At 35.4% G+C, this 144179-nt stretch overlaps 1 protein-coding gene across 2 annotated transcripts; it reads right to left on the bottom strand.

The window, feature by feature from the left end:
- Positions 1-23888: 23888 nt before the first annotated feature.
- Positions 23889-132268, bottom strand: LOC150102209 (CDAN1-interacting nuclease 1). 2 transcript variants are annotated; one of them, XM_090399474.1, is made up of 11 exons: positions 132091-132268; positions 124847-124892; positions 114008-114072; positions 106786-106846; positions 102539-102617; positions 82973-83052; positions 62717-62766; positions 54249-54316; positions 40360-40425; positions 36753-36858; positions 23889-24156 (listed from the first exon to the last, which is right to left on the bottom strand). In XM_090399474.1, the coding sequence occupies exons 1-11, from the start codon at positions 132186-132188 to the stop codon at positions 24018-24020; spliced, it is 858 nt and encodes a 285-aa protein (XP_090255600.1). In that variant the 5' UTR covers positions 132189-132268; the 3' UTR covers positions 23889-24017. The 2 variants fall into 2 exon arrangements, with proteins under 2 accessions (XP_090255600.1, XP_090255601.1); XM_090399475.1 differs by lacking the exon at positions 132091-132268 and adding an exon at positions 131854-131956.
- Between the last annotated feature and the right edge of the window lie 11911 nt (positions 132269-144179).

Here is a 144179-nt window from a genome sequence, read left to right as displayed (position 1 = left end):
CTGTGTAAAATATTGCGAATATTATCATCCCGCATATATAGACATTACTCAATCTAACTTAAGGAAATTCAAAGGAGAAGAAATTAAAATGGAAATGCCATAGTTGTACCAGGAATATGTCTCTAATAAATGGCATTGAGGCTATGGATAGATTAATTTCTGGTTTATGAAATAAAGATAACGGTGAAGTGGAAATAGACGTGAGGATTCTCTTCAGAAATCCTCACGTCTATTTCCTTCAGAGATCAAACATTAGAAGATCTAAACGCTATTAATACAGAAATTAAAAAAGACTACTCTGCGATAATCATCACCTGAATACAGCCTAGATGTGCAGTATTCAGGATATGAAGATCAAAGCTGAATGCAATCAATAACGTGAAATTAACTGATGAAAATAAATTATTTAAACTTCAAATGAATGAATTAAAATGAGAGGATACTGATACTCAGTAGGGTACCAGGTTGAACAATATCGAAATAATGCTGTATTCTCGTTAATTGGGTGAATGTTGTGTAATTGGATGACAAATTGTCATCCAATTACACAACAAAAACGTTAAACGTAAATGGATGGTGGAGGCAAGAAAACTGAAACAGGATTACAGGCCCAACAATTTGATGAACAACTAAAGCCATTACTAATCTATATAAACGACCGCTTGATCAAACTCAACAGCAATTTCTTTATCAGGCAAATCAAAGGAGCAAGAGATGCAGTTAAGTATGTGTGGATAAGGGACAGCAAAGTGTTCATTGTTTGATTTCAATTTATAAAAATACTTATCTATATAAATTGAAATCAAATGCACAGTGCTGAAATTGTGTTGGTATATGACACGGTAATGAATAACCTCAAATTTGTTATATACCACGCACACGAATGCATTTTTGATAATAGGATGCATTCCCTTATCAAAAAGTGTTTGCTGATTTTATTATTTATTTATTTTTATATTTTTCATTTAATTTTTGCATTCAAACCCACAACTGTTGGTTGGAGAGTGGAAAAGCTGACCACTCGGCCACATAAGCCAGTACCAATTTGAATATGCTTTATTTATATATATAACATTAGCTTTTTTTGTGACATTCAGCTTTAAGATGCTGTGACAAGAAAAGCTAATGTTATATATATAAATAAAGCATATTCAAAGCTTAAATATTAACTAAAAATTAAGTACAATCTTCTGCTCACTCAGCGTGCTGTGGGTACATTGCGCCAACTGGTGGTGGAACAGTTAATATTTAATAACATGCAAGCGATACTGGGAAAAGTTTCAAACCCGTTTATTTTTCGCATTGGTTGATTCAATAGTGTGCCAATTATTACTTCTGTATAGGCTTTATAGTAAAATATTGTAACGAATCAATTCTAGATACTTTCATTACTTTAAAATTACAAATTCTCTATTTTTAATAAATGATGGCAGTAGTATTTGTTCTTTCGGACATCAGTCTTTTTTTTTTTCAGTAGTGAAACAGCCGACTGCAAACTCAATAAAGACATCTGTGAATAGACCCTGACAACAGTCCCTAACATAAGTTACAGGTTACCATTAAACTTGGGTTTTACACTCTGATACAACAGAGAAATACATATAATGTTGCGAGTTATCTGCCAGTCATGAATATTTTCTCCTGCCGATTTCTATACTCTAAACGATGCTGAAGATTCCGAGTGGGCAGATGTCTCTTTGATTATTCCGTGCCAGAAATGAAATTTAAAAGATGATCATTACGAGCATTCATTTAAAGATAATCAGCAGCATCTTTTGAACACCTATATCCCACCCTCGTACCCTTATTCAAAGTATTCAAGTAATCTTCGCATTCGTGATAAACTTGAGGGCCGTCCTTAGTTGTGCCACCTCCTTCATTAACTGGATGATCTAATATGGGCTCCACCCCCCCTTCTCTAATGTCAAAGGGTATTTCCTCACAATACCCAAAAATGGGTATTCCTACTTTATTGCCGATGCATTATGACGTAAATTCATGTGAACTTAGAACAAAATGCACATATACAAACATAACGTGAATTGTAGGTCGGTTTGCATGTTGTGCAAAATTAAAAACCCGAGCTTTAAAGAGGAAAAACCCGGCCATCTCATTATGAGATCGGTTACTCATCTTCACCCGTAAAATCTTTATAAGGGTCTTCTCATCGCAAAAGGAAGTATTCGACCAGTCTTTCAAAGTGAAGTTTTAATCTCGCAACTGCTTGTCGAAAATTCTCATTTTTCGCTTGCAGTATTTTTAGAGTTATACCCTGTTCAGAACATTAAAGAACCATACCGATTGCGCTCCATTTATCCGGGCTTCCAAGGAAGCATGTGAAATATTACTTGCATCTTTGCTAATAATTTGCCCGTAAATCGAAATTTTTATGAACTAACAGTTATTCACATCGAATTATCTTCGTTCATATGCTTTCATTTGATTAATCCGGTTTTATCAAATTAATCTAGAAAGCGAAAATTCAGACGACTTTTTTCTACAATACATATCTATACAGGGAGAATTCAATACGTTGATGACCTAATCATAATTTTAACAAGTACAAACGGCATGGTAATGCTGTACTTGATAAAGCAATCAGAAACACATCAAAAAACCTTCTTAAATGCGTTAATTACCAATTGTCAAGATAAAAGAAAGTTTAATGCTATTACCTTTCTCGGATATCATCCTATTCGAGGAAGATAATGGCATTAATCTCGATGTTCAACTTGGTCAAATTCGTTTGACAAATCAATTTTCAATATCTACTCTGAATAAAACATCGGGTTACGATTCAACAGCTGGACATAATATGAAATTTAAATCATTTATGACTGAATACAGTTCACCACAATACATGGTTTGAGCAACGGATGAATCAAATAAATTGAAGTCGCCGATTTTTAATATGCATTTGAATGACAGCGGAGAAGAAGTGCTGAAACATTTCTAATCTTCTCAAGACGAAAGAAACAACAACAGAGCACTTTACTGGTAACTTCCAAGATCTATTCACCTTGATGTCTTTGCAATGCCTAATGCGATATTCCTAAATTGCATTTAGAAACATCAACGCTCCAGTCGTCCGGGATACCAGCGATGTTTACATCAGCTCTCTTTTTATACTTCGAGTTCTTTGTTGAAATATTCGTGATGTCACAATTTATATTAGTTTTGTTTGAAGTTAGTGTATGTAGAATTCTGCAGAAGTCTCCATTGTTATGAGTAGTATTTTGTTCTTTTGTTGATTTCATCTGAAGCCTTTCAATGAAAAGGACAATAGATTTTGGATCTCTGCATTGTCTGGATGGAGTAATTACATTTTATCTGCTTACTTCCTTTTGAGAAGATATTTTCCCATAACTCTTTGAAAAGCACTTACGAAAATTGTCCCGTCATCAGCAGATAGTTGATATCTACCTTGATACGTAATATGAAGATTCATAGGGACAAGATATTTGCTAAATCAGATCTAATATTATCTGAGATAATAGTGTGCATTCTATGGTTGATATAACGCCGTTAATTCCTTTATAGGGAGTAGGCGAGGCCGTTTTAGCCCTAACTTTTGGAGACTGAGTGTGCAGCCCAATCTCCACTGGTAGCCAATCAGAGATAGCTTGCCTAAGGCTATCACTAAGCAGCTTCGCTAATTAAGTGAATAGACGACTAACAAATGCTACCGTCTCCTGGTACCTACCCTAACAATATTTTATTTAATGTCTGAAAATAATGTGGATTCTAGGGTCGATTTTCTTGAGTTTACGGGACGAAAAACTCATTTCCAGGAGAAAACACCAGCGTGTCCATGCCAGAAATAGGCTAACTCGGGAACCAGTAGAATCGTCGCTTGGTGTCGCACTGATTAGATCGTCGGCTTGTCGAGAGCTCCTGAAAAGATTAGTATTATTTTGTGTTAACATTAGATATTTTACTAGAATTTTAAGTAGTATTGTTTGCTTTTTGTTTCTTGGTGTGTCTGTGCAATTTTTGCGTGTTTTCTGTTATTTTAATTATTATTTTAAAGAAAAGATAGCGTACACATGGCACCGATAAAGAAAAAAATGGCGGCCAGGTCACCGTGTTTGTTTAAGAGTTTTGATGTAAACGAATTTATGCAATGTGCTGTCTGTGAGATGTATGCCTTGCGAAGAGCGGTGGGAGTCTGGTTAGAAAGTGATAGTGGAGTTAATATGTGTAGAAAGTGTAAAGAGAATGAGACTTCAAGCGTGTTTCGTGTGTCGAGAGTGATATCGTTAACGATAGTCAGAATGTAGAAAATGGCGGCGTGGTAGTGCCAGATAGGTGTGAGAGCGTCGCTGAAAGTGTAAATGAAGGTAGAAACACAGAAAGAATGGATGATTTGATCGATAATGAAAATGGTGAGATAAATGCGAGTAGTGAAATTGCCCGTTTGAATGGTGCGATACACAGGGCTAAAAGACAACTGGATCGTATGGAAAAATGTGTGTTGAACGTACCGACAAATAACCGGCGGAAGTCTGTGACGGCAAATAATAGAATGTTCGTAAACGTCAATAAAATGAAGGAGCGAGTGCTGTATAGGGATTCGCTATTAAGAGCCGTAATAATTGAGAGTTTAACGAAGTCGTACCAGCCGGGTGCGAACATAAAGGACGTCAGCGAATCTATTCGACTGCAAAAACAGAGGGTGAAAGAGATGATAATCGTGGCAGGAACGAATGATTTGAAAGAGGACAAAATGGAAATGATAGAGGATATGAGGGAGTTGTTTGAGGTAGCAAAAGAGAAGAGTGAGAGAGTTAGGATGGTGAGTATCTTACCGCGGTATGACAGCGAAGTGTTTAGAAGGAGGGCCATAATTGCCAATAACTTTATGCGTGGGTTATGCATGGAGAGTGGTGTGGAATTTGTGGATGTGTGGAATGAGTTCGATGGGCGAAAGGACTTATATAAGATGGATGGGTTACATTTGAATGGAGTTGGTGTACGGAGACCTGAAAGAGTGTTGATGAATGATGTGGAAGTGGATGTACAGACTCAGGGAAACTAGATTTATTAAGAGGGGGGAGTAGAGATGCAGACTTTAGGGGGACAGTTAAGTGTATGAATGAGTATATTATGCCCGAGTGAGTACGATGGACAACAAATCAGAATGGGATAGTTAGTATAAAGCATCAAAGTAGGGATGGGACAAATGGGCTTCTGCGATTCATGTACACTAATGCCAGGAGTATTAGGAACAAGAAGGAAGAGTTTTTGGCCATGGTTGGCACTTCCAGGCCACAGGTTGTTGGTATTAGTGAAACATGGCTGACAGAAGATGATAAAGCTAGTGGGATTGATTGCGACAGGTATAGCGTGTTCAGGAGTGACAGGGTGAATAAAAAAGGGGGAGGAGTGTTATTGATGATAGCTGATGAGCTTCAGCCAATGAGTATAGAAGTTGAACTGCAGGATGGGGAAAAAAGCACATTTGAGGCAGTTTGGTGTGAGATAGAATCTAGCAGAACAAAATATACAATTGGGTGCTGCTATAGACCGGGTGATGGAGTGGATGGTGGGGATAGTATGCATAAGCAAATAGAAGAAATGAGTGGAAGGAGGGTAATTATTATGGTGATTTCAATTATGGTAACATTGACTGGAAAGAGGAAAGGGCACATGGGAGGAAGGAATTGGATTTTATGCGGTTATTAAGGGACAACTATCTACGGCAACATGTATTGGAAAATACCAGGGGGAAGAGAGTGCTGGACCTAGTAATTGCAACTGAGAATGTGGCTGTAACGAACATGACCATGTTGCCACCAATTGGTGAGAGTGACCATAAGGTCATGACTTGGGAGGTGGCTAAAGGATTCGAATTTACAATTAAGACAGGGTACATGTGGAATTACCAGGCTGGTAAGTATGACAAGCTTAGGTGTGTGCTTGGCTCAATGCCATGCCATGTTAAACTGCAAGGGCTGGATGTTGATAGTGCATGGGAGGTGGTTAAGAACTGTTTGCAGGAGGCAATGGTTGATTGTATACCAAGAGTCTGAATAATAAATCAATTAGGGGTTAAATGGATGAATAACACTATTAAGCTTGAGCTGAAAAAAAGAAACAATTGTGGAGGGAATTTAAGGAGAAGGGTGACCATCAGGCGCAGGAACAGTATGAAGCTCAGGCCAGGATGGTAACAAGGGTGGTAAGAAAAGCAAAAGCAGATTACGAAAGGAAATTGGCCACGCAGGCTAAAGAGAATCCCAAACAGTTTTTTCAATATGTTGCCAGTAAAAGGAAAAATGCTCATGGTAGAATGATCTTAAAAAATGCTGAGGGTAGGGAGGTAACCGAATCAGTCGATATTGTGGAATTACTGAGCGAGCATTTTGCAAGAGTATATCATCCAGGTGGTGACTTTGCATATACTGGAATTGTGATATATGCAAAGTATATACTTTGCATATACTTTTCTTATACTGGAATTGTGATGAATGAAGTAGAGGTAACTAGTCTATTACAGAACCTCAATGTCAATACATCTGTGTGATTGGATGGTATACCAGCTCGTGTCGTACGTGAAGCGGCCAAAGAATTGTGATTGCGCTTGACCATTTTGTTTAATTTGAGCCTCATGACTGAGTCAGTCCCAAGGGGGTGGAAAGAGGGGAAAATAGTTCCACTGCACAAAGGTGGTTCCAAGGCTGCTGTTGAAAATTACCGACCAATCAGCATAACAGGAAAATCATTATCAAGGTCTTAGAGAAAATAGTCAAGAGGAAAATACAAGATTGGATAGAAGAAAATGGGATACTGTATCGGGAACAGCATGGTTTTGTGAAGGGTAGGTCATGCCTCACTAACTTGCTCACGTATTATAACACAGTGACGGCTGAACTGGATAAGGGTAATGGGTTTACAGTGATTCTACTGGCCCTTGCTAAGGCCTTTGACAGGATACCACATGGAATTCTAATCAGTAAATTGCAGCATATGGGGATGGACATTGGGTTGGTGAGATGGCTAGGAGGGTGGTTGACGGAGAGATATCAGAGAGTGGTTTACTCAGGAGTAGAGTCCACAAGACAGCCTGTGACTAGTGGTGTGCCACAAGGATCTGTTCTTGGACCACTGCTGTTTAATTTGTTCATAAATGATATAGGAAAGGATCTGAGAGGAACAGTTCGTTTGTTTGCGGATGATGCGAAGTTGGGTAGGGCAATGGTGAATGCAGATGACATCAAAATTTTGCAGGATGATTTGGATAGATTGGAGGTCTGGGCTAAGGAGAATGGATGTCAATTTAATGTGGCAAAATGTAAGGTTATGCATTTTGGGGTGAAAAGATTGGCGGCAGTTTACTGCATTGGTGGAACCATGCTCAAGGAAATTGATGAGGCACGAGATTTAGGAGTGTTGGTGGATAAGGAATTGAAATTTAGGGGACACATTGCAAAAGTGGCCAAATCAGCTCATCAAATCACTTGGTTGCTGAAGAATACGTTGACAAGCAGAGACAAGCAGGTTATTGTTCCTCTGTATCGAGCCTTGATAAGACCCCACCTAGACTACTGTGCTCAGATTTGGTCACCTAGGTTTCTTCTTGATGGGGAGGAGGTGGAGAGGATCCAGAGGCGAGTGACCAAGATGATAGCAGGTCTGTGGAATGAACCTTATGACAACAGGTTGAGGATTTGTGGGTTGCAAAAATTGGTTGATAGGCGGAGGAGGGGAGATATTATTGAGACATTCAAATTACTGAAGGGTTTCTATAAATTAATTCAGAAGATATTTTTGAGAACAGGGCTGGTTGTGGGAGGACTAGGGAACATCCATGGAAACTGGGAAAAAGTGTGGTTAGTAAAGGTGTTAGAGCTGGGTTCTTTACTTTTAGAGTAGTGAATGAGTGGAATGCGCTCCCTGAGTCTGTGGTGGATGCTGTGACAGTGAATGAGTGGAATGCGCTCCCTGAGTCTGTGGTGGATGCTGTGACAGTGAATGAGTGGAATGCGCTCCCTGAGTCTGTGGTGGATGCTGTGACAGTGAATGAGTTTAAGGCAAGGTATGATAGATACTGTATGAATGTCGAATAGTTGTGATGAATATGATTTGGAGCCTCCCTCGATGAGTCTAATGACTCCCTGGAGTTGCCCGTAATAATAGTAATAGTAATAATAGTAATATACATTGTTGCGTACCATTATTTCCGAAAAATTTATTCAGAAAATGGATACTGAAATATTAACTGGCAACAGTATTAATAACAATCAAACTTTTGGACAGCATTTGGGAACAAAGTTTTTATCCAGTGAAGAACTGTAATTATTAATACTAATAAGAGAAGAATGAAATGCTTGCATATATGCTGACTTTAGATTCAAATTAAATGAACTGGGTGCAGTTTGCAAATGAACTGCTCTCTGTTATGTGTGCAAGTTGCATGAATTTTGGGCGAATAATGTACAACTTTCATGAACAATGAATTTGTCCTATTGAAAGGCGAAATCTTTTTCTATATAACTTCTATTATATGCATTACACAAAATTTACTTATCATGTTCAGAGCCTCATGTAAACCAAACGAACTGAGAAAACTCTGTAACCTCAACTGCAAATCAAATTGAGTTGAGTTGCCTTTGGCTAAAAACTACTCAGCACTCTCCACAAGATTCAAACAAGTTCTTTTATCTCTTATTCAGTGCAGGTTAAACTGATTACTTTAAATTCCTATTGGTAGTCTCTCTCTCATATTATAATGCACTGTTATATATCGATTCAAGGTCGATTCTAGTCGCGAGTTGAACTTCTCTTGTTGTTGAGCCTGTCGTTCGTCGGCACACAAACTGGGTTTTCTTTTCAATAAACAAGATTTTTTTTCGAAAAAATACCACAAAAGTGAATCTATACTTTGACTGCCACTGTCATGTTCTCACGTCGATGCCTATAAAATTTTCACTAGCCACACGCTAAGCTTGTGATAACAGGTAAGAGCAGATACCAACTGTCACTCATTTCCAAAAGTTTGGGCAAATGAGCATGCAAGGCATTACAGGGTTTACTTTTATAATTTCAAATAATAATAACTATTCTTCGAAATATTTGCTCAATATAACATCATATCATAGGAACATTCATATGTTGCATATTGATTCTTTACATTACTGCTAAAGCTTTTCGTGAGAGGGTGCAAAACGGGAAACTGATCTTTACTAAGACAGCAGAAACTAGAAATACACACACATATATATATATATATAGCCCATAAACGCTGTTTTAATTAAAATGTCTTTATCTTATATATATATATATATATATATATAGTGAAGTGAACTGATTACATGTTTTTCACTTAAAGGTATAGTATCCCGTATTCCAAGGGAGTATGATACAGTGTTACACCAATGATTTCATTGTTTTTGTCCTTGTGGTTTTATAACTTTGTAACAGTAATTTATATCACAAAACTTAGGCCAACTAGTATTGGATCAAGGTAGCTGAATTATAACTATTCTTCTTTCTCATCCATCATATGACGGGTCGAATCCACTGTGAACAAATCCTTGCCATCTAGTTCTATCTCTGGCCATTTCTGTCATCTCTCTAAAGCTCGATAACTGTGACTTTTCCTTGAAAGGCTGAAACCAAGTTCTTTTTGGTCTACCTGTTGATCGTCTTCCTCCAATGATTCCATTCAAAACTATATTTGGCAATCTTTGAAAGGACATTCTCTGGAGGTGTCCAAACTATCTGAATTGCTGTTTAAGAATTATAGCTATGATATCCCCCTCTATTGTTTAATTCGTGTTTGACTTGATCATTTGTTTTGAACGGTCATTTTTCTTAAGCATTTCACTCGAATGCTCTGATTTTCTGTATTTCTAGTGATCCAAGTCTCAGCTTCATGCATTGCTGTAGGTATAATAATGGATTTACAGTCTTAGTTTGAGGCTTTTTTGAAAGGTTATTTTCCCATATTTTGTTAAATTTATTCATATCAGACCATCCTCTAATTCTGTATTTTACTGTTTCTGTGTTGTCAGGTTGTGCGCAGACTGCCAAGATATGTAAATTGTTTTACTTGTTCGAGTATATTACTTTCTAAGCTTATTGAAAATATTTTCCCCGACTTCTTATTTTCATTGTTTCAGTTTTGCATAGATTGATTTTTATTCCAAAAGTTTTGCACTCATTTAAAATTTATTTTATTTTTTTTTCGAAATCGGTTTTAATGTATACCTGTGCTTTTTATTTTATATACCTACTATTAAGATGATTTAAATGAATTAATATTGATATATGGAAGAACTGTTTTCCAGATTCAGTGCGGGTATATATATATATTTACAAAGAAAGTTGCTTTGATTAGGTTACTAAAACAGATACTTTTTTTTATAAGTGAAGTGAAGCAGTAATTTTTATTTTCAGATGTTGATTGAAATATTGAACGAAATTACCTAATTCTTGATGCCTAAGTAGGCATGCTAAAATGGCATTTGAATCCACAGTACTGGATCGACCTAAGAATTACAAGTTCGATTCTAAACCTCACACCACTGTAGGACACACTATTCCAAAGTATGCAAGTGTTAGTATTAAGGGCTACAAGAGAGCAGCAGTTATCTACTGTGCTCTCTCCTGAAAAGGTTTTATTCATTGATAGCATGGGATTTTCTTTGTATGCTATTGCAAGTTGATTATTGTAATTTTATTCATGAGTTATTTTCTTATTAATAAGATGTGCTGTAGCAGTACAAATAAAAAAATGCTTTTATAAGCAGATAAGTGCTTTCATTGGTGGTGTTTAATTTATCAGCAATTCGTTAGTGAAAAGACGGCATACTGAAAAAGCGAGGGTGACTAAGAAAAAGAAAAATGACGCATCAGTGTTGATTTCCACCTACTAAAAATAGTTCTCTTGACTTGGGCTTATTTAATAAATTGTTTTCCTAGAAGAGGTAGTACATGTTTATGATTTATTGTACGAATTATATGTATGCTACTTCAATACGACTGATGTTATTATGATATAGGGCAATTTTCATTTTACTATTTCGTCCTTTCGTTCTATTATTTTCTAAGTGGAAGAAATTCCATGGTAATAACCTTTAATAAACAAATAAGCACCCTAACTTGAAAGCTAACTCAAAATAAAAAATAATTTTAGTAATACAAATTTAATATTAATATTCATATAACATAACATAACAGATAATTATGATTATTTCACCCCAAGAAATATCAAAATCAGCTAATGCCTTTTATTCCCTTGTGGGGAGTAGACGATTTTATCCCTATTTAACTTTTGGACCATGCATGAGCAGTTCAATCTCTGCTGGTTGGCGGCCCATAAGTTTTAAGTGGGGGTACTGCCTATACAAAATAATTTTTTAAAAAATTATTTTTTCCTAATCAGTAATCAATTTATTAATAATTTTTTTCCCTAATCAGTAACCAATTTATTAATAAATAAATCTCTGTAGATTTATTTATTAATAGATTGGTTACTGATTAGGAAAAAAAGAATTTTTTAAAAAAATTTTGTATAGGCAGCACTCCCACTTAAAACTTCACAGGCTGCCGCTGGCTGGTAGCCAATCAGAGATAGCTAGCCCAAGACTATCACTAATTATATAATCAGTCTTTATTGAACGACTGACACCTGCTTGCCATCTCTGATCTATAACCCTAACAAAATGTTATTGTCTGAAATAGTGTCATAGCATAATTTAATTGCGAATAACTGGTGGCACAATTAATATTTAATAATAACTGCAATAAATGAGTTTACAAACGTAAAAGTTTCATAGACCCTTTTATTTTCACAATCTTTGATTCAGCAGTATTCCACAGTTATAAAGGGTGTCCCAAAATTCATGCAAGAAGTAAATTTGATAGAAAACACAGGTTTTTAATTAAAAATTGTAATTTCTTATTGATTCATAAAGTATACAGTATAGGGTTATGCATGGAATAGCATAATAAGTAAATGGCCTCCACGGCTTTGCTGGCACATACGCACTCTCTTGTCGAAATTTTCCATGACCGTTTTGCATAAATGTGGCTGAATTTCGTTGATACAGTGCTCAATTTCCTCCTTCAAGGCGTGGGTGGTCCTGGGCTTGTTGTCATAAACCTTTTAAACCTTCAAAAAACTCCAATGGCTTTAAGTCAGATGATCTGGGCGGCCAATTCTGATCACCAAAACGGGAAATTACACGACCAGGAAATGACTCATGCAGTAATTGAATTGTTTCTCGGGCTGTATGGCATGTGGCACCGTCTTGTTGAAACCACATGTCGTCCACATCCATATCTTGCAATTTAGGCACAAAAAACTGGATTATCATGTCGCGATAGCGAGCACCATTAACTGTTATTGCCTTACCAGCTGCATTTTCGAGAAGAATGGACCGATGATGCCTCCAGCCCAAAATCTGCATCAAATAGTGACACCTTGTGGATGCATTTGTTTCTCAACAATCACTCGTGGATTTTCTGAACCCCAAATGCGACAATTTTGTTGCTTAATGAAGCCATCAAGATGAAAATGAGCCTCATTGCTGAAGATGATTTTGTTCGAAAAATAAGCATCCACTTGTTCTTCCATAATCCATTCAATGAACTCTCTTCACTGTGTGTGGTCAGTAGGCTTCAGTTCTTGAGTCAATTGAACTTTGTAAGCATAAAGATGCAAATCTTTCGTGAGAATACGCCGTAGAGAGCTTCTCGAAATGCCGAATTAAAGACCACGGTACCAAATTGATGTTCCTGGACTCTCAGCAACACTCTCACGAACTGCTTCGATGTTTTCTGTTGAACAACTTGTTGAAGGACGGCCAGAGTGTATAATATCACTAATTGATTGAGTTTCATTGAATTTTTTAATTAATCTTTTCACAGTTGAAGTTAAATCACTATTCCGACCATATTTTGTATGAAAATTGCGAACTGTAGCTGCCAAACCTTCATTATTTTTAAAATATTGCTCAACAATGAAAATGCGTTGTTCTTTCGTGTAGTGCTCCATTTTTAATAACCCTGAACTGTCAGCTGTCACGCTGTCTTTTTTTTCTCATTGGCAACACTTTACCGCACAAATGGTGCTAAATTTAAATCTTGCGTGAATTTTGGGACACCCTGTACTTCCTACACCTGTGTAAGCTTTATACTAAAATGATGGCAATTTGGCAATGCCAGATATTGTTCATTACTTGAAAATTGCAAACGGTTTTTGCATGGAAGTTGATCATATTGATTTCACCTTCACTTAACGTTTCTGATTGTTTGCAATGGTTAATGTTAAGATTTCATATTTTAAGATTTCTTAAAATACAACACATTATGGTAATTTGCATTCCCCTTGCAGTGATGATAAACATCCAGTTCATCAAAACAATGAGGATCGTGCAATTTGCTCCCTAAACTATTTTTTTCTATAATGTGGAAAAACTAAGTCATGAGTTACATTATTCCTAACTATTAGATGGGATATCTTCTTTCTTTTAAGATGGGATATCACCATGTATATTACTAAGGGAATGTGCAAAAGAGCTGCCTGTACCTTGACTTTGTTGTTCAACAGAAGTCTAGCAAAAGGAATAGCCCTAAAAGAGTAGGGAAAAAAAAAAAAGGAGGGGATAGTGCCACTGAATACGGGAGAACCCAAGTAATATCAAACTATAGGCCAGTGAATATATCAAGTGTACTGGTAAAGTTGTTGTTGTTAGATTAGCTGGTTACAGACAGAATGCAAACATGGATTGATCAGAATGGAAGGTAACTTTAGTAACTTGGTTACATTTTATAATAGAGTGACTAGCATATTGGATGGGGGAGATGATTACAGTGATTTATTTGGATTTTGCTAAAGCATTTGATCAAGTACTACATGATAAACTACTGATGAAATTGGGCAGGATGGGGTTGGATAGTCATTTAGTAGCTTGGTTACAAAGCTGGTTGGCTCTCAAAAAAAAAAAAAGGGGTGACTAGTGGAGTGTCACAGGGTTCTGTTCTGGAACCGCTCCTGTTTAACTTATATATCAATGATATAATTTATAGTGTGAAAGGAAATATTCAGTTGTTTGCTGATGATGCTAAATTAGGAAGAGCAGTGTCAGGAAATTCCAATGTGTTCGTGTTACAAGACAATTTGAAAATGTTGGTGCTTTAGGCTGGAGAATGGGGATGTCATTTCAATGTTGTTAACATTATGCACTTTGGCCAGAGAAGATGGAATGAGGTTTACCACATTAGAGGAACTTTGCTTCCAGAGGTGGAGGAGGCAAGGGACTGGGCATCTTATTAGATATGAAACTGAAGTTCAGGAGGACATACCACAAAAGTTGTAAGAGTTACCCCAAAAATTTCTGCAATAATGCAAAGAAAAAAGATGTAAGGATAAAGAGGTAATAGTTCCACTCAAAGTTCTCATTAGGCCTCATTCGGATTTCTGTGCACAAATCTTGCCACCTGGCTATATCAGTGACAGGGAAATATTGGAGAGTGCAGAAACAAATAACTAAGACTGTCTCAGGACTCTGGAATATTGAGTATGACAGATTGAGAGAACATAGTCATCAGAGCTTGGCAGATTGGAGGAATAGGTTTGCTAGCAAAGGTTAGTCGATTGGTAGAGCCTCTGCTACTAATGGTTCACGCAAAAAGTTAAGCAAGTTTGAGTGCAGTTAGTAGTTGGAAGGGGTTCAATCGTTCGATACTGTTGGCACACTCTCCCTCAACGAGTCTTTGGACTCCCTAGAGGTGTAACATAATAATATGATTGAGACATATAAGTTGGTTCTCACCAGCTTATGTCACCAGAGAGGAGTCTATCAAATAGACACAGGAATAAGTGCATAGGATAATGGGTGATGTAAGAACTAGAGATTAACCTGAGGAAGCTGTACAAGGGTCATGTGAGTAAAGAGGTGAAAAAGAGATTTTTTTTTTTTTTTGCTTGGTGAACGAGTGAATGTGTTCAAAGCAAGGTAAGATAGTTACTGTGGTCTGTGAGTATTTGATCTCCCACAATGTCTTTGGACTTCATGGGGCTTGGAAGTAATACTAATTCTAAAAGTTTCCCATACCCTAGCCAAGATCATTCAAACACATTCTTTTAGAATGTAAACAAATCAGGTTAACCTGATTAGTTTACATTCCATTTGCAATTACTCTCAGATATGGTGCACTGTTTGACCATTAAATGATATACTGCATGGAGGGAATTATATTTCATTGCCATTATATTTATATATACAGGGTGTTCGGGATAAATTTGACATATTTATAATTAATTATATTTTTCCGTAAGTTACATGTATTAACACACACTTCTCTTCATTTAAAAGTTTGGACCCTTCTTCATTCATATACAAGATGTCAGAAAGGATGGATAGCTGGAACCCACCTGAATCATGGAAGAGAATAACTTGTATCATGATGATTCGTGCCCGCCATCAAAATAAGGATATTACGACTGCTGCCCAATGCTCCCTGAATACAGTAAAAACAATCAGGCATGAACTAGAGACTTGCAATGGTGACTACGAGGATGTAGCAAGAAGAAAGATCCCTAGCAGACGATCTGATTGCGTTTGTACAGCAGAATTCCTCGCAAATCTGCAGGAACAGGTGTTGAAGAACCCTGGCATTGGAATTCGGGCTTTGTTTGTGGAGTTGCTAACTGTAGTCAAGCCCTGGATAACAAGGGTAGCCAATGGTAGGCCGTATGTATGGCAGCAGGATTCGGCCCCTTGCCACACCTCTGGGAAAAGTCAAAAATGGTTGTCTGAAAATTTCTACGACTTCACCAGTCCAAATGTTTGGCCTCCAAACTCCCCAGACCTTAACCCCATGGATTATTTTGTATGGGGCGCAGTTGAAAAAGACACCAATCGCACTTCCAGTAATACAAAAGCCCAGTTAATGGATAAAATTAAAACAGTTTTTGCGGCCCTTCCCAGGGAGACTGTAGCATCAGCTTGTTCGAGGTTCCGAAGCAGAATTGAAGCTGTGATCGATGCTAATGGTGGTTATTTTGAGTAAATCTTGTTGATAGTATTGTAATTAACTCTGCCTGTAATGATTTTTTGTCAATTCATTAAATTTAATAGATACAAAGAAGATTTTCTTTTTCCTTACGAAACTGTCAAATTTATCCCGACCACCCTGTATATTAATACATGGATGCCTGTGTATGCTTGTAACACATTCTTGTACCTTAGATAATTAATATAATTCTCTCCATGCAGTATATCATTTAATGGTCAGACAGTGCACCATATCTGAGAGTAATTGCAAATGGAATGTAAACTAATCAGGTTAACCTGCACAGATAAATTGGGTTTTCTTCAAGAAAATTGGGTTTTTAACCTCCACATACAAAAATACCACAAAACCTATTCTATAACAGTCGGTACATTAGGGCTTAAGATCATGAGATGACCACTGCTGTTCTATCTTCACCTCAATGACTCTAAAATTATCAGTAGCCATGGGTTGAGCTTATAGGGACCAAGCTTTTTTCTCGATTTCCAAAAGTTACGACTAAATGAGTATACGGTACATTAAAAGGCATACAGAGTTCAATTTTATATAACTATTCTTCAAAATATATATCCTATATAACAATCACAGGCACTTTCATAATTTTACATGTTGATTCTTTTCCTTAATCATTCTCATCTGTTCTTAATAAGAGGTAATAAATGAGTTCACGAGTAAATCTCTGTATGTTCACTGGACATCCATAGATGCCGTATGGTCACTCCAATGCTTGGTGACGCACGAATAAACAATCATGTTTTACTAGGTATGTAAGTGTCTTCATCGATGGTTTTAATTATTATCAAAGCTTAATTTGTGAAAGATGATGTGCAATGTGAAATTGATGTTGACTAAGACAACTGAAAGTAGAGAAATCCTGTCCATATGTGTGTGTGTGTGTGTGTGTGTATATATATATATATATATATATAATGTTGTCATTTCACTTAAATGCATACATGGTAGGTCAAGGGAGTATAATACAGTACTACATTTTGTGTTGTCCCCCCCCCCCCCCGCGGTTCTATAACTTTGTGACAGTAATTTATATCACAAAAGTTTACATTAGGTCTTCATCTTTCATGATCGAATTGATCATGAAAGATGGCAATATTCTATAGCATGTAAAATAAAGTAATGCATCCTAATCCTAACAAGTATTTATTTGTATGTGTTCTGCAGTCAATTTTGCAGAACTGAAGCATTAAAATCCCAAAGTTTCTTCTGTGAAAATCTTGCTTGGTCTATCAAAAATCAATTCTCAGATCAGCTTACTTGGGAGAAAAAAAAAAAAAAAAGGCTAGGAAATATTTGTGCAGTCAGTGACTGGAAGGGAATCTTCTAATCTTCTAGTCACTAACAGCAGAATGGACTTTTTTTTTCTACAAACCTAGTGTTACACGAGTTAGGCTATGTGAATCTCTGGTGTTATTTTGTAAATTATTTCCACTTGCATCAATGTCAACAGGAAGATGATTCTGAAACATCCAGATTTTATTTCATTACTAATGAAACTCAGACTGCCTCGAGCCAAATGAATTTAGAATGAGATTGTTGCAATTAATAATTCCTAAGACATTTTGTAAAATAGAAAGTAGTTTAGATTTTGTTTGTTCATGTTCAAACAGCAATCTTAATTTCATTTCACAGGTTTTGACATCAGAAAATATAATTTTTGCTTCAATGTACTTGGAGTGTCAACTCACTGCAGCCAGCCTACACTAACCATTATTTATGCTTATTACATTGCTCCTTAAACTTATTCACTTAAAAAAGCACTTATCACTACATCAGGCAAAAAATTTCACTCATTCACCACTCTAAATCTAGTCTTCAATACACCTTGCACAATTTCCCCTTGTTCTCAATACTCCTATCATATATGAACAAAATATGAAAAGTTTTTCCTGCAACTATCCTATAGCAATTTAGGTTTCTATTATATCTCGTATCAACCTATTTTTGTAATCCAGAAACCTTCAATCTATCGTCATAAAAGCATTCTATAAATATGACAATCTTGGTCACAATTTCCTCTTATCCAAATCTGAACAGTGGTTCAGAAGCAGTCATATCAAAGCTTTATAAAGAGGGTTAACAGCCTTCTTATCTTTATTTTTCAGTTTATTTTTTACAATCAAAGTGATCCTTGGTGCTATTCTGTTCACTTTTATAATATGTGCCCAGAACCTGAACTCTCCACACTCCCCCACCCCACACACAAATCCCTAGCTTTGTCAGCAGAAGATATAGCTTGCAATATGTGTGTAGAGGCTTAAGTGCTGTGAGGACATCATGTTGGAGGCTTAATGGATTTTTTACAACACTCAAAAAGAATTAAAATAGACTTTAATACTTCCTATATTTCGTCCTAGTCACTAGGACATCTACAGGGATTACAAAAAAATTAATGTAACATATGCACAAATAACAAACAATACTAAGCCCAACCACGTGGGTGACACTAAAGTCCTATCTAGGTAGAGCGCCCTCTAAGGGCAGTAGTAGGTGGCCTGGAATGTAAGGTGGGAACTCTGGTGATGAGTGTTTCCCAAATCTTTGGAAGCTTAATGCACCCATATTTATTGAGATTTGGTTGGTTTTTGAGAGCTGCTGCTGCTGCTGCTTCTAAAAAAAGTCTCTCTTTCTTGAATTTGCTGTGGTGGAGCATGGTGGTTTTCTTCCATGATACTCTGTGGGTGGTGTCCAAAACATGGTCAGCCAAGCCTGTATGGCCATAGTTGTGTTTGAAGATGTAAGACTTGTGTTCCTCTAGACGGATGGATGCTGATCTGCCTGTCTGTCCAAAGTACGCCAGCTTACAGGAACAGGGTACTTTGTAAACACCAGGCAGAGAAAGAGGAGGGAGCTGATCTTTCGTAGAACGGATAAGGGTAGCCAGTTTGCGGTGGGGCTTATATGCTGTGTGTAGATTGTATTGTTTTAGTATCTTGGCTATTTTTTCAGATGTGCCACGGATGTAGGGTATGGTGATGGCATTTTTAAAATCTTGACTAGAAGGAAGGGGAATGGGGGAGGAGTTGATTATTTTTTTGATACTGTGATCGCTGTAGCCATTGGAGAGGAAAGTGCTGTGTATGTTGTTAAGCTCATTAGTGAGGGCGGTTCCACTGGAACAAAGATTGTGGGCTCTCTTGGTAAGAGTTTTAATAATGCCATATTGTTGAGAGAGGTGGTGGTGGGAGAGTTTGTGAATGTATCTGCCTGTGTGTGTGGGTTTTCTGTATACGGTGAAGGTAAGTGTATCATTAGGCAGGCGTGTGACTAAGGTGTCTAGGAAGGGTAAACAATTGTTCTTTTCCTTTTCCATAGTAAACTGGATTCTTGGATGTAGACTATTGAGATGACTGAGGAAGGAGTCTAACGTGTCTGGGCCATGAGGCCAAATAGAGAACACATCATCTACATATCTTAGCCAGATAGAAGGTTTGAGTGGGGCTGAGTCTATGGCTCGTTTTTCGAAATCTTCCATATAGAAATTGGCAAGGGGGGGGGGGTGAGAGGGGGGGGAACCCATGGCAGTTCCCTCTATCTGCTTGTAGATTTTGTTGTTCCACGAGAAATATCCAGAGTTAATGGCAAAGGAAAAGAGATCTAAGATGTCAGAGGGAAATACCTTTTCTAAGAGAGATAAGGTGTCAATTAAGGGAATATTGGTAAACAAAGAGGAGATATCAAAGCTTACCAATATGTCTGTCTTCTTCAAGGTTAAATTTTCTGTGAGGGCTTTAAAGTGGGTCGAGTTTTTTATATAGGAAGGGGACCTTCCGGTGAGGGGGGGGATCAGAGAGTTGGCCAGCTGTTTAGATAGTCTATAGCAAGGTGCATTGGTAGCATCTACTATAGGCCTGAGTGGGGAATTGGGTTTGTGGATTTTTGGTAAACCGTATATTCGGGGGGGACGGGATCGGAAAGGTTTAAGTTTTTTCGTGACATCTGGGGACCAGGAAGATACTTTTTTGAGTAAAATTTTAAGTTTCTTAACTTGTGTTTTTGTGGAGTCGTGTTCTAGCGGGGTGTAGGTAGCGCGATCGTGGAGGATAATGTTCATTTTACGCTTATATTCACTGGTATTAAGAACGACTGTGGCATTACCCTTATCCGCTCTGGTGATACTTTTTTCTTTACGTAGTTTCAGGAGAGCCTTGCGTTGGGCATATGATAAATTACTTTTTGGCGGAGAAGAATGCGCGAGGATGTTGGCTACGTCAAGTCTGATGTTGTTAGCTATCTCCGACGGTAAGCGACCGATTCCACGTTCGATGTTCACCATTACGTCAAGCACCGGCACTTCCTTCGGAGCGACGGCAAAATTATGGCCGAGGCAAAGGGCGCTGACGGCATCGTCATTGAGCCTTTTGGAAGAGAGGTTTATTACTGTCTGGAGAGGTTGAATTTGTGGTTGTGGTTTGTTTTTCACAAGGTTGCTAAATTTCTTGATCTTCATTTTAACGCAGTTTGGTATCACTCTTGTGTCCCGACATCGTTTTAAAAAGGCCAGCCTATTTAGTTGCCTAGATAGTCATAGTTTTGACTTACCATATTGCTTGGATTTGCATGCTAGTTCTTCTCCATGGATGATTAGAATACGTGTGTAGAGGCTTAAGTGCTGTGAGGACATCATGTTGGAGGCTTAATCAATTTCCATTCTAAAAAAGCACTTCTTATATATAACCGTGCCAGCCAGGCATTACTCCGCGAGCAAATCGCCTCTACACGTGCTACCCTCGCAGTGACGAACGCTGCCATTGGCTCCTTACATTCAGAGCTCTCCACCGTTCTTAACCCTGAACTTTGGTCGATTCTTTCTGGCATTTCGGAAACTTCCGCACAGAGAGAATTCCAAAAAATAAAAAATAAACACATCAAGAAATTTAGCAACCTTGTGAAAAACAAACCACAACCACAAATTCAACCTCTCCAGACAGTAATAAACCTCTCTTCCAAAAGGCTCAACAACGATGCCGTCAGCGCCCTTTGCCTCGGCCATAATTTTGCCGTCGCTCCGAAGGAAGTTCCGGTGCTTGACGTAATGGTGAACATCGAACGTGGAATCGGTCGCTTACCGTCGGAGATAGCTAACAACATCAGACTTGACGTAGCCAACATCCTCGCGCATTCTTCTCTGCCAAAAAGTAATTTATCATATGCCCAACGCACGGCTCTCCTGAAACTTACGTAAAGAAAAAAGTATCACCAGAGCGGATAAGGGTAATGCCACAGTCGTTCTTAATACCAGCGAATATAAGCGTAAAATGAACATTATCCTCCACGATCGCGCTACCTACACCCCGCTAGAACACGACCCCACAAAAACACAAGTTAAGAAACTTAAAATTTTACTCAAAAAAGTATCTTCCTGGTCCCCAGATGTCACGAAAAAACTTAAACCTTTCCGATCCCGTCCCCCCCGAATATACGGTTTACCAAAAATCCACAAACCCAATTCCCCACTCAGGCCTATAGTAGATGCTACCAATGCACCTTGCTATAGACTATCTAAACAGCTGGCCAACTCTCTGATCCCCCCCTCACCGGAAATTCCGCTTCCTATATAAAAAACTCGACCCATTTTAAAGCCCTCACAGAAAATTTAACCTTGAAGAAGACAGACATATTGGTAAGCTTTGATATCTCCTCTTTGTTTACCAATATTCCCTTAATTGACACCTTATCTCTCTTAGAAAAGGTATTTCCCTCTGACATCTTAGATCTCTTTTCCTTTGCCATTAACTGGATATTTCTCGTGGAACAACAAAATCTACAAGCAGATAGAGGGAACTGCCATGGGTTCCCCCCCTCTCACCCCCCCTTGCCAATTTCTATATGGAAGATTTCGAAAAACGAGCCATAAACTCAGCCCCACTCAAACCTTCTATCTGGCTAAGATATGTAGATGATGTGTTCTCTATTTGGCCTCATGGCCCAGACACGTTAGACTCCTTCCTCAGTCATCTCAATAGTCTACATCCAAGAATCCAGTTCACTATGGAAAAGGAAAAGAACAATTGTTTACCCTTCCTAGACACCTTAGTCACACGCCTGCCTAATGATACACTTACCTTCACCGTATACAGAAAACCCACACACACAGGCAGATACATTCACAAACTCTCCCACCACCCCTCTCAACAATATGGCATTATTAAAACTCTTACCAAGAGAGCCCACAATCTTTGTTGTGGGCTCTCTTGGTAAGAGTTTTAATAATGCCATATTAGTAAGAACCGCCCTCACTAATGAGCTTAACAACATACACAGCACTTTCCTCTCCAATGGCTACGGCGATCACAGTATCAAAAAAATAATCAACTCCTCCCCCATTCCCCTTCCTTCTCGTCAACAAGATTTTAAAAATGCCATCACCATACCCTACATCCGTGGCACATCTGAAAAAATAGCCAAGATACTAAAACAATACAATCTACACACAGCATATAAGCCCCACCGCAAACTGGCTACCCTTATCCGTTCTACGAAAGATCAGCTCCCTCCTCTCTCTCTGCCTGGAGTTTACAAAGTACCCTGTTCCTGTAAGCTGGCGTACTTTGGACAGACAGGCAGATCAGCATCCATCCATCTAGAGGAACACAAGTCTTACATCTTCAAACACAACTATGGCCATACAGGCTTGGCTGACCATGTTTTGGACACCACCCACAGAGTATCATGGAAGAAAACCACCATGCTCCACCACAGCAAATTCAAGAAAGAGAGACTTTTTTTAGAAGCAGCAGCAGCTCTCAAAAACCAACCAAATCTCAATAAATATGGGTGCATTAAAGATTTGGGAAACACTCATCACCAGAGTTCCCACCTTACATTCCAGGCCACCTACTACTGCCCTCAGAGGGCGCTCTACCTAGATAGGATTTTAGTGTCACCCACGTGGTTGGGCTTAGTATTGTTTGTTATTTGTGCATATGTTACATTAATTTTTTTGTAATCCCCGTAGATGTCCTAGTGACTAGGACGAAATATAGGAAGTATTAAAGTCTATTTTAATTCTTTTTGAGTGTTGTAAAAAATCCATTAAGCCTCCAACATGATATAGCTTGCAAATTCAAAGAATGTAGCATTACACCTTGACATAAAATGACAACTGTTATCCTCTGCCAACAATATTAATCTATTCAAATCATCTCGCAAGATCTCTACATCACTTTTATTTGGACCACTAACTATTCAGTAGAAGTGCAATATACAGCATTAGTAGTCAATTGTCAAGTCAACCCCATCTTGTGGCATGGCCCTTTTCCATGACGGTGGCTCTGGCATATTAAACAAGTATTCCATCTGCACAGGAATACCTTCCAAGTTGGAGAAAATGTTAACTAGATCTAACAGGTGATAGATGATCATTTATTAGAGATCTGAAGTGACTGATGCTACATATGGTCTCCACAGCAGGGGTTCTGGTGTTTGTTGCCAGTTATTTAACACGTGGTGTGAATGGTACCCTCAAAGGGCATATAAACATGTTATAGAGGTTAAGAACACCTTTGCTGCTGTACACTTGGATGGAGAAGGCAGCTCATCGATTTAAGAGATGTTGAGGCTTTCCAATTACTTGGTGTGTGTAATTCTTCTGCCAGATACACTGACAGATCGTCTGCACGACAGGAAAACCAAATAAACACTGTTCAAAAAGACTTCTCAAGAAATCTTCAGTGACTTCTTAGTAGACCCCTCCCCTCCAGAGGAAGCATGCTACTTTTCAGTCTGAAAAATGGTGCCATAAGGTGTTGCACTATAATCAGTACAAAAAACTAAAATTATTAAAGTACTAATGTAATCTTAGAATATAAAATAGATTCCTTTACTTATTTACTGCCTTTCTTTATCACAAAATTATATATATAGAAGAATTATATAAAAAAGCTATTTGTAATTATGATCTTAAATACTATGATAAATACACATATAATGTACACATAAACTTCACTATTTACAAGCTGACAAAAAAGATTGCTTTAACATTTCATTAATGATTTAGGATCCATAAATGTAATATGTTTTGGTATATCATCAGCTAGTAAAATTCCTTGTTCTTTATGCATATCTAATTCATCAATGAAACCGAACCAATAAATTACCATTCCAGGACCAAACCTATAAAACAAAAGAAAGATACAAATATAAACAGAATTAATATATACTGAATACAAAATTAAAGAAATCAACATTTTTCTAGTCCTTTTTTTGCATGAGAATAAAGTTTAAAAATCATTACATACATGCTGCTAAAGAAAGACTGTAGTGCAGTTATTCTATATTCGTTGATAGTATGGCTATATACGATGTCATTCAGTTGAAAAGACCTAGGCTCAAATCCCTTGTAGGATGGGATTTGAGCCTGGGTCTAACTCACCTTCACTTAAAGCCCTTTATCATGCTTTAAGTAAAGGTGAGTTAGTCAGTTTCATGCATGGATGAAATCGGTTTTCCCTACCAGAAAATTGGATTTTTCATCTTGAAAAAACGGGCAAAGAGAAAAATGGATACAATTTAGAGATGCAGAATACAATCCAGATGAGACTAACTGGTCTATTATAAGCATTAAGCAGGTTTCTAAGAAGCCAGGTTACTTGGCAGTGACAGGCTATCAAGCCTAACCCAAAAAAGGGAAGATGAGATAGGCATGCTAAGAAAGTGAGCAGGTGCCATACCAAAACACAGAGATCCTTAGGAGGGACTCTTCAAACTCTGAGGATCAGTTCCCTGATCAGTGTTATACAAAAAACTTTACATCAGCATAGATGACTTTGGATTGTAATGACAGTCGTTTTGGTTGTTTTTTAATTATGGCACTGTCGGACCACAGACATATTGTGGTCCAGTACAAAGTTTCTTAACTAATTTCATGAAATTCTTTGGCTTCATTTCAGGATAATTATATGAATAGGCTAAAAAAAAAAAAGAAAAAAAGAAAAAAAAAAAAAAAGAAGAGTAATAACAGTTAACAACGCTAGTGAAACTATCTCAACATGAATAACAAGAGAAAGCATGCAACTGCTATCACACTGGCTGCTCGTTCATAGATTGCAGTATACTTCTGGTAGATCTGAGTGTGTGTCATGATGAATTAGTGGAGACCAAACTTGATGTGAAATAATCCTGTTTATTGTTGTATTATAGAGGATGTTTCATCATTTCAGCTGATTCTTTGAATGCTCTTGAGAAAAAAAAAAAAATAGTAATCTATATATGGAGCATTTTTGTTTGTTGCCATACCACTTGATGTTTTGTTTCAGTTGTATATGCTGACAGTCCAGATTTCATGTCTTCATTCTCGATGTCCTTAAAGTGTTCTAATTGCTGTACCGCTCCAGATCTGTGTGTCTGTCCTAGTAAACTACAACTGATCTTGTAGATACCCGTTTTTTTAAGTGGTGAACGTAGAGATTTATGAGATTTCAGGGTGAATTGAAGATCTTGTTGATTGGGCAGAAGGTGACCTTTATATTTTGTTGGCAAAGCAATCTTCCTATTTTGTTCCCATATACACAATCAGTCACAGACAAAGGTTGGCAAACTCATAACTATTATTTTTCAGGAAATTACAACATATACTGAATATTAATACAAGAACCTTAATTAATACTTCCAGTATTTCAGCAAAGTCAAATTGCCACATTCAGGGATCACAGAACAATGATATATTGATATGTGCATGCAGGCACTAACACCAGGTAAATGAGGCAGAAGAAAGATAACCAAAGTTGGGCCTAGAGGCCTAAATTGCCCCCATAACAGACTATAATGGATGGTCTTGGCTGTTGGGCTGCAGATCTGAAGATGAGTGCTTCCCAAATTTGGGGCAGTTTCATGCACCCAAATTTGTTGAGGTTTGAAAAGTTTTTCGGGACTGAGACAGATCCCAGGAATAGCCTCTCATATTTGTATTTGTTGTGGTGGAGTAGAGGGGCATTCTTCCAGCATATGTTGTGGTGGGTTTGGACACATATCATTGTTCTGTGATCCCTAATGATGGCAATTTGGCTGCTGAAATATCGGAAGTATTAAAGTTATTATAATTAATATTTAACGCAATTTCCTGAAAAATAGTAGTTAAGATATGTAACCTACTTTTTACTCATAGACATGTAAGCCTCAAAACTACTTTAAATTTATATCTTTTTCCATTAAAGTGTAGATCAAATCTATCAACTTTTCTATTACAATACATACATTATCTTCTTCAAAAATCACTAAAAATAGCAAGCTGTACATGTTTCATATTTCAAAACTCAACATAGTGAATTCTATACAGATGAGTTAAGCAGGCAGTCAAATGTTATTTTCTAAATATGTAAATAAATGAGCCAAATCAATTTTGAAACAAAATAACTAACTACTGTTCTTGTTTAATATTAGGAATATAACTAGAAAGATAATATATGTAAGAGAGTGACTATGAGCAAATATATATGTTGCATCCATGAAGAGCTGTTTCTAATTTTAATCTAACAATATATCTAAATAGTTTCAAACTAAATAAAAGTACACATGGTCCTATACTACTGCATATATTGAATCAATTTTCTAGTAAGCAAAGCTAGAAATAAACAAGAGCAGTTTCATCTTATTACTTTGGTATATTTCACAGAGAACAAAATTGTGGTTTTTATCTAAAGAAGCATGTTCAAACACTTAAGTATCAATACTATTTCCCACCCACCCCCTTTTGTTGATGCCATAATTCCTGGTGGCAGAAACTCATTGAGTTTTCCTTATTAATATTGGATGCTAATAACAAAACCACAACATTTCATTATAATATCAATATTAAAAAGATTATTTGTATTATCTTGCATGAGTGCAATTTTAGATAAAAATAAAATTTATGGGTACGTCTCCGTTTAGCATTCATTTTTCAACTATAATGAACCTACTCTATAAGTTAACCCATGAGAAATAAATATTTGAGAGTGAGCTTGCAATTTGGTGCTTAGCCAACCAACTATATTGTATTCTGTACTGGATTAAACTACATGAAAGATAGCAAGTTTATTCCATAATATTTGTCTTCAAGAAAAACTCAATCAGTTTCTGTCACTAGGAATTATGGCATCAACAAAGGGGATGGATGGGAAATAGTACTTAAGTGTTTGTACATGCTTCTTCAGATAAATACCACAATTTTGTTCTCTGTGAGATATACCAAAGCAATAAGATGAAACTGCTATTGTTTACTATGACTTATTTGTTTCAGATAAATGCAGAAAACAACTCAACACACAAAACATCTTGTATCTATAACTGAACTATTTGTAAAGTCTATTAGTAATTATAGACATAAAGAAGTAGAGAGCTCTATGGTTGGTTAAGGTGAAAGCTAACTACAATATCTATAGAGACTACATTTCCTATAAGGAAATGTAGAGGGAGAACTGACTAGAATTTTTGAACTTCTATCAGATCATATTAAAAATGAGGATATCAGAAAGAAACTTTACATGGTTAGCATTCAAGAATGTGGTAAGTAGAGCTAATTTAATATGGTATGGTTGTAAAATCTCTTGTGATATGTTACTATGCAACTTATCATTCGTTTTTACATGCTTTTCTAAGGAGATTGCACTTAGAAAAATGTCAATTTGTCTAATAATTTTGGATTTTTGCAATCAATTAACCTTTGATAAAATAATGTGGCATATGATGTCATTATGTAATACTGTTAATTCATGACCATATATCTTCTTCTTTGAATGCCATCTCCTATCGGAAGTCGATAAGAGATGGCACATTCTTGAATGCTAACCATGTAAAGTTTCTTTCTGATATCCTCATTTTTAATATGATCTGATAGAAGTTCAAAAATTCTAGTCAGTTCTCCCTCTACATTTCCTTATAGGAAATGTAGTCTCTATAGATATTTTAGTTAACTTTCACCTTAACCAACCACCTTGGCAAATTTTGAGTGATTCTCAGCCACTCTGAGCAGTCTCTCAGAGTTCATGCCAGTCCACTGTCTGATGTCTGCCAGCCTAGATTTTTTTCGTCTTCCTTGTCCTCTTCTTCCATTTATCTTCCCTTTTATAATCAATTGAAGTATCTTATATTTTCCATTACAAAGTAGGTGACGAAGAATGCTAACCATGTATACTATTCCTGATTGGACATTTTTGTCGTCCATGGGATTTTTAACATTCATCTGTATGACCACATCTCAAAGGCTTCAAGTCTTTTTATTGATGTTGTCTTCAAGGTCCAAGTTTTTGCACCGCACAGCAGTACAGACCATACAGAGCATTTAACCATGTGTGCTCTAAGCTCTAAATTTAAACTGCGGTTGCACAGTGTTGATTTCATCAAGAGAAATTTTTCCTTGCCATTTCAATTCAACTTTTATTTCCATTTCTGGATTGCAATCTTTATTTAACCAGCATCCAAGATATTTAAATTTTGCCACTCTTTCTATTTGTTTTCCATTTAAAGAAAGTGCTGAATTAAGTATTGGTTTCTTGCTTATGACCATGAATTTAGTTTTGGTGATATTTATTTTTAATCCCATTTTTTCACTCTCTTCATTCACTAGTTCCAGAAGATTTTGAAGGTCTTGAATACTGACAGCCTCCATTGTTACAGACTTCCATTGTTAATGGAGTCAGTAATAATGTCATCAACTTGAACAGATGCCTTTTGGTTCCAATATAAGTTTTTAATGATCCTGATGTCTTTACCATCTAATCGAATTCTTTTTAATAGTGCAATCATTTTAGCATGTTGGACTTTGTCAAATTCTTTCTTGAAGTCGATGAAGCAAATGAATATTTCCTTGTTTTGGTCAATATATTTTTGGAATAAGATCTGAGAACAGAAAAGAGCCCCCTCTTGTTTAACCATTTCTAAAGTCGAATTGGGTATCACTGATGGTATCTTCACATTTTCTGTATATTCTTTTTTGAATTATTTTCAGAAACATTTTGAGAATGTGACTCATTAGGCTGATCATTCTATAGTCATTACAAGCTTTCGAATTTGCTTTTTTAAGTAGCATGATGAAGGTCGACTGTAACCAGCCTTAAGGGATTATGCCTGTATCGTAGAGCTTATTAAATAGCTTTACTAATATATTAAAGTTGTCACCTTCTTTGCTATTTCTGCTGGTATTCTATCCGGGCCTAAGGCTTTACCATTTTTAGCTGAGTTCAGTGCACATTCTACCTCTGATCTTAAAATGCATGGATCTTCCATATGTTCATAAATATTTTCTGGGTTCTGTCTGTTATCAGTTTCCATATATGGCAACTTCAAAAGACGTGCAAAGTATGACGTCATCATGGTTGAAGGTAAATACATGACCATATATGAAGGTTCCCAGAGACACTCGCATGTGTACAGCAGAAGTCCGGGCCTTTATAAGGTGAGACGTTGGAAAGACTGAGGTCTGAGAGTCTCCTACCTGGGTCTGCTGCCACATGAGATCCGTTGGCGGTAATCAAGAGAGAAACATTGTAAGTCTTAAAGTTCTTACTTTCTTACCTGGATCTGCTGCCATGAGAAGTACTGTGTCAATCGTCAGAAAGATCTGCACAAGGCTGCCATGTTAAGGGTCAAAAAGGGCACAGAATAATCGATAACTTGGACAAAGAAGATATCTGGCAGGAAATCAAGAACGAGCCAGCAGAAGGAAAGAAGGACAAAAAGGAGCGCTTTCGTATGAACAAAAGATTCATATAAATAGCAGTGCTGAACGAGAATTGTAAGTACTTATGTATGTGATAATTCCAAACAAGAATGTAAATCAAGTGTGTCTGTTTATGGGTACAATAAGATAATATATATTGATATTTAATTAAGGTTAGTGAAGGTATGCTTTATTGTCAGTTTGTGTATATATGATTGGCAGGATATTTTAAATTGTGATTTAGCTTTAAGGAAGCAAATTAGAACTAAGTTTGAATTAGGAAGAATTGAAAATAACAAAGAATTGCAATAAACTGTACATGTATATTAATGTGAATCAAACTGTAAATATTCCCCCTTGATTTAATAGATGGTTTGCAGTGTTCTCCCCAGAAATTTTTACCAGCCGGGTGGAATGAAGCATTAGCAGGGCATACAAAAATTTTGAATGAGTTAAGAAAGTCCCTTTTTCATAACAAATAGTAATTTTATTAGAAATTACTTCAAACAAGGATAATATTTTAAATAGTAATTATAACAAACAAGACTAGGATTTTTCTTATTTTCTCATTAAGTAATGAAAAACCGTGTAATGCTCACAGCTTAAAATTCTATACATTAATTCTTCTCTTCTTCTAAGAAGCCCATTTTTCATAATTAAAATCTGTTGAATCTGGTCCCCTCCAGTGAAATCAGCATCAGATTATTTAGAGTGTTCTGACTGATGCGATTCCTCATACAAGTTTTTATCCTTTTTAATGCAGAGAAACCCTTTCACATTCAGCTGTGCTCACAGGTATGGCCAGTCCAACAGCAGCTAGTTTTGCTAAATTTGGAAAAGACTCTTTGAGCTCAGATGTTGTTGCTAATTTCAGCAGTATTTATCTTGGATCTAGATTTTTGTATGACTGTTCTATGGCTTACAATGCAAGAAACTGAGCTGTCTCACGAGTATCGAGACACTCTGGTTCAATTTCTCATCACTATTAATTAAAATTGTTTTAAATTATTTTTCCATTCTTGCTCATTATTTAGCCATGTCAATTCACAACATTAATTAGCCGGGTGGTCAGTAAAACCAGCTAGGCGGTTTGCCCATTCAAAAGGTCCTGGGGAGAACACAGGTTGGTGAACATTGGACTGATTCTGTCAATGCACTATCCTGAAAATTTCGAACCTGCATAAGATAAAGTTTAGGTGATCAATAATCAAGCCATGACTAATTAACAGCAAAGATTAACATAAATGGGGAGTGTTAACAATATCTGTTTTGTCTTTAGTTAAAAATCATATAATCTCGCACTCAATACATAGTCTAACTAGTGCAGTTGTAAAACAAATACATTTGTTAGACTATAGAGCAGGGGTGGCCACAACATTGGCTGCAAGCCACATGCAGCTCACGTCAAATGGCTCTTCACACTCTACCAAAAAAAACAAACAAAAATAGAAGAGGGAAACAACAAAAAAGCGAGGGAAGAGGGAGAGAAAAACAGGATTAAAAATTACTGCAATAAAAAAAATTTAATTCGAAACACCTTAAATGAAGTCTACTTTGAACAATTAGAATAATTTTAAAGTGGAAGCAGAATAATTTTAGTTACTTATTTACTACTAGAGGCCTTCCTTGTATCCATTTTCTTAGTAAGCTCCTTAAAATTAGGCGCGTAATTAGTCAAAGCCGTTCTTACAAGCTCGTTCAAATGTTCATCATTTAAAACATATCTATATTTAGATTTAATAAATAGAAGTTGAATATAGGGCTTTGCAGGAGTATGTGGTCCCAAAAACAGAGATCAGCTTCAGTTTTCTGGCACACTGCTTAAGTGTTGGATACTGTTAGTCCAGAACTTGCTTCCAAAACTCAATTACTCACTTTGCTTCAGTCCTTCATCCTGCAGCTGCAAAATTCATCACAATTAGTTTTGAAATAGGACAACCGTGTTCAAGCACAATCGAGAGGAAAGGATTTTCCAAAAAAGCAAATGTTGGCTTAAGTTCTTCAGGGTCACAAAATCAATTGTTAAGTTCTTCAGCCAGATCACTTAATTTGCTAACATAAGATCCTGTTTCTAATTTCTCCTGGAGAATATGTCAGTATTTATTTTCTTCAGACAAATGAAATGATTGAAAGTTTTATTTTCCAATTCTCTCTGGAAAAGTTGCAGTTTGCTTTGGAAGCTTAGCATGGCGTGCGAGGTTGGTTTAGTTTTTCTTTCCCTTGGGGTGAAACATTTAATATCTGTAGATGCTGGAAAACATTGAAAAATGTCATGTCTAACAACCACTGAGTGTCTTCATGATTAAGGAAAAATTTCTCCTTCTCGTTAAGAAACTGTTTGATTGAAAGAACACTAACAACAAAAAGGAACTGTGTAATACATTGCTAACTGAGAGCCACCTTACTAAGCAAAACCATGATATGTCATTAGGAATCTCATCACAATTCAACTCATTGAGAAAGCTTTTGATTTTTGGTGTATTTTAGAACTTGAACAAATAAAATTGACAATTCTTAGAGCTACTTCCATTATATGTTCAAATTTAAAACACTTGACAACTAGATGTTCCCTGTGAATAATGTGATGTACAGGTAGGAAAGCAGGTTGCAATACTGACGATTTTTCTGCACAATACCAAAGCTTTTGTCAGTGTAACATTGAGGGCTTCTTTGATGTCAGAGCCACATGTTGTATCTTTCAATGCTATCAAGTCCAATATCTCTTCCTTTGTCCAGGTTGTGAGATACAAAGCAGACAAATGGTAGGTAGTTGTAGTTTGTCCTGAATATCTGTAGATTCATCAAAAGCCAGACTAAATGCAGCACAGTTTTTTTTTTCAAGTTATGGTGCAAGTTATTTATAATGTCAGCACTGATAACGGAAATTCTCCTTTCAATTGTATGCCTGAAGACTCGCATCCATTCAATCAGTTTGAGTAGTTTATTATCCAGGTCTAAAACTGAAATTATTTGTGCAATATTTCTTGCCAAATTCTCCTTGCATATATGGATGTTTTGCCTGTGCAATAGTAAATGCTAAAATAAAACCAGCCCCAGTAGTAACATCAGCCTCTTTAGTAAAGATGGACATCAATTTAACTTGAGATTGCTGGCTTTGAATTGCACAAGTGTTATTTGGCATAAGGCACAAATTGGTTTACTTTATTGTTTCACAAAAAGAAACTCCTCTTCCCACTCTGGCCTAAAACTTCTGTGTTCCTCTTCATATTTACATTTCTTATGCGTCATTTTTAAGCACTTGAAAAAGAGTTCAACGATAACAAGCATATCAATGGACTCACGCAACAATATGTTGAACAATACTGATAGATGAGCGCTGGAAGTGTAACAAATAATGTGTTGTAGCAGGCAGGCATAGCTTCTGCATCCCCACCAACCACCTCGTCATGTGCACACTCACTTACTGAACCATCGCATCAGTCAAAGGTTGCAGCTCTTCTAAGTCTTACCAGAATTATTTTGGCTCCAAAAGGAGGCGTAGTTGGCCACTCCTGCTATAGAGCGTGAGAAATAAAATCTACTAGAAATAAATAAATGGCGGCAGTTGACCATTTACAATCTCATGAAGTTTAAGTGAAAGAAGAACACAAAGACAAACCGGGGTAATAGAAATACAGAACATTTAAAACATGGTCATTTAAAGAGAATGGGAGAGAAAAGGTTATGTAAAATATGTGCTATTTAACAACATCAGATTTTATTAGTTTTTGAATTCAGTGATGATTTTAAAAAGGAAAGGATAAGTTTTAGTCTATATGTAAACTTTTATTAGAATTGTTTTGTATAAAAAAATATAAATTATGGCCTGTTGTTGCAAATGGTTTAATCATGAATTTTTATTGATATCAAACAAGTAAAAAAGAACCTGCCTCGAAATTAGTTTTATTTCTGCAAGTTGAAAAACTTGAGGAAAAGAAAACGTTTTACTTTCCAACTAAGTTTTCATGATATTAAAAAACTGGAGTCTTGTTTACAGAATATGTTTTCTTTTGTTTTCACTGCCATGTTGTTTTGCCCCTCTATGCAGTGCAGTGGTATGCTTGTACAAAGTTCGTACTTCGAATATGAAGATTAATATTGTGAGAGAGTGAAAAAGAATAATCATTGATCAGAACAGAATATATTTTCTGGATAGTTTAGGGGGGGAAATATACTGCAAATGAAAGAACGCTTTTTTAAGCCAAAAAGGTGGAAAAGAACTTCAAGATGGAAATAAAGAACTCTCTCAAATAAACAGTTTGGATAAAACTATTAAGAAGGATTATATAATTTTTAAGTAAGGGATTTCTTTTAGATATGCTGAGCAGCAAACTTGTTCTAGAAAATGATTTTAAACATGGAAGAGATTAACTTTTTAGTGCTCAAAGATAAAGTTTTCAGAAGGAAAAACTGAGAACTTTAAAAATTTTGTGTTTTATTTCCAAGGAAACAAAAGAAACTGATACGTATTAAAGAAAAAAGAAATGAAAGTAGTCTTAATCAAGAAGTATTGTGCACAATATTTTCTGTTTCAAGAAAAAACAGGTATGAGTTATTCAATTAGGTTTCATGACCACTGTTTGGAGAGGAAGAAACAGTATTTATTAAGTTTGGAGTTAACTGTTTTTTTTGTTTGTTTGTTTACTCTCATGAGATCCTGTGATCTTGGAGAAAAAAATTTTGTGTGATGCTTATGTTCTTTATGTCTGATGTAAAGTTTGTGTAATCTTTTCTTTTTAGAATGTAAGTTTTAGTTGTAAAATGCTTATTTTGCAAGCACTATATAAAAATCAGCACTTGCAAAATAAATATTTTACACACACACACAGTTACACCTATCACACATACACTGTTACACCACCTATATAATGCCTTAATTTATGCTGATATTTGTTTGCTACCTTAATTTCATAACAATATCACAGATATGGATCTATCTTATTAATTGAAAACTAGTTAGTAATCCACACTGTATGCAACTGGCAGTCAGCAAAAAAAAGGTGGGGGGGGGTGCCAACAAGGTAAGAAAGACTAAGATCTATGTTGATGATGCAGTTAGAAGTGCCCTAAACGACAAATGCAAGATCTAACAATACTGGAGTGCTGACAAGTGATAGACTAATTTAGATGAAAAATTGTTGAAAGATTAGTGATAAAGTAAACTTAATCATATAGTACTCTTATTAGTACCCTGTAAATTCCTAAAGGGCACAGACAAAATTGATGAAGAGCAGATCGTAGATTTTTTTTTTTTTTTAATAGAAACCTAAATTATGATGAACGCAATTGCTTTTTTTTGTTATTAATTTATCAGCATTGAAAATTAACAAAACCTTTTCATGGTATATGTGTTTATTGATAAATGTATAGGTAATTTTGTCTGGAAAAGACAAATTCCAGACAAAAAAAAGCAATTGCGTTCATCATTAAGGAGTGGAAAGAATGCATGATAATTTAATTGCACAAGGGTGGTGCAAAACTGATATATCCAACTATTGCCCTATCAATATCAAAATAAATATCTCTGGAGTGGTGAAGAAGATTTTGGAAAAGATGGTTACATTCGCATTCCGAAATGGGTTGACAGAGAATCTATACTTTGCAATGAAGTGCATGGGTTTAGGGAAGGTCATGTTTAAGCAACTTGCTCACATTCTATAATGTTACCATAGAATTGGACAATTGGAAAAGATACACCATGATACTTTTCAATTTTGCTAAATCTTTTGACAGAATACAGCATGTAAGACTTTTAATTTAATTTAAATTAAAAGTTTGGATTATATTTTATAATTTGAATTATAAAATATAATCCAAACCTCTCATCCTCATGGATAAAAGGATGGCTGAGTAACAAATGGCAGTGCAAGTCTGCAAGATTTAAGGTAACCAGTGGTGTGCCACAAGGATCAGTCCTTGGTCCGTTGCTATTCAATCTGTACATTAATGACATCAGGAAGGATTTGATGACATACAGCTATTTGCTGATGATGCAAAGCTAGGCAGGGTAATTAGGAATGCAGCACTTGCAGAATAATTTGAAGGTTAGAACTGTGGGCATGTGAAAATGGCTATCAGTAAATTGGCAAATGTAAATTCATGCACTTCAGTGTGATAAGATATCCAATGGCATATTAGATTGGTGCTATTATGCAAGAATAAACCAATCAGACTAAGGATCTTACAGTTTTAGTAGACAGGAAGTTGAAGTTCAATGGTCATATAGCAAATACAACTCAGAGGATAATTGCAATGTTGAAATGAACTTTAGCAAGTAAAGATAAGGAAGTAATTTTGCTTCTTTACAAGGTCCCCTAGTTTCCATGGTGATTGTGATTCAGTCAAGAGAGAGAGAGAGTGTTTGTGTAAAGGAGAGTTAAAAATGATATCAGGATTGTGGAATACTGATTATGAAGACAGATTTTGAATTTGTAGACCATTGACACTAGCAAATACGAGAAAGAGAGGGTGACATGATTGAAACTTACAAACTTCTGAAAGGGTCATACAGGATTTCAGTAAATGGAATTTCATTTTATGAAGATCGGGGAAATGATGAGAGGGCATTCTTATAAGTTGAAAATGAATGCTGTCAAGAAGGGGATGAGAGCTAGATCTTTTCTCTCATAGAGGAATACATGATTGGAATGGATAGCCAGTGGATGTTGTGTGTGCGAGTAGTGTGAATGAATTCAAGAACAAGTATGACAGCTGATGCAGGAGTATGTGGCCTCCCTGGATGAGTTCCTGACACCGTGGAGGTCTCTCTTAATAATATTTAGATTTTTTATTTTATTAGAACATTCAGAGTAATCTATGGATGAATATTATACAAAAGATTAAATTCATATATATAAATTAAAGATGTCAAGAAATTATATTCTTGGTTTAATCCTTTATCCAAGTGCAAACAAAGTTTGTACGTAAAAGTTTTAAACTTCACAACTGGGCTACTTGTATATAAGATGAAACCAATAATACAATTTCTTGGCATTCTTAATTTATGTCATAAAGTGAAAAAACTTTCAAGATTCATATATATGTTCTTTATATAATTTTAGAAATTTAAAATTACCTGTTCCAATAACTCCAGTACTGATCTTTCATATAATTTTTATGATTATCTTCATCTCCAAATGAAGCTTTACTTTCAATCCAATTAATAATATGTCCATCAACAGCTGAAAGCAGATCATATTTCTTGATTAAAATTCAAGAATATAAGTACTGCAATATAATCATTATGAATTAAATAATGATTAATACAAGTAAAAATTTATAGTATTTATTAACTCCTATATTTCATCCTTGTTACAAGGACATCATCATGGAGATAACATGACATTTTTTTACTCATGCATTTCATTTAAAGCTGAATAAACACACGCTATGTGAAATATGTCAGTTTCTACTGTTGTTAACCAATTTCTTCTTCTCTCCCTAATGCTGTAATTCTAACTAGGAAGAAATGTATAAGAGTTAAGCAACTATAATTTGTTACATGTGTTAACTGTTATTTAACTTGTAATAGTGTCTATAACACATGTTCCCTTAAAACACCCAGTTGCAACATAATTTATACAACTGACTCTCAATGTAACAAACTGCAGGGGATCACAGGAACAGCTTAGAGTTGTTTACTACAGTGAATTTTATTTAGCATGTTATTATGCCTACAGTGAATTTTATTTAGCATGTTATTATGCCTACAGTGAATTTTATTTAGCATGTTATTATGCCTACAGTGTTTTAGTTGTGCCTTTTTAGTATTTTTTTATAGTAAGTGAATTTGTTTTAGCAATTTTTATTTTAAGAGTGAACTGTAATTATGCATTTAGAAATCCATATTCTGTTATTATGTTTTCACTTCACTGAGACTTCATAACATTCGTGAAAAATTTAAAAAAAAACATGCATCAGTTTCCCTATGTTTTAAAAAAATTCAGCTCTCTCTAACCCCTCCAATACACAAACCTGTCAGATGCTTGCATAACCTTGAAGCAACATTTCTGGTTCTCTAACGATTGACTAAAGAAGAAAAAAAAAATTCTAGTTTATCACTAGAGGACCGTTTTCTAACCCCCCCCCCCAAGACAAGTAGGATTTCCCTATAGGAATCTCAGGTTTTTAATGCTGCAACTCAGAAAAACTGATATAGAATTCATACTATTTCAGGAAGTAATATGAATTAAAATCATCACAGATGGTGAGAGAAGCTCAGGTATTAGCTATAATTAAGGGTGGAGTGCAGCTTCCCAATAATTTTGAAAAGTTTGAAAAGGCAAAAAAAAAAAAAAGAGCTCTGCCTATTTATTTCCTTGGGGGAATAAAAAAGAGATAAAAAACAAAGCATTAGTGTAGGATATAAACCAAAAGAGTATATTCAGGGTGTGCAGTGCATACTCACAGAATAGCAATATCATTGATATTATATTTTTGCATTTATTCCTGTTAACTCCCACCCTACCCCACAGTTGTTTCCTGCCTGTACGTGATTCCTAAATTTAAACACAATATACTAATGCTTTGAAGAGGACACTTTTGGATGTATAAATATTGCATCACATTTGCGTTAATAACCTAGGTGTGCAGTTACAAATACAGACACCTTTTGAGCTCTTTGAACAGGCATGCAGATGACACAGTGGCTCAATTCTTAGTGTTCCAATGATTTTAAACCACCCAGAAGGCGAGACTGGATGTGCATGAGACAATAGCACCTAGAAATCAGTATCTGTGTCATCATCAATCCAATTAAACATTGTCATTTGTAATAAGTTGCTGTTTTTGTTTTCCGAGTTTCATCTGTTTTGCGTGCAAGTGTGAAGTGACATGTTTTAGACACCGATATAGACAAGTTTTTAATATATAATTTTCTATAAATAATTGATGACATTTTTTGCCCATATTTACAATGGGAAACAGATTTGACAATCTACTGAATGCCCTGTTTTCTGCCAGTGCTTTTGCAGATTGTATGATTGTAGTTGAAGGAGGTAAGCCTCATCCTCCTCTTCCAAATTACACCTTTGAATAATTCAAATATATCAACAAAATATAGCATTTTCCTTCATTGTTTTCTAATATATTTTAAAATAAACACAGTTACCCACTCTACACAGATTTGGTTACAATTAATTGATAAATTAAAGTATTTAAAGTTATCCTACAATTAATTGCATTGGACCAAGTAAGATGAGTGCTGATGTGCTATGCACTCTTAAAATTTTCACATTAATAAAGATGCAATCATATAATTAAATTGACACTATCAGCATTTATCTTTTAAGATTGCAAGCTATGTTCAGATGTCTCGCTTGATGGCAGATTTTTAGCTGATCTCAAGTACTATCAAGAGCTAGAACCACCAAATTTTCTATGGCCTATTTGGACTAGAGAAGGGCCCTAGGGGGGGGGGGGAACTCTGTTTCATGTAGTTTTCAGCCTTTATCACATGAGCCACTGGATCACTAAATTTTGCATTATCTCTCAATCGAAGATGGGAAGTATGTGAGCTATTTTCAAATCAAAATTTTTGCTCACTTGGATAGTTTAACAATTCTCACATTTTACATAGGTTGTTTGTCTGAGTTTTTGTTTTAGTTTCATTTAAGAATGTGTTTTTTAGTTTAAAATCCATTTTAGGGAAACCCAATAAACTGAGAACAATACTTTAACAAACAAGTGTTTTTTTAAAGTTTCATTTAACAACACAAAATTTTCATTTTGTTTTAGTTTCATTTAAGAATGTGTTTAGTTTAAAATTCATTTTACGGAAACCCAATAAAACTGAGAATCATCATCATGCCTGCCAAGCATTTAGACCTAGAATGGCCTGTTCTGGCCTTAGAAGTCAATGATGAATCTCTTAAGAGGACATCCTGGTTTTCTGTTTCCTAATGGTTTGTAATTTAAGGCTTGTTTTGATAAAAGTGAGAACAAGATTTTAACAAACAAGTGAGTGTGCATACATGGCATATATACAATGAACCTAACTTGTTTAGTACAAACTTGAAAGCAAACTGTTATGGTGACAAGTACTAGATGTGTCATAGGTTTTAACCTTTCATAGGTAGAATCAACATAAGAAACCTGAAACTGATATATAATTTGCCAGCATTGAAGGATAGCATAATGCAGCATGTGCGCAGCACCAGTCCTGACCAGCTTTCAACAGTGTTCAACAGCATTCTGCTGTTGAACACACACTGCACAGGATGTAGCATACTTGGAAGGTCAGCACATTGAACAGTGCAGCCCGTGAATGCATAATGGAACGAAGAAAAATGTGTTATTTATGTTTGTGTCGCTTTTCTCCTTACACACACACACAGAAAAATTACTATATATACATATGGTACATCATATAGTGCCCTTGGTAGTGAATTTTGGAACCCCTCCCTCAGATATCACACCAATGCATTCCTGCAAAATTTAGCAGCATTTGGATCACTGGGTAGCCAGAAAGACTTAAACAGAGATACTTTAATTTTGAATACCCTATAGTAATCCAGAGTAATTTTTAAAAAAATGAAATATTTGATTTAAAAAAAAAAAAGAAAGCAGAAAGCTTCCTTGATATTAGATGACAAAAATAATTCTTTTTTAGATAGTAAAGTGAAAAACAAGAAACAACAAGCATGAATATCTTCTTGAAGATAATTATTTGAAGAAATACTTACCTATAGGTATTTCTAATTTGACATCAGGTGTTTTATCATAACCTTTCTCTCTTAAAACATTTTCATCTGAAAAAAGAAAAGATTGTTTAGAATGAAAATATAAAATATTCTCTTGAAATTGTAATGAATATAAAATTGAAATTTCTGTGAAAGTGAATTCATCATGCACCACTTGCTTGAGAAAGTCACCAAGGTTCAAATTCAGCATATGATAGACTTTATTAAATGTTTTTTCCAAGCAGAAGAAATTGATCTCTGAATATACAAAAAAGACAAAGAAAACTATGGAGAAGATTAGCAATCCTATCCTAGCTAAAGTATGATGCCATGCTACTAACTGTATCAGGTCATTGGGATAACATATAAACACAGTAAATGTGTACCATAGTGACCACTACCATAATGAAATGATGCACTATAACAAACTAAGAAAAATATCTGGTCTAAGTCTCACAGAATTAATGCTATTTTAAACTCACTAATGCAACTAGTAAAGGCACAAAACTTTCATAACAGCAAACGGAATTTCATCACAAATGATATCATAATCCATATCACATAATACAATTGTTAGGGAGTAAAGCTGTGGGAAGTACAGCATAACATTTATTCGTGTTTTGCATTAAAACTAGATAATAGAAGAAAGGGTGACAAAACTAGTTTGTTCTTTTCTCACACCTCACACAGTAATTTCATATGTGGGATTGTATTATTTCAATTAAAAAAAAAAATCAAAATTTATCTCTGTTTTTGAAATCAAATTCATATTGTGAATCAACTATAAAGACATGAATGAAAACAACAAAGTTTTATTAGCTATAGATAATGAAAAAAAGACCTGAGTGAGAAGGATAGGTCAATGTAATCCAGCATGCAAAGAGCATAAAGAAATTTGATTACCACATGCACAGTGTTGCTTTAAAAAGCTAATAAATACCCAGTCTGGGTAGTGACCTTCTCCCATAATGTATAACGGCATACATCTCCTAGGTGTTGTGTTTTACATTATGGGAAAATACTAAGGACAGTGATCGAAGCTTACTTCACCTTTACTACGAGTTGCCCCAGCATGTACCACCTGTTGACTTATGCTTGGACTCGCCAAACTTTTATAGTTTTCTATATTCAACATGAAACTCTTATATCGATTTTCTATCTTTGAGTTTCTTATTCGACTAAGAAATAATGTTGGGTTCAATATCCACTTAATTTGAATACATTTACTTCACCGAAGTGAAGCCTATTGGTTCTTTATCTCAGTAATAAATATCCAATATTATTTTATAGCCAAGAAAAACATGATCCTCTCCTGAATAATAAACAAAGAAAATAGCAGGAAATCACACAATGACAACAGAACACAAAGGACTGGCAAGAACCATATACAAAGCATACAAATGTAAACAATAAATAAATAGATATAAGAAAGAAAAGAGCTTAAAGAGTATGAAATTGTAAAAATGAAAACAGAGAATTAGAATTTGGAAATGTTATGTTCACATGCTAGCTTAAAGACTGGAGACCACAAATATGGGAGATCTGAAAAAAATTAGATGGGGGGAAGAGGATATCAATGGGAGAACTATATTAAAAATTAGAAAATGAGGTTATTAGGAAAGAATGTGACATTGTTAACATTCAGAAATGTATGAGCACAGCTAATCTAAAGTGGTGTAGTCATTTAGAATGGGAGTGGAAAGGTTAGCAAAACAAATGTTTCTTGCTATCATGGTAAGAAAAGATGAAGCAGAGACCACTATATAGGTAGATTGATATAGTAAGAAGGACTTTAGAAGACTGAAATAAGATCAGATGATAGTGAAGTCCTGATAGATAACAGATTCATTTGAAGGAAAGTTGTCAATAGGTTAGTAATTTTCATGTAGTACTATCATAATATCCTGCGCTGTGTCCCTGAGGGTATATATCAGGAATCTGATGATGTTAGCTTAAATGAATGTCCCCTATTTGAAATCTCCATAATGAATGAAATGTGCTGTCTATATCATTAAAATCAAAAATAACATGAAAACTTTGGCTATTAGCCAACTTTATAGGTCACCTCCAATTACAAAGAGAGAGCAGACGTAACTGAATAAAAGCCAGCTTGCATTAGTCAGCTTAAGGAGAGGAGAAACGATATTGGAACAGATGGAGTGAACAAGTCAGCTTCCTAACTGGACAGGCATAATGATGGGCAGCTGGCATAAGTTCATACTGTTATCATAAAACTGTAAATTAAAGAAATATGGTATAATATACAGTATTTCTTCTTATTATTATTACTACCCCAAGACCTCATGGAGTCAAAGACTCATCTGGAAGGTCCTTTTATCACATACACATCTCATCATACAATGTCTTAAACACACTCAAACTCCTTGCAGACACCACACTCTCAGGCAAGCCATTCCAATCATTCACAACTCTGCACGAAAAAAACCTGCCTCTCACTCCCCTACTCACACCCTTGTTATACAGTTTCCAGGGATGACCTCTGGTTCTCCCCTGATCTCCCACTATTCTCTGTAGAACTTCTCCACCATTGATCTTATAACAACCCCTTACCAACTTGTAGGTCTCTATCATATCTCTTCTCTTCCTCCTCTCCACCAGACTCTGCAAATTACATCTTCTCAATCTTTCCTCATGCTCAACATTCCAGAGGTCAGAAATTACCTTAGTCAGTCGCCTTTGGACTCTTTCCAACATCTCTTCATCCTTCTGAAAACCCAGTGACCAAATCTGGGCACAATAGTCCATATGTGGCCTAATCAAAGCCTTATACAATTTAAATTAAAGTCACATTTCTTTAATTTAAAGTTTAACTAAAAGTTTGTTTAGGTAATAGCTTATTTTGTGTTTAAAAAATTAATTATTAATATATATTTTTTTAACTTATAAGAAATAATTTTTCAAACTTTATATAACCTTTATAGCCTTTTTCCTATTTGGAAAAATTTATTTTTCCAAATAGGAAAAATATTTCCTATTTGGAAAATCTTTTATTTCCTATCAGGAAAAAAAAAGCCAAGATCTTGGGACTGATGTGGTGAGTGGAATATCTTAGATCAGGAGTGCCCAACTTTTACAATCTATGCACCAATTTTTTCACATCTGAGTTCAGATGTGCAATACAACTCTTGTACCCTTAAAAACTCTCTGTAAAAATATGTTAATATAGGCATGATATGTTGATTTAATATAAAACAAGATAAACATTGCTTAACTTAATGAGACTTTTTTAGTCTTTTGATTTTGCCAAGCATTTAATGTTTGAAGTTAAATTAGCTACTGAGAGCAGAAGAAAATTCTTCAAATTTGAATGATGATCAGTCAGAGCAATTATATCTACTTTCCTATCAATATTTTTATCCTCAAGACAATTTTGGAGAAAGGCTTAACAATTTCATCTCCATTAGGGAAAGAAGATCTGTTTTTTGCAATTTTGAAGAATGCTTTTGTCATTGCCAAACTTGCATAACATCTTTTAACATAATATTCATCTTGTTTTGATTTCTTTCTTTTTTCTTAATCACATATTCTCTCTGTAACTCAGACCTAAGCACTAGCTTCAGTTTTCCTTCTATTTTAGTCTGATGTTGTATTTTATCATATCTATTAAGATGATCATCTCTTTTATTATATGAGAAAGTGTTTTTCACAAACAATGCACAATGGTTTTCCTGATAAGGCCATACTATCACTTCAGATGCTAGGTACTAGAGTGCTCTGGGATCCCCAGAGCACTTTAATTTCACAGTTTGGAACCTTTAAATTAGCCCTAATTTTGGGCTCCCAGCTACAACCTCATGCAACATAAGTACAGCTCTGTTTCCTGATGGATCCTCTATAAATAGGAACTCATTTTCCCACTGTTCATTGAATCCATGCTTGGTATCACATTCTGTTTTTCTTTTGCACTGTGATGATAACTGAATATAAAAACAAGGCTTAATTTTCAAAAAAGTACAAAACTACAAATGTTCACAAAGCACAACTCCATTGTGCATGAGTATCAATTGTAAACTGACTGACAAAACCCTGCGACACACCACTCTTACTAACGCTTGGTACCTCAGAATCAAACAAGTGAATGTGCAAAAGATATGCACAAAACAATAAAATCACTAAAAATAATTACTAAGTGTTAGCTTTTTTTTCTGCAAATCAGTTTTTGGTTAATACTTTTTAGTATAAATAGGCTTACTTTTTTATTATTGTCTTTGGGGTATAATGAGCCCCTTCTAATCATCCAATGTGCCATAGGTTGGCCATCCCTGCCTAACAATCAAAATATAAGATCTGCCGATATTGGAGAACTGACAATTAACAAATAATTTGTAAGAAAATTGTTGACAGGAAGCTAGTAATAATGCAAACTTAATCATGTAGTACTATCACTATTAGGTATAAAGGTGTATCCTTTAGACCTAATGAAGTATATATATTGGGAAATGATATTTTGAGTTTAATCTGGTTGTCTGATTGTTGATTCTTTTCAAAACTTTAATACATTTTTTTTAAATTTTCAATGGTACAATCATCTTATCAAGCTTGCACAGTGATTTATTCTTATTTTGAATCTAGTACGTTTTTGTATCTAGAAGAACCTATATGAATATATTGCTATCAATAATAACATAATGAAACTTCTAGTTGTCTTGCCATGTAAATTTATGCACAAATTAATACATCACTTTCTGACAAGTATCAGGTTTAATGAAGTATTAACAGCACTAAGAAAGGGTTAAAAACTATTTTATTCTTCCATCATTTTGTCTCAGTCACTGAGAAGTTCAGGGATTCCCAGTCTTCTCCTCTAAAAAATTTATCTTCTGACTGACTTGCTGCTCTCAGAAAGCTACAAAGAAAGTATTGTTATCACTAGACCAGATAAAGGTAATGCCACAGTTGTTCTTAATGTCACTAAATACAATTGAGGCATTGACCATGAGAAGGATGTAAGTGCCAAAATCCAAATTTTACAGAAGCAAAAAACCGAATGTCAACTAGAGGAAAATTACATCCAGCGCAATCTGTTGACGTGAATTACAATTAGAACGAATGGGCCAGGAAACTTGTCTCCTTTTCTATATTATTGGCATTGGAACATACATCTCTTTCAGTGAGAAAACAACTTTTTGTAAATTTCGGCACTTACACCCTTTTCATTGTCAACGCCTCAATTATAAAATAGATATCATTCTCTGAAACTGTGCTACCTATATCCCACAAAAACACAGGTTAAAAAATTAAAGAGCATACTTTAAAAAAAAAAGCATCTTCCCAGTCTCTTGACATTACAAAAAACCTCACACCCTTTGGTTTCCCCCCCCCACACACACACCGAATATATGGTTCACCAAAAATCCACAACCCAACTTCCCCTAACTGAATCTCCATGCTACAAATTATCAAAACAGCTAGCAAACATCCTTACCCCACCCCCACCCTGCCACATAGAAAACTCAACCCATTTTACTTTACATTTACTTTAAAAAATACAAATATATTGGCAAGCTTTAACATCATTCTTTACTAATATTCCCTTAAATGACACCTTAATACTCTTAAAAAATGTTTTTCCTTCTGATATTTTAGATCTCTTTTCCTTTGCTATCAATTCTGAATATTTTCTTGGAAGAACAAAATTCAGACAGAGGGAACTCCTATGGGTTTTCCCAATCTCATCAATTGTTATAAGGAAAATTTTGAAAAATGAGCCACAGACCCAGCCCCCTCCCTCCAAACTTTCTACCTGGCTATGATATGTAGATTATTTGTTCTCTATTTGGCCTTATGCTCCAGACATATTAGACTCCTTCCTCTGTTGCCTCAACAGTCTACATCCTAAAGAATTAGTTTATAATGGAAAAGGAAACTAATAACAGTTTACTCTTCCTAGACAACTTACTGATGCCTTCCGAATGGTAACCACTCATTCACTGTATATATAGAAAACCCACTCACACAAAGCAGATACATTCACAAACTTTCCCACCACTATCCCTCTCAACAATATGGCATCATTAAAACTAACCAATCTTTGTTCAGTGGAATTCCTCTTACAAAATAACTCAACCTTCCTATCCAATGGCTACAGTTCTTACAGAATTAAAAAGTAATCAATTTCAGAAGGATTTCAGGAATGTCATCAACATCTCCTAAGTCCAGGGTACATCAGAAAAAAATAGCCAGGTCTTTAAAAAAAAAAATGCAACCTTTGCACAACTTTTAAGCTGTACTGGAAACGTGCTACCCTTATCTGTTCCACTAAAGATCAGTGCCTGGGTAAATAAAGTGTCCTGTTCCTGCAGAGTTTGCATACTTTCGTTAGACAGATAAATCAGCCCACCATCTGCACAGATGAATATAAAACACACATCTGCAATCACGACTATGGCCAATCTGATTTTGAGGACCACATATTGGATACCGCTCACAGGATCTTCTGGGGAAAAAAAAACATCATGCTCCATCACAATTAATTTAAAAAAGAAAGACTGGCTTTTTTGGAATCTGCAGCTGCACTCATAAATCCTAATTTTAATAAATACAGATGCAAAAAACTTCACAAAATATGGGAAACCTTAATTCTTGAAGATCCCACTTTACAACCTAGGCCTCCTACAAATGCCAACAGAGGTCATCCCACCTAGATAGGACTTTAGGATTAGATTCATGTGTTTCATTTATTATTGTGTTGTTTTTGTATGTATGTTACAAGTGTTCCTTGGCACTCCCTGAAGATGTCTCAGCAACAGATAAAATACTGAAAAAATTAAAACAGTTTTTAATAATTTCTTGGTGCTGTTAATATTCCATTAAACTTCCAACATTATGCAGGGCTCTGTACTTGGTCGAACGTGTATCAGTAATATACATGTTCAACTGTTGTTGAACATGTATATTATTGATACTGGGGAGGGTATTGAGTGTGATATCCAGTTGTTTGCTGATGTTAAGTTAGGGAGTGAGAGAGAGAAGGAGGAATGTAGCTAATACTGAATCCCAGGCTAATTTGAACAGATTGAGCAATTACAATGAGTGTCTGTTCATTGTTACTAAGTCTAAAGTTACGAATTTGGAATGGAAAAAATTACAAGAAAAATATTATATTAATCAGAATTTGTTGGCGATAGTTAATGGTAGAAATGTGCAAGTTATTGTGAACAGTGAGGGAGTCTGGATTCACACTGTTAAGGCAATTAAATCATTGCATTGGATAACAGCACTGTTTAAGAGAAAACTAACTTATAGGAATAAGGAAGTTATTCTTACTTTACAAGGCTTGATAATAGCACATTGGATTTTGTGCACAGGTAGATTAGATTCATCAAGGTATCAAGGAGATGGGGAGACAGTTGAAAGGATTCAGCAGCAAGCAAGTAATGAAGATAACTGACCTGCTGAATTGTGCACGAGAACAGATTAAAAATGGAATAGATGAGTGAAATATAAGATCTGACAATATTGAAGATTTGGAATATCAGGAATACATATTAAAATAATTTTCATGGCTCACACATATAACAAAAATTATATAGAATTTTATTCAAACACTTCAATATATTTCATCCATTTGTTACATGGACACCATCAGGGACCATTAGCTACAATCTGAACACACAAATCACAATAATGAGTCATAGAACATGCATATATTAGCTCGTGTCTCAATCACAGCTGAAGTATATGATATTACACTATTAAAGTCCAAAGGAACAAATGTAGAAAGTTGCATAGACAGAAATTAATTAAAATAATTATTAATTTTAAAAAAATAAAAAACTAAGCAACTTTCTACAATTGTTACTTTGGACTTATCATCAAATTCCTGACATGTACTCTCAAGGGGTGCACAGGATACGATAATACAACATGAAAAATTTACATCATTACTAACTTCCTATCTACCATTTTCCTCCAAATCAATCTGTTACTTGTCATGACTCAAACATTGTCAGATCTTATATTTCTATCTTCTAAGGCACTTTTTACTGTATCAATGCATCTACATCTTGGTCTTCCTCTGGGTCTTTTTCTGACCAACCTAGCAGAGAACACTTGTTTTGCTAATCTTTCCTTTCCCATTCTGTTTAAGTGACCATACTACCTGAGATTACTCTGCTAACACATTCCTGGATGCTGACAATGTCAAGTTCTTTCCTAATATAATCGTTTTTAATATGATATTTCCATTGATGCCAATCTGTTCATACCCCTAATCTTTCTCATGATTGTCAGATCTGCGGTGTCTAGACTTTGGTCAAGTGTTTTACTTCTAACCCAGCTCTCAGATCCATAAGTTAAAATTGGAGGTTTTAACACTGTCTTGTATACAGCTAATTTAGTGTTTTGATTAATTTCTCTCTTATTACATGTTGACTACCATACCAGCTTTGTTGATTCTGTTGTCTATTTCCATATTTAGTTTACCATCTTCATTAAAAATCGTGCCTAAGTAGCAGACATGTTTTATTTGTTCCATAGGTTCTCCATTCACAATGCAGTTCATAATATATTTCCATATCTATTACAACAGCTTTCAATTTAGTCATGGAATCTTGCAGACTTGTAGCAGATTTATTTAGAAGTATAACATCATCTGCATTGATATCAGGTTTAATACCACTTTCCTTCATAATGTGATCCATATAAATAATGAATAACAGAGGGGGATAATGTACATCCTTTGACACCAGATTTAACATTAAACCATTTTCCAGTACTTACTTCAATGCTAACTGCTGATTCAATAAAGACTAAGTATTGCTCGATAGAATGCCCCACTGACACCATACAGCTATTCACATTTTGAATAGCTTCTCTCTTGGTACCTTGTCATATGCTTTTTCCAGATCTATAAAATTTAAATACAGATCTTTGTTATATTCCAATGACTTCTCAACTATTTGCCATAAAGTGAAAATCTGATCTTGACAGCCTCTATTTGGCCTGAATCCAGCTTGTTCTTCACCAAACTTCTCTTCCACAATCCTTTTCAACCATTTCTCAAGTATACTTGCATAAATCTTACCAGGAAAGCTCAATAGAGAAATACCTCTGTAATTCGAAACCCACAGAACAAGTTTCTTTTCCTCCTCCTTCATCCCTGCTACTGCTGTACTGTGGAACAGTCTTCCCCCTGATGTATTTCCCAAAGAATACAATATACAGGCTTTTAAATCGAATGTTAATAAGTTCCTCCTTTCCCATCCCACTACCCACATACGGTACTAAAGTACTATAGGTTGACCAGCCAACCTCTCGTATATGAGCCAACATTAAAAATAAATGAAATAAAATAAAAATTCTCACATTCAGTTTTCATTCCCTTTTTATATATGGGTACTATGAGCGCTCTACTCCAATCATCTGGAATAGAGCTCTGGAAACTCAAATAAAACTAAGTATTGCTTGATGTAATACCCCACTGATACCATACCACTGTAGCATTTTGAATAATTTATCTCTCTCATGGCACCTTGTCATATACTTTTTCCAGATCTACAAAACTTAAATACAGATCTTCGTTATATTCCCATGATTTCTCAACTATCTGTCGTAAAGTGAAAATCTGATATCCTGACAGCCTCTATTTGGCTCGAATCCAGCTTGTTCTTCACCAATCATTCTCAACCATTTCTCAAGTACACTTGCATAAATCTTACCAGGAACACTCAGTAGGGAAATACCTCTGTAATTCTCACATTCAGTTTCCCCCCCCCCCCTCCTCATACTAAGAGATCTACTCAAACCACCTGGAATTCATCGCTCTGGTCCAGGCCTTCTGAATTATGCAGTGCAGCCACTGTAAGACTTTTATACCTCCATACTTGAGTATTTCTGGTCGAATATCATCTACTGCAGCTGCCTTTCCACATTTCAGGCTTTTGATAGCTTTTTCTACTTCAAGTATGGATATGTATTCCTAATTGCATGCCTGGTCAGTGTTTTACTACTGTTCTGTCATCACTGCTTGTTTCATTTAGCAATTTTTCAAAGTAATTACTCCATGCTCCAAGATATCTTTTTCTCCAGTTTTCATGTCACCTTTATCATCTCTAATTCCTTTTACAGCACTCTTTCCTCCATTTCTGAGCTTCTTCAACAACCTCCAGAATATCTTGCCACCTTCTTGGTATTTATTTTCTATGTTCTTACCAAAGTCTTCCCATGACTTTTGTTTAGCTAGTTTTACACAGTGTTTAGCCTTCTTACATTTGTCTCTGTATTCTCTAAGAGCACAAGCTGACTTATTTGCCAGGAACTTTTGAAATGTTTTCTTCTTTTCCTCACTGCCTCTAACTTCCTGTGTCCACCATGGAATTCTGATTTTTCTATCCTTGAAAACAACCTCGCCACATGTCTCGCTGGCTGAATCAATCAATGTTTTCTTCAGGTTTTGCCACTGAATCTCCAAGGTTTGGCTCCTTCACAAATTCTTTCATTTTTTTTCTTAATAATGTTTATGTATTTTAGTCTACAGTTCACATCTGAGAACTGCTCAACTTTTATTCACTTTGAAACTTTCTCACATATTCTTCTTTTCAATATGAAATTCAATTTTATCCTGCTCAAGATTAAATAGTGATTACTTCTAATTTCAAATCCTCTGTACACTCTAGTGTCCTGCACCAGTGAGAAAACATCAATATCAACAACAGCATAGTCAATGAGACTTTTCTTATTCCTTGTCTCTTCTCTCCATGTGAATTTTTGCACATTTTTTATGTTGGAACATGGTGTTAATAATGACAAGTCTCACTGTCCGGTTCCCCATTCTGATATTTACCCACATTACTCTACTTGAAATCGCCTGCCATTCAAGAAGATTAGCCTCATATTTAGTGTTGATTAGTATGGCTACTCCTCCTTTTCCATGATTGTCATTGCTCATAAAGATCTCACCAGTTTTGGCCTTTTTTTTGTTTCTCTCACCTCTATTATGTCGATCTGGTACTTATCAAATTCCTCGGCTAGCTCCATCTCTTTGCCATTTAAATATTTATGTTGATAGTACCAATCGGGGGCTCTGGTGATGTTGAGTTGGGATGTGTTTTAGGATTTGTTCCAGTAGCTGACTGTTCAACAAGGTTCCCTGGTGAAAACAACGGGGGGGGGGCCTTGTTTAACCGGGTGGTGCCCCAGCCGGCATGAAATTCTGTCATGTTGTACCATCATTTTATATTATGGATTAAGCCAATAAGAATACAATTTGGTTGGTAAAATCCAAAATTGCCAGCCCATCCTCATTTGTTCAGTATCCAAGTAGATACCTAACAGGGTGCACCATGAAAAGGTGAGGACTGGACATTAGGGCAGAAGCCCTGGTCATGTCTCTACATTCCTTTAAATGCTATGTGGAGGTCTCCTCTCAGTTATACAGCTTTGACCCTTAGTGTAGTATCATATACTTCAGCTGCAATTGAGACACGAGCTAATATATACATGTTCTATGACTCATTATTGTGTGTAGTTAACAGTGTCTCCCTGATGATGTCCATAATGTTGGATGAAATATATTGGAGTTTTTGAATAAAATTCCATATAGTTTTTCCTACATGTGTAAGTCGTGAAAGTTATTTTAATATATCTAATGCACATGTTCCATTAAAACTATTAATCAGAAAGTGATTAATGATAAATTAAAATTAAATGTGCGAATTATAGAGGAGTTTCCCTAATGAGCATTAAAGGAATAAAGTAAGCAAACCATATTTGAGAAAAGATTAACCGCTGAAGGTAAAAAAACTTGGGAAGAACAAGCTGCATTTTGGAAAAACAGAGGTTGCCGAGACTAGATTTTTACTTTATGATAAATAGTGATGAAATCATGAAAATTTACATTTTCATTATTTCTTCACTATTTCTTTCTTCACACTTTCATTATTTCTTCACAATAAGGATCTCAAAGTTTGGTCAATCTTGAAAAACACGCAATAATGTCTCATGTGACAGAACTGTGAAATATTAAATCTGTATGGTGTGACCTAAACATTATATTATTATATGGGTACCTCCATGGATGAAGACTCATCACAGGAAACCCATTCACAGACAGAGTACTCACAACTGACTCTGGCAACCCATTACACTCTTTCACAACTCTCCAAGAAAAAAATCCAGTCTTCACACCTCTACTAACCACATCTTTATTCAACTTCCAATGAAGACCCCCTTGTTCTGGTCCCTCTAGCCAAGTTGAAATATTTCCCCTGCATCTATCTATCTATCCTATAAAACCCTTAAAGCAACTAAAATATTTCTATCATATCCTCTCTTTTTCTCCTATCAACCAACTTCTGCAATCCACACACACCATCAATCTATCCTCAAAGGGAACATTCCACAGGCCACTCATCATCTTCGTCACTCACTTCCACTTCCTCATCTCCAAGAAACCCAGGGGACCAGACTTGTATGGTCCCCTGGGTTTCAAGATGTGGGCATGTCAAGGCCTTATAAAGAGGAATAACAACTTCCTTGTCTCTACTTGTTAATGTATTCTTCAATAGTTAAGTAATCTTATGGGCTATTTTAGCAATATATCCTCTAAAACCTTAACTCTGTCTACAACCACCACCCCTAAATCTTTAGCTTCATCTATTTCCTGGAGTACAGTGCCATCAACATGATACACGGCTTGTAATCTATTTATCCCAAAATGCATAACTTTACATTTCGCGACATTAAACTGACACTCATTAACTTTTGTCCATACTGACAGCTTATTTAAATCATCCTGCAAGCTCTCCACATCACCCCATCAAATTTTCAGCAAACAACTGAATATTTCCTTTCAGATTATTTCCTATATTATTTATGTACAAATTAATCAGCAATGGTCCCAGCACCAAACCTTGCAACACACCACTTGTTTGAGACCCTTCATCTGTTTTTGCCTCGATTCTGCCCCTTTTTTGGACAGATATAAAAAAAAAAAAAATCACTTTTTGATATCTGTCCAGCAGCCACCCTCTTATCCACTTAACCAGTGTCATGTCCATTCCCATTTGTTCTAATTTGCATAAAAGAGTTCCACTGATATTCTGTCAAATGGCTTTGTTTGAGATCCTTCATCTGTTTTTGCTTTATCAAATTCAGCTGTTATTCTATTATAAAAAGTCAATAAATTACTAAGGCATGACCGACACTTCATAAAGCCACGTTTACCCTCATACAGTATTATATTTTTATCTACCCATTCTTGAATTCTCTTTTTTACCAATTTTTCTAGTACTTTTACCACCACGCCTGAAATACTGATTGGTCTATAATTTGCTACTGCAGTCTTAGAACATCCCTTATACAAGTGAATTATTTTGCCCTCTTTCCACTCCATTGGAATTTTACCAGAGCTAAGATTTAAATTAAAGAGCCTAGTCAAAAGGTATTGCCAGTTCCCTTGAATATCATAAGAATCCCCAATTCATCCACCTCTGTTTCCACATACATTATACAGTCAATTATTGCTATAGCAAACTTTTAAGGACAGTCTGATGTTTGTTTATAATAACAAAAATCAGAATAGTTTGTTATTATAGGATAGTTTGCTACATGGCAGAAAGCATTCTGTCTATCGCTTTAACTCAAGAGTTTTCAACAGCTGTTATAAACAAGTTTGCTGCAGAAAGTTATATATACAGAGTAATATCTAGGTTATAATTATACTGCAAATGTATACTCAGAATTGCAGGATGTACAGGAAGTTGATGTTAAATACCAAGCAAGATTCTAACACAAATCTGCAATATTCCTTTAGAATATCAGAAACTGAAATTTTAATTTTTCTATTCTAATCATCATCAAATTCTATTCTAATCAATATGATTAAAATAATCAAAATCATGGATATGTGAAAGAGAGGAATAAATTCTTACCTATGAAAGTAATGCCAAGAGCACTCAGTTCTTCTTTTAATTTGATTTCATGTTCCAATCCAACAGAACTAAAAATGAGTCAAGTGTAAAAGGGATGGGAAAAAAAAAAGTCTAACTATAAAGCATATCTACATAAAATTAGTAAATTATATGTTAAATAACCAAAACAAAATTATGTTCTAAGGAGAGTAATCAGGGAATTTTAAAACAAACTTTTAAATTTGTTTAAAATCTCCAAATCTTATGTTTTGAAAACATAAGATAACTTAATAATAAGACTGCTAAATATTCCTAAAGCTCGACTGGTATGGAGCTGTACTCCAATCATATGATATTTGACCTTTGACCAGAAATGCTTAAATATGGAGGTATAAAAGCTTTAGTGGCTGCCCTGTATAATTCAAAAGGCATGGTCTGAAGGTCAAATCACATATAATTGAAGTACTGCTCCATATCAGTTGAGCTTTCTGTAGCTCAGTCAAGTATAGACAATACTCTCTGACTGGAAAGACCTGGGTTCGAATCCTGTCTAGGATGCAAAGAACCATTATCAGGACTTTTCAACTAAAGGTGAATTATCTGATATCATATGAAGGAGATAGGTTTTATCCCTTCTGGAAACTTGGGTTTTTCATTCAGCCAGAAGAACACATACAATTATACAGCCATAACTTGCAGATAGGATTAACTGCCTTATGATTTCAGAAACAATTTGCTTCCACCAATGGCCCAAATGAAACAAAAACTGAAATAAAGAATACTGTCGTCATCATCATCATCATCATCATGCATATCAAAGATTTAGGCCTAGCATGGCCTGTTCCGGCCTTAGAAGTCATCGTTGAATCGTTTAAGAGGATGTCCTGGTTTTCTTTTACCTATTAGTTTGTACTTTAAGGCTTGTTTTGGTAATCTTTCTGTTTTCATTCTTTGAACGTGTTCCATCCATTTATGTTTATATTTTTTTATTTTTTCTATTACTGGTTCTTGGTTTAATTCTTTCCAAAAAATAAAGAATACAGTAAGATTCCCAATACAAAATTTCAATAAAATGAGAGTTCAAGAATAATTTTCATGCAGGCAGATGGATGGTTCTTCAAATGAATCTAATAGATAACTCATTTTGCAAAATGCACCTAAAATGTGTAAAGCTAAATAAAAAAAATAGATAACTAAAAGCTACATTAGCACAATACACACACACACCCTGGCATTCAATCACCATGCAAAATGAAGTAAATTCACAATACACTATGTGAGAGTTAAATCATCTCTGATAGCAGAAGTCCTCCAGAACCTTACAAAAAACTAAAATCAACGCACAAATTTCAAAACAGTGTCAAATGTTCAGCCAATGAATATGAATGTGATTAATATGAAGAGCATAACCCACAGATAGCTTTGAATATGTGTTTTTGCTGAACTATTTTTTTTTTTTACCATGACAATCCATTTCAGGACTCCAACGCAACAGTGGTGGTGAAGTGATGCTGATGGAAATCATCTGCCACCTAAAAATCTAACAAACATGCATTCAATACTGGCATTTGAACACACACCCTGTTGGGTAAAGCAGAGATGCAATCCATTTTCACAAGCCTACTTTAACTTAAACCTGAAAAATATTGGTAGTTGTGCGTGATTTAATTATTTATTAAATAAAGTTTTGCATTCACAGTAGTCACTCAGTTATACTTTCAAATAATGCAAGGAAAATATTACTGAATTCTGTAAGGCTGTGATTAGAATATCTCTTGATTGCTAGGATGAAGTGTGTGTGTGTGTGTGTGTGTGTGTGGAACCAGTCAATAGGCCTTACAAAAAACAGAAGTACATCACAATGTTGATTAAGATACTAACAAGTCAGCAATACACTGGCTATGCAAGAATGTCAATTACACAAGTTAATAAACAGGTGGTGACAACACAACAGAAATATAAAAGCTAGAAAGGATCAACAGAGTGTAGATTTTTCATGGAATGGCATAAAAAAAAAAACAGGTAAAATACCCAAAAGAATGCAATACCATTCTTGTATAGTATGTCATTTATTATCATAGTGATCAACTGAATCAAAATATAATTTGGGCTTATGTGCTATAGAAATGTATAGCGTGAAAGTTTCCCACAGCATCAGCAAAATTATGAGCTACAAATGATCATTTATAGCATATAATTCTGTATCATTTCAAATTCTTTTCACTAATTTTGCCACTAAAATGCTTGATTTAAACAATAAGTGAAATGATTTGATAATTTAGTAAAGAATCTAATTTTATTAAATTTCAACCAACCACAGTAGAAGTGTTATGAGTATATAATAATTCTGCTTGGCAGACTGTTATGTGGACATGCAGATAGCAAAAATAAAGTACTACTTATTTCATGTTAATTCCACTCAAATTATCAAATTGGATTGATGTACAAAAGATCAGAAATCTCTTTTACACCAATCAGTATGACAGCTGAACTAAGCACTGGTTAATTCAGAAATTCATCTATTGATGTCTCATGACAGCAATAGATGAAACATGAAATTTTTTTCAGGCATGTAATAAGCAGGATAGGAGTCTTACACTATGCATTATACAAAATGCACCTAACAATTGGTTGCAAAGTAATAAGGAGTACTTTTTTTTTTCCCCATCTCATAATGGAAAGTTGTGAATTAAAGAAATATATTACCCAATCAAATCAGAAGTATAACTAATAGTGCTTTTAGGGCAAAGTGGGTTTGGCATGTTTACACTCCTGGGAAAGATTACACTCCTAGATTCAAATCTTATTTATAATAGAAAGAATTTTATGACAATTTGAAATAGACAGGACTTATCAGCTGGTGTTAGGGGGAAAAAGCAAAAACATATCCACAGACAAAACCCACATAATATATAATAATAAACCACCTCTAATGACAGCTGAGTTTGAATGCCAGGTGGTGTTTTGCTGATAGGTTTGTGAAAAGAAGGCTCCTGGTTCATAAGTTTTTTTTTTTGACTAGTTAATTGTTGATAACTGTGTGTTTATGTGTAAGAATTGTGATAGACATTGTGTGCTTGCAATGTCCATAGCATGTGACTTGTTTGTTTGAGTTTGTTTATAAAATCATTAAACTTAGAGAGAAGTATAGTAACTAGTTAAATAAAGATGGTAATAGTTCTTTCTTTACAAGAGTTAAATTTTGATTTTAGTTGTTTTGTGAAATGTGAGGTGTGCAACATGTATTCATTAGATCATGTTGATAAATTATAGATTTTTAAGGGAGATAAAAGGCAGATGTGTGCAAGGTATGATTTGAATGTAGACTTGATGGGCAGCAAGATATTGGTAACTGAAGGTGATAGCGAGAATGCAATGAGAAGGATGGGGTGCTCGTTTGATAGCAAAGAGAGACACTGTAAAAGAGCAGTGAACAAGTAGTAAAAAAATTTCGAAAAAGCAAATGAGCGATCTGCTGAATGAATCAACAGTAGTAAGAATGGTGACAGTGATATAAATGTGTAGCAGAAGTTGAGACTAGTGAGCATAGTACACATGTAGTAAATGACATGGCAGGATGTAGTAAGACAGAGGAAGATGCAAAAGATGGTGAAATGGTAGAAAAACTAATGAGGATGATAAAGAAGATAGCACGAAAGATGTGAACACAAATGAGGATATCAGAAAAGAATTGGTAAGTTTAAGGAATGAATTAAGATATGTGCAGAGTGAGATATGACAATTAGGGAAGAGACTGGTAGTTGGAGATATAAGAAGGAAAGTGATAGATGAGCCAGAGATGAATGATTGCAATGGAACAGTGGAAAGAAGTGTAGTGTGGTATGGTGATTCTATAGTGAAAGATATGAAAATGGAGGTGGCAAGTGTATGTCTGAGAGGAGCAACAATAGGAAGAGACCCTGAGGCTGTGAGGTGGAGAGGAAATGCAGAGGAGTTGAGTGTAGTGCTTGGAATGACTTGAAAGGAAGTGTGAATGTTTGAGTGTTGCTAGAGACAGTGAAGTAAAGAGTGCAAGTGGTAAAATTGTGAGTGTGTTACCAAGGTATGATAGTGAAGATGAGAGCAATGATCACAAATAGCATGATAGCTAGAGCAGGAAGAGAGGATTTGAGTTTGTTCACGTGTGAAATAAATTGGAAGGTAGCAGAGAGCTGTCTGCTACAGATGGTCTGCATTTCAGTGAGAGTGGAAGTGAACCTGAGTAGATTGTTGATGAGAGGAAGTGAGCATGTAGTCAATCAGGGAAATGGAAACTAGATGGTGGGATTGTGAGTGTAAGTTACCAAAACTGTGAGATAAAGGACACTAAATAGGAATGCAAGGATTGTCTCAGTAGGATTAACAGTCAAATTAATGGAATGATAGGATAAGGAATTGCAGGAAGGAAAGGAGCCAGCGGAAAGCTATTGTGCTTATATACCAATGCAAGGATTATTAGGAATAAGAGTGCAGAGTTTGTGGCCTTGATACAGTTAGTCAGCCCACAAATCATTGGTGTAGGTGAGACACAGTTAACAGAGGATGATGTACTTACAGGAATAGGATGTGATGGCTATAGCAGTTTACGCAGGGACAGAAAAAGATAAAAGAGGAGGTGGGGTGTTACTGATGATTTCAGAACAGTCATGTCCTCTCAAAGTGGAACTTGAAGAATGCAATAATGATAGTGGCTTTGAAGCCATTTGGTGTGAAGTTGAAGTTAGCAAAAATTCTATATATGTTTCGTGGAATACTGCAACAGAACAGACAAGGGAATGCAGAGGGAGAAGATTCTGAAATTTGGACAGATGACTCTGGTGAACGACAAGAAGATTATAATAATGGGTGACTTTAATTATGAAAGTATTGAGTGGAAGAAGAAAATATCATGCATGAGTAAAAATATAGTTTCTTGAGTTACTCAAGAGCAATTATCTTATGCAGCAGGTAGTTAAGGCAACACATGGGACACTAGGATTAGATTTAATAATATATCATCTCATACAGCGATAATAGCTGTCATCATAATGCAGCCAGTTGGGGAGAATGATCATGTGGTGGCTTCATGGAACAAGAGATGTGTGTGTAGAGTTCCCTGCAAAGCAAGGTACTATCATCATCATCAAATTCCTGATATACACCTCAAGAGGTGTACAGGATACGATAGTACAACATGAAAAATTTACATCATTACTAACTTCCTATCTACAATTTTCCTCCAAATCAGTCTGTTAAATGTCAAGACCCCAATATTATCAGGTCTTATATTTCTGTCTTCTAAGGCACTTTTTACTGTATCACTCCACCTATATCTTGGTCTTCCTCTGAGTCTTTTTTCCTGCCAACCTGGCAGAGAACACTTGTTTTGCTAATCTTTCCTTTCCCATTCTGCTTAAGTGACCATACCACCTGAGATTAGCTCTGCTAATGCATTCCTGGATGCTGACAATATCAAGTTCTTTCCTAATATCCTCGTTTTTAATATGATACTGCCACTGATGCCATCTGTTCACACCCCTAATCTTTCTCAGGACTCTCATATCTGTGGTCTCTAGTCTTTAGTCAAGTGTTTTACTTCTAACCCAGCTCTCAGAGCCATAAGTTAAAATTAGTTTAAACACTGTCTTGATACAGCTAATTTAGCAGGGAACTACAATAAACTAAATAAACAGATTGTTGATGTGCAGTGGGCTGAACAGTTGAAAGGGACAGAAACCAGAATAAATTACTTATGACGATGTTAGATTGCATTCCTAACATTCAGAAGATAAATAAAGTAGAAGTGAAAAGGATGAATCATAGAATTATGTAGAACTTCTGAGAAAGAAGATGTAATGGATGGGGTTGGATAGTCATTTAGTAGCTTGGTTACAAAGCTGACTGGCCAGTAGTTGCTAGTGAGTGCATGATTGATTTTACTTGATCAAATACTTGAGCAAAATTCAAATAAATCACTGAATAAGCATCTCTCCCATTGAATATGGTAGTTGCCCTATTATAAAATGTAACAAAGTTAGTTCTGTATGGAGTTAAGTTTAACAATGGTCCAGGATCACTGCTGTTTAACTTATATACAAACGATATAGTTTACAGTGTGAAAGGAGATAATCAGTTGTTTGCTGATGATGCTAAATTAGGAAGAGCAATGTCAGGAAATTCTGATTGATGTGTTATTATTATAAGAGAATTTGAATAGAGCAGTGCTTTGGGGCTGAAGAATGGAGATGTCATTTCAATGTTGTTAAGTGTAAAGTTATGCATTTTGGTCAGAGAAGATGGAATGAAATTTACCACATTGGAGGAACTTGGCTTCAGAAGTGAAGGGATCTGGGCATCTTAGTAGATAAGAAACAGAAGCTCAGGGGCCACACTGCAAAAGTTGTAAGAATTACTCCAAAAAGTACTGCTATAATGTGAAGAATGCTGACATGTAAGGATAAAGAGGTGATAGTTCCACTCGACAAAGTACTAATTAGGTCTCATTCGGATTTCTGTGCACAGATCTCTCCATCTGGCTATATCAGTGACAGAGAAATATTGGAGAGAGTGCAGAAGCAAATAACTAAGACTGTCTCAGGACTCTGGAATATTGAGCATGAGAACAGATTGAGAGAATATAGTCTTCAGAGCTTGGCAGATTGGAAGTTTGATATGATTGAGACATAAGCTGGGACTTTTGACCTAATGTCCAATCCTCACCTTCACATGGTGTTCCCTGTTAGTAGGTATCTACTGGGTACTGAACAAACAAGGATGAGCTGGCAATTTGGAACTAAGCCGATCAAACTGTACTTTTTATTGGCTTAAACCACAAATGTATATGATGGTAGAAAATGAGATTTCATGCTGGATGGAGCGTCGCCCAGATTAAAGTGAATAACTGTTGTAATATATTTGGTATGAAACTCAACAATAGAAAGACCAAAATTATGAAAATAGGCAGGAGCATAGAAAACTTCAGATGCATTCTGAATGGAAATCCTATAGAACAAGTAAAATATTTCAGTTATTTAGACACAGTTATTAGTAAAGATGGAAGGTTAAATCTGGAAATAGATAGCAGAATAAGCAAAGCTGGTATGGTGGGTAGCCAGCTGAATAAATTTATATGGAATAAGAAAGAAATTAGCCAAAACATCAAACCAGCAGTATACAAGACCATGTTCAAACCAGTTTTAAATTATGGATCTGAGAGTTGGGTTAGAAATAAAGCACTTGATCAAAAACTAGAGACCACAGATATGAGGGTTCTGAAAAAAATGAAGAGAGTGAACCGATGGCATCAATGGCAGAATCATATTAAAAATGAATATTAGAAAGGAACTTGACATTATCAGCATTCAAGAATGTGTCAGCAGAGTTAATTTTAGGTGGTATGGCCACTTACATAGAATGGGTGAGGAAAGGTTAGCAAAACAGGTATTTGATGCCAAGAAAGAGACCCAGAGGAAGACCAAGGTCTAGGTGGATTGATTCAGTCAAGTATGAAATGTTAGATATGACAAATATGGAGTGTTTACAAGTAATAAACTAATTTGGAGGAAAACTGTTGATAGGAGATTAATGATAATGTAAACTTAATCATGTAGTGCTGTCATAGTAACCTGAACATCTCTTGGGGATATTCTCAGAAAATTGATGATGATATAAAAATGAATTTTACAATAAATTACACTTATTTTATTTAGTAATCTCTCTAGTGTTTCCATTCCAATCTCTAGTCCATTACAACTTAATACATGCTAATTAGTTATGTGTGTCATGTGAACTGATGCTGATGTCAGCATCAGTTCATCCACACTACCAAATTTCATTCAAAGTTCATTCAAGTTGCAGAAGCATATTTGTTTAGTGTCTATTGTCTAGATAGTACAGCTTTGTGATGGATTTTTGTAGCATTGAAGATTTAAGTAAACTAATTTAGAAATCACAATTTTACAGGTTATAGATAGATGAAAAAGAGGCAGCATTAATATGAGAAATATTACATTAGCAGCTTTAATGTGTTAAATTCTCAAAATGTTACCATCAAAATTAAAGAGGCAAAGAACTGCAAAATCATTTACATTTGAGTGACAGGACAAATGTGACAATTTGTTTAGAAACTGTACATATATATAGTATTTAAGTAGCTGAAGGAGTGAGAATTTAGGTTGCTCTTATAGAAATATTTACCATGCAACATACAAGATCTTTTAACAAAGATATTGTCAATTTTAGGCATATTCACTATTGTGAGAACAAGATACTGCACACACACACTAAGTCTGAGACTAGAAACTTGTACATAATATGGATATGGAGTGCTGTGAGAATCATCTTACAATCATATATTACAATCCAGTAAATATAAGCCTCAGTGAAAATATGACTGAAATAATTCCTGAAATTTGGTAGTAATACATTACATTTTAGATTTAATGTAACTTATTTAATTTACGTAACAAGCATACCTACTGAAATATTAAAATATTATGAGGATTACCTACTGCTTTATAGATTCTGCAATTGGTCCATAATTTTCATCATGCAGTGCACACTATAAACATATAACAGCTAATATTGTAAAAGAATAAATAACATAAAATAAGAATGAAAATATTAGAAGTTTAATTTTTGAACTTGTGATGAATTATGAATCAACTTTCAATGATATCAATTAATAATATAAAATTATTTTTATAATAAATACAATATATAATTCAGTGAAAACAAAACTTCATGGCATTTGTTGTCAAAATACCTCAATGAAAGTAAAGAACTTTTACTATATTTGCTACTGAGTGTTCATATAGAGGTTCAAAGGATGTAGGTTATTGCTAAGTTATTATATGACTTTCAGGAAAAGGAAAATTCTCTCTCTCACTATAATGAACATAACAAATTATGACTTGTGAACTGATTTAACCTTGGTATCTTCATGGATCTCACTCTCACTGATGAGACCTCAATGAAGGTCAATACTGGTGTGGATAGTTACCCTTCCATATTTTTGCACTGTGGGATAAAAAAGCAACCAATGTGAAGTCAACTGCTTGTATATACAAGTAGACTAGTCATGAAGATAGTTCACATACAAATTGTCGGCTTATGATGGTAATAGCATTCTATATAGTTGTTGGATTAAGTGTAATTGAGATGGAGGAGGGGTGTAGAGTAGAGTGCCCTCCATTGATGAGTCCTTAAACTTCCTGGAGGTATCATATCATAATAATAATAATAATATCATCAGCATCATCAAATTCTAGATATGTATCTTCAGAGAATGTACAGGATATTATGATAGTGCTATATGAAAAAGTTATATCATTACTAAATTGAAATCAGCAATATTACTTCAAATTAATCTGTCATATGTCAAAACTCCAATATGATCAGATCTTATATTTCTGTCTTCTAAGGCACTTTTTGCTGTATAAATCCACCTACATCTTGGTCTTCATCTGGCTCTTTTTCTACCATCCTGGCAAAGAACACTAGTTTTGCTAATCTTTCCTCTCCTATTCTGTGTAAGTGACCATACCATGTGAGATTAGCTCTGCTAAGAAATTTCTGAATGCTAACAATGACAAGTTCTTTCCTAATATCTTCATTTTTAATACAATACTGCCGTTAATGCCATCTGTTTGCTCTCCTAATCTTTCTCAGCACTCTCAGATCAGTAGTCTTCAGTCTTTGATCAAGTGATTTATTTCTAATCCAGCTCTCAGATTCATAACTTAAAACTGCTTTGAAGACTGTCTTGAACACAGACAAGTTAGTGTTTTAGCAAATTTCCTTCTTACTCCATATAAATTTCTTCAGTTCACTTCCTACTACATGAGCATTTCTAATTCTGTTGTCTATTTCTGTATGTAATTTTCCATATTCACTGAACTTTGTGCCTAAATAGTTGAAATGTTTTATTGTTCCAGAGGTTCCCCATTCAGTTGATGTTTTCAATGTTTCTGCCAATTTTTCATTTTCTTTTTCTTTTTAATGCTGACATTCATGGCAAATTCATTACAATAGTTATTCAATTTAGTAGGGATCTTGCAGACTTATAATGCATTTATTTAGAAGTATAACATCATCTGTATAAAGTAAAGAGCTGAGATTAACCATCCATTTTGATATCAGATTTAATACCACTTTCCTTCATAATGTGATCCATACAGATAGTGAATAGCAGTGAAGATAGTGTACACCCATGTCACACACCTGATTTAACATGAAACCATCTTCCTGCCTCCTTCAATTCTAACAGCTGATTTACAGCTCAAATAGAGACTGCATTGCTTGATAATGTCCCATTTACACAATATAACTGTAATATTTTGGGGAGCTTTCTTCTTGGCACCTTGTCATATGCCATTTTGAGATCTACAAAACTTAAATACAAATCCTTGTTATATTCAAAAGATTTTTCAACTATTTGTCATAAATTGAAAATCTGAATGACAAGAACCCAGCTTGTTCTTCTCAAAGTTTCTCTACCACAATGTCTCAACCACTTTTTAAGTATGCTTGAAATCTTACCTGGAATGTTTAGTAGAGAAATTTCTCTTAATTCTCACATTCAGTTTTATTCCCTTATTATAGATCATCATCATCATCATCAAATTCCTGCCATGTACCCTCAAGGGGTGTACAGGATATGATAGTACTACATGAAAAAAATTACATCATTACCAACTTCCTATCTACAATTTTCCTCCAAATCAGTCAAGATTATCAGATCTTATATTTCTATCGTCTAAGGCACTTTGAACCGTATCAATCCACCTATATCTTGGTCTTCCTCTGGGTCTTTTTCCTGCCAACCTGGCAGAGAACACTTGTTTTGCTAATCTTTTCTTCCCCATTCTATTTAAGTGACCATACCACCTGAGATTAGCTCTGCTAACGCATTCCTGGATGCTGACAATGTCAAGTTCTTTCCTAATATCCTCGTTTTTAATATGATATTGCCATTGATACCATCTATTTATGCCTATAATCTTTCTCAGGACTCTCATATCTGTGGTCTCTAGTCTTTGGTCAAGTGTTTTACTTCAGACTCAGCTCTCAGATCCATCAGTTAAAACTGGTTTGAACACTGTCTTTTATACAGCTAATTTAGTGTTCCAACTAATTTCTCTCTTATTCCATATGAATTTATTCAATCGACTTCCCACCATACCAGCTTTGCTGATTCTGTTGTCTATTTCTATATTTAATTTACCATCTTCAGTAAAAATCGTGCCTAAGTAGCTGAAATGTTTTACTTGTTCCACAGGTTCTCCATTCACAACACAGTTGACATTTTCAATGATTCTGCCTATTTTCATTGTCTTTGTCTTTTTAATGCTGACCTTCATACCATATCTATTACAACAGCTATTCAATTTAGTCAGAGAATCTTGCAGACTTGTAGCGGATTTATTTAGAAGTATAACATCATCTGCATAAAGCAAAGAGCTGACATTAACATCTCCAATTTTGATATCAGGTTTAATACCACATTCCTTCATAATGTGATCCATATAGATAATGAATAACAGAGGGGATAATGTACATCCTTGTCTCACACCAGATTTAACATTAAACCATCTTCCTGTACTTCCTTCAATTCTAACTGCTGACTTACAACTCAAATAAAGACTAAGTATTGCTTGATATAATGCCTCATTGACATTATATAACTGTAGCATATTGAATAGCTTAGCACCTTGTTGTATGCCTTTTACAGAGCGACAAAACTTAAATACAGATCTTTATTATATTCCCATGCTTTCTCGACTATTTGTCGTAAAGTGAAGATCTGATCCTGACAGCCTCAAATAGAGGCTGTCAGGATCAGATCTTCTTCCAGCTTGTTCTTCACCAAGCTTTTCTTCCACAATTCTTCTCAACCGTTTCTCAAGTATACTTGCATAGATCTTGCCAGGATCACTCAGTAGGGAAATACCTCTGTAATTCTCACATTCAATTTTATTTCCCTTTTTTTATATATGGGTACTATGAGAGCTCTACTCCAATCATCGGGAATTCGTCCCTCTGTCCAGGCTTTCTGAACTATGCAGTGCAGCCACTGTAAGACTCTTATACCACCACTTCAGCATTTCTGGTCGAATATCATCTACTCCTGCTGCCTTTCCACATTTCAAGCCTTTGATGGTTTTTTCTACTTCAAGTATGGATATGTATTCCTGACTGCATGGCCTGGTCAGTGTTTTTTATCACTGTGCTGTCATCACTGCTTGTTTCATTTAGCAGTTTTTCAAAGTAATTACTCCATACTTCAAGGATATCTTTTTCTCCCGTTTTCATGTCACCTTTATCATCTCTAACTCCTTTTACAGCACTCTTTCCTCTATTCCTAAGCTTCTTCAACAACCTTCAGAATATTTTGCCACCTTCTTGATATTTCTTTTCTATATTCTTGCCAAAGTCCTCCCATGACTTTTGTTTAGCTAGTTTTACACAGTGTTTAGCATTCTTGCATTTGTCTCTATATTCTCTAAGAGCAAAAACTGACTTATTTGACAGGAACTTTTGATATGCTTTCTTCTTTTCCTTCACTGCCTCTTTAACTTCCTGTGTCCACCAGGGAGTTCTGATTTTTTTATCCTTGCAGACAACCAGACAACCTAACCACATGCCTCTCTGGCAAAATCAATGTTTTCTTCAGAGTTTGCCACTGAATCTCCAAGGTTTGATTCCTGTTCTCAAACTCTTTCATTTTTTCTTCAATAATCTTTGTGTATTTTAGTCTACAGTTCACATCTGAGAGCTGCTCAACTTTTATTCACTTTAAAACTTTCTTACATGTTATTCTTTTCAATATGAAATTCAATTTTATCCTGTGATCACTTCCAATTTCAAATCCTCTGTACACGCTGGTGTCCTGCACCAGGGAGAAAACATCACCATCAACAATAACATAGTCAATGAGACTTTTCTTATTCCTTGCCTCTTCTCTCCATGTGAATTTGTGCACATTTTTATGTTGGAACATGGTGTTAGTAATAACCAGTCCATGTCCTGAGCAGAAATCCAACAGATATTTGCCATTATTATTAGCTTTGCTCTTTTCACCAAATTTTCCCAAAATATTTTTGTATGTCTGACAATCACTTCCTACTTTGCTATTTAGATCCCCAACAAGGACCAACTTTTTCTTTTTCATTGTGTCAGTTGCTTTCTCTAGCGCCTCAAAAAATTCCTCCACTTCTACCTTAGTAGAACCTTCTGTGGGACCATAGGCACAAATAAGTCTCATTGTCCAGTTCCCCATTCTGATATTTTCCCCAATCACTCTACTTGACACTGCCTGCCATTCAAGAAGATTAGCCTCGTATTTTGTGTTGAATACTATGGCTACTCCTTCTTTTCCTTGATTTTCATTGCCTGAATATAACATTTTTTATTTATTGCTCAGAAAGATCTCACCAGTTTTTGTCTTTTTTGTTTCAGTCACCTGGTACTTATCTAATTCCTCAGCTAGCTCCATTTCTTTGCCATTCAGGCTTCTTATGTTGATAGTACCAATCTTTAACTCTGGTGATGTTGAGTTGGGGTTTGTTTTCAGATTTGTTCAGGTAGCCGACTTTTTGCTGTTCGCCCTGGTTCCCTGACGAAAACAACTTATGCCTTGTTTAACTGGGCGACGCCCCAGCCAGCATGAAATTTTGTTATGTTGTACCATCATTTTTTATTTTGGTTTAACCAATAAGAGTACAATTTGGTCTGCTAAATCCCAAATTGCCAGCCCATCCTTGTTCGTTCAGTATCCAAGTAGATACCCAACAGGGTGCACCACGAGAAGGTGAGGATTGGACATTAGGTCAGAAGCCCTGGTCGGTTCTCCGCATTCCTTTAAAGGCTATGTGGAGATCTCCTCTCAGTTATACAGCTTTGACCCTTAAGCACCCCCCTTTTTATAGATGGATACTATAAAAGCTCTACTCCAATCATTCAGAATTCAACCCTCTGACTTCTGAATTATGCAATGCAGCCACTGTAAAACTTTTATACCTCCATATTTGAGCATTTCTAGCTAATATAATCTATTACAGCTGCCTTTCTACATCACGTTTTTGATGGCTTTTTCTTCAAGTATGGATATGTATTTCTGATTGCATTCCTATTAAGATCTGATAATGTTGGAGTCTTTAGAGGTAACAGATTGATTTGGAGGAAAGTTGTAGATAGAAAGTCAGTGGTAATGTAAGTTTTTCCTGTAGTACTATCATATCCTGTATACCCCTTGAGGGTACATGTCAGGAATTTGATGATGATCTTTCAAAGTGATTACTCCAGACATCTAGAATATCTTTATATTTAGTTTTCATGTCACTTTATCATCGCTTCTTTTATATTACTTCTTCCTCCATTTCTAAGCTTTTTTCAACAGCCTCTATAATATTTCTGTGATTTATTTTCAATGTTCTTCCAAAAGTATTCCCATGACTTTTGTTTAGCTAATTTTACACATTGCTTTGCTTTCTTTCTGTATTCTCTAAGAGCACAAGATGATTTATTTGCCAAGAACTTCCGATATGCTTTCTTCTTTTTCCTTGACTCTCTCTTTAACTGCTTGAGTCCACCACAGAGTTCTGAATTTTCTATCCATACAAGATAACCCTCACCATATGTCTCTCTGGCTAAATCGATCAATATTTTCTTCAGGGTTTGCCACTGAATCTCCATGGTTTGGTTCTTGTGTTCAACTTCTTTTTCTTGAATAATATTGGTATTTGAGTCTGCAATTAACCTCTGAAACACTGCTCAACTTAGATTTGTTTTAACACTTTGTTGCACATTTTTCTTTTAAATATGAAATTAAATTTTTTCCTGCTTAAAAATAGTGATCAGCTCCTATTTCAAATCCTCTGTATACTCTTATGTCCTAAACCAATGGGAAAACATTGCTATTAAGAATAACATAGTCAATAAGACTTTTATTTCTTGAATCTTCTCTCAAGGTATTTATTATTATTACAGCTTTGTTCTTAATAATCAGTAAATCATTTCTTACTCTGCTTTTTAGATCTCCAACAAGGATGAACTTTTCCTTTTTCATTGTGTCAGCCACCATCTCTAATGACTCAAAAAAAACAGCCATTTCTTCATTAGTAGGACCTTCTGTGAGACCATATCATAGGCTCAAATAAGTCTTCTGATATTTGCCCATATCATTATTTGATACTGCCTGAATTGATACTTAATAATAATAATAAACTATAGAAAGTTCTGGATGAAGTCTCATGGCAATAATGTTATTTTAATTTCATTATTATGAACAATGAAAGTTCAAAATGTTAGTTATAGCAAACTGAACTGAACTGGCTGGCAGATGACATCATAATCCAAACTCCAACATTTCAACTTAAAACACCTAGCAATACAGCAACATCTAAGAGGTAGATTTGTCATGGCAACAGATGTGAAAGGGGATCATCAAATCTAGATCAGAGGGAAGATTGGATAATAAAATTGGCTGGCTGGCTGACTGACTGATGAAAATCAACAGCTTAGAATACAGTTTAATTAATTAAAGTTTAATTGTGGAGAATAGTACTGTGAGTAGTATATTCTAAAATTTCTTACATTCAAGAGCAATGCAATCGAGAGTAAATATCAATACTTGAGGTAGAAAAGTCATCAGAAAGCTGATATGTGAAAAGGCAGCTGAAGTAGATATTTGAAATGCTCAGAAGATTGAATTTCAGATGACTGAACAAGTGCTCTATAGTATCCATTATATAGGACATAATTCCACGATATCCAAGGATATCGTGGAATTATTGAACAAGCACTTTATCAGTGTATATCATACTGGTGTAAGTGACGCCATGCAATATATAGAAGGCAAGCAAGTATTAGGAGAATTGGAAGTGAAAGAATCAGAGGTGTATCAGATGTTGGTTGGGTTCATCATCATCAAATTCCTGCCATGTACCCTCATGGGGTGTACAGGATATAATAGTACTAGATGAAAAAATTACATCATTACTAACTTCTTATCTACAATTTTCCTCCAAATCAGTCTGTTACTTGTCAAGACTCCAACATTATCAGATCTTATATTTCTATCGTCTAAGGCACTTTGTACCGTATCAATCCACCTATATCTTGGTCTTCCTCTGGGTCGTTTTCCTGCCAACCTGGCAGAGAACACTTGTTTTGCTAATCTTTTCTTTCCCATTCTATTTAAGTGACCATACCACCTGAGATTAGCTCTGATAACGCATTCCTGGATGCTGACAATGCTAAGTTCTTTCCTAATATCCTCATTTTTAATATGATACTGCCATTGATGCCATCTGTTCACGCCTCTAATCTTTCTTAGGACTCTCATATCTGCAGTCTCTAGTCTTTGGTCAAGTGTTTTACTTCTGACCCAGCTCTCAGATCCATAAGTTAAAACTGGTTTGAACACTGTCTTGTATACAGTGTTTATACTTGTATTTAGTGTTCGACTAATTTCTCTCTTATTCCATATGAATTTATTCAATTGACTTCCCACCATTCCCATCTTCAGTAAAAATCGTGCCTAAGTAGCTGAAATGTTTTACTTGTTCCACAGGTTCTCCATTCACAACACAGTTGACATTTTCAATGATTCTGCCTATTTTCATTGTCTTTGTCTTTTTATTGCTGACTTTCATACCATATCTATTACAACAGTTATTCAATTTAGTCAGAGAATCTTGCAGACTTGTAGCGGATTTATTTAGAAGTATAACATCATCCGCATAAAGCAAAGAGCCGACATTAACATCTCCAATTTTCATATCATGTTTAATACCACTTTCCTTCATAATGTGATCCATATAGATAATGAATAACAGAGGGGATAATGTACATCCTTGTCTCACACCAGATTTAACACTAAACCATCTTCCTGTACTTCCTTCAATTCTAACTGCTGACTCACAACTCAAATAAAGACTAAGTATTGCTTGATATAATGCCCCATTGACACCATATAACTGCAACGTATTGAATAGCTTCTCTCTTGGCACCTTGTCATATGCCTTTTCCAAAACTTAAATACAGATCTTTGTTATATTCCCATGCTTTCTCGACTATTTGTCGTAAAGTGAAGATCTGATCCTGACAGCCTCTATTTGGCCTGAATCCAGCTTGTTCTTCACCAAGCTTTTCTTCCACAATTCTTCTCAACCGTTTCTCAAGTATACTTGCATAGATCTTGCCAGGAACACTCAGTAGGGGGTGCTTAATGGTCAAAGCTGTATAACTGAGAGGAGACCTCCACATAGCCTTTAAAGGAATGCGGAGAACCGACCAGGGCTTCTGACCTAATGTCCAATCCTCACCTTCTTGTGGTGCACCCTGTTGGGTATCTACTTTGATAATGAATGAATGAGGATGGGCTGGTAATTTGGGATTTAGCCGACCAAATTGTATTCTTATTGGTTAAACCAAAATAAAAAATGATGGTTGGTTGGGTTGGATGTTAATAAGGCTGTGGGAATGGATGACATATCGCCACATATTCTTAAGGAATGTGCACCACAGTTAACTATGCCCTTGACCTAGTTATTTAAAGAAAGTCTTTCAGTGGGTAGGATTCCTAAGAAGAGGAAAGAGGGCAAAATAGTACCACTCCACAAGCATAGTTCTAAAACAGAAGTCGCTAACTATAGACCAGTTTGTATAACTGTGGTTGTGATTTAGTTGTTGGAGAGATTAGTAATGAATAGAATACAGGATTGGGTTGATGGACATAGCATTCTTTATGATGGTCAGCATGGATTTGTAAAGGTTGGTCCTGTTTTAGTAATTTACTTGCATTTTATGATAAAGTGATGAGTGTGTTAGATAAGGGAGAATCATATACAGTGATATTCTTGGAATTTGTAAAAGAGTTTGGTAAATTACCACACAAGTTGGTATACAAGCTGCAGAGGATGGGAATAGATAACATATTGATTAGATGGATCAGAGATTGGCTCTCTGAATGATACCAGCAAATTGTGTATGATGGAGTAGTGTCTCAAAAAAAGGAGAAGGACCAGTGGCATGGTTCCTGTTCTTGGGCCCCTGCTGTTTAACTTGTTTGTAAACGATATATCATGTGGATTGACTAGGGATTTTCAGTTGTTTGCTGATGATGCAAAATTGGGAAGAATTATAAGTAGCACTGTTGATATTAATTCCCTTCAGGAAGATTTGAATAGACTAAATTTACTTGGACAAAGGAGTGGGGGATTGTAGTTTTAATATCAAAAAGTGCAAGGTGTTGCACTTTAGAGTACAGAAATGTAAGGCTGTGTAGTATATCAATGGTGCCGTAGAGATTTGGGAGTGATGGTTAATAGTAAACTGAAGTTAAGAGGGCATATTGCTAGTGTTTCAAAGGCTACACATCGTAGTGTTGCTATGATAAGAAGTACTCTAACATGTAGGGATAAGGAAGTGGCTGTGCCACTGTATAAGGCATGGGTCAAACCACACTTGGACTATTGTGCTCAGATCTGGTGACCTGGTTTTCAATGTGATGTGGAGACATTGGAGAGGGTCCTGAGATGAGTGACTAAGACAATATCAGTACTTTGAAGTGTTGGCTATGGAGAGAGCTTGAAAAAATGTGGATTGCAGAGTTTGGTGGATAAGAGGAAAAGAGGTGATATGATAAAGACATTTAAATTAGTGAGCGGATTTTATTAGATTAATCCAGAGGGGATTATAAAAAGAGTAGAAGGTGAGAGCGGAAGAACCAGAGGTCATCCCTGGAAGTTATGTAAAAGCATAGTGAAGAGGGGTGCGAGGAGTAGATTTTTTACATGGAGAATTGTCAGTGAATGGAACATATTACCAGAATGTGTTGATAATGCAAGGAGTGCTAAAGATTTTAAGATTCTATATGGTAAATATGTTGTCAGGTGAATGAACCTCCCATTATAAATCTGCTGACTCCATGGAGGGTGTAATAATAATAATAATATAAAAAAAAACATTTAAAAAAAAAAAGGCAAATAAAACAACACAAAGACAGAGGGATTTCCCTAATGAGTGCTCCAGATAAGATTTATGCAAAGAAACTTGAAAAAGGCTAAGAAAAAATTAGAAACATTTGGAAGACCAAACTGGTTTAGGACAAACAGACGCTGTCAGGATTTTACTTTCAGACAAATGGTCAGTATGACCAATTATGGATTGGCATTTAAATTTTGTAAATCTGAAATTGGCATATAAGATTACAAAGAAAGAAATGCCATTCAAAATACTTAGATGGTGTAAAAGGGACATTACACAGATGGTGACATAACCTATATTAATATACAAGCTATACTTAAGCTATGAGTCTTGATGGTGCGATGTAAAACCAAGTAAAAGATCCATATAGAACACATTATGAAGGAAAGTGACATTAAACCTGATCTCAAAATCAGAAAGATATTCAAACTATACTATCTTGTATGTTATTTAGATAACATTATAATCTGAAATAAATCCATTAAAACCCTTCGAGACGTACTGGTTAAACTGAATAACTGCTTTAATAAATTTGGTACAAAAACTATAAAAAAAAAAGGGGGAGGCTAGAACATAGAAAACATCAGTTCTCGAGAGGGAACCTACAGAAGTAAAATTTGAGTTTTAGTGCAGATGACAAATAAAATTTGTAAACAGATAAAGAATAAATAAACTAGGATCAAGATTCAGAAAATAAACTTATAAGTAACATGAGAGAAATTAGTCAGAACACCAAGCTAGCAGTATGCAAAAATGTTCAAATCCATTTTGAATCTGAAGAATTGGGCAAATAAAACAGCTGATCAGACTAGAGTCAGCAGATATGAGAGTTCTGAAAAAATTAGAAAAAAGAAAAAAAAAAACATGGCATCAATAACAGTAGCATATTAAAAATAGAAATATTAGAGAGAAATTGACATTATTTGAAATGTGTGAGGAGAATTAACTTAAGGTGTGGGAACCTCCATAGCTCAGTCAGTATACACGAAGCCCTTTGGTTGGAAAGACCTACGTTCAATTCCTGTCAGTGATGTAAGGAAACCTTTATCTGGTCTCTTTCGACTAAAGGTGAGTTAACTGGTCTGATACAGAGGTGGATGGTTCCACCCCCTCCGCTGTAACTCTGGTTTTTCATCCCTCAAAATAAGCAAACTGGTCCTGCGAACACACAGCTACAGTCATAAAATATACTATGGCAAGGAAGGCAATGAAAAACCACCTTGCTCATAATCATCTCCCTAGTATGGTAGCATATAGCTACCCCAACCAGCCATATGGCTGAGGGAATAAGATAGGATATTAAATTAAACAGAATGAGAGATAAGAATTTAGAAAAATGGGTGTTTGATGCCAAGATGACAGGAAAAAGACTTACAGGAAGATAAAATTTAAGTGTGCTTTAATGCAGTTAGTAGTATACTGCAGAAGACCACAATGCAAGATCTGTCAATACTGGATTAATTTGGAAGAACTCTGTTCATAGGAAGCTAACTAGTAATAATATAAACTTAACTGTGTAGTCTTACACACACACACAGTATTCGATACAACAAGAATTTGATGTTAATTTTTTTTTATGTGACTCCTACTGCTGTTAACCTATAGCATTAATGCTCTAGGTGGGCTTAGAATTTTTCTGGTTTTATTAATTTATGTAGTACAGAAACTCTGCTCTTAAAGATCACATAGGGAACCTTTTCAAGCCACTTCAGGTTTCCAATAAGTAAGAACAATGGTTGGTTTAACACCAGGATGACGAAATTCATCTCCCACTTAAAGACATTCACAAACATCCATGCCCATGGATGTTTGTGAATGCCAAGTCCAACCAGAAGAGCAGACAGGCTAATCACTTGGCAGGTTTTATAGTCAGATTTCTTTATTCTGAGAATGAAGTCATTATTAATCCTAAATTGAAACTTTACATAGCAGCTTTTTCTCGCTATGTACGGAGATATGTAGGCAAGGAAAAGAGAAAGATACAGGAAAGATGAAAGTGAAGTAATAGAATAAAAAAATTTAAGCATTGTTTCATTTTATACCACAGATTTTCATACCCTTTATACCACATTTCATACCTCCTCCTTAGTTAAGTTAGTAACAATTATGCCCTTTGGTTTGAAAGATCTTGATTCAAATCCTGTCTAGGAAGCAAAGTATCTTCATATGGACATTTTGACAAAAGGGATTAGCCTAACTCACATAAAGGTTTTTTGGAGGTTATTCAACTCCAAACAAAACAAACTAGCCTGAAAATACACAAATCAACAGACATAGAAGACCATGTAGATAAGATTAATCACACTATTAAAGCATTAAGTTTATATAAAACCAAGTTGTCTTTGACATGTCAGGCTATTGAGCCCAACAAGGTGAGGTAACAATAGAATTATAGAAATAAACAGTAGATTAAAAAAAAAAAAAAAAAAACTAAATCCCTGTATTGATACATAATTATACTTAAAGATGCCAAGAAATTATACTTTTGATTAATCCGTAATCGAAGTATAAGCTAACAGAGTTTGCACATCAATATCTGGATTGATAAAAATGGAAGGCTTTAGAGAGAGAGTGAGAGACAGAGCAGCATGGTTTTTTTAGGGTGGGGGGAATCATGCTTTAATAACTTGGTTACATTTTATAATAGGGTGACTAGCATACTGAATGGGGGAGATGCTTAAACAGCAATTTATTTGGATTTTGCTAGAGCATTTGATCAAGTATCACATGATAAACTACTATTGAAATTGGGCAGGATGGGATTGGACAGTCATTTGGTAGCTTGATTACAAAGCTGGCTGGCTAATAGTTGACTGAGTTTTTTATGGAGATGCAGTGCCTCAAAAAAGAAAGTGACTAGTGGGGTGTTACATGGTTCTGTTCTAGGACCACTGCTGTTTTAACTTATATATCAATGATATAATTCAGCAGTGTGAAAGGTGATATTCAGTTGTTTGCTGATAATGCTAAATTAGGAAGAGCAATATCAAGAAATTCAGATGTATTGTTGTTACAAGAAGATTTGAATAGCTTGGTGCTTTTGGGTTGAAGAATGGGGATGTCATTTCAGTGTTGTTAAGTGTAAAGTTATGTACTTTGCACAAAGATAGAATGAATTTTACCACATTGGAGGACCTTTGCTTCAGAAGTGAAGACGGTAAGGAATCTGGGCATCTTAGTAGATAGGAAACTGAAGATCAGGAAACACACTGCAAAAGTTGCAAGGATTACCCCAAAATTTGCTGCTATAATGCGAAGAATGCTGACATGTAAGGATAAAGCGGTGATAGTTCCACTTGACAAAGTACTAATTAGGCCTCATTGGGATTTCTGTATACTGATCTCTCCACCTGGCTATATCAGTGACAGAGAAATATTAGACAGAGTGCAGAGGCAAATAACTAAGACTGTCTCAGGACTCTGGAATATCAAACATGAGGATGGATTGAGAGAATATAGTCTTCAAAGCTTGGCAGATTGGAGGAATAGGTTTGATATGATTGAGACAGAAGCTGGTGAGAGGAGCCTATCAAATAGATACAGGGGAATTATTGCATAGGATAATGGGTGATGTAAGAACTAGAGATCAACCTGAGGAAGCTGTAAAGAGATGAAAAAGAGAATTTTTTGTTGGCAGGTGGTGAACGAGTGGACTGTACTGATGGAATGAGTGGTGAGTGCTCTAACACTGAATGTGTTCAAAGTAAGGTGTGATAGCTAGTGTGGTCTGTGAGCATTCAACCTCCTGTGAAGTCTTTGGACTCCATGGAAGATTGGAAGTAATACCAATATCCTCATGACTAGGCTACTCGTATATAGCAGCTAATGACTTCACATTAATTGCCTTAATATCCCATAATGCAAATCACACATTTTTTCAAGTATGTAATTAATACTATGCATTCATTTTAGACAAATTATGGACTCTACAACCGTGTTATAAATAACTATTTTAATTTCCCGATATTTCGACCTTCATATTAAGGTCATCATCTGGAGTATACACATATATACAGAGACAAGCTGAATTACATTTCGCACAATATGCTAAAGAGACAACGATTTGATCAACGGTTATGTAGAATAACCGTTGATCAAATCATTGTCTCTTTGATTGTGAAAATAGAATATTAAAAAAAAAATTAAATAGATAAAAAAATAATACATAAATAAAACAAATACAAATAAAAAATAAATAAATTAATTAATTAAAAACTACATCAAAGTTTTATTCTATTTAAGATGATATCAGAGAAACATTCTTTCATATAGATAGTTTTCTTACAGTAACAATGATATCCAAATTTAACATGACAATTGTTATATTGATTTAAGATTCTGGATTACTTATGGTCCTATTTATAGTTAACTCTTAGGGAGAAAGGTTAAGTGGGTAGAATATGTGCCTTCCATATGCTTGGCTTTTTTAGATCATCATTATTGTTAAGGGTAGGAAAGTTGATAAAAATCTCATAGGCTTCCTTAAATTTACGTTCATACCATGTTTTGGTGTGATGTAAACAACTGGTGCTTTTCCAGTCAATTCAATGTAAAGTATTCAGGGCATGATCAGAAAGGCCAGTTTCACAATAGTTATTATATTTAATGTGTTATTTATGTTCCTTTTGCCTAATAGGCATTGTGTGTCCTGTTTCCTCTATATAGGGTAGATCACAGATTCAATAAATACAGTATACTCCAGGGTGGACCAGCGGAGGGAGTGGGTCTTTAGATGAGATGAGTAAGCTCTTTAATTTTACAGGAGATTTAAATAGATGGCTTTAAGGTTGTATTCTGTAGTATTCTGTTTATTTTATCTGATGTCCCTTTAATGAATGGAATGGTTATAGTTTTATTGTAGTCTGGCTGTAACCATTTTTTTAGGAAAGTATCTGATAACTTTAAATTCATCTTTAAGTGCTTGTTCATTGGAGCAAATCTTCAAAGCTCTGTTTTTCAGAGTATTAATGACACCAAGTTTTTGTGTTGGGTGGTCGTAGGAGTTTATGTGTATATATTGGCCAGCATGTGTCAGTGTCTGGGAAACAGTGAAAGAAAGACTGCCAGAAGGAGATGTGTGACAAGTGTATATCTAGAAACGGAAGTATGTTCTGCTTTTCAATCTCAATTGTGAACTGTATGCATTTGTGTTGTTTGTTTAGGTGGCTATGGGGGCAGATAGCGAAAACATTGTTAACATATCTAAGCCAGACTTTGGGTTTTAAAAAGAGAGGAATCTAGAGCATGTTGCTCAAAATATTCCATATAAAAACTAGCAATAGGGGAGGATAATGGCAAGCTCATGGCTGTGCCTTCTTTTTGTAGGTAGAAAGCATTTTGCCACACAAAATAACCAGAACGTAATACATGCGCAAAGAGCTCCGTGATATCAGGAGGGAATTTGTTCTGTAAAAGAGGAATAGTGTCATTGATTGGGACATTCGTGAAGAGGGCAGAGATGTCAAAACGGACTAATAAATCATCTTTTTCTAATGTATTGTCTTTGATTATGTTTATAAAGTGTTGTGTGTTTCTGATATAAGAGGGGGAATGACCTACCAACTCCTTGAGTGTTGACACTAATAAAATTAAAAAGCTTACTCAACTCATCTAAAGACCCACTCCCTCCACTGGCCCACCCTGGAGTATATCGTATTTATTGCACATGTAATCTACCCTATATAGGGGAAACAGGATGCACAATTCCTATCAGGCAAAGGGAACATAACCGACACATTAAATATAATAACTATGGTGAAGCTGGCCTTTCTGATCATGCCCTGAACACTTTACATAGAATTGACTGGAAAAGCACCAGTTGTTTACATCACACCAAAACATGGTATGAACGTAAATTTAAGGAAGCCTGTGAGATTCTTATCAACTACCCTAATCTTAACAATAATGATGATCTAAAAAAGCCAAACATATGGAAGGCACATATTCGACCCACTTAACCCTTCTCCCTAAGAGTTAATTATAAATAGGACCATAAGTAATCCAGAATCTTAAATCAATATAACAATTGTCATGTTAAATTTGGATATCATTGTTACTGTAAGAAAACTATCTATATGAAAGAATGATTCTCTGATGTTATCTTAAATAGAATATAGCTTTGATGTAGTTTTTAATTAATTTTTTTTATTATTTATCTATTTAATTTTTTTTTTAATATTCTATTTTCGCTAGAGGTCATACCAGTAGAATAACCGTTGATGAAATCATTGTTGCTTTAGCATGCTGTGTGAAATGTAATTCAGCTTGTTTCTGTATATATGTGTATACTCCAGATGATGACCCTAATATGAAGGTCAAAACGTCGGGAAATTAAAATAGTTATTTATAACACGATTGTACAGTCAATAACCTGTCTAAAATGAATGCTGATCACCGTGTAACACTAAAGGAAAGGAAAAGAATACTATGCATTATGGGAAAGACCACTACTCAGACTGGTTTAAACCTTTATTGAGGTCTCCTCAATGGGAGCCAGATCCAGCAGAAATACCAAGGTTGAAGTGATAATCATATATTTTCTATATACAAGTAGTGAAAAGGCCTTTAATTAAAATACTCTGAATTAGAGCTAGTTATTGAATGTGTTTTTCACTTGGTTATGAATTAAATTAAAGATGCCAAGAAATTATAATCTTGCTTAATTCTTTATACAAATGTCAGCAAAAAATAGTTTGTCTGTGAAGTATTTTATGACTGGGCTACTTGTATATAGAGACAATATATATATATATATATATACACACACACACACACACACCTGAAAGGAAGTGTGTTTTGCATTATGGGATACATACTAAAATAATTAATGTGAAGTTATTAGGCTCTATATACAAGTAGCCTAGTCATGAATATACTTCACATGTAAACTGTTTGCTTACACTTGGATAAAAGATTAAACAAGAATAAAATTTCTTTGCATCTTTAATTTAACTGATAAGTGAAAAAAATTTTCAATAACCAAATTACATTGCTGTGTAATTCATTCTACACAATGCTGACTATTCTGAAAGATGAAAGAAGACACAAATAGCAGGGTTTATTTTTAGAAAGAAACCACCACAACTGCTATCTGAAACTAATTAGTTCATCACTAAACAAAAACCAGTTCTTCCAATTACTAAAAAAGTGTTCAGCCTCTTCAACTTAAGTGACTACCAATTTAATCACTAAAATGGAGATCCTTGATACTTGATGGACCCGTGTTTCACTCAGGATTTCTCCTTGAGTGCAGGTCACAAAGATGCCTCCAACAATCTCGATCTTGAGCCTCTCTCCTCCATGTTATACTCATAGATTTCACCAGTGGATCTTCCCATCTTGTAGGTGGTCTTCCTGGTTTTCTCTTTATTCTTGGTTGCCAGTTGAGTAGTCTATATGTCCATCTGTTATCGTTGAGTCTGGCTATGTGACCCGTCCATGTCATCTTGCTTTCATATACTGCAGTTACCACATCTTTTATGCCTGATCTCTTTCTTAGTTCCATGTTTCTAACAAGTTCCATTCTGCTGATGTTACAAATCTGCATTCTATTGCACGCAGAGTTATTGTGAAAGTTTCTTCTTCTTTTCTTGACGTGTTCCATGTTTCTGATCCATATGTGAGTGATGGTAGAATATCACTATTAAATAGTTTTGCCTTCAGAGAGATGTCAAGATTTGGATCAGTGAGTGTTTCTTTTAGTCTGTTGAATGATAGCCATGAGCTTTCTTTCTTTTTGCTAATTCTTCAGATAAATCGTTATTCATTTTTATTGTTTGTCTTAAGTACTTGTATGAGTCAACTTGTTCTTTAGGGATGTTATCAATACATACGTGACTGCCACTTGTGTAGATGTTTTTGATCTATTTTGTTTTTTCTAGATTCATTTCTAAGCCTATCTCTGCTGTTTGTATATACTTTTTCACCCATTTCTTCTAGGTCTTTTGGGTTGTGGATAGCAGTACTAGATTCAGCAAACATAAGAATTTGTAGCTTTTCACCATCTATGTTTATTCCTCCGTTTAGGTCTATTTTTTTCAGAATGTATTCTAAAGTGCTGGTAAATAGATTTGGGGAGATCACATTGCCTTGGCAGACCCCTCTCTTTATATCTATATTTATAGGTTGATCAAATAGGGTTATTTGTGTGGTCTGACTTTTGTTAATTTCTTTTATCATGTGGATGTAAATAGGGTCCACATTTATTTCCAGTAAGGCACTGATGACTACATTGTGTTCTATGGTATCAAATGCTTTTTTAAAATCAATAAAGAGGAAACGTAGAGGGATTCGGTATTCTCTGCATTTTTCTGTTAATTGTGAAATGACCTGGATATGATCTATTGTGGAGAAGCCTCTTCTGAATCCTGCCTACCTACTCTCTGCTGGAGTTGTCTTCTAGAGTGTTTTGGATTCTGTTCAGTATTACTCTGTTCATGATCTTATATATGTGAGAGAGTACACAGATTGGATGATAGTTTTTTTATGTCTTCCTTGTTCCCTTTTTTGAATAGAAGTATGGTTTTTGAGGTTTTCCATTCCTCTGGAATCTTTCTTTGAAGTACCATGTGAATCTAGCAGCCAAGGCTTTGAAAATAATTGGTCCACCTTGTTGGATTTCTTCAGCCTTAACATGATCAAGTCCTGAGGCTTTACCTTTACTCATTTTCTTAAGGGCATGTTCTATTTCTTCTGGAAGTACATCTGGTATATTACTTGGTTTTGGAATGATAGGTTCTGAAACTTGGCACTTTAGTTGCACAGAGATCATTATAAAAACTCTGCCCAATTTCTTCTATCCTTTTTCTATTAGTATGTTTTTCTCCATTTTGATCCTGTAAAGCAGATAGAATTGACTGTTTAAAATTTAAGTCTTTCTCTATTTTTTTCAGGCTGGTTTTTGCCTGCACTGCTTCTCTTAATATCCTGAAAGCTTTGTAGTCTTCTGGAATTCTTTTCCTTAGTAACTTACAGATAATTTTGTATTCTAGAAAATTTTCTTCAGATTTTTTCAGTTCTTTTCTCTTTTTCAGTAGTTCTATAGTTTGAGGTGAGAGTCGTTCTCTTTTCTTTTGTTTCACAGAAATTTCTGATTTTTTCTTGCACTCGTTGAATTTATTAATAAAGTCAATATAGTCATCGTTTATGTAAAAGTTTTTAATAGTCCATTCGGTCTCTTCTATGTACTTCTTGAACTTGTGGTAGTCTATTTGTTTGGGTTGTCTTTTATGGTTTGATGTTGCCCTGATATGTTGTTCTTTATAGTGGTTTATTCTTATAATGGCTCTGAGGCGTCTGTGGTCAGAATCTATGTTGAAGTATGTGTTTGCCTATTGTACCAACATTTTGCATCAGTCTTTTACAGTCTGTTAAAATGTAGTCAATTTCAAAATGGAGATATGTGTTATTAATTACTTCTGTTGGTTAGCTAAAGATTCAATAACTTTATTAGGCAAAAGTCTTAGTAAATGTGTACTGGTATTATTATTAACACCAGCCCTCCACTGAGTCAAAAGACTCATTGCAGTGCAGGAGGAGTCTTACACTGTTCCACACAAAACTCATCAAACCATGCATGAAACTCATTTAGTGTATCTGCATTCAAGTAAAAAAAAAACAGTCAAATAAAATAAGGCTATTTGGGATTATCAATTGAATTTTTTAATAGAGAATTTTTTTTTAAAAAAATTCTGTTTATTCTGCAAAAGAATAAAAACATAACTTGAACTGTAACATTTTCAGAACTACAAATTCTGTACAAATGAAATTAAACTTACCAAATAAACTTCAACAGAAAGGTTCTTATCATTAATCAAAGTTGTGTCTCTAATCAGTCGGCTAATGTGCTGCCTTGTTACTGAAAATAATATAAATATCATCTATCAAGAAAAAAGTAAATTAAGCAACATTACTTAGAAAAAAATGATCATAAATAATAGAAATATGATTCAAATAGGAAATTATTTTTAACTGAAGCTTAGATCAGCCACTAGGTGATCCAGTTTAAACTTCTGCTATAAATGCAAGTAGATTTTTCTGTGAAAAAAAAAAGCATTTTAACGATTATAAAAGTGCTTATTTATTTATTCTATGGCACAAATAACAAAACATGCAGTACAATACACTGTCACTTTAAAAACATATAAAATTAAAAGTCATTTTAAAAACCAATAAAATTAAATGGTTACATCCATATTGGTCAGATAGTTCATAGCTTCGAGTGTAGCACTTAAAAAGTCCAATTTGTCTCCTGAATTTGCTCTGAGATAACACTGAGTCACAATATGGTCCACAGTTTGTCTTTGAGCTCCACAATCACAATGCAGAGATGGTCGTTTACCCCATTAAAAAGCATGTCCACACAAACACCATCGCCAGTTCGTATTCTATTAAGCTGAGTCCCGGATTTTGGTGGGAAGTGTGAGCAAGCATCAAAACTTTCTTGTAATTCTTTGAGAGAAAATTTTGTGATGTCATCTGTCTGACTCTACCACTGTTCTTGCCACTTTTGCTTCAGGTCAAAGTTAAATTGCAGTAGTAGTAGTTGGGCTAATTGTAGTGGTGGATGTCTTGATCATAAAAGTGCTAATTAATAGTGATAGAACTTCTGCTTATCACTATCCTTGCCCTGACATAAGGAAGTGGTATTAGTGGTAGCTACACTACTGGTAGGGTTTCCTGGACAATGTATTATAAGTCAAGAGAGACATTGGGGGGGGGGGGATACCTTTGTCCTCCTGGTTGGGTAGAGTGGGTCTGGTTACCTTCTACATGAAATGCATAATAAAAAAAAATACTGATATAATCACAAGAAAGAACATATCTTAAAACCCTTTAATTCCCATGTTTCATCAAATTGAAATAGTTTGTTCTTTGTCTGTTGGGATATATCAGAAATGGCAATCCTTCATGGTGATTATCACAACTTTTCAGCACACCCTCATAAGCAGCATTAATAAAACTTCAAAAATTTTAATATAGCACTCATGACAGAAACAAGAAAGAAAGAAAAAAACCAGAAAGAAAGAAAGAAAGAACAACTATGTAATATATTATACATGCTGCAGTAGACTAATACATTCAAGTATCAAACAGCATATTTGATGAGTTGCAGGCTCACACTATTATAGAAAATAACAGTTGTGTTAGGATTTATGGCTATGTGACAGTGACAGTTGTCTGCTGCATTCTCTCTCTCTCTCTCTCTCTCAAAAGCCTTAGTTCACCGATGGCTTGAGCTCACTATCAGTAGAGATGATTGGCTGCCTAATATCTTCAAAAAGTTAGTGAGGACTAAAGAAGTTCTGCTTATTCCCTTTGGGGAGTAAGACATTATAAGATATTGATTTATAACTTCCATCCATGAAAGATTGTAAATCTATAGTACATATAGTGTCATGGGTGGACTAAGGTTTTAGTTCATTTTTATTTATTTAAAATTTAAAAAAAATATATTTTAAATTCATTTTTACATAATTAGATCTCCAATAAGCTGGATGATGGTCACCAGTGGCCAACAAAATTCATCTCCTATCTAAGAAATTCCCAAGCTTCCATGATTGCAGCAGGATTCGAAACTATAATCTATTGGTCAGAGAGTAGTAAAACTATCTATTTGGCCAACTAAGCCAGCAATAAATATATATACATATAAGCTTAAAATATATAAAATAAATATAATCAAAAATTTATATAACTATAAGGTAAAAATACTTCTGTAAATGAGTGAATTATAATAAATATGTTAAAAGAAGCAGCAGTCACTTATTATAGGTCTATGTACCTGAAGAAGACAGGAAAGAAGATTCTGATCAATTTTATAAAGAAATGCAGTAAAAATGACTATCACAGCCGGAAAGAGAAGCAAATCAACTAAGACAAAATATTTTAACTAAATATGAAGAAATCTGCATAGATAAAAATATGCAAGGAACATAAGATTTAATGTTTTCAATCATTTAAAAATAACTAATACCTCTTAGGGGAGAAAAAAGATGATCTACAATTAATTAGATATTACCAAACTTAAACTAGCACCACTTATAACAGATTACTGATGAGGAGTGTAGTGTGCTATCATCTTTCATCAGCAAAACTGTATTAAGTTGGTAGTCAACTAGAGTAGGTCACTGATATACATATAGGAAGAAAGAACAGAACTCTGTGGAAACCAAACATTAGTTGCATAGTTAAAAGATGGAGAACCATCACATACAGCATATGTCCGGTTAGAAAGCTGCCAATTCATTTGTAGAAATCATAAGGCAGACCAAATAAATGATGGAGCTTACTTAGTAGACCTGCTAGATTCTGTTGAAAGCCTTGAAGTATTGAGAGCAACCACCTGAAACTCATTGAATTTTTCCATGGTATCTGCTCAGAGATGGGCGACACTGTTGAGTAGATCCCCTGTATTCATTAATTCTTTTTTTTCCACAGAATGGCTTGTCTGCCCAAAGTATGTTAGATTACATTCACAAGGTATCTGGTACAAGGTAAATGCCAGCTAATGATAGAGGTGATAGTTTGTCTTTTGTAGATGGCAACAGATGAGAAATTTTGTTGATAGGAAAATGTGGGAATGAGATGATACTTCTTCAAAATTCTATCAATCGGTAGAATTTTGAAACCTTAGCATTGACACTAAACACAGTATCCAGTGGGATGAAGCTTGTCTTCTCCACAGAAGAAAGTTTAAATATGAACGCCTTTTCAAAGAAAGTTGAGACGCCCTTTTACATTGGCCAAATCTGAATCTGAACAATTGTCTCTCTCTCCCAAAAGTTTGGGAGATTCTTATTTTTGTAACATATCAGTGTAATATACTATGCTAACAAACCTTAGCATTGACACTAAACACAGTATCCAGTGGGATGAAGCTTGTCTTCTCCATAGAAGAAAGTTTAAATATGAATGCCTTTTCAAAGAAAGTTGAGAAGCCCTTTTACATTGGCCAAATCTGAATCTGAACAATTGTCTCTCTCTCCCAAAAGTTTGGGAGATTCTTATTTTTGTAACCATCAGAAATAGTTTCTAATAATATTTTTAATATTATATGTACCTTGTATTCCTGTTTCTTTGATTTGCTCATTTCTACGCATTGATGATGTACTGTTATTTTCAGTGTGAAATATCCATTCTTTCATTTCATTAAAATTAATTAATGTGGTTATCATGTAAATTATTGCTTATAGTCATGCCACAGGCACCTTTAAAGATTAGATTGTGAAACATAATTGTAATTGTTGTAAGAAGTGACCACAATCCTTATTGAGGCAGAACTCTGACAGCCTCATTTGACCACTGTCTTCATGAATACCCATTTAGTACTGAATTAAACTATTTCTTTACAATTTACAACTATTACTTGACAATTTCTTGACAACTGTGGGTGTTTGTTTTACCTCTCATATCATACAGCTTTTTACCAAATTATATAAAACTTCATCATGCACTTTTTGAGTAATCATGATTTTTCTCTTTGTTCCTTAATTTATGAACAACAGTATAATTTATGAACAACAGTATATACACTAGTGGCCAAAATTGTGGAAACCTTTTGGAAAAAGTGTATTTCTGAGGTTTAATGGCTCATAACACCACTTTTTTTGGAGTAATATCATAAAATTATATATCAATAGAAAGATAATTTAATCAAGAATGTAATGCAATAACTTTTATGAAGGAATTTTTATTAGAAAAGCAGTTATAAAGAAGAAAAGTGAAACACATAGAAAAAATGAGATATAGAAAAATTCTCACAACGTGAGCTAATACTTAGTTGGGTAACCTTTAGCGTTAATTACGGCCTTACAATGCCTTCCCATGGAGTGAACCAAGTTTTTTAGTTCTGCAGCTGTTATAATGTGAAACCAAGATTGAATTATTGCTTCTATTAATTGGGTTTTATTGGTGAGTGGGTTGCTTCTGACTAACAAGTTTCTTTAGTCGGCTCCATAGATTTTGAATTGGGTTAAGGTCTGGGCTATTCCCAGGCCATTCCAGCAGTGGAATATGATTATCTTGAAACCACTTTTTGCACACAGCAGCAACATGACATGGAGCCGAATCCTGTTGAAATATAAATGCTTCATTATCTTGGAAAAGATCATGTGTGGAAGGCTTCAGTTTGGGCTCAAGTATTTCATTTATGTATTTTTGGGCATTTATATTTCCATTAGGGGTGCTTTAGGGTCAAAGCTGTATAACTGAGAGGAGACCTCCACATAGCCTTTAAAGGAATACGGAGAACCGACCAGGGCTTCTGACCTAATGTCCAATCCTCACCTTCTCGTGGTGCACCCTGTTAGGGTATCTACTTTGATAGTGAACGAATGAGGATGGGCTGGCAATTTGGGATTTAGCCAACCAAATTGTATTCTTATTGGTTAAACCAAAATAAAAAATGATGGCACAACATGACAAAATTTCATGCCGGCTGGAGCGTCGCCCGGTTAAACAAGGCCCCCGTTGTTTTCGCCAGGGAACCAGGGCGAACAGCGAAAAGTCAGCTACTGGAACAAATCTGAAAACAAACCCCAACTCAACATCACCAGAGTTAAAGATCGGTACTATCAACGTAAGAAGCCTGAATGGCAAAGAAATGGAGCTAGCTGAGGAATTAGATAAGTACCAGATCGACATAATAGGGGTGACTGAAACAAAAAAGACCAAAACTGGTGAGATCTTTCTGAGCAATAAATACAAAATGTTATATTCAGGCAATGACAATCAACGAAAAGAAGGAGTAGCCATAGTATTCAACACAAAATACGAGGCTAATCTTTTTGAATGGCAGTCAGTCTCAAGTAGAGTAATGTGGGCAAATATGAGAATGGGGAACTGGACAATGAGTCTTATTTGTGCCTATGGTCCCACAGAAGGTTCTACTAAGGTAGAAGTGGAGGAATTTTTTGAGGCTTTAGAAAAAGCAACTGACACAATGAAAAAGGAAAAGTTGGTCCTTGTTGGGGATCTAAATAGTAGAGTAGGAAATGATTGTGAGACATACAAAAATATTTTGGGAAAATTTGGAGAAAAGAGCAAAGCTAATAATAATGGCAAATATCTGTTGGATTTCTGCTCAGGACATGGACTGGTTATTACTAACACCATGTTCCAACATAAAAATGTGCATAAATTCACATGGAGAGAAGAGGCTAGGAATAAGAAAAGTCTCATTGACTATGTTATTGTTGATAGTGATGTTTTCTCCCTGGTGCAGGACACCAGAGTGTACAGAGGATTTGAAATTGGAAGTGATCACTATTTAGTCTTGAGCAGGATAAAATTGAATTTCATATTGAAAAGAATAACATGTAAGAAAGTTTTAAAGTGAATAAAAGTTGAGCAGCTCTCAGATGTGAACTGTAGACTAAAATACACAAAGATTATTGAAGAAAAATGAAAGAGTTTGAGAACAGGAATCAAACCTTGGAGATTCAGTGGCAAACTCTAAAGAAAACATTGATTGATTCTGCCAGAGAGGGATTTGTGGTGAGGTTGTGTGCAAGGATAAAAAAATCAGAACTCCCTGGTGGACACAGGAAGTTAAAGAGGCAGTGAAGGAAAAGAAGTAAGCATATCAAAAGTTCCTGGCAAATAAGTCAGCTTTTACTCTTACAGAATACAGAGACAAATGTAAGAAAGCTAAACAGTGTGTAAAACTAGCTAAACAAAAGTCATGGGAGGACTTTGGCAAGAATATAGAAAATAAATATCAAGAAGGTGGCAAAATATTCTGCAGGTTGTTGAAGAAGTTTAGGAATGGAGGAAAGAGTGCTGTAAAAGGAATTAGAGATGATAAAGGTGAAATGAAAACAGGAGAAAAAGATATCCTTGAAGTATGGAGTAATTACTTTGAAAAACTGCTAAATGAAACAAGCAGTGATGACAGCACAGTGATAAAAAACACTGACCAGGCATGCAGTCAGGAATACATATCCATACTTGAAGTAGAAAAAGCCATCAAAGGCTTGAAATGTGAAAAGGCAGCAGGAGTAGATGATATTCGACCAGAAATGCTGAAGTATGGTGGTATAAGAGTCTTACAGTGGCTGCACTGCATAGTTCAGAAAGCCTGGACAGAGGGACGAATTCCCGATGATTGGAGTAGAGCTCTCATAGTACCCATATATAAAAAGGGAAATAAAACTGAATGTGAGAATTACAGAGGTATTTCCCTACTGAGTGTTCCTGGCAAGATCTATGCAAGTATACTTGAGAAACGGTTGAGAAGAATTGTGGAATAAAAGCTTGGTGAAGAACAAGCTGGATTCAGGCCAAATAGAGGCTGTCAGGATCAGATCTTCACTTTACGACAAATAGTCGAGAAAGCATGGGAATATAACAAAGATCTGTATTTAAGTTTTGTCGATTTGGAAAAGGCATATGACAAGGTGCCAAGAGAGAAGCTATTCAATACGCTACAGTTATATGGTGTCAATGGGGCATTATATCAAGCAATACTTAGTCTTTATTTGAGTTGTGAGTCAGCAGTTAGAATTGAAGGAAGTATAGGAAGATGGTTCAATGTTAAATCTGGTGTGAGACAAGGATGTACATTATCCCCTCTGTTATTCATTATCTATATGGATCACATTATGAAGGAATGTGGTATTAAACCTGATATCAAAATTGGAGATGTTAATGTCAGCTCTTTGCTTTATGCGGATGATGTTATACTTCTAAATAAATCCGCTACAAGTCTGCAAGATTCTCTGACTAAATTGAATAGCTGTTGTAATAGATATGGTATGAAGGTCAGCAATAAAAAGACAAAGACAATGAAAATAGGCAGAATCATTGAAAATGTCAACTGTGTTGTGAATGGAGAACCTGTGGAACAAGTAAAACATTTCAGCTACTTAGGCACAATTTTTACTGAAGATGGTAAACTAAATATAGAAATAGACAACAGAATCAGCAAAGCTGGTATCGTGGGAAGTCAACTGAATAAATTCATATGGAATAAGAAAGAAATTAGTCGGAACACTAAATTAGCTGTATACAAGACTGTGTTCAAACCAATTTTAACTTATGGATCTGAGAGCTGGGTCAGAAGTAAAACACTTGACCAAAGACTAGAGACCGCAGATATGAGAGTCCTGAGAAAGATTAGAGGCGTGAACAGATAGCATCAATGGCAATATCATATTAAAAAAGAGGATATTAGGAAAGAACTTGACATTGTCAGCATCCAGGAATGCGTTAGCAGAGCTAATCTCAGGTGGTATGGTCACTTAAATAGAATGGGAGAGGAAAGATTAGCAAAACAAGTGTTCTCTGCCAGGTTGGCAGGAAAACGACCCAGAGGAAGACCAAGATATAGGTGGATTGATACGGTACAAAGTGCCTTAGACGATAGAAATATAAGATCTGATAATGTTGGAGTCTTACAAGTAACAGACTGATTTGGAGGAAAATTGTAGATAGGAAGTTAGTAATGATGTAATGTTTTCATGTAGTACTGTCATATCCTGTACACCCCTTGAGGGTACATGGCAGGAATTTGATGATGATGATGATGATATTTCCATTAATCACACAAATTCTGCCCACACCTTTTGATGTCATACAACCCCAGATTATAATACTAAGTGGATGTTTCACAGTAGGTGTAATGCAATCAGGATGTAAATTTTGTCTGATTCTTCTCCTTACGTATTTTATGCCATCACTACCAAACAGGGAGATTTTGGTCTCATCACTCCAAATAACACTGTCCCATTGTTCTGCTGTCCAGTTAACATAGGTTTAATCTTTTCAACCTTTGTTTGAGAGATAAAAATGGCTTTTTTCATGGAATTCTAGCATTTAGACCAAATTCCTGCAGTCTGCACCAAAAACAGTCCTTCACATTGTATTGCACCATTTCATCTTGTATACACCCAGATGATTTTCTTCTGTCACGTATGCACTGTCTCTCAATTCTTCTATCATCACTTGCTGTTGTGCACCTTTTTCTGCCTTTACCAGTCTGGTTTTGTTGTGACTGAGTCTCCTTATACCTCTTCAAAAATTTAGAAATGCCACCTTTGGTTAAGTTTCCACCAATTTTTCTTCTAATTTCTTCATCACTTTCTGGGTGACCAGTCAACTCTTTGCACCATTTCTTTAATTTTATTACATTTTAGAAGCTCACTAAATGAAAGAACAAAAAACTAACTTGATAGCAATCACATAACACACTGTCAAATCTCCATTCAAATAAAGGAAAGCTACTTCATGAACCTAAGCAAGTTGTGCTTCTTTTTTCTGGTTATTTGGCTATAACTTTTCATAGAATACAGATAATTGAACAAACTTTATTGCATTACATTCTTGATTAAATTATCTTTCCATTGATATATAATTTTATGGTATTATACAAAAAAAAAAAAGTGATGTTATGAGCCATCAAACCTCAAAAATATACTTTTTCCAAAAGGTTTCCACAATTTTGGCCACTATTTTAGTAGTGTAATATTATGCACGTTTGTAGTTGTTATTGTAGTATCTTTACCCTATTCTTAATAGCAGCGCGCACTTTCTCTCTCGTAACCTTTCTTGCTTATTCTGTTGTGTACTATAGTTATCCACCTTTCGTATTTTACTAGTCGTATGCCTATGAACACTGGAAAATTTATTTAATTATGACTGCGCCACCAGTATATCCTTATTGGCATAAGACTCAGTAAAACGACTGGTAGATTTCTCTCTCTAACTAGCGTAAATTCCTTCAACAAAGTTTACTTAAACAGTCGTGGTTCTTTAAGCACTTAAACTGCGCTTTTAATGCCTTAGTTGTTTCCCACTCACAAGTACGATAATTTTTTAGGAATAGTGCATTGTAAAATAAACGATCAGTCAGCACTTTATTGACACATAATTAAAGCATGTTTATTTACATTAAAAACAAAGTACATTAAATAAGTGATAGGGAGGTTACTTTACTCTCTCTACTTATCCTTTATACTTTTGGTATAAAGAAACAAACTTTCCCTTTTCAATACTAAATGATTATACAATATAATTACTCTGTTACTTCTCTGCTTAAAAAAAAAAAAAAAAAACTGCCAAGACTAATTTACTCATAGATTAGCTAGCTATGGCAAGTTATCTTACAATTTATATTCCAGTTAAGAACAAATCAGAGGATTCTCTTATATAGATATTTCTTATTACTATTTCTTATCAGTCCATTTATGACATATTTCCTAGATTACAAAAAGAATGTAACACACAGAGGCTCTTTATCACGACACCTTCCAAAGGTCCTGCATCAAAGTCTCTATGGTTTTTCTTTCATCTCAGGCTTTAGGTTTCCGTCTGGAGAGTCTTGCTTCAGGGGGTGTTTCGTTGGAATATTGGTGGATCTTTGACTGCAATCTTCCTGGCTCAAAAGATCAAGAAGTTTCAGCATACAGGCTTGAAGATCGCTCTGCGGCTTTTGGCTTCGGTTGACTTCCAGCAGCAATAGGACAACCAACCAGCATTTGGCTTATTTACATCGGCTGTTCTCCCATTTTTTTCCTCTGGCATGGGTTTGCTGTAAAGTCTGGTCCTCTGGATCTGACTGCTTCTGGTTCTCCGCCGACTGCCTCTCTTCAGTAACAGCGCTTTGCCTCTCCTCTTGGTAACTACGGCTTGCCTACTTTCTTGATAGCTGTGCCTCAACCTCTCCTTTCTTCAGTAACTAGACCTTGCCTCTGCTCTCTCGGCAATTGGACCTCGCCACTCCTCTCTCGGCAACTGGACCTCGCCTCCCTCTCGATGTTTGGCTCAATCCCCTTTTATTTTCGCCTTCTCGAGACCTTGAACCAAGGGTTGTAAACCCCGAAGAAATCAGCAGTTCTCCTTGATCTTTTTGTTAAGGCCGGCCCATTCTTTCTTCTCCTCCATGCACTCCTTTTTCCTTGTCTTATTGGGCAGCGGAAACTTCTCTGAAACTAACGGATCTCTTTGATACTAACTTTGAAGGTGTTCATGTGCAGAGCTCGCAAACAACTTTCTCATACACTTAATCGTAAACAACTTTCTTGTGCTCTTATACATAGTTATTATACAAAGTTCCGATGGCAAAGCATTGCCTTTGTTTTTGACATTCTAGAAATTTCAGTTAAAACAAAAAATATAATCAATTCCCATAGGATTATTTACATTAATATTTAACATAAAATACATGGAGACAAACAAGGTTATTTTTGTAGTTTTCTCATGAGACTTGACCTCTGTAAAAATCGATGTAAAGCGCTTTGGTATTTTCAAGATACATCGAGTTTTACAGTAGCACAGGTCATTAAACTGTAATTTAATAATTCACACACTATCAATTTTCTACAATATATGACTGTGCAATGAGCTCAACTAAAGTTAATAAATTCACAATGAAAAACATATGCCAATAAGCAACCCCAAAGTAACCCATTAAACTGCACTCCAAGCAAAACTTCGCGTAAAATTTGCAACACTGTTAGTGAGTGGACTAAGCAGAGCACATAAATTATATCTAATTGTTGTACTGAATTCTCACTTCAAAGTTTATTATTTATCTCCCATTCCACTCTCAGTGAGAGAGAGAGAGAAAATTTACATGAAAAAACACAGTGGAGAACATTCATCAAACAGAAAAAAACTACTTCTGTGCGATATACATAACCAGTTCTTACATAGCATAACACAGACATATTAAAATAGTTTTTTCTAATTAGGTGAATTATTGAAGTTACACTGTTTTCTTAATTAAAGAAATTCTTGTAAGAAATAGCATCAACTGCCATTAACAGACTGTATGTCTATGTATGTGCACCTCTTATGAAACTTCATGTTTTATTCCTTAATTATAGAGAATGTTTCAATCCATGTTATTTCATAACTTCAAATTTTCCGCCACTCTCTCTCTATGCTATCTGTTCTCCACTGTCACTTTTTAGCATTCCCATGATAATCAAACAGACACTACATGATGTTATACAGTTTGTCAGTCACATACAGGTTATTCACCTCTATGCTTGCGATATCACTGTCAAATTATGCCTTTATCTAGAGGTAAATAACTTCTTATAGCTCAATATATTATTCACACTTTTCTTTAGCATTTTCCTGTACTGTGAACCTAAAATCTTCTTCACCTAAAGAAATTTTATTTTTAAGGTTTGAAATCACTCTTCTGTGATATAAACAACTGTAAGCAACAGAATCAAGTAACATATTATAAAGTACATCAATTCTTGGACACTTCCATTTCAACAATTCACCATCATCAAATTCCTGACATGTACCCTCAAAGGGTGTACAGGATATAATAGTACTACATGAAAAATTTACATCATTACTAACTTCCTATCTACAGTTTTCCTCCAAATCAGTCTGTTACTTGTCAAGACTCCAACATAATCAGATCTTATATTTCTAACATCTAAGGCACTTTGTACCATATCAATTCACCTATATCTTGGTATTCCTCTGGGTCGTTTTCCTGTCAACATGGCAGAGAACACTTGATTTGCTAATCTTCCCTAGCCCATTCTGTTTGAGTGACCATACCACCTGAGATTAGCTCTGCTAATGCATTCCTGGATGCTGACACTGTCTAGTTCTTTCCTAATATCCTCATTTTTAATATGATATTGCAATTGATGCCATCTGTTCATGCCTCTAATCTTTCTCAGGACTCTCATATCTGCGGTCTCTAGTCTTTGGTCAAGTGTTTTACTTCTGACCCAGCTCTCAGATCCATAAGTTAAAATTGGTTTGAATACAGCTAAAACTGGTCTTGTATACAGCTAATTTAGTGTTCCGACTAATTTCTCTCTTATTCCATATAAATTTATTCAATTGACTTCCTATTGTACCAGCTTTCCTGATTCTGTTGTCTACTTCCATAGTTAATTTACCATCTTCACTAAAAATCGTGCCTAAGTAGCTGAAATGTTTTACTTGTTCCACAGGTTCTCCATTCACAACAAAGTTCACATTTTCAACGATTCTACCTATTTTCATTGTCATTGTCTTTTTATTGCTGACCTTCATAAAATATCTATTACAACAGTTATTCAATTTAATCAGGGAATCTTGCAAACTTGTAGCGGATTTATTTAGAAGTATAGCATCATCCACATAAGGCAAAGAACATACATTAACATCTCCAATTCTGATATCATGTTCAATACCACTTTCCTTCATAATGTGATCCATATAAATAATGAATAACAAAGGGGATAATGTACATCCTTGTCTCACACCAGATTTAACATTAAACCATCTTCCTGTACTTCCTTCAATTCTAACTGCTGACTTGCAACTCAAATAAAGACTAAGTATTGCTTGATATAACGCCCCTTGACACCATATAACTGTAGAGTACTGAATAACTTCTCTCTTGGCACCTTGTCATATGCCTTTTCCAGATCGACAAAACTTAAATAGAGATCTTTTGTTATATTCCTATGATTTCTCAGCTATCTGTTGTAAAGTGAAAATCTGATCCTGACAGCCTCTATTTGGCCTGAATCCAGCTTCTTCTTCACCAAGCTTTTCTTCCACAATTCTTCTCAACCATTTCTCAAGTACACTTGTATATATGTTACCAGGAACACTCAGTACAGAAATACCTCTGTAATTCCCACATTCAGTTTTATTTTCCCTTTTATATATGGGTACTATGAGAACTCTACTCCAATCATCTGGAATTCATCCCTCTGTCCAGGCCCTCTGAACTGTGCAGTGCAGCCACTGTAAGACTTTTATATCTCCATACTTCAGCATTTCTGGTCGAATATCATCTACTCCTGCTGCCTTTCTATATTTCAGACTTTTGATGGCTTTTTCTACTTCAATTATGGATATGTATTCCTGACTGTATTGCCTGGTCAGTTTTTTACTACTGTACTTTCATCACTGCTTGTTTCATTTAGCAATTTTTCGAAATAATTACTCCATACTTCAAGGATATCTTTTTCTCCATTTTTCATGTCACCTTTATCATCTGTAACTCCTTTTACAGTCTTTTCTCCATTTCTAAGCTTCTTCAACAACCTCCAGAATATTTTGCCACCTTCTTGATATTTATTTTCTATGTTCTTGCCACAGTCCTCTCATGACTTTTGTTTAGCTAGTTTTACACAGTGTTTAGCTTTCTTACATTTGTCTCTGTATTCTCTAAGAGCAAAAGCTGACTTATTTGCCAGGAACTTTTGATATGATTTCTTCTTTTCCTTCACTGCCTCTTTAGCTTCCTGTATCCACCATGGAGTTCTGATTTTTCTATCCTTGCAAACAACCTCACCATATGCCTCTCTGGCTGAATCAATCAGGATTTTCTTCAAGGTTTGCCACTGAATCTCCAAGGTTTGGTTCATGTTCTCAAATTCTTTCATTTTTCTTCAATAATCTTTGTGTATTTTAGTCTACAGTTCACATCTGAGAGCCGCTCAACTTTTATTCACTTTAAAACTTTCTTACATGTTATTCTTTTCAATATGAAATTCAATTTTATCCTGCTCAAGACTAAATAGTGATCACTTCCAATTTCAAATCCTCTGAACACTCTGGTGTCCTGTACCAGGGAGAAAACATCACTATCAACAATAACATAGTCAATGAGACTTTTCTTATTCCTTGCTTCTTCTCTCCATGTGAACTTGTGCACAGTTTTATGTTGGAACATGCTGTTAGTAATAACCAGTCCATGTCCTGAGCAGAAATCCAACAGGTATTTGCCATTATTATTAGCTTTGCTCTTTTCTCCAAATTTTCCCAAAATATTTTTGTATGTCTGACAATCATCTCCTACTCTGCTATTTAGATCCCCAACAAGGACCAACTTTTCCTTTTTCATTATGTCAGTTGCGTTCTCTAAAGCATCAAAAAATTCTTCCACTTCTACTTTAGTAGAACCTTCTGTAGGATCATAAGCACAAATAAGTCTCATTGTCCAATTTCCCCATTCTGATGTTTGCCCACATCACTCTACTTGAGACTTCCTGCCATTCAAGAAGAATAGCCTCGTATTTTGTGTTGAATACTTTGATTGTTATTACCTGAATATACCATTTTGTATTTATTGCTCAGAAAGATCTCACCAGTTTTTGTCTTTTTTGTTTCAGTCACCCCTATTATGTTGATCTGGTACTTATCTAATTCTTCAGCTAGCTCCATTTCTTTGCCATTCAGGCTTCTTATGTTGATAGTACTGATCTTTAACTCTGGTGATGTTGAGTTGGGGGTGTGCTTTGAAATTTGTTCCAGTAGCTGACTTTTCGCTGTTTGCCCTGGTTCCTTGGCGAAAACAACGGGGGCCTTGTTTAACCAAGTGACGCTCAAGCCAGCATGAAATTTTGTCATGTTGTACCATCATTTGGTATACTGGTTTAAGCCAATAAGAATACAATTTGGTCGGCTAAATCCTAAATTGCCAGCCCATCCTTGTTCGTTCAGTATCCAGTTAGATACCCAACAGGGTGCACCACGAGAGGGCGAGGATTGGACATTAGGTCAGGAGCCCTGGTTGGTTCTCCGCATTCCTTTAAAGGCTATGTGGAGGTCTCCTCTCAGTTATACAGCTTTCACCCTTAAGCACACCCTCAACAATTCACCAATTATATATATATATATATATAATTGGTGCTGGTACACTGTACCGCTGCATATCATCTCAAAAAAAAGTCCTAATACGATGAATGCAGCAATCTTAATGGACATACTTTCCACAAGTGTACAATAGTCATCAATATGAATTTTGGACCATTCTTCCTGTTGGCATGTAATGCGGTCCAGCATGCTTGTGAGGCAGATGTCCCTTGATTTCACCCGACTCTCCAGTTCGTCCCACAGGTTTTCGATAGGGGTGAGATCAGGGCTCTATGGAGGCCAGTGAAGTGTAGTTACATTCATGTTCACAAACCATGCAATTACAACAGCAGCCTTATGACACAGTGGACTGTCTTACTGAGAGAGACAGTAGTCAGTTCTATAGAAATGGCACAAAGTAGGAAGCACTCCATTGTCCAGAATGTTCAGATACCTCTCAGAGTTCAATGTTCGTGGCACCACAAACAGAAGTTTGAAGCCAAACCAAACAAAGCCGCCACCTCCAAATTTCATAGTTGGGGTTACATACTCTAAGTGACATTCACTGGGCATCTGTCACACCTTCCCATCTACTCATCACTAAATAACACAATTTTTCAAACTCCTACATCCCACTGTACACCGCTCTTTGCACCACTGAAGATGACACTGCATGTTGGTTCGGGTAATGTGGGGCTTACATATTGCAATCCTATCATGGAAACCTATGTTGCCAGCCTTGGTTCTGAATGCTTTTGTGCAAGTCGATGTCCAGAAATTCACATTCGATGTGTGAGCCGACTAATGGTGGTCGTTACATATTATCCTTTATAGCACCCCATGGTCACATTCGGCAAATGTAGTCATTCATCCACTGCTGCCAGTACTTACAGTTGACTCCCTGCATTTCCATCTCAGTATGGTATTACTGATTGTCGACCTGGGATGGCCCAATTTGCTAAACAGATAGGCCTGCAATGTGGTTCCTATCACAACGCCTCTTTCAAACTCCGTCACTTCCCGTCTTTCAGCCATTTCACTTGGAGACAGTTACACTGACTTGGAAGCATCATATTCCTGCAATTTATACCGGCTACAAACATGTGACTCATTACACGGAATGATGCACCCTGCCATGTAGGTGTCGTTGACTTCTTTCAAAGCAGTGTATATTATAAATAAAGCAATGTGTATTGCACTTGAATAAATGTTCGCAAAATACACACAATACAATATTTCATACAGAGTTCCCTATTAATTTCTTACCTCTAAACTTGTCTATTATTTGCTAGGTCTGATATAAGTTTATATGTTTTGACTAAGTACTCCTGACTACACTAATCTTATACCTTGGTTTTTTTTCTCTGGATCTTCTTACTGTCATTTTTACTTCAAATAATCCATCTTCCCCTAAATGTGTTATGCTAAACAGTTAACATAACTAACTTGGCTTTACAGAAAACTAATGAATGCCAAGATAATTAAGCCAGCCTGATTGGCCAAGTGATTAGCGTATCCACTCTCCACCAAAAGGCTGTGGGTTCGAATCCCGACGTGGGCATGGATGTTTGTGAAAATACTAGTGGTGGTGGTCGGCAGTAGATGGCATTGGTGTAGTTGTGGTTCGTTATAGTTGGTGGAGACAGGGAGTAGTAGAGAAGGTGCCCTCCCTCGATGAGTCTTTGGACTCCCTGGAAGTGTCATGTAATAATAATAAGGTTAACTCTATTTATATAGTCAGCTAAATCTTAATTGTATTATCTGGTCAGTTTGTTTTCTGTTTTGTGAGATGAAAAATTTTTTCACAGGGAGAAACCTCCATATTCTCACAGCTGACACCTTCATATGAAAAGATCTAATAAAGATTTTTTTTGAATTTTGATCTTTCCAATAAAATTGCCCTATAATCGAATGCCTGAGCTGTTTGAGGCTCTTGCTTCAAATACTTGATTTGCTAATTTTTACATGTCCTACTGTGTTTAAAGTGGCCATACTATCTTAAATTTGATCTGCTCTTATATATATTCTTCAATATTAATAATGTCAAGTTCTTTTCTGATGTCTTAATTTTTAATATGATTCTGTCACTCATGCTATCTGTTTACTGTCCTAATTTTTCTCAGCACTCTGTTAATGACCTCTGGTCTTTGATTGACTGTTTATGTATAATGTAACTAAGGTTCACAAGTTAACATGGGTTTGGGCACTATCTTGTATTTGATTTTTCTCTTGTTCCATATAAATTTATTTAAATGACTTCTACCACTTCTCTCTCTAGCCTTACTTATTCTATCAAGAATCATAACAGTGACTCTTACAACTCTCATAATGCTATAATGAGAATTACAAGAATCACAAGGGGCTTAATCTGACCTGATGAAACATCAATATTATTTATTATTATTACATGACACCTCCAAAAACTCATAGTGAGAGGGCACTCTACTTCACACACACCTCACCATCTCCCTCTACTACTTAATTCTCCAACTACACACGACACTCCTACCATCAACAACATCTACTGCCCATCACCACCAACAATGGTATTTTTTTGTCCATTAATGGCACATGTTTTCATGGCCTATTTTCCTGTATGCGAGATGAAAAACCTAAGTTTCCAGGAGGGAAAACTCTGCTACCTCCCTATGAGATCGGCTAACTCACCTTCAATTGAAAAAGCTCATATACGAGATTCCTCTCATCACAATGAGAATCAAACCCAGGTTTTTCTGAATCAAAGGGCACAATGTTCTGCAGTTCTTCCAATGGTGCTATGGAGGCAATATTTCAACAGAAGTCACACAGCTTGACAAATTTGATGCATTAAATTAAGTTCAATGAATAAAAAAGAAGAAGAAAAAAAAAAGCTCCTCTATTTCATACTCTGCAGACATCTTTACAGGCCAAACTGCTCAACAGATTGACAAATTTGGGATGTTACTGTTTCTTATATTGCAAAAGGTCTGCTGAGAAATTCACAGTCTAATCAGACTGAAATGAAAAAGATGGAGATGGAGCTTCCTTTGTGGACACCTCTACAGGTTGCATTACCACACTAATTTTGACCAGAGCTCAAAGTTGAGATACAGTTATCTTTGACTATGGTTCTGGTTGACTTAAAACTCTGGACCAATTGGACAAAAATGAAGAGGATTGTAAATGGTCTGTGGACCCACCCACAAGTTACATCATTCAGGTCAAATTTGGAACAAAGTTATTTCTTATCATTTAAGGTCCCCTTGAAAATTTCAGCACAAGTGAAACAAAATGGAGAGAAATTCAAAATTTACAAATGGAGTTCGTGAAGAAACTTCTACCATTCATAATACTGAGTCAAAAATATTATGCTACATCGGACTTAAAGTTGGAACTTTTCAGTAGTTCATTATTATAGTATGTCATCTTGTTATGCTTCCTGACTTTACATAAGTAGTTTTATATATCTGTGCTTCCATAGCACATATATATAAATATGATAATCTGTTTTCTATCAGATAGAAAACAGATTCTTTCTACTCCTGGATGAGTAAGAGAATTCAAATGAGTACTGGTGAGTTGAAGGAATGATCTCGGATTCTGATTTAGTTTAAACACAGTTCTGATGCTATAGCTTTGTAATTTGGATTTCAATTTTTTTAGCTATTTCTGTAATGTATCTTGTAATTAACTGTTTTCATTTTCTTATTATAATAACATTTTTTTCATAAGTGTTTTTTTTTTATTTAGTGGTTTTGTGGGCCACTATTTCAGGGGGGGGGGGGAGTACAACACAAACTGAAAATCCAATCTTCAACTGAATGGCATGCAAGACAAAAAATATTTAGTCACCAACTAACTACATCATGTTAAAGAAACAATTTCAAGTACAGTCATACCCCGAAGTTACGTGGTAGGTGGGACCAACAAAAAGTGCGTAAGTCGAATTCGCGTAACTCGGGGTATAATTTTACATGTAATATATATATATATATATATATGCAAACATACAAAATATTAGTTAATTGGGACCGAAGGTTTACAAAAACACCTATATTTTTTAAGAAATATAATCATAATTGTAGTTTTTTGTACATAAAAAAAAAGAAAGTTATTTCGATGTTGATGGTTTCATAAAATCTAATGGATTCATCTGATGGCATAATGTCTTTTTCTTGTCACGCAAAATTTCTTCATAGCAAGCTAATGATTTTTTTATTCCTTGCCTCGTGGCTATAATTCGTTCCTCGTTAGAATCTATGTCCTCCAAAATCTGTAAACCTTTCTTAATTAAGCTGAGACCTTCTGTTAATTTTGCACCAATAATTCCATGACGTTCACGAATTATGCTTGAATTCAATGATTGGGTATTTTTCACAGCAGCAAGAATTCTTTCTTTATCTTTTATGATTGTTCTGTAGAAGAATCGGACTTGCTTCTTTTGGACGACACTATTATTTTTTATGTGATAAAATTTTTATCAAGAACATTAAACAATCACAAGTTTTGTAGACTATAAAAATCGTGTATGAATGGAGACCGCGCGAAACACATCAGTGCTTGTTCACAGCATGTGTGACACTGACGAATGCGGCCGGTGCTGGAAAGATACGATAGTATCTTTCCGGCACTGATGAGGTGGTGAGGCGGGACAGGAATACGTACATATAAGAAACAGCGTAACTCCAGATTCGTGTAAGTCGGGGTATGACTGTATTTCTTATTAAGTGACTTATACACATATTGACTGTTATTTTATTAAAAAATACAGAGGTAATTTTCTAAGTTACACTGATATATACATCTATACATACCACTTTCTCCATCTTCTGCTAGTTTACTGTAATGCTGTTCCAAAATTATACGAGCCATTAAAGAAGGTGATAAGTCCACCTGTAGTAAATATCATTAGATGCAGATGTTCTTAACACCTTCAACTACATACATACTTTTATATAGCATAACTACAAAAGATTAATAAATAATACTAGTCAATAAGGATTTTGCATCTAAGACCAAAACATGTGGATTTTAAAAATGCAATTCACCTTGCCCTAATGTTCTTTGCTGCAAGCATGCCAAAATATAAGCCTTGTCAAATATTGTTCACTGATTCAAAAATAATTTTTTTAATGTCTACCATAATTGCCTACAAAATTATTTTGCAAAATGAATATAAACAGACAAAATTCAAATACCCAGATATAAATAAAAATTATTGAAAATACAAGTTTAAAAGTATTTACTGGCCTGGTCGGACAAATTAGTAGTGGCTCTGCTCTCCAACCTTCATCTGCAGGTGCCACAATGTCTAGTAAGTGAAGCCAGCACAGAGAAAGCCTGACTGCTGTTCTAATTAAGCTATGTGAGATGAAGTATTCTTTGTTCTAGATCCTATTGGGGACTGTGGTTCCAGTGTCTGCTTTCTTTCTTTTTTTTTTTTTTTTTTTTTTTTAATATCAAGGATGTGTGTGGGGTTTTTTTTGAGAACATCATGAATAACGTAGGCATGACAAACTAGACAGATAGTCAACGAGATGAGTAAATACAGTATTGATATCTTAGGAATTGCTGAAACAAGATGGACAGGTTTTGGTGAGATGAGAACAACCGACAAATACTGCATACTGTATTCAGGAGATGATGAAAGACATGAGAAAGGAGTCGCAGTGATTGTAAGTGAGAAAGCAAGGAAAAGTCTGATGGAATGGACCCCAATAAACAATCAAATAATTAAAGCTAGATTCTTTTCCAGGTTTATGAAATTGACCATCACAGAAGCTATGCACCCACAAATGATGCTGAAAAAATGGAGAACGCACAATTCTATAATCAACTCCAAAAAGTGATTGACAAAGTTCCTAAATATGACTTGTTAATTTTGATGGGAGACATGAATGCTAAAGTAGGGAAAAGAAAGACAGAATATAAACGTGCTATAAGAAATGAAGCGAGTGGTGAACAAAATAGAGAACTTTTTACATCCTTCTATGAATTAAATAACCTCATCATAGGAGGTAGTATCTTCAAACATAAGGAAATTCACAAATTAACATAGATTCCCCCCCCCCCCCGATGGAAAAACAAAAAAAGAGATCGATCGCATTGCTATATGTAACACTTTCAAGAGGACATTACAAGATGTAAGGGTTAAGAGAGAAACTGATGTAGCTTCAGACCATTTTCTGATAACCACAGCAGTTAAATTAAAACTAGCAAGAAATTCCAAACTAAGAAAATTAAATATAACATTGATAAACTGAAGGAAAATAAAAAAGAGAAATTTACCAATGAACTGAAGAATAGATTCTCAGTTTGTAAGAATCAAATGAAAATGATGAGGAAAATAAGATTGAAGCCAATTGGGAAAAGTGTAAAGAAGTCTTCAATAAAACTGCAGAAGATATTTTATGAGTGGAAAGTGGGAAGTCACACAAAGAATGGATTACAAGATATACATTAAAACTAATTGAAGGAAGAAGATAAAAGAGAAAATAAATAAATCAGAAAGATTACATAGAGAATATCAAAAGCAATACCACGAAGTACATAAGATGGTAAAGAGCTCCACCAGAAATGACAAGAGAAACTACTATCAGTTGTTGGCTGAGGATGCTGGGAGGGCGACTGATACTGGAAATCTTGGAGAAGTTTATAAAAATTATAAGGCAATTTGGAGGAACCTAAGATGAATGAATGTGGAGTTAAAGATAAAAATGGTCAACTACTAACTCAAGAGCAAGAAGTCCAACAAAAATGGAAAGAGTACTTTGAAGAATTATTAAATATTAAACACGACTCTATAAATCCATATATTGAATCCCTTTCAAAGCGATACCAAATCAATTCGAATTTCATGCAACATGGGAGAGATCACAATGCAAGAAATCATGAAAGCAATCACGATCCAAAAGAAGAGAAAAGCAAGTAGAAATGATAACATTCGTGCTGAACTGCTCAAAGCTGACCTAAAAACATCAGCAACTGTATAAACTGTTCGATTTCATATGGGCATCTGAGAAAGTTCCAAGTACCTGGAAAGAATCACAAATAGTCAAAATCCAAAAAAAAAAAAGGTGATCTTACAGAATGCACCAATTGGAGAGGAATCAGTATATTGTCAGTACCATCAAAGATCTTCACTAGAATCATAATAAATAGAATAAAAAATATCACTGAGAAAATTCTGAGAAGAGAACAAGCAGGCTTTAGAAATGGAAGAAGCACATTGAATCAAATTTTTATTCTCAGAAACATAATTGAACAGAGTGTCGAACTAAATTCAACTATGTATCCAAATTTTATTGATTTTGCCAAAGCTTTCAACAGCATAGACGGAGAATGTCTATGGAAAAATCCTGAAAATTTATGGGTTCCCTGACAAAATAATAAATATTATAAAAGATTTGTATGATGGAGGTAAAGGGCAAATTCTATTAAATGGAACAACTTCCGAAATTTTTTACATCAAAAATGCAGAATCTTATCTCTCAGGTAACAAAAATCAAATAGACCAGTCAAATAAGACACAAAAGTAGTTGGGTAAATGAGGAAACAGTTTATATATAGTAATGCTAGAAGAATCAGAAATAAGAGGGAGTAGTTTTCGGAATTGGTTGGTGTAGTACCCTTGGTGGGTACCCACCCTTGTTGGTCTCCAACTGTGGAACCCTAAGCGAAGCAAGGTACAGTGCATGGTATATGTGGAAATGAGTTGATTTGCCTCACTGTTGTACTGTGGGTGAGCTGTGTGACTGCTGCATATCGTTGCTGAGATACCAGTCATGTAAGCCTTCTGCTGGATGTCTGTTAATGGTTAATCCAGTCCTGGTACACCTTTGATACAGTAGTATGGGGGGCAACGAACAAGTGTGGCTGTTTCCGAAATACCGGCACCTACCCTTCAGGCCCCAACTATTTGCCTGCAGTCAAATTGGCTTACATCATCATCTCCCCCCACCTCCAAATTACTGGCACATTTACTGATTATGTACAGAGGATAGGTGTGCCCATTTATAGTAGCTGCACATGATGTTGATATCACATGATACTTCGTTATCCTGAATATGTAAATCGTTATCATGCTGAATATGTAAATACATTAGGAGTATTTCTAATGCAAAGCTAACTCAGTGTAGAGAGCGTGCCTGCTTGGAGCATTATTTAAATAGATTGACTATGGGTAAAAGATGATAGATAGCAGCTTATTTGTGAAAAAGTGTGAAGTTAGGCATTTTAGGATGATTACAAACTGTGTGCTGCTTTGATGGAACCATATGCCTGGAAATTGATGAAGACATGGATTTTGGGATGTTGGTGGATAGGGAGATGAAGTTTAGAGAGCATATCTTAAAGGTTTCCAAGGTAGCTCATAGGATTATTTAATTATTAAGAATGATCAGAAAAGTAAGGAAGTTATCATTCCTCTTTATAAAGTGTTGATATGCCCACATTTAGATTACTGTGCTCAGGTCTGGTCACTTGGGTTTCTTGGAGATGGATCTAGAAGCAATTGAAGTGACCAAGATGGTGAGTGATCTATGGAATGCTACCTATGATGAAAGATTGTGGGTTTGTGAGCTGCAAAAGTTGGTTGATAGGTAGAAAAGAGGGGATATAATAGAAACATTCAAGTTACTAAAAAAAGTTTTATATGATTGATGCAGAGGAAATATTTCAGTACTTTCAGGCTAGAAGTGGTAGAACAAGGCTCATAGATGAAAACTGTAAAAAGGGTGTGAGTACTGGATTTTTTTTTTTTTTTTTAGACAGAATGGTGAATGAGTTGAATGGGTTGCTTTAACAGATTCAAGAAGTATGATAAATTCTGTGTGGACAGGGTGGTTCTTCTGTGATGAATCTTCAAACTACATGGAGGTTTCCTTGCAATAATAATAATAAAATTTTGTTTCTGATATATTACATATTAATCTTTAATTTATATTTACTCCACAAGTGAGAAATTAAAAGAAAAAAATGAACTTCTTACATTTAACTAGGCTGATATCACATCTTACATATATCATTTATCAGTTTTCCAACAGCCCAAAATTTAACTAACCTGATCTGCTAGTCTTAAAAGATGTCCAGCATTTTCTCCACAAGTAACTGAACTCAGGTATCTGAAATGTACAAAAATGGATGAAAGTTAATATAAAATATATTTTCACCTACACAATATTAAAAAAAGAAAAAAAATCAGAATAATTGTAGGACAGTGAAACAACAAGGAATTTAAATTCAAACTGATTAATGTAAAATTAGCCAAATGATTATCAAGAAATACATTTTTAAGCCACATTTCTTTTATTTGTTCAACATAAAATGCAATTATAAAGACTAAAAATGTCAAATTCAGGCATTCTTTATCCACCCTACTACTCATGACATGACATGATAATTTGTTATGTAATCAATAACAATAAGTAGTATAAGGATGACTCATATAGTTCATCTACCATGCTCAGCTCGGTGGTTAAAGCAATTATGGTAATTTTTTGATGTGGATGTTATTAAAAAAATGCAACTAGTAATGCTTATCATAATAACATCTGTTATGCATACATCTATATATCAAGAGATAAATATCAAGGAAACTGTAGAAAGGGTGTGAGTACTGGATTTTTTTTTTTTTAGACAGAATGGTGAATGAGTTGAATGGTGAATCAGTAAAAAAAAAAAAAATGTAAATATCAAGGAACGGTAAAGATATTATCATCAACTCCTGATAGGTACTTTCAAGAGATGTACACAATATCATGATAGTAGGTAACTAAGTTTAAAATACTACTAGCTTCCTATCAACAATTTGCCTTTAAAATTGTTTTTAAAGCCTTTAAATTAATGCTATTTGTCAGGTTTTCAATGCTGCCAAATCATACATTTGGATAATTTAAGGTATTACTCTTCAACACTTCTGTGCATGGCAGAAGAAGGCATATCCATTTAGTTGGATGAGCGTTTATTATTATATGATGGAAAAGTAGCTTTTCTTTTATGAAAATTCTAGCTTTTAAAGTGGGAACTATTTTGCTTGTACAACAGTTGGAAAATTTTACGTATAAGGCATGTGATTTCACATGTTGGTGATGAATTCCTACATCACCTTATTCCTTTCTCTCCTTCAACATGAATTGACTCTTTTTGGCAATCTGCCAGCCAGGGATCTGGCATCTGTGGTCAGACAGTACTTTCCAACAATCAATTGTTCTACTTTTCCCCTCCAATTCTATTTACATAACTATACCACTTCATTAGCTCTGTTCACAAATTTTTAAATGCTAATGATGTCACGTTTCTTTCTAATATCTTCATTTTCAATATGATTCTAACATGGATGGTAATCTGTTCACTCCCAGAATTTTTTCAGGACGCTCAAGATCTGTGGTATGATATCTGGTTTCTAATCAACCATAAACCAACTCTCAGTTTCAGTTTTTAGCTAGTTTCTGTTATTCCACATTGATTTATTCAACTAGCTCCCAACAAGATCAGCTCTGCTTATTCCATTATTTATTGGATACAAATAGCAAAAATATGCTACTTGTTCTAGAGATTTGCCATTAAAGATACATTCAAAGGTGTCCAACCACATTCCTGGTATTTTCCTAGCAGTTATTTAGTCAATCATCTGCATATGAAAACAGCTCAGTTTAATTTAAATTAAGTTAAAGATGCCAAGAAATTATATTCTTGTTTAATGTTTCATCTAAGTGTAAGCAAATAAAGTTGGCATGTGTTTATCTTTATGACTAGGCTACTTGTTTATAGAGACTAATGACTTCACATTAATTAACTTAGTATCCCATAATGCAAAGCAAGCATTCTTTTGGGTGTGTATAATGCTATACATTATGGGAGGGCCACTATCCAGACTGGTTTCAACCTTTATTGAGGTGTCATTGGTGGGGGCCAGACCCAGAAGAGATACCACAGTTGAAGTAATGCTGAAGTCATATTTCCCCACATACAAGTAGTGAAAAGGTGTAACACCTTATTATTGAAATGCTCTGGATTAGAGCTAGTTTTTGAAAGTTTTTTCACTTGTTTATAAATTAAATATGAAAAGAATATATACTGATGTTTAATTCTTTATCCAAGTGTAAGCAAACAGAGTCTGTGCACGAAGTATCTTATGATTAGGCTACTTGTATATAGGACTAATAACTTCATATTAATTGCCTTAGTATCCCAAAATCATATATCTTAAAGGATGTATATAATTATACATATTGCATTATCATCTGATTCTTGAAAACACACTCACCTTTCCCTTCACATGTTTAAGAATCCATAATAACATCAAGTTCCTTCCTATTATCCTCATTTTCAATATGGTTCTGATCACGATGCCATCTTGACTTTATTTCATTAGGTAGCATTTCAATTTTTATCAAAAATTCTACTCTCTTAATTTATTGTTTTAAAAGTGATTCTACCCAACCTTTCATTCAAAATGAAAGCACAATAGTTCTAAAGGGCCTGAAGAACACTATACTAACCATAAGCATTCTGAGTTTTTCAAAAAGATTTCCACTATTCTAATATCGCTGACAGCAAGCACCAGTGCAAAAAGCATATAGACAACATGAAGCAAATACTGCTTGTAGCTCTGAAGATGTAAGATGGACATTACAAGGGTTTAAAAAATAAATAAATAAATAAAAACTATGTGATTTTTATTGCCAGTGGACTCATTCCAACTGTGCCAAGATTGAGAGATCGGTACTCAAACTCCTGAGTAACCTCAGTCAACCATTTTTCTGTCCCCCTGTGCCTCCTCATCCAGTAAAGAGTTCTAAATCTTGGAAAGTGAATGGACAGCCTTATACAGCATCTTATAACATTTTTTACAAAATTTTTAAAGCCAACGCAACTGAAAGAAAACTCAAAGCGATTTGAGTGATTAGCCAAGTGGTTAATGTACCCACTCTCCAAACAACAGGTCGCAGGTTTGAATCCCGCATTGGGCATTAATGTTTGTGATTGTCTTTAGGAGGAAGATGAATTTCATCGCCTGGTGTAAGACCACCTCCCAACTTATTGGAGGCCTGAAGTGGCTGAGAAAGTTCCATGTTTGGTCTCCAGGGTAGAGTTTCTGGACAATGTAAAAATAAATATAAAAATTACAAAAAGTATATATAAAATTGACAAAAATGGAAAAAAAAAAAAAACCTTGTTCACCCACAGTACTATAAGTTTAGTAATAACCTTTTGTGGGCCACATAAAAAAAAAAAAAAAATGCATGATCAGCAACTCCAAGATAACATGCATAATGTCAATGGCAGCAAACTTTACAACAGCTCTGCACTACTTCCCACAAAAAAAGTCCCCCCCCCCCCCACACACATCTTTGACAACACCCAAATCTCTATTCAATATGAGATTTACTTTCTTGGTATAATGCTAACCTATTATCTCTCTTGGCACAAACACATTACAAATACTGTCTCCTCTGAATGCAAAAAATTACACTTTCACTTTGGACATTACTTTAATGCTAACCAGCTCCTAAACCCTATACAAAATCACACCGACCATTAAACATGGGGTCACCACTCCAGATGCTCTCACATCTACAGGTGCTCCCAAGAGCTTCCTAAAATACTGGATGCTAGTTAGATTGATTAATGATCTTCTTTCCACTCCTCTCTCACTAATACACTCCACCTACTTTAGCACATGCATCATTCAGTTTTCGCTGCTGGCATTCTTCTAGAAATACTTTTATGGCCACAATTCATCAGAATTGGCATCAATAATTCCTCCAGGCTCCACCAAACTCATCCAAATGCATGCAACAGCCAATCAACATGCTATCACAGTTCAACTCCAAACCTACAGAACAAATTTCTCCTCCTCTGTTCATCCCTTCCACTACTGCCATCTGGATCAGTGTTCCACAATGTTACCTACGTTACCCAAAGAGTACAATGCACAGTTCTTCAAGTCTAATGTGAATAAGTTCCTTCTTGCCCATCCATGGTACTAGCAGATGACCAACTTCTTGTGGATGGATTTTCCATATTTTTCTTTTTTAATAAAATAAAAAAACAATACTTTTTTTTAATTTTTCTTTTAACTCTGATATCTGTAATCACCAGTCTGAGTATTTTATTTCTAACCCAGCTCACAGATCCCTAAGTAGAACTTCTAACACTGCTAGTTTAGTGCTTTAACTAATTTCTCCATATAAATTTCTTCAGCTGACCCTTCAAACATGCCGGTTTTGCTAATTCTGTTGTCTGTTTCATCAGAATTGGCTTTAACTAATTTCTCCATATAAATTTATTCAGCTGACCCTTCAACATACCAGTTTTGCTAATTTTATTGTCTATTTCAATATTTAGTTTGTCTTCTTCAATAAAAAAAAAAAAAATGTGCCTAAAGAGCTAAAATGTTTTCTTTGTTCTATTAGTTCACCATTCAAGATGCAGTTGATATTTTCAGTATTCCTACTTATTCTCACAGTGTGTTTCTAGCTGATTTTCATACATATTTAGTTAAATCCTACAGAATCAACTGGAATTCTTTAGGAGTACATCTGCAGAAAGTAAAGAGCTAAGTTGAATATCTACAATGTTATATCAAACCTAATGTAATTTTCCTTCATAATGTGATTCATATAGATGAATAACAATGGAGATAATGCACACCATTATTTCATGCCTGATATGACATCAAAACATTATTCTGTACTTTTTTTCAATTCTAACTGCTGAGTTACAATTCAAATACACATAAGCATTATACATCGGGGATGCACTGAAGCATGATTTGGCTAAATAAATGAACACTGAATACTTGGTCTGCAATTCAGCCAAAGTACCAAATATTTCACTGAAGCATACTAAATTGAATTTTACAAAAAAGCTTCAAACAAAAAAAATAATAATAATATGCTAATTAAAATTGATTTCATAAAATATATGCGATAATACTTCACCTATAATATGGCCCTTCTGATCATGCCCTGAATACTCTACATAGAATTGACTGGAAAGGCACCTGGTCTTTACATCACACCAAAACGTGGTATGAGTGCAAATTTAAAGAGGCCTATGAAATTCTTCTCAATCACCCTAATCTTAACAATAATGGTGGTCTAAAAATCCCAAGAACATGAATGGCACATATTCTACCCACATAACTTTTTGGTCTAAGAGTTAATTATAATGCCTTAGACGATAGAAATATAAGATCTGATAATGTTGGAGTCTTGACAAGTAACAGACTGATTTGGAGGAAAATTGTAGATAGGAAGTTAGTAATGATGTAATTTTTTTCATGTAGTACTGTCATATCCTGTACACCCCTTGAGGGTACATGACAGGAATTTGATGATGATGATGATGATGATGATGATGATGATGACTATAGTAAGGATCTTAGCTTTAATACACAAACACTTATGTTAAATTATTGATTATGCCACCAATTTTGTTATATTAAAAGTATTAGTATAAATTTGTTCTTCGATGATGCTATAAATAGGATAAAGCTTTGATGTGTTTTTTTTTCTTCACTAGAGGTCAGGCCAGTAGAATAATGGTTGATCAAATCATTGTCACTTTGATTACTGTTTGAAATGTAAGATAGCTTGTCTTTGTGTGTATATATGTATACTCCAGATGACGACCTTAATATGAAGGTCGTCATATTAAGATATCAAAATATCGAGAAATTAAAGTAATTATTCCTAACATGGTTGTACTCTCCATAATTTACCGAAATGAATAATAATTTGGAATAATGAAATACTTAAAAGTAAGACAATAGCAGATCATAAATAGTTTTTATCCACAATTTTATTTATATTATACAATTATAAAGTAATAAACTATAAGATGAAATTGATGAAAATTTCATCTTATAGTTCATCTTATTAAGTGATTACAAGAAAATATATGCTACAGCAAAATTAGAATAGAGGGAAAAAACATGGGGATCACTAGTATTTAGTGGCGCCTCCAGCTGTCTTTTTGTCGGCCTGGCTAGCCGAGTGGTTAGCATATCCACTCTCCAGCCAAAAGGCTGCAGGTTCGAATCCTGCCATGGGCATGGATGTTTGTGATTGTCTGCGAAAATACTAGTGGTCGTGGTGGACAGTAGATGCCGTTGGTGTAGATGATGCAGTTCGCTATAGTTAGAGGATTGAGTAGTGGAGATGGAGAGTTGTAGAGCAAGTGCCCTCCTTCGATGAGTCTCGGACTCCTGGAGGTGTAAGGTAATAATAATAATAAAGTAAGACATAACAGCAACCTACTTAGAGATCAAACCCTTCAGAATACAACCACTTGGAGTGAGATGGTGAATGATGCTAGTAACCAGTCCAGAGACTGAGGAATTCAATAACATGGTCTGGAAAATAAGGTAGTCATAAATTCACTCTGCTCTACCAATTCAGTTCTATAGAAATACTTATTCAAATATTCTTGAAGAAAGTGGTCGTAATCATATAACAATACCTCATTTAGATGACAGATGAATTTCATCATCCAGTGTGAGATCATCTTGCTAATATTTCGATGACTAAAGGAAAGGGGTTTGAATTAAAACAGTTCTATGTTTGGACTCTAGAGCAGGGTTTTCAGATTATTTAACATTAGTCCACTCACTACTTGTGTACTATAAGGAATACAACTTTCAAAAACTAATTCACATAAAAAAATTTTAAAAAAAGTTTTATTTTTGAAATAGCTTAGCATTTACAAAAGACTGGTTGGGTGGTAGGGGTGAATTATAATTAAAACAAATATAACCACAAGCCAGTGTTATGTTTCTTATCTGTATGCATTCTTCTGATTGGTATGCTGTTTTTGAGGGATAGGCTTCATGAAGGAACACAACTGGAACACGACTTCATACAAAGTCGTGTTCCAGTTCTGTTCCTTCACATTGCACTGCAATTTCCTCATATGCCTAGAAAATATGTTCAATTAAAAACGTTGCATCCACCAATCCTTGCAAAACAATGTTAATTGGTTGTGACAGGTAACTAACTGGACTTAACATATTAAGGAAAAGATTATATGAGAAGTAGTACCGTCAACACTCATTATAGCAAAGGAAGAACTTGTCATAGTGGAAAGTTTGCTAATGTCTTTTAAAAGAGAATTAGAACTTTAGGGTTTTGAAAGTCTGCAAGCTGGCTATAATGGTGTTTCTTATACTGATTGTAAGATTAGGATAAGTCAGAATTACAGTTATTCTATTCTGAAATTATGAATGATATTCATGCCAGCTGAAGTAAATTATTTGTTATATAAATAAAGCAACTTACGCCTCATAATAAGCAGATACCGAATCTGGAAGACTGTGTTTATGATGAACTTTTTTCATTTTTCTCTGAGGGGAGAGAGAAAAAAAAATCACTTTCCTCAAATGAAATATTTTTAATCTAATACTGGAAACAAATCTTCAGTTAATTTTGTTCAGCATTTTGCAAAAGAATACATTAATTACATTAATAAAATGTATAGCTAAATCAAAAATCTTGATTTTGAAACAGTTTATAAGTTATGACAAAATATCTGTTAATCATGCAATGGTCTTGATGTGTACACATTTTAAGGTTCCCATTGCTGCAAAGTGCATATTAAAACTGCAATATCCTTGATATTATGGACTGATTATATCAATGCAGAGAAATGATATATATTTCATCCAAATGGACATTTATGTGGTTAAAATAACTGTATTGTAAATGTATGAATGAATTTTGAGGATATAGAGTGAAAGGAGGAAAGTGCTCCACATGTGGAAATTTCATTCAAGAAAGGGTTCATGCAGAACTAAGCTGGGGATTATAATAAACTTAGGAGACAACTTGGAGCAATGCCATGGCATAAGAAACTACACTGAATAAATGTCATTAGTGCATGGGAAGCAGTCAAGGATTGTTTCAGTAGGGCAGAGTACATACCTAGGGTAAGGAGTAGGGATTAAGTGGATGAGTAGCAAGATAAAGTACAAGTTTAAAAAAAAGAGAAAGCATTGTGGAAGCAACATAAACAAAGCAATCAGCATGTTCATGAGCAATACGGAGCACAAGCAAGAGGGGTAACTAGTATGGTAAGGAAGGCTAAATCAGATTGAGAGAAAATTAGCTAGCAGGCTAAAATAAATCCAAAAAAGTGTTTTTGCTATGTAGCAAGTAAGAGAAAGAATGATTATGGAAAGATCACTTTGCTCAGTGTTGATAGTAGGAAAGCGACAGAAGTAGAAGAAATAGTTGAGTTACTAAATGATCACTTTGCACAGAAGGGGTATCTCATCCAGATGGTGACTTTGCAGTTTCTAATAGACAGAAGCTGATGTGAGAATTGAGGCAGATGAACTGGAGGTACTCATTATATTAAAAAATATGAATGTGAATACAGGAGTGGGCCTGGACAGTATGTCAGCTTGTGTGCTACAGGAATGGGCAAGTGAACTGGCAGTGCTTCTGATGAAGCTGTTTCATCTAAGTTTCAGCACTGGCAAGGATCCAAGGGAGTGGAAAGAAGAGAAGACAGTTCCATTACATAAAATTAGTTCCAAAACAGAAGTAGCAAATTACAGGCCAGTTAGTATCTCTGGAGTAAAATTCAGGAATGGATCAATAGGAATATGATATGGTACACATACCACTGGTGGTATGTAAGCCACTGCCGGGTGGTACAAAAACAGAGTATAAAATAAAAGGGTAAATTAACATATTTTTTTACTCACAACATCAGTTGAGAATTAAAAATGTATACACAAATATTTAACAGTTCTACTTAAAATATTTCATGCAACTAAATGAAAACAATTAGATTGTACATTATCATTATCATTGAACTGCCGTGTTATATTATAACACGGCAGTTCAATTTGAATTTAATAAGTATTAATCAAATGACAATGACAAAAAGTAACTTGAATATATTTGATCGGACAACAATGGGAAACAGTTAGTCCATTGTCATTTGTTTAGCCGCGAGCCGCAGTTACAGTTAAGAAAGTAGAGGTTAGATTATTGTCTTTGAATGTGAGATTTTAGTTGTGAAATAGTCATATTTATATGTAATTTGTGCCAGAGGATAGAAACCAGAACATGAATAAGTGGTTAACGAGCGGGTCCTCAAAAAGATCGAAGGGAGAAATGAGTGTAAATGGGGGGGGGAACAATTTTTCTCTACCAGAAGCCGCTACAAAGAAGCCACTCCTTCGAATCCTAACCAACCGATGGAGGATATCATTGTACAAGAATGCAACAAAAAACCCCATACAGCACAATGTAAATATAATCTTAGTTATTTATTTATTATATGGTTTCACAGTATATATATTGGAGAAGAAACCACACCTGTTCCCCAGTGTGTGATTTGAAATGAAACGCTATCAAAGCATTCGATGAAGCCTTCCCTTCTTAAACGTCATATTGAAACCAAGCATGGCGATTTAAAACACAAACCTTTGGAATATTTCCAGAGAAAACTGTCCGATTTGTCAGCAAGGAAAAAACAAATATCCTCCTTTTCATGATTTAAACACGAAGGCTCTGGAGGCATCTTATGAAGTCAGTTTAAGAATAGCTAAGGCAGGAAAACCTCACACGATAGGAGAGTCATAGCAGCTACAGATATGGTCAGAATAATTTTGGGGGGAAAGGCAGCAAAACAACTTGAAATGATTCCATTATCCAATGACACCTTATCATGAAGAATTTCAGATGTCTTCAAATTTTAGTTAAGGAGCAGTTAATAGAAAAAGTTCAGGCTAGTAAATATTTTTCCATACAACTGGATGAAACTACTGACATTACCAGCATGGGTCATCTTCTTATGTATATAAGATTTATAGATGGGAAAACAGTGAAGGAAGAGTTTTCTTGTTTTGTGAACCACTGCCTGCTCGAACAACCTCAAATAAAATATTTTCAAAATTAGACCAATTTATGAAAATGAATGATATAGAATGAAATAAATGTGTTGGTATTTGTTCTGATGAAGCACGTGCAATGGTTAGGAAACACAGTAGCGTTGTTGCAAAAATTAAAGAAGTAGCTCCACAAGCAAAATTTGTACATTGTAGCATTCATTGTGAGGCTTTAGCCACAAGAAATATGCCTGTTGCTCTGAAGATAGTTTTGAATGAAAGTGTGAGAATTGTTAACTTCATTAAGTCTAGAGCTATGAATTCACAACTATTTTCCATTTTGTGCAAAGAAATGGGTGCTGAACATGATTCTCTTTTACTTCACACTGAAGTTAAGTGGCTGTCGAGGGGAAATGTATTGAGCCACCTGTTCGAACACTTCGTTCAGAAGTGCAGATTTTTCTTTCCGACAAAGCCTCAATTATTTCACTGATGAACTGTGGCTTGCCCGGTTGGCTTACCTAGCAGATTTATTTTGCCACCTCAACCAGCTGAACACGAGCTTGCAGGGTGTGCATACTTCCTTATTCTTGGTACAGGATAAAACTGTAGCTCTTGGAAGTCTAATCACAGATTTCAAGGAATACTTCCCTGAAAACCTGGCTTCAAAATTTTGGATTAGAGAGTCGTTTTCAATTGATGACACAGAAACGTTAACTCCTTCTGAGAAAGATGAACTGATTGAGCTCTCCTGTGATGGAAGTCTCAGGCAAACGATCAAGAGGATGGATTTAACAGACTTTTGGTTGGCAAGAAGAAATGAATATCCAATGATCTCAGAAAAAGCTGTAAAATTTCTGTTGGTGTTTGCAACTACTTACCTTTGTGAATGTGGGTTTTCTTCTCTCATTTATATCAAAAACAAGTACAGGAATAAGTTGAATGTTGAACCCAATTTAAGACTCAAATTAAGTCAACTGAAACCAGACATTAAGAAGCTGTGTTTAGCTAAACAAGCACAACCTTCACACTGAAACAAGAATGTGAGTTCTGTAATTAAAAATATGTTACATTTATAGCTTGTACTGATTGTAAGTTTATTTGAGAACTGAAATACCATTATCATGAACATGTGTTTGTCAAAATTAGTTTATGTATTCACTCATTATTATTTTAATTTTTAAAAATTGCACATTTTACCAGGGACGAATGCTGGTCTTAAAATTCACACTTGCTCTTGTTATCATTCAGGGAGTGAGAGGTGTGATCGAAGTCTGATTAGCAGAATAATGAATTACTGACACCATTTAAAACTATATATTAGAAATTTATGTACATTTAATCATGCAAATACAACATTTATTTTACAAATGATATTCCATCTTTTTCAATTTAGCTACTTGAATACAAATTCTACCCTACAGCTCTTCTTTATGAATTGGTCAATAACATCGTCATAGAGAGTTGGTTGTAACTTAATTTTCCCAAGCAACACACACACTTGTAAAGGCTGGCTAGAGCTACATCGACTGCGTATGGCCTGTGTTTAAGCAACAGAGTGAGACAACGTGAAATGGCTATGTGCACGTATGAAATCATGGTGCTGCTGTGAGGACCTGGAAGCTCCTACAACCAAGCAAGCATCGGCCTTCATGCAAAGCTCGATTATTGCCGTGCAAGCTTAAGACGTCTTCTGTCTACAAAAATAAAAGCCTAAATGGAATGCTTATAAATGCATGTATTTATTAACAAATAAATATTACTTCTTTCCCAATTAATGAGCTTGTGCAGCAAGCAAGCAAGCACGGAGAATTCGCCCCTGCATTTTACAGAACAATCCATTGAATAGATTCAAAGAGCATCTGTTTCTCCAATAAATATCTGAATAAAATAATAAATAACTAAATAAATCACTAGTATTGTAGAGAAATGCTTATTTTGCCCCTGGGACCAATTTTTCAGAATAAATTTACTTACTGGTACATCTAATATCCTGAATTAAATATAGTAGTACACCACTGGAAAAGAATGAGAATCTCTGCTATTGGGGGATAGCATGGTTTGTAAACGGTAGGTCCGGCCTTGGTAATTTATTCACATTTTATAATAAGGTAACAGTAGAAGTGGATAAAGGAAATGGATATGCCATGATACTGCTGAACTGTGCAAAGGTATTTGACAGAATACCACATGGAAACTATTACATAAATGGAGTAAATGGGAATGGATATGAGGTTGATGGCAAACATCAGAGGGTAATATATGTATGATGGAGTGGAATTAAAGTGAATGAAGACAACTAGTGGAGTACCCCAAGGCTTTGTACTATGATCACTACTCTTCAATTTGCACATTAATGATATAGCAGAAGATTTGAGAGGAGATATTCTGCTGTTTTCTGATGATGCAAAACTGGTGAAGGCAATAGTTGATAAGGGTAATGTAGATATTTTGCAGGACGATTTAAATAAATTGGCAGTGTGGGCAAAGGACAATAATTGTCAATTTAATGTTGCAAAATGTAAGGCAATGCACTTCAGAATAAAAAGATCACACACTTTGTATCATATTGATGATACTAGTTGATGAAGCTAGGAATCTGGGGAAGATGGTGGATACAGATTTGACATTCAGAAGACATGTTGCAAGAGTTGGCAAAATAGCTCAGAGGATTACTTGGATGTTGAAGAACACACAGACAAGTAAAAATAGGGAAGTTATTATCCCTCTTTATAAGGCTATAATTCAGCCACATGCTGACTACTGTGCACAAATCTGGTCACCTGCATTTCTTGGGGAGTGGGGGGGGGGTGAGTATTCAGAGATAAGTGACCAAGCTGGTGATAGGTTGTGGAATGTTCCCTATGAGGATGGATTGAAGGTGTGTGGGTTGCAGAGTTTAGCTGATTGGCAAAGGAGAAGGGATATGATAGAAACTTATAAGTTACTAAAGAGATTCTATAAGATTGTCACAAAAAATATTTTTCAATACATGGGGAGGAAATTGTCCAAGAGTGTGGTTAGTAAGAGTGTGCAGGCTAGGTTCTTTACTTGGAAAGTGGTGAATGAATGAAATAAATTGTCAGAAGTGGTTGTGAGTGCCCAACCATGAACACGTTTAAGGAAGATGGATGATATGATGTATGATAGGTATTATGGTAATGGATAGTGTGGGTCTCCCATGATGAGTCTTGACTCCAATGGAGTACCTGTATAAATAAAAATAACATTAAAAATTGGTCTAAGACAGTAAACTTTACAAAACCAAACCTAATCCATAAATCCAAAAAAATAAAAAATTTACAGGACTATCTGATTCCTATCCAAGTGCTAACCTGATTCTTATCATAGAGCTGCCATAAGAGACTGATACATATACATAAGAAAAAAGTTACACTTATAAATGCAAGGCTACTTTTAATAAATATTCTTTAAGACCATCTCTTCTAATCATAAAGGAACTTGTAAATTCTGTCAGTAATCATGATGTTATTATTTTTTTTTCATTCTTAAGTTGGACCGTTGAGGGATATCTGTATTAAAATTCAGATATCTCACAAATAAAAAAATAATAATAATTTAAAGTAAAAAGTTAATAATACAGTATTATTTTATAAAAGTGTTAAATATATTCCCAATTTAACTGCAGTTTTTTCTTTTTTTACCACTGTCTTACTTAGCTATAAAATTTATTTAAATCAAAAGTTTTAATTTTTAGAATAAATGTCACAAATACATAATTTGTCATAAAGTAGGACTGTATGCTAATACTTAGACACCAAAAGTGACTGCTGTATTGAAGTTTTGAAAGTAATGAACTTATCTCAGTGCATAAACATTATGATATGAAGAATAGTACAAATGCCAATAAAATGCCAAATAGAATTTGGAATTTTATTGGCATTTCAAGCAAAGCATTCAGATGCAGAAATCTAATGGGGAAAAAAAATAATACTTCACTGCAGCAAGTTTAAACATTTTTCTGTAATATGCAGTTACTCCAAAAACTTTCCCAAATCTGAATAATGAATATATGAAGCTATCATCAAGCTAGCTATCTTCATCTATTCTTCTAAGTATCAACCTCATCTCCTCTCAGTTCTAGGGAGTTTATATAGGTCCTTGTACAAGAAAACTTGTATATTATGAGTGAACTGGAAGAACAATCAACTGGAAGAATGAGAAAAAAATAAAACTATGTCTGCAACTACAACTCTGGAGTCAAACCTAACAGACCATTCTCTGAAAACTAGCAGGGAAAAATCACTGCAGCAAGTTTAAACAGTTTTTCTGGAATCATTCTTAAAATTTGGTCAAATCTAAATAATGGATGCATGAAGCTCCTAGTAACATGAGAAATAATTTTAAGACCTCCAATCTAATAACTAAAACTCCACAGAAAGTCTGAAGATGGGGGGGGGAGTAGAATATCACTAGAATATAAACAGAGCAATGTTCCCAGATTATCCGGAATAAGGGAGAGGAATTGGTGGCGCAGATAGCATCAGCCTGGCCAAAAATTATTGCGATCACTGAGACGTGGTTGACAGAAGGGGATATAACAACAGCAATAGAAGTCGCTGGGTATAGCATTTTTCGGCAGGATAGGAGGGGAAAACATGGTGGTGGGGTGCTGCTTATGATAAGTGATGACCTATGTCCTCTAAGAGTGGAGAATTTGGAAGGAAGTGAGACAAATGATTTTGAGAGCGTATGGTGTGAGGTAGAGGTAGGCAAGACAGGATATTTAGTAGGGTGTTGCTACAGACCCAGGAGCACAGAGGATGGAGACCAGGAGATGTTTAGACAGCTAAGTTTGGCAAGTGCAAGAAGAATGATTGTTATGGGAGATTTTAACTTCAGTAGTATAAATTGGAGAGAGGAAGATGCATGTAACAACAGGGGAATGGAATTTCTAGAATTCTTGAGGGACAAATGTCTTAGGCAACATGTAACAGAGGGAACAGGAGGTTCAAAAATTTTGGATTTGGTTATAGCATCAGAAGAGCTGATAATAACTGAGTTGACGTCTCTCCCACCAGTTGGAGAGAGTGACCATATGGTGTTGACTTGGAAAATGAATAGAACATGCAGGAGTATCAAAGAGACGGGAACTTATGTGGAATTATAAGGCAGGTGATTATAATAGTCTTAGACGTCAACTTCGGGAAGTTTCATGGAGGGAGGAATTGGAAGGCCGGGATATCACCAGTGCGTGGGAAATTGTGAAAGAATATTTGTTATCAGCAATGGTAAGTTGTATACCACGAGTGAAGAAGAGGACGCAATTTGGAGTGAAGTGGATGACAAACAATATTAAACAGGAATTGCATGCGAAAAAGAGGCTATGGAAGAGATATAAGGAGACAGGTGAAGAGATGCATGAGGAATATAAGACACAGGCCAGAAGAGTGACTAGTGTGGTAAGGAAAGCAAAACTGGAATATGAGAGGAGATTGGCCCTAAGATCCAAAGAAAATCCTAGAGAATTTTTTAGCTATGTGGCCAGTAGGAGGAGAAATGACTGTGGAAGAATGATATTGTTGGATAAAAATGGGAATAGAGTGACTGATGCAGAGGACATAGTGGAATTGTTCAATGAACACTTTATTGGAGTATTTCATCCTAGAGGAGTCAGTTTTAATGCTAGAGGGATAGGACTGGTACGAGGTCTGGAGGTACAGGAGGAGAGTGTGTTTCAGATACTGAGTACTCTGGATGTCAGTAAAGCTGTGGGACTGGATGGTATTTCGCCACGAGTTTTGAGAGAATGTGCTAGGGAATTGACAGTACCTTTAACGTGGCTTTTCAATGAAAGTCTGGCTTTGGCAAAGGTGCCCAGGGATTGGAAGGAAGGTAAGATAGTGCCATTGCATAAGGGTGGTAACAGACTAGAAGTGTCTAATTATAGGCCAGTCTGTGTGTCATCAGTAGTTGTTAAGATCTTGGAGAAAGTAGTGAGGGACCGTGTACAGCATTGGGCAGATGAGGGTAATGTTATCTGTGAGAATCAACATGGATTTGTGAAAGGACGCTCTTGTTTTAGCAATATGCTAGCCTTTTATAATAAAGTTACAAGAACATTAGATGAGGGAAAGGCATATACTGCAATTTTCTTAGACTTGGCGAAGGCATTTGACAGGGTGCCACATAATAAGCTGATATTTAAGTTGCAGCACATGGGTCTGGATGTCAGATTGGTCAACTGGATTCAGGATTGGCTGTCTGATAGGTATCAGAGAGTTGTGTATGGTGGAACAGTTTCCAGGAGGCAGAGGGTTACAAGTGGGGTCCCACAGGGCTCAGTACTAGGACCTATATTGTTTAACCTTTATATCAATGACATAGCCAGTGGATTGCAGGGGGATATTCAGTTGTTTGCGGATGATGCGAAGCTGGGAAGGATTATTAGTAATAGTGCAGATGTGGTAGCCCTGCAAGAGGATTTAAATAAGCTAGATAGATGGGCAAATGAATGGGGGTGTCAGTTTAATGCAGCAAAATGTAAGGTCTTGAGGTTTGGGAAACATCGATGGGATGCTGCATACTCTATGGGAGGAGTTATACTGGAGGAAGTAGGGGAGACCAGAGATCTGGGGTTGATGATTGATAGAAACCTGAAGTTTAGGGGACATATTACAAAGGTGGTGAAGGTAACACAGAGGATTGCTGCTATTATGAGAAGGACACTGACCTGCAGAGATAAGAGGGTTATCATTCCGTTGTATAAGTCTCTGATCAGACCACACTTGGACTATTGTTCTCAGATTTGGTCCCCAGGATTTGAAGGGGATAAATTAACTGTGGAAAGGATACAAAAACGGATGACAAAGATGGTTTCAGGACTGTACAAGGATAGTTATGAGGATCGGCTGAGAGAATGTGGACTGCAGAGTTTGGTGGATAGAAGAAGGAGAGGTGATATGATTGAGACTTTTAAACTGTTGAGAGGTGGTTACAGGGTTGACAATGGGGAGTTCTTTCGCTTGGTTGATCAGCGGGAAGGAGTGATGACAAGAGGCCATCCCTGGAAGTTACGAAAGGAAACTGTGAGCAAGAGGGTAAGGAGTGGTTTCTTTGTGTGGAGGGTGGTTGAGCCGTGGAATGCATTGCCTGATGGAGTGGTGGGAGCGAGAACGGTCAGTGAGTTTAAAGAGTGGTATGATAAACTTTGTGTTTCTCGGGGGGGACCTCCCCTCGATGAGTCTTGACAGACTTTATGTCTTAGGAAGGACCTCCTTCGATGAGTCTTTTGACTCCTTGGAGGCCTGAATAATAATATTTTTTTTAATAATAATATTATCTAACCCTTGAATCTGCAGTAAGCATGAAAGCAACACAAAGGAACAAGAGTCCATGTGTTTTGATTATTTATTTCATAACTCCTCTTCAGACCTGTAAGAAGCAAGTCCCCATTGAGCAATAAAAATTTTAACAATGGATTTTATTTAAGACAATTTTCACAATTTACACAGCACTTGGTTTAACAACGAAATTTTATGGCAAGATAGTATAACAATCTACATCATTGATAAATGAAGGATTTAATTCACTTAGCTAGCAATTTTTTCTATATTACTCATCATGTATACAGTTCATTCTACAGTAAACTCATAAACTTATTGTAGCGAAAAGTTTGCTGTAGAATTTCTTTTAGAGCATTGTAGCCGTGAGCCACTGGTCAGGATTTTTCAGTAATTTGTGAGCAAGTTTATTATAATAGTGTCTGCTAAGTGAGAGACAGCTATATCTTTACAAATCTAATCCAAAATTAAAATATGCATTATCTGTAATGATAAACCATCCTTTAAAAAGATCTTTTAGAACCCAAATTACAACTATATTGTAATAGCTTATTGGGAACAAAGCAGGAAAAAGGAACCTACTCTTGTAAATTAAATAATTATACATTATGATCCTTAGGAAATAGTAGAAAAGGATGGAGATACAAAGAAAGAAGGTAGGGAAGAGGGAGAAAAACAGGTTAAATAAGCTTAGACCATGTGGATGATAGATATACAGTATAGTGATTTTGTTTTAAGAAAGCAAAGAGATTATGGATGTCAGTTGAATCATGGAGAGAAAAGCATCAAGCATGAAGATTAGGTAATGGCAAGACAAGTATCATCAATGAACCCAATTAATTTCTTCTTAGTCAAGATTTTTATTAAGATCTTTAGTACACCATTTTAAATGTTGTCAACACTGGAATGATAAATTATAATACTGGAAAATGATAAAGAGTATATAAAAATATGTACAAAAATGTTATAAATACCTGATATTCTTGTGCAATAATACTCCCAAGTGTTTTTTCTGGAATGCTATAAAACAAATTTCAGGTTACATTGTAATAATACATTACTTCACTAATAATGCAATAACAAAGGCACAGATATAAGTAAAATTCTAGCAGATTTAACAAGATTTAAAATACTAAGAGAAAATTGCCTTAATAAAAATAATTGCGTTACAGTTTTTTCAATTTCATAATAATTTCAATTTACTTTGAAATTCGTGAATTCATGAATTTTTTTTTTTTTTTTAATACCACCAATCGAAGCTTGCCTAAAATGCCTTATATGTTAGTGAAGTAATCCAGAGTTTGAAGTGCTCATAATGAAGGACAGAAATTACATTCAACAGCTGTTATTTTCACCAACGGATAAGAATCTGATGCATAGGTAAGTGATAGGAGTGATTAGTTCCTGTCGCACTTTAGCTATTACAATAAATCTTTTATGAAGATCTTTTACGAAGATTTTATGAAAATGCCAGACTGATTAGCCAAGTGGTTAGCATATCTGCTCTCCAGCCAAAAGGCTGAAGCTGTGGGCTTGGATATTTGTGATTGTGAAAATACTAGTAATGGTGGTCAGCAGTAGATGATGCAGGCAGTAGGCATAAGCAGTTAGACTGAATTTATCAGACTGATGTCTTTTAATAAGAGTACTGTATCATATACTCTGCATGACATATTGTAGTTTAATATCTACCAGGCAATATTTCCAAGACGCCATGGAATCCAAAGATTCATTGTGAGAGGTCAAACACACACACAGACCTGTGGCATAACTATAAATAAACAAATTACACAATAACCACAGTAATTAAATTTAATGAAAAAAGTACATGTACATATACTTTCATTTCATTAAAGTTAATTACTGTGGTTATCATGTAATTTGTTGTTTATCACTCCTTGCCTTGAATACATTCAATGTTGAAGAACTCATTACCTACTCTGGCAATACATTCTGCTCATTCACCACTCACCAAACAAAAAATCTCCTTTTCACTCTGACTCACATGATCTTTATACAGTTTCCAGGGTGGACCTCTTGTTCTAACATGATGGAGAATGTGTTAGAGCAGAAAGCAGAACAGGGAATTTGCCAATTAACAAAAATCTTCAAACTTTATTCAATAAAATCATCTTAAGTTTGTTTGTTTTTTTGCTATTTATTTATTTTTTTCTGCCTGTTAAATGCACAACATACATTCTGTTTAATATGCATCACATTAATTTGGAAGACAATAACTATACTTAATTAAATTCAGTATTTCATGCAGGTTACATGGATGGTGATTCCTAAAAATACTTAGTACAGACTTAGTGCAGAAGAGGAAAACAATCAGGTTCATTAATAACTTGTCTCTTGCCAAATGATTCCATTTTCTTTCAGACTTTCAGTTTATACTGCTTGCATTTTCTACTACCATTTCCACAGCTGCTATTCATTAGAAATGGCATCAGTTAACTTTTCACACTCCTCTATATCTGTTAAAATATATGAAGCAGTATTCAACATTCTTTCAATGCCACAGCTAATAGTTCTACTGCTTTTGAATTTACTGCTAACTTTTGAAACAGTTCTCCCCTCACCATCTTCAGGATTTAAGAGTACATGCATGTATACCTTCAAACAAATCCAATGTTAACAAGTTTCTTCTTTGTCCTCAATTCTGCTTATACATGATAGCATGTACTATTATTACAGATTGCTGTTATTAACTATTAGACCCATTAGTTGTGCAAAGCAGAGTGGGATACTGATGAGCACATGAGTAGGAAATGTTTTGAAAGAGAGTATCAGAAGTGTGGGAAGAGTAGGAAGTATGATGGTGGAGAGGTGAATGGCAAAAGGTAAGAAAATGTAAATGAGAATATCAGTGTTGTTGAAAGTGGAAGAAGCCAGTGAGGATGAACAATGAATGGAATGAGTGATAGCATGAAAGAAATGGTATGTGATGAGAAAATTAAGAGAATAATCAGGAGATAGTATGTATACATGCAGTATTTTACAAGACAAAAAAAGTAAGATAGAATGATTGGAGATATATCTGGAGAATGGAATGGAAGAGAAGTGAAAGAAGGGGGAGAGAGATGGAGGAGAAATCAGAGTATGAAAGAGCAAAAAGGGAAAGATGAGAAGAGTTTAGCATTGAGACCATGATAAGAGGAGTGCTCGAGGAGAATGTAATGAAACTGAATTTCCCTGGAGCAAAGATAAAGAATGTTAACAGGTATCAGTGAGCCCTGGATGACAGTCACAGGGATAAAATACAGCATAGTATTTTCAGAGAGGACAGAGAGAATAGAATGGGGGGAGGAGAAAGGATTTTGCTAATGATAGTAGAAAAGCTGAAGCCAAAACAGTAGGCACAAAGCTAGATGACAGAAACAGAAGACAGTGCATTTGAAGCCATCTGGTGTGAAACAGAAGCAAACAAGTGAAATATAAAACGCTATAAGCCACAAAATACAACACAGAATGTGGATGACAGTGCATGTATAAAAAAATTAGTAAACTTATGAAGTTATTACAAACTTCCTATTGACAATTTTCCTCCACATTAATTTATTACCTGCAGGACTCCAATATTATATTTCAATCTTCTAAAGCACTTCTAACTGCATCAATCTATCTAGATTTTGATTATCCTCTAGGTCTTTTTCCAGGCATCCTGGCAAAAACACCTGTTTTGCTAACCTTTCTGTTTAAGGCACCTTAGATTAGCTCTGCTTGTTGCAGCTAACAATGTCTTCATTTTTAACATGATTCTGATATTGATGCTGTCTTTTCACTCCCATTACTCTTTCTCAGGACCCTCATAACTGTGGTCTTCAGTCTTTGATCAAGAGTAATTTCTAACCCAGTTCTCTGATTCATAAGTTAAAACTGGTTTGAACACTCTCTTGCATATGGCTACTTTAGTGTTTTAATTAATTTCTACCTTATTCTATATAAATTTATTAGATAGACTCCCTACCATACCAGCTCTGCTTATTCTGTTGTCGCTTTTCATATTATTTTGAATCTTCGATATTTTGTGACAGAATCAAATCATTTTATGGTCCATTCTTTCAAGATGCAATTGATGTTTTCAATGTTCCTGTCTATTTCCTTGGTCTTTATCTTTTTATTGCTAATTTTCATACCCAACTTGTTATAGCAGTTATTAAATTTAGTTAGGAAATCCTGCAACTTGTATTGAATGTAAGGTGTATAACATTATCTGCATAAAAAGAAGAGCTGAGTTGAATGCCTGCCTCCAATTTTGATATCATGCCTTGCTACTTTCCTTCATAATGTGATCCATACAGATAATGAAAGACAGTGGAGATAGTGTGCACCCTTGTTTTATGCCTGGTTTTACATCATATAATTTTTCTGTATCTCTGTGAATTTAAACTGATGACTTAGAACTTAAAGAGACTATGTATTGCTTGGTATAACACCATTTACATCATATACAGTGGTGTAAATGGAAGCAGGCCAGGAAGGTAACTCAGAGGGTAAGGAGAGAAAAACTGCGGTATGAGCAGAAATTAGTAAATTTCTACTCACAGTGGTTTTTCAAAGAAAAACTCTAGGAAAAATCCTAGATTTTCCAATATGTGGCAAGTGGAAGGAAGAATGGCTATGGTAAAATGATTTTAATGGATGAAAATGGTAGATGGGTAACTTCTGCAGGGGCATAGTTGAGGTACGCAGTGAACAATTCATAAGGTGTTTCTTCGTCATCAGTGCAAAATCATGAGAAGCTCAAGTATCAAGGAAGTAGGAGAGGATGGCTTAACCCAGTTATTCCTTAAAATTGGTTTGAACAGTCTTGTAAACAGCTACTTTAGTGTTTAACTAATTTCTACTGGATTCCATATAAATTTATTTAGTTTCCCAACCATACCAGCTTTGCTTATTCTGTTGCATCTTTAATTTTCATCTTCACTTTATTACAGATCACAGTGTATTATGTTATGTAATAGCATTCTTGTATGACACCATCCATTATCATAACAATTGTGCTGCATACACAGCCTCATCATAAAAGTGGTGATAAGGCAGTGTCTACAAATTATAGATCAATCCATATATCTGGAGTTGTAATTAAGGTATTGGAGAGAATTAACGGCAACTAAAACAAATGGTTGATGATAGCAGCATCCTCTGTGATCATCAGAATGAATTGTTAAAGGGAAGTCATGTTTTACAAATTTGCTTATGTACTATAACAATTATGTACTTCACAGAAATAATTGTTACAGTACATAAGCAATTATGTACTATAACTTTTGGGGCAGTATTGTTGTTCAACTTGTATTTATACCTTGTGTTAACTATTGTTGTTCAAGTGCACTTTTAGCACTTTTGGGGTATTCTTGTTAAACTTGTATGTTAATGATGTTAGGGAAGGTTTGACTAGTGATATGCAACTCTTTGTAGATGATGAAAAACTGGGAAAGACAACGAGTCAAGCAGATGTGGCCTTACAAAAGTCTTAAATAGATTGTACAAGTGGGCAGGTGAGTGGAACTATCAGTTCAACATTGCAAAGTATAAGGTTCTGAAATTTGGCAAGCAACAATGGGATGCAAGTATACAAGCGTTGTTCGTCCAATGAATGGGTACCAGAGAATCAGACAGTAAACCAACATTATTACCTTGAGGTGCTGGCCAAGCTGAGAGAAAATGAGTGAGGAAGAAGAGACCCAATCTGTGGAAGAACAACGCTTGGATTCTCCATCAGGACAACGCTCCAGCCCACAGCACACTGTCTGTAATGCAGTATCTGGCTAATAAGAAGATCCATGGACCATCCAACTTACTCGCCAGACTTAGCTCCATGCAACTTTTATCTTTTTCCAAAGTCGAAATCTGCACTGAAGGGTACCCATTTTCAGTCAGTAGATGAGGTAAAGGATAAAATGTCAGCGCTACTGAAGCAGATAACACCTGATAACCTGCAGCACTGCTTCTAACAATGGAAAATTCATATGCAACAGTGTGTAGATAGAGGGGGGGGGGGAGTATGTTGAAGGAGATAACAATTAAGTTGTGCAATTGTAATAATAAACCACATTTTTGCAACTAGTCTCGTTATTTAATAGCCACATCTCATACGCTTGGTGAGGAAAGTTTGAAAGGGGTAGAAGAGATAAAAGATCTAGGAATGATGGTTGACAAGGTCCTGAAATATTTCAAGTTGCATCATTCTATTGCAATGAAGTTTTACTTTCATATGACATTTCTAATTCTTACCTAAGGAAATGATCAATAAAAAAATGTTATGTTCAAAAAGTGTGTTATGATCACAATGTGTAACAGCATTCTTGTACAACACAATCCATTATCAGAATAATTATACTGGTCAGTTTTATTCTGCTACCAGAATGCTACCTTACTGAAAACAAAACTGAAATGATTCGTGAAGTTATAGAGACCTCAGATTTCATTAAATTTCATCCAGGGAGAATTTAACTGTTCTTCCAATAAAAATAACAATTACAGCAAACAAACAAAAAAAATGATCATCAATTGTTAATAAAACCACTGTTCTCTCCACATAGTAGTAGAGAGAAAGAAAGTGAAGGATGAGAAGTTAGTTTAGTAAGCATGACGGTGAACTTTGTGACTGACTATAACTGCTTGTGTTTTAACTCTTAGATGAAAGTGTAAAAATGACAACAGTTAGCTTGGTGGTGAAGGACTAATAAAAATACCTATAAAAAACAATAAGAGAAAAACAGAATGTCTATGATAAAGTGATTGAAGCATGTCTGCAAGAGAGACAGAGGAATCATCTATTATGCAGCATGCTCTCTTTTCAATAGCATCAAGCATTTTTATGGAGGTTTTTAATGTACTACCTCAAATGAAAGGAGTTTTCCGAGATGAATAGAACAGGCCACTAAGTTTTTGGAAACTGTAGAAAGTTTTTCTGCTTAGTTAAAGTATATTATACATGAAAAGAAACAATATTATTGTTTTAATCCTTTACCCAAGCATAAGCAAATAAAGTCTGCATGTGAAGTATCATCACAGCCAGTGACACACCCAGGGAGGGAGCCAAGGGGGCCCTGCCCCCCCCCCCCCACAAAAGAAAAAGGAAAAAACACTAGAAAATTTTCCAAAAATCTTTTCCTAATTAAAATTATTTTTTTAAATTTATATTGTATTGTGTCTTCTAATACTACTTATGATTTACTGTCACATAAGGTGGGAATATCCTATAGCTCTCAGGAATCACGGCCACTGCTGAACGCAAGGAGAACGAAGTATTGCTCCCGAGTGCTACTTTGTTTGCCCAAAAGAGATCATGGGTATCATGTACTGGTGATCACTGCAGATGCTCAGTCATAGGTCGTATGCATAGTGTGTATTCTCAAATCGTATACTTAACTCCCCCCCCCCCCAAGATTAAATCCTGAGTGTGCCACTGATCACAGCTAGTCTATTTGTATACAGAAGCTGTTAACTTCACATCAGATGAAATTACTCATCAGGTAAAACATTTTTTTTTTTTTTTGGAGGCTATGAAAGTGGTCTGCTCGTAACAAGACACAGGGAGGGGCATGAAAGAAATATATACATTGAAAGATACACATAAGAACTGATTCAGATGAAATTTTTCAACACATGATAGGAGAAAATAGATCACCAGCAGAATTTGCATACAGTGTAGTTAACAGGTCATGAGGACTATTTATTGGTTGGTGAGTGGTGGATTGCCAGAGGTAGGTGTAAGCGCTCTGTCTGTGAATGAATTTAAGGAGAGGTAAATTATGAAAAGTACTGTGTGAACAATGATTAGTTTAGACCTACTTCAATAGATGCCATATTAATCATATCGATGCAATGCTAATAAGCAATGGCATAGGAATGTTTTGGCAGGAGCGCAAGGATACTTTAGAAAATGATCGAAACTTGCTTATTCCCCTTCACTCAAAGAGGAGCATTGGGCCTCAATTATCAAAACTATCGCATTATGAATGGCACTTACTTACGAATTTGCCAAGGGCGCTACAAACCTAGCTACCCTATTGCAGCTAAGTAACTGTAGTTTCTATATTTTGATGGCTAAACATTGCACGCACATGATTGGCATACCGATGCGTGCTTAGCAAGAAAAGGCGAAATAATAATTTAAGGCGTAACAATATATATATATATATATATATATATATATATATATTTTTTTTTTTTTTTTTTTTCAGAATTTGCTGAAATATCCACTTACTGCGGGAATGTTTTACGGAGAGTAGGTAAACAGTTCCTTCTTCTCAGACTTCGGTATTCTGAGATAATTGCACTGTATTCAGAATATTTCATAATCATTAAAATATTAAAAGGCAAACAAAGAATGATATATTTATTTATTCTTTCGAACCACTATCAAAAAAATGATCCGCCACCAATTCCGCCTGTTCTCTGTTGGCAGAGAACTTGATATGAGTTACACAGAATAAAAATGTGAACCTTTATTACTCACAAAAGCTCGAGTTTTGAAATCACATTTCTACGCCAAATTAAATATCAGCGCCAGATGGAAGCGACACATTTATCTTCGAACTTAACGAACAAAACTGTAATAAATTTTCTTGTTTTGTCGCTTTCAGTGACAAAGTGTTGATTGATTAAATTAGTTAAATGCCGGCAACTTTGTCACCCTAATTAATTTGGATGGGTCAAATGTCAAGTGAATCACAGTATCGTACATTATAGTACTGAGGGAACACCGATTAAGGTTAAAGTATAAAACAGTAGCCATTATTTTGTTCCAAGTTCGAAGAGAAACAACGAGCCGCTCACTTTTGATTTAACGTATAAGTGGGTGAAAATGCATTAAAATTTGATTCTTTATTGCTGTGTAAGAGAGTCTTCTCATTTACAAGGAAATAAGAGGATGTGGGAATGGTTCTCTGCACTAGACCACTTTCTGATCTGCGATACGTTTGGCCTGTTAATTATTACTATTACATGACACCTCCAGGGAGTCCAAGGACCAAATACACCTCCTCTTCCACAACCACCAGCTAATTATCCAACTACGACACTACTAACATCAACGCCATCTATCGCTCATTGTCATCACGAACAACAGTATTTTTTGTTTGTAAATTGCGTGTGTTCTGAAGGCCGATTTGTCTGTACGCAGTATGAAAAACCCGATTTTCCGGGAGAAAAACCCTGCTACTACCAACTGAGATCGGCTAACTCACCATCAACTGAAAAATCCCTTATAAGGATTCCCCTCGTTACGACGAGAATCGAACCCAGGTCTTTTCCAATCGAAGGGTGCAATGTTCTACTATTTTTCCAATTGTGCTACGCCGGCTTAATTGCTGGTCGATTTTCTAAAAATCCTAGTTCTAGTAGACAGTAAAATCTGCTACCTCGGTATGAGACGCGATAACTTCTCTTTAGTTCAAAAAGCCTATCCAGAAGTAATGGTTAGAATTGAAACTAGGGCTTTTCCGGTCGTACTGCATTTATCTATCATATTTCCAACCAAGCAGATATGTAGTATTAGATATATTTGTTTCTTTAGAATGATAAGTCCCAACTTGAAGATTAATGGAGCTATTAATTTAGAATGTAATGATGCCACGATAAAGGGTAGTTTAAATATACTTATTTAAATTTAGCAAAAATTTAATTACACACGGAACTACATATTAAGGCATAAGATTAACAACATAAAGCATCTCCCTGAAGGAAAATCTCCTGGTGCAGATGGTCTAACTAGTGAATTCTACAAAAGATATTTTCTAAAGTTTGAAAACTTGTTTATGAAGATGAAAAAACACGGGCAAAACCAGAAAACTTCAACACTGGATACATCACCTTAATACTAAAAGTTTCTGATCCAGAAAAACTTAAGGATATAAAAAATAGAGAGGTATAACATTGTTAAATACACATTATAAAATAATTTAAAAAATTCTCACAAACAGAATACAGAGATTTCTACAGAAACTTGTATCTCCTAATAAAACATGCGCAGTAAAAGGAAGAAAAGTAATGGATACCATGCATCTGAGATGTATATACGAATACTATCAGTTGACTAACAGACCATGCATATTACTAAGTCTAGCCACTAAAAGAGCTTTTGACACAGTGAGCCATGAATACATCTTTGAAGTAATAAAAGAAATAGGATTTGGAGCGAACTTCAAGAAGTGGTTAAAAATATTTTATGAAAATGCGCAAAATCGTGTAATGATAAATAAAAAAACTCTCGCACCTATCGAAATCAACTGATTCGTACGAAAAGGTGACTTTCTCTCTCTTTATGGCTATCTTTGTAATAGCACTTGAACCACTAATTAGAGCAATGAACACAAATAAACAAATTCAAGGAACAAATATTCATGGAGAAAACAAAGCAAAATTTGATATTTTATGCCGATGATATAACACTCACTCTAGAAAATGAAAAATCAATGGAGGAAACAATGAGAATATTGAAATCCTTTACAAAGGCCTTAGCTCTTAGAGGAAACGTGGAAAAGTCTTGCTGTCCAGTTGTGGGCAACTGGAAAAAAAACTAAAATACCAGCTAGAATATTGAGAAAAAAAACTACTTGCCACTAGTAGAAATAAAAATTAGAGGCTCAGACACATATGTAGATCAATAGAAAGAGTTGTACGAAGCCATGTTAAAAAAAAAATTGTAATATCAGAAATAGACACCTTTCTGTGAGAAGCAAAGTTGGGATTTGCGATATGCATTTAGCATCTCGAATGTGATACAAAATACACAACATCCCATACCAGACAATGGGCATATAAAATACATAGGCTCTTTTCAGCATACATATGGAATCACAATATAAACCGCGCTATACAACTCTTCCACGAAATAGAACTGTAGGTCTTGGCCTAATCAATATACATCTGAAAACATTGAAAACTAGAGCTATAATTGCAGTAAAAACACATAAATCATTCCAGGGATATTTAATTGTCTTTCTACAAAAATGCCTTCTTGACAGAGACATAAGCTCTTTTCTTTCGAATAAAAAACTAGATTGTTTATTGAAATGGCTAGGGGATACCGGTTTGTAGAAGAAAATTACACCATATAGAAGTTACTAAATACCAAATCAGGAACAAAATGTGCAATATTTTTTAGATCCACTTTCCCTGGCAACAAAAACAGAGAAAAGGAAGATATCATGCCAAGCCCAGATTAAACAATGTATTCCGACTTCCAATAAGTCCGCTCAATAAAACATTTTCTTCAAAGTGCATCATGTATGTTTGTCAACAAATTCTAGGTTGTGCTAAAAGACATATTGTTAGATGACCCAACAACCACTCACTTTTATACCAGAATCACTTTACCATATGATGATTTGATATAAAAAAAAAGGGGGGGGAATCTGGAGCGTTGTGAAACAATGGATGCTATAGATTCCAATAATAAAATTGTAATAAAATAATAAAACATAATCATTATACCTATGTATACTATTTGTTCGTACATGTGTGACTATATTTATGAAAGAAAAGACAGTGAAAATATCCTGACAAAGTTCCATCATCAATACCTTAGAGATGCGATGAGGACCTCTATCCTTTTGAAAAAGAACAACGTAGAAGAAATGGGAGTCCTTAAGAGTTCACTTCCTATCAAATTAAGAGTCAGTCATCTAGATAGCTGAACAGGAGTAACATTGTGTGTGTGTGTGTGTGAGAGAGAGAGAGAGGGGAGTATTCTCTAAAAGAAATCATCACAATCAGTTAAGATATCATTTTCTCGAGTGAACTTTAGGAATTCCTAATGGTAATTAAACAAAGTGTACTGAAACGATTAACGATTTATATTATTAATAATAGTTGAACAAACAGAATGTGTACAAAACTGAATGTAACTAAGAATGTAGTAATTGTTATGTGACTATTCTTATGTATTTAAAAATAAGTATGAAAAATCCAAAATACAATATAGTACGTCCACATATACGAGACCCTTCGACAAGAAGGAGAATCCATTCCGATAATAGGGCAATCAATCCGCATTGTGTGATGAGTGTTTATTATTACACGTCGGAAAATAAGCTTCTCTCTTTATGAACGTTGTAGTTTTTCAATTGGTAACTATTTTACTTATATAACAGTTGAAAATTTTTACGTATAATGCAAGTGATTTCGGGTGTTGGTGACCAATTCGTACATCCCCTTATTTCTTTCTCCCCTTCAACATGAATTGACTCTTATTAGCAGCCTGCCAACAACCGCTCTAGCTTCTGTGTCGGTCACTATACAACTGTAATGAGAAATTTCTTAAATATCAAGTAATCTTTTTTTAAAAAACTGAGGAAATGAAAGCAGAAATGAACTTACATAAAAACTACAATAGTTTGTAGGAATATAGAATTTCAAGAATCAATTTCACAAAATTAATTAATTGTAACAAATAGTATTACCCTCAAGATGTATATTATTATTATTATTATTATTATTATTATTAAAGTGAGACCTCCAGGGAGTCAGAGACTCATCGAGGGAGGCCACATACTAAACACACCAGCTATCATACTTATTCTTAAATTCATTCACACCGCTTGCACTCACAACATCCAAAGGTAATCCATTCCAATCACGCACCACCCTATGAGACAAAAATCTAGTCCTCACCCCACTCATAGGGGTATTCATTCTCAGCTTCACAAAATGTCCTCTTGTCCTTACTTCACCCTCAATGAACTGAAAAATTCCATCAGTTGAAATCCTGTATGCCCCTTAGATAGAGTACAAAGGAGAGTGTACTCTATCCAATATAGCAGAATTTGAATGGAAACCAGACCTGAGCACAATAGTTTAAGTGAGATCTTATCGAAACTTTCTCAAGAGACAAAATAACATTCTTATTTTTACATGTGAATGTTCGTTTCAGCATTGCAATTATCTTTAGAGTTGTATTTGCAATCTTCGCCACGTGGCCCCCAGAACGTCAACTTCCTATCTATTAACTTTCCAAAGATTCCTAGCTTCATTAGTTTCTTCATACATAATCCCACCAATATAATACGACATTGGATATCTAATCATGCCGAAGTGAATGACTTTACATTTACTGACATTGAACTGCCACCCATTTTCCCATAACCCACAATTCCAGCCTATTCAGATCATTCTGCAAAGACTGCATATTAGCAGCATTCCTGATTACCCTATCAATCTTTGCATCATCAGCAAATAGCTGTATGTAGCATGTCAAATCCTTCCCAATATCATTAATGTACAGATTGAATAACAGTAGGATAAGCACGGATCCTTGTGGTACACCACTTGTTACCGACTCACTTCCCCCATATACTTTTTGATATCTGTCAGTCCGCCATCCTAACTACCATGTAATAACAGTCTACCATGCTTTATTCTGACAAAAGCTTTAGCAAAATCCAAAAGTATCAATGGTGAATTCATTTCCTTTGTCTAGTTCAATGGTAACATTGTTATAGAATGTGAGCACGTTGCTAAAACATGACTTTTCCTTAGTAAATCCATGTTGTTAATTGCAAAGTAGAGATTCGCTGTCAACTCATTTCTGCGTGCAAACCCTAACTAATTTTCCCAAAATCTTCACCACCACTCCTGAGATAATAATTGATCGAAAGTTGGTCTTTACACAACCTTTGTGCAATGGAATTATCATACATTCCTGCTGAATCTTCCCTGTTCTGAGACTCATATGAAACAGCCCGGTCAAAGGTATGGCCAGTTCAGCTGAACACTCTTTTAGCATACGTGCTGATATTCCATCAATCCTTATTCAGATGTTGCACAACTAATACCTCGTATTCACACAGCAGCGCTTCTTCATCTAGTGAAGACGAAACAGTGAGATCAATGTTAGGTTCACCAGGTTGCTATCTTTTAACAAAATGGGCACACATTAACTGAACAATCTCTTCTGCATCTGTAACCATCACGCCATCTGGATTTAGAAGAGTTATTCGTTTTCTTTCTTTTAGTTTCAGCATATCAATAGAATTCTTCTGGGTTGTCTTTAGCACGCAGAACCTTTTTCCTACTCAGGCTTTGCTTTCCGTATGACAGTTGTGACGATTCTAGCCTGCTGCTTATAACTTTCATGACGGAAGTCATCCTTATGCAAAGTATTCTTCCACATGGTCCTTTTCTAACTCAGTATATTCCTCAGTTGGTCATAATTTGCTGTTTTGTAGTTCAGCATTTTATGGAGGGTGGGGAAAGGACAAGAGGACATCTTTGGAAGCCGAGTATGAAGGCCGCAAAAAAGGGTGTAAGGGCTAGATTTTTTTTTCTCAGAGGGTGATGCGTGATTGTAATGGATTGCCATTGGTTGTTGTGAGTGCAAGCAGTGTGAATGAATTCAAGAATAAGTATGATAGCTGGTTTGTGTAATATGTGGCCTCCCTCAATGAATCTCCGACTCCCTGGGGGGCTCTCTCTTAATAATAATAATAAATAATAATGTTACCTTTTCTGAGTGGAAAATTGATAAACCTAGTTACTTCCCAAGTGAGTACCGCATGATAACTGTCACCAAGTGGAGGCAGAATAGTTACGTCTTTAAATGAAACGTCCTCTGAAACTATAATCAAATCTAATACTCTTTGCCCTCGAGTTCCTTCTGTCACATGCAGCTTGAGGAAATTGTCCCGCAACAGCTCAATAAATGCATTTTCATTCTACTCATGAGATTCCACTGCTACCCAATCAATATTTGGATAATTAAATTTTCTCATTATGATTACTTTTTTCGCGCTCACCTTCTCAATTTGGTGATGAATTCCTTAATCACCAGCAACCGATCCACCAGGTCTGTAACAACACCCCACTATGTAATTTATCTTGTTAGATTTCACCTCACACCGGATGGCTTCAAACTCAGTGCCATATGAAATATTGTTAGTAGTAGTACTACAATCATAGGTCTCAACTCTAATTGGAATCCAGTTACTGGATTCACGTAATCCGATATCATTAGTAGCACACCCACTCCTCTCCTATCCATTCTAAAAATAGTGTACCCATGACATTCGATACCAGCTTGTAGGTCTGATTCTGATATCCAGGTCTCACTATTACCTACAATCTGAGGTCGCAACATATTGACTAAGGCTACAAACTCTACCACTTTGTTTCTGATACTCCTCGCATTCGTGGACAGGCATAATAATCTACCTGCATATTCTTTTACACTCTTGTTTGCAGTCTGCCTGACACAGTTTGACATCTTACAGATCTCTATTCTCCTCTAATGCTTTACACATGTAGACATCTTTGCACACACACAAATGATGGATCCGAACCGGATGAACACAAACCCGAAATCGTTCTCGCCTTGTCAACATTTCCATGACAAAGCCCATTGGCGTCATTAACACAGTTATATAACATTGTCGCTCTTACTCTCACATTGACACCATTCCTCCCTTTATAATTTAGTTTCCCTGACTCTCCTTGTTAGGTCTCATACCAATTATTAGTTTTTCCAGACTTCTGATGCCCAAACGCATTCAGGTTTAGGCCGTCCCTCTTATACAATTTTACTCTTCCCTCAAACTCACTCCACACACATCCAAAAACTCGCATTCATTCCTACATCGCCTACACATCGAATAGTTTGCCAGCATTGCCCTTCTTCAAAATTAATTTTTATCACAGCGACGTAAGATACTGACGATTTTCACTTTCTCACTCTCGCTTCTTCCAACAACTCTTTCATGTTCTCTCTCATACTGAACTTATTATTATTATTATGTGACACCTCCAGGAAATCCAAAGACTCATCGAGGGAAGGCACCTACTCTACAGCTGTGTTTCTACCACTCACTACACCAATGCCATATACGCCCATCTCCACGACTACTATTTTCACGATCACAAACATCCATGGCTACAGCGGGATTTTAACCCGCAGCCTTTTGGCTGGAGACCGGATACGCTAACCACTCGGCCAGCCAGGCCGGCTTACTACATCTACGATTTCATTTACTTTTCTTTTCTATTTTTCAATTGCCTGCATTATATTTTTAATTTCGCTCCAGGAAAACTGGATATTATAATTCACTCATCTATATCATGTTTTATTATAGAATCACATACCAAAAAATTTCTTTTATTTTACTAACAACATCACTTACCTGATTTTCGTTATATCCTGACTTACCTGACTCCTTACTTTGTTGCTTCTTATTTTTCTGTTCATTTTTCTTTTCCTCCCTACGCTCATTTAAAACGCCTCTCAGGTTTTTTCAATTCCCCCGTCGACTCTGTGATGATCTGTTTCAACTTAGATATTTTGCCGGCAAATTCATTTTCATTAACCTCCTCCATGTGGACAATAACCTCGTTAGCAGGACTAACCTTTTTTTTCTCGCCTCCGGTGCTTTTTTTAGCGTTACATTTCTTACCCTTTTTTTGGCACCATTTTAAATGTATACTAAATATGAAATATCTTGAGAAAATATGTGATAAAACACTAAAAATACTATAAAACACTTAAATATACACTATTATACTACAAACACTAATTTTCTAAGGGAAAACACAATAAAAACAGTCAATAATCACCACCTTTATAATAGCACTACTAAATTGGCTATGATGTATACGTCTTATTGGTTTAATAAAATATCTCATTAGAAGTGTCATTTGCATTCCTCAGGGCGCTTAAAGAAGGACCTCGGTTCGATTCAAGCAGAGAAATTTTTTCTAAGTCTTTCCACGATATTTTCCCGAGTTAATCGATCTCTGATACGGACAAACGATTTTTTCTCTCGAAAACTTGGATTTTTCGTTCCCTAAACTCAAGAAAATTTAGCGCACAATCCGCACTATTTCAGAAATTTAAAATATTGCTAGAGTTAGAAACCACTTCTCTGATTTGGACATCTCCTAAAATTAATTATAAACTTTGGACAGCTGTCTCTGATGGGCTAACAGTCGAGACTGAATTGCTCACTGAGTCTCCAAAAGTTAGATAAGGTAAAACAGCCTCGCATACTCTGTATAAGGGAATCAAAGGAGTTAGATGTCTATCATAATTATTATTAATTCATCTATAGTAGTGCATCCCACAAAGGAGCATTTTTAGTTCGATTCTGTTCGGGCAACTAGAAGAACTTTTTTTCTAATCCATACTTTCACCAGGAGCCTGTGTAGCTCAGCGGATGTGGCGTTTGCACACCGCCGCGCTTGGCCTCACGAAGGAAGACTTGGTTTCGAATCTATTCGGCGACTAGAGGAAATTTTTCTAAGCCTTTTTTCGACCGGTTCCCGAGTTAGTCGATCTCTGGCACGGGTAAGCAGGTTTTTCCTCCCGGAAACTCGGGTTTTTCGTCCTGTAAACTCAAGAAAATCGACCGTAGAACCCACATTATTTCAGACATTAAATATATTGTGTTAGGGTTATGGACCACGAGATGGCGGCACATTTGAGCCACCTCTCTTCACTGTGTACCACTTAATTAGTGATAGCCTTGGCCCATCTATCTCTGATTGGTACCAGTGGAGATTGAACTGCCCACTCAGTCTCCAAAAGTTAGATAGGGCTAAATGGCCTCGCCTACTCCCGTATACGGGAATAAAAAGGCGTTAGCTGATTTTTTTTTTTTTTTTACTTTCACCAGTTTCAGAGTTAGTTGATCTCTGGCACATGCTGGTGGATGTTTTTGTCATAGCGCATAATATCCATTTAGTCCATGGACTCATCAATACAGTCACATTCCTATATTTCAGTGTTTAGTTGCGCATTTTGTGGTTGGCCAAATTTGCTGTTTTGTAGAATGCAAAAAAAAAAAAAAAAACACCACTCTTTCCCCAAAAAATCAACGCTATCTCGTAGTGTGATAATGAAAACTTTTCCCATATTGAACGAAAATTTATGTTAAGTGATCTCCTGAGATAAATTAAAACAGTAGCTAACGCGACAGAGATAATGAGAGGTAAAATAATTAAATCCTCTAAGGCCCTTCACTCCCTATAGAACAAAAGGCCAAGAATGACTGGTAAGTACACAAAATATGAATAATAACGAATTGGTTCACGGACAATTTATAGCGGTGAAATTGGTCACAGAAAAATTGATCGGGAAAAAATTCGCTAAAAATGTTATTCGGTAGAAAATCGAAATTATGTTTCATTGATAGCGATATGTGAAAAGTAAATGCAATGCAAGACAAATTTCAGAAAATATTGTTTTTTATGTATTTATGTATTATTTATAAGTTATAAAAAATCAGTTAACTCCTTTTTATTCCCGTATATAGGGAGTAGGCGAGACAGTTTTAAGCCCTATCTGACTTTTGGAGACTGAGTGGCCAGTTCAATCTCCATTGGTATCCAATCAGAGATAGCTGGCCAATGCTAATTACTAATTAAGCGGCGCGCAGTGAAGAGAGAGACGGTTCAACAAGTGCCGTCATCTCGTGGTCCCTAACCCTAACACTCGTATTTAATGTCTGAAGTAATGGGTTCTACAGTCGATTTTCTTGAGTTTCCAGGAGAAAAAACCCGCTTGCTCGTGTCAGAGATCGACTAACTCGGAAACCGGTCAAAACAAAGGCTTCGAAAAATTTCTTCTAGTCGCTGACTATATTCGAAACCAAGAAGTCTTCCTTCATGCGGTCAAGCACCGGGGTATGCAAACACCACATCCACTGAACACAGGTTACTTTTTTTAAAAATCCGCTAACGTCTTTTTATTCCTGTATATAGAGAGCAGGAGAGGACCTTTTAAGCCCTATCTAACTTTTGGAGACTGAGTGGGCAGTTCAATCTCCACTGTGTATTATTTATTTAGATTTTAATTAGATTTGCATAATATTTTTATTTTTATACAGTGAAAGTAATATGTTATTTATATTTAATATGAAAGTAATATCGGTGAGTTTCCTAATTTCTGTTTTGCCTTAAAGAGGTGTAAATATTCTTTCTTGCTTAGATAACTGCAGGTTCTGCTGAAGGAATATTAATATTTACAAAACTGGAATATGGTGGTTTAGGGAGAAAGGGAACTATATTTAAGAATATTTATTCTGTGAACCGTTCACTGTTTTTCTGCACACTTAGACACCCTTCCAGATGTGATTATATGCACATTTTATCTGAACTAATTCAGATTGAGTTGTTTCAGGAATTGGATACACGTGTATTTTGAAAATGACTCACTCCACTCTTCCTACATAGGAAAGATATGATGTACACTGCTATCGTTTACAGAGCTAGTTTAAGATCATATGTGCACTTTTGAAAAGTTACATTAAAAAAAATGATAATAAAATTACGAAATGCTATCATAATGATGTAAATCACCACAACCTAAACTGTGATCTCCGACCGCACCAAGTTGTTAGCTTTTACTCCAATTCTAGTATTTTGTGACAAAAAAATTCATCCCTTCCTTTATAACAATAACAAACATCCATGACTACTGCGAGTTTCGAATCTACAGCTCATTGGTGGAAGAGAGTACGCTATCTAGTCGGCTGTTCATAATCATGGTTTATTTACAATTTGTAAATAGGGAAGCGAACAAACTAATAAGAATAAGAAAAAGTTAATTATTATATGTAGATTTCCAGGCATCTCTGTTTTGAACCAGTAGAGTTATTTCTCTTGGGGAGGGAGAGAGAGAGAAAGAGAGAGAGAGAGTAGGTGCTGATAAGGTGGTAAATATACTGTCAGAAATGTTTAGTTGATCTAACTCTCTGTCTTTGTCAATTTGATGGGGCGTATAAAACTTAGATGTCAAATTATGGAGAAGGAGGATGTCTCAGTTGATGTCCAAGCCAATCAAATACATCTGTTTTGGGTTTCAATCAAGGGTTTTTCGTTTGCCTCTTTTAAAATAATGGACCTACGAATGTGATCCCTCCAAGAATAACCGAGTAATAGTCTCAAGCAGGTTGTATTAAAGCTATTAATTTCCATGTTTCTCCATGGTATACGAGGGTAGTTTAAAAGTTTTTTTTAAAAAATAAGTTCAACACATTTTTTTGGGAAAAAAAATCACCTTTATTTCTCAACATAATCTCCATCGACGTATACACATTTGGTTCATTCAGTGAGTTTCCAATTTTTTCATCCCATCTAAAAAGTAGGATTTGTCAAATGGTGCAAAAAAGTCATTGACAGCCTTGATGACATCCTGATTCGAAGAAATTTTTGTTTCCTACCTAGCCAAATTTCTTGGTTTGGGAACAATAAGAAGTCACAAGGGGTCAAGTCCATAAAATACGGTGGACGTGGAATCAATTCGAACCTCAATTGGAGAAATTTTGCCATTGCAACAGCCGATGTGTGGGACGGTGCATTATGTTGATG

This window comes from Typopeltis vanoorti, chromosome 10, assembly GCF_054136105.1.
Source record: "Typopeltis vanoorti isolate ZY-2024b chromosome 10, IOZ_Tvanoo_1.0, whole genome shotgun sequence".
NCBI lineage: Eukaryota > Metazoa > Arthropoda > Arachnida > Uropygi > Thelyphonidae > Typopeltis > Typopeltis vanoorti.
This window is presented reverse-complemented; position numbering and strand designations above follow the sequence as displayed.

Excerpts from the sequence above, each read along its gene's own strand:
- LOC150102209 (XM_090399474.1), bottom strand. The coding sequence starts at position 132,188 with ATGATTATGAAATATTCTGAATACAGTGCAATTATCTCAGAATACCGA. Across the intron at positions 83,053-102,538 it reads AGCAGAAGATGGAGAAAGTG|TAACAAGGCAGCACATTAGC; the intron begins GTATGTATAGAT and ends TATTATTTTCAG. Across the intron at positions 36,859-40,359 it reads CAAATTAGAAATACCTATAG|CTGTTGATGGACATATTATT; the intron begins GTAAGTATTTCT and ends ATCTGCTTTCAG.